General features: G+C 40.0%; 1 protein-coding gene, 2 long non-coding RNA genes and 1 pseudogene across 3 annotated transcripts; all 4 read left to right on the forward strand.

Moving 5' to 3' along the window:
• Positions 1-3,221: 3,221 nt before the first annotated feature.
• Positions 3,222-11,375, forward strand: LOC140503325 (uncharacterized). Its single transcript, XR_011966773.1, has 3 exons — positions 3,222-3,370; positions 4,329-4,375; positions 8,298-11,375. It is a non-coding gene; the product is annotated as an uncharacterized lncRNA (long non-coding RNA).
• A 926-nt stretch (positions 11,376-12,301) lies between these two features.
• LOC140503349 (uncharacterized) lies at positions 12,302-35,744 on the forward strand. The gene is made up of 3 exons (XR_011966777.1): positions 12,302-13,287; positions 15,137-18,280; positions 33,577-35,744. It is a non-coding gene; the product is annotated as an uncharacterized lncRNA (long non-coding RNA).
• Positions 35,745-36,866: 1,122 nt separating this feature from the next.
• LOC140504207 (poly(A)-specific ribonuclease PNLDC1 pseudogene) lies at positions 36,867-42,714 on the forward strand (annotated as a pseudogene).
• Positions 42,715-42,730: 16 nt separating this feature from the next.
• SCNN1G (sodium channel epithelial 1 subunit gamma) lies at positions 42,731-73,256 on the forward strand. The gene is made up of 13 exons (XM_072607227.1): positions 42,731-42,830; positions 48,611-48,941; positions 52,179-52,491; positions 53,692-53,888; positions 55,469-55,572; positions 60,980-61,143; positions 66,649-66,747; positions 67,267-67,384; positions 68,532-68,610; positions 68,698-68,755; positions 69,545-69,606; positions 70,085-70,160; positions 71,881-73,256. Exons 2-13 carry the CDS (start codon positions 48,625-48,627, stop codon positions 72,268-72,270), a joined length of 1,977 nt encoding a protein of 658 aa, XP_072463328.1. The 5' UTR covers positions 42,731-42,830; positions 48,611-48,624; the 3' UTR covers positions 72,271-73,256.
• Positions 73,257-144,179: the final 70,923 nt, after the last annotated feature.

Here is a 144,179-nt window from a genome sequence, read left to right on the forward strand (position 1 = left end):
GGCAGTTCACTTCTGCCCACTGAAGACAAGGGGCATAGAAGTAAAAATTAATTTGGGAAGTGACCAGCTAGCTGAAAAGATGAAATCTGAGAATGGCATTATGATTTTTTGGATTATGTCTTACAATATAGACTTGACAGATACCTGACCAGAGATGGAGTATACTTAACAGAAGCTGATAAGGATGTATTTGCCAGGTGTCTTGCAAATCTAGTCAAAAGGACTTTATGCTTTATACTTTTAAAACTTTATATTTTTAAATGGGGGAGAGGAAAAAGAACTGCCTATGTACAGTATGTCCCCCAAGTTAGATACTATAAAGAACAACCATGAAGAAAGAACAAAGAAAAGCATCTGGGAAACCCAGAAATTTCCAGGAGAGAAAGAAGAGGGCAATAGCAAAGCCTATGTGCTCAAATGTCTATACACAGATTCCCATGAGTTACGTAGTAACAAAAAAGAAGCTAGAGTTAATTACTTCAAGAAGGCAAACTGAGACTGGGTAGGATGATACTCATGATTGAGACTATAGCTCTGGATACCTTATACAGAAGAAATAGGATAGGGAGAGGAAATAGAATGGGGATAGTATTTTAATAAGAAGGTATAGTCATAAGAATATAAAGGAACCATAGTGGAGAAACATGATAGAGACTATTTGGGAGAATTTCAAAGAAAGGGGATCGTAAGTCTGGCATAGAATCATGATATAATTCTGATGGGGGACCTCACATACTGAGGCATCTACTGGCATCCTCTTCTCTCAAAAAAGAAGTAGATCTGGAAAAAAAAATGGGAGGCTCTAAAGGAGTACAAGCTCAATATGAGTCAACAGTGTGATGTAGAAGCTCATCACTTAAAAAAAAAAAAAAAAACTAAGGCAGGGCAGCCAAGTGGTTCAGTGCATAGAGCAGCAGGCCTGGAGTCAGGACACCTGAGTTCAAATCTGACCACAGGCATTGACAAGCTGTCGTGACCCCTGGCCAAATCATTTATCCCTGATTGCCTCAAAAAGAAAGGAAGTAAAAGTTAAGGTGATCTTGGGCTGCAGAAGAGGCTCTTAACTTCTGCAAATAGGGAGCTAAGCCTGCTGTACCCTACTGTCTTCAAACCTCATCTAGATTATTATGTTTAGTTTCTGGGTGACCCAGTTTAAGAATGTCATTGATAAGCTAAAGAGGGTTCAGAGGAAGGTAACCAATATAGTGAAGGCCCTTGAACACAGGGTATAGGACCATTTGAAGAAACTGAGCATGTTTAGCCTAGACAAGAAAAGACTCTGACGGAGCATAATGAACTATCTTCGATATTCAAAGGGCTACCATATGTTGTAGCAGAAGGACTAGATGTGTTTGATTTGGCCATAGCACCAGGAACAATGGATTCCTTCTCCTTGGCCACTGATGGAGAAGCAGATGCTGCATAAGCATTTGGCAAGTATACATAGTAGGTTTTCCTTTCTGGTATGAGTTGGATTTGATGGTGTTAAGGTACTTTCCAAATCTCACGTTCCGTGATTCTGGTCTCAAAAATTCTTGCTCCTAGAGAGGCTCCTAGGAAATGCTAGGCACAGCTTTACTTTCAGTGTTTTCTTGTCTTTCCTATGCCTTTCAGGCTCAGTAAGCTCAATACACATCTTCTGCAGTGGTTTTTCCCAGTTCCCAGCTTTTCCTCATCTTCACTTCCTACCTCCTCTGTTAGCGTCTTTCCTCAGAAATGACTTTCCATTTACATTATGTATATATATATCACATATATGTAATTATCTCCTCCATTAAAATGTGAGCTTCTTGTGGACAGGAACCATGTTTTTACTTATTCTTTTCACATGTTAGTGTTCAATCATGTCCACTTCTTTGCTATCCCATGAACCACAGCATGCCAAAACTATCTATGGGGTTTTCTTGGCCAAGATCCTAGAGTGGTTTGCCATTTCCTTCTCTGGTGGATTAAGGCAAACAAAAATTAAGTGACTTGCCTAGGGTCACACAGTTTAAGTGTCTGAGGTCAGATCTGAACTCAGGTCTTCCTGATGCCAGGCTTCTTTATCCACTGAGCCATCTAGCTTTCTCCCATTATTTAACAAAGTACTGGCATATAGCAAGTTCTTAATAAATGCTTGTTGACTGACTGACTGATGATGTAGATAATAAAGGACTAAATGAGGCTTAAAAATACATTTTCAAAAGGAATAGAAGAAAAAAACACAAGCTATAAATCCCTCTCCTCTTATTTAATCAGTACACACTCTTTACTTTTCATATCATACTCAGGAAGCCAGGACAGTTGAGTCAGGGGAAGAGGAAAGCAATAACTCAGCTGAAGGATTACCCAAGGAGGGCGTCAGCTACCAAACATTCCCTTCTATGTGTTGTTTCCTCTCCCTAGAGAAAAGTCCTTGAAGACAAAGACTATCTTGCTTCAATGTTTGTATTCCCAACACTCAGCACATTGTAACAGCTTAATAAATACTTTTAATTTAATATCATAATAAAATGCTTAAATTTTTATTTATTAGATTTCTCTCAGCCACCGAGATTCACTATCAAGAGTAAGAGTCCAGGTCTCTAGGCTAGTTTTCCTTAAAAGACCTTTACTTGGAGACATAACTAGAAATTCTGCTACTCTATTCACACATACATTGAGTCATTCGATAAGTATTTCAGTGCCTACTACGCACACATGTGGGCAGCTGGGAGTCACGGTCATCGGAGTGCTAGGTCTGAAGTCAGGAAGACTCATCTTGTCGAGTTCAAATCTGGCCTCAGACACTTTACTAGCTATGTGACCCTGGACATGTCATTTAATCCTGTTTGTCCTCAGTTTCCCCATCTGAAAAATAAGCTGGAAAGGAAAATGGCAAACCACTCTAGTATCTTTGCCAAGAAAACCCCAAATAGATCATAAAGAGTTAGATACAACAGAAACAACTGAACAACAATAAAATGTACACACATACCCTGCAAACACCACAAACCATGCCCAGTGCAATCAGCATGAAGCACCCCTCCATTGAGGTTTGAGCAAGATGCTGCAAATACGAAGTAAGGGCAAAGGACACAGAGTTCCTAGAAGAGGAGTTCAAGGCCACTACTGGGTAGATTACCATTGGTACTAGGATTGAGTAGGACCTCATCCCAATGTACTAGTTAATAATTTCCTGTTTCAACTAATTATTCTTATTATTAAGGTGCTAAGGTCTGTTGGTTCTGCACTAAGACTGAAGACGATGACAGTGCCTTCTAAATGCTGTGGCTTCTAGATTTGGTACTCTGGGGAAAAGTTCCAGCTATCTCAGCCAAGTAACCTACCTGCTTCTCTTGAACTAGAGGGTTCAGTATGTAAATAAGAGGAAGAGAAATTGATTCAGGTTAGAGGTTTTGGAAAAGTTATTCAGTCCTTAAGAATTTAGTTACTTTAGTGGATTTCCCTGTATTTCTAGGTTTGTGTTTTCCCAAACCGCGCATGTCCCTGGAGAAGTTTTATGCATAGGGCTGTGCATTGGTTGTCTATATCCAAGGTAATTCTGACTTGGGTGGACTCAAATTCAGTCACTTCCAGGTGAGGGACCAATCCTGGTTACTTTCAATAGCAAAGTGGATAATTAAGGGTTGTCCATTGGGAGTAAAATGAAAAATGACTAATTAGCAGTGTTACAGAACTGTTTTATGCCATGATGAGTCTTATTTATCAGTGTCCCAGCAGATTGAAGCAATAGTAGTTATATGTTAAAGTTTCTGAATTCTGGTATAGTCATTCTGTAACGTTTGCTATGATTCTTTTTTTATGGTTATCGTTGCTTTCTGTGTAGAGATAAATGACCTGACCTAAATCTAATTCATATTGCGCCCTGAATATTTATTATTACTCCACCTATTGCTGGGAAAACTGTAGATGAAACCTTTAGGCAAAGTTTTCCCCAGAATGTCTAGGCCAGCACTTTGGTAGCAAGTCAATGAGTATGCCAATAAGGATTCTGATCCCCCCTAACAAGAGCAATGAACCTGGACAAAAGGTAATGACTGGGTACAGGACAGGTAATGGGTACAGGTCACTAGACCCTGTGAATCCTAGCAGAACAATGAGTCTATACTGGATGTGTGTTGAATGAGATTGGGTAGAAGGGGAGTAGGAAAACAGAAAGTCAGCCTTATTGCTTTGATGACTGTAAAGTTTTCTTAGATACACAAAGAATTGATGTCAATATACTGACCTGTTCATTTAATAATTTTCCCAAGTTTTCTGGGCAGGGATTTGGCAGAAGAAATTTGGCATCCCCGCTCTGATGACTTCCCCCTAAAAGTTAATCTGCAATTTTTCTTTCGTAGGAGATTCTTACACAAGATTGATGCATATAAACATGTCTACTTTTTTGGTAAGGATCGGGTGGCAAATCATCTCTTCAACTTCTTTCTCCTCTACCTCCCTTGTTCCTTCTTTCCTTTCCTTTGCCTTCTATTTTTTCTCCTCCACACCACTAAAAATTATGAAACATCAAGTCTAAAAGATACCTTAGAGCTCTAGGGACCTAGTCCAGCTCCCTCATTTTAGGGATGATAATAACACCTACTTCACTCAAATTACTGTGAGGATCAAGTGAGATAATAGAGGAGATTGGCAGTTTTGTGGTTGCCAAGGAGATTAGGATGCTGAAGATGGGTGCCAGATGGTCTCAGACAGAAATCTCCTAGAATTCTCTCTTCCCATGAGGACTTGACTGACAAGCCAGCCCCTCCCAGGCTAAGGGATTTGAGGAAGGGAAAGCAGAAAGTACTTGGGAGTGAAAGCTAAAAGAAGCCACATGGGGGAAGCAATTGACATGAATCTTCAGCTCTGGACTCTTGGGGCCTAGATGGTGTAATGAAATCATGCATGAGAGAAATGGGCAGGCATTGTGTGGCTGACACCAGTCAGGACTCCTGAGACCAAAGGCCAAGATCCTTCCTTCCTACTCTCCCTTCTTTCTCCTCTCTCTTGGAAGAGGGTTTAATCTACAGCAAACCTAACTCAGACCTGAGCAATGGTTCAGATTTGAGATATGAACAAAATTAGACGCTAATAGACTATCTGAGAGTTAACTAAAAAGAAAGAAGGGAGCAAACAATTATTAAGCACCTATTGAGTGCCAAGAATTATGTTAAGCACTTTACAAATATTCTTTACTACATTCTTTGGGAGGCAGGTACTACTATTGTCCCCATTTTACAGTTGTGGAAGCTGAAGCAGGCAGAAGTTAAATGACTTGTCCAGGGCCACACAGCTATTAAATGTCTGAGGCCAAATTTAAACTCAGTTCTCTCTGACTCCAGGCTCAGTGCCCTACCATTCCATCACCTAGTTACCTCTAGGAAGTTTATTTAATGGTAACAAGGAAAGGATATTCAGCAAGGATATAGCATGGATTCAAGAATACCCAGCCCTCCTTGTTTCCATGAACAACATCCGTCAGAAGGGTCCGTTAAAAGATATTGCATTGCCATGTGAATCAAGTCTGAGAGACATCAACTTCTCAAAGGCTAGGTTTTTTATGCCCTAGTCCAGGAGTCAGCAAGCCTTTTCTGTAAAGGGCTAGATGGCAAACACATTAAACTTTGTGGACTAAGAGGTAAAACTGAGACTATCATGCATCATAAGAGGAGAGAAAATTTTCCACACGTTTTTTCTTGATGAAAGTAAAAAATGTGATAATATTAATAATCATAATTGTACTTGACTATGATTTTTTGGTAATATAGGTCTACTGATGAGAAAAATGAAATTTTTGAAGATGTAACATTTTGCCTAATTGAGGTTAAAAGTTAGTATTCCCTGTCATCAAAATCAGTTGCAAATATTCATCCATCAATGCCAATGTGTCAGGGACTCTAGCAGAGTGTTTACTAAGTGCAATAGGCTTATTTCTTTTCAAAATATTATTTATCTGTAATTAATTTATTTGTTTTTAGTTTTCAACCATCATTTCCATAACTTTTAAATTTTCTCCCCCTCCCTTTCTTCCCTCCCCAAGACAGCATGCAATTCTATATGGGCTCTACACATGCATTCTTATTAAACATATTTTCATATTAATCATATTGCATAGAAGAATTAAAATGAGTGGGAGAAACCATAAGAAAAAACAAAACAAAACATAACATAACAAAGGAGAAAACAGTCGTTTTCATTCTGCGTTCTGACTCTACGTAGATCTTCCTCTGGATGTGCATGGCATTTTGCATCATGAGTCCTCTGGAAATGTTTCAGGTCCTTGCAACAATAGGTTTATTTCTATTTCTAAAAAAGTTAATCTTTCTGACTACTTTGTTTCAGAAGCCACTTAACCACTGCATTGCAAAATATGTCCTATTGCTTAATGGTAACATGGGGAAGAAGAGAAGGGGAGATAGATATTTAAATAATTTAATTCTTTTTAAGCCAACAGTTAGATAACTAGTGGAAAGAGGAGCAGTAGAAGAAAACAACTGATTTGTTTTCACAGTTTCCCAGGGCAGAGAGATTGCTTAGACCGAAATCCAGCAGTTAATGTTTAACAACTGGCTGAGGTGGGTAGTAGGTAGGGGGTGAGAGAGAATACATGAATTACACACTTTAAAATTTTATCTGAATGATTAACATTTTTTCCATCACTTTCTTAAGTCTAAACAATCAACAAGATAATAAATTAAGTTCTAATTTGCAGCATTTGCCAGTTTCTAAAGTGTAAATGCTCATAGTGAAAAATTTCCCAATATCTTGGCAGCCAGTTCAAGATGGCTCCTGCACACCACTGGGACCAAAAGGGCAGGCACAGTTCAGTGACTTTTGGCATGTAACTTCAAATTGCTTCCCAGAAGAGTTGGATCACTTCACAGCTCCACCGAAAGGGCATTAGTGTACTTGTCCTACATCCTACCACAGTCCATTGTTCTCTTTTGTTAATTTTGCCATTCTAATAGATGTGAGGTGGTACCTGAGAATTGTTTTAATTTGGATTTCTCTTATTATTAATTGTTTAGATCATTTTTAATATGGTTGTTGATCATTTATATTTCTTCTTTTGAACACTACCTGTTTCTATCCTTTGACGTGCTACGTAAAATAGTCATTTAGCCCTTCTGAGCAACACACTGATCTAAGATAATTCCAAAAAACACATGAGGGAAAATGTTATCCACAACCACAGAAAGCACTATGGAGTCTGAATGCAGATCAAAGGATATTATATGTTTTCTTTCTTTTGTTGCTTTTTGTTTTTTCTTTCTCATGGTTTTTCCCTTTTGTTCTGATTCTTTTTTTTTACAGCATGACCAATGCTGTTTAATATGATCATACATGTATAACATGTATCAGATTGCATGCTATGTTGGTGAGTGGAGTGTGGAGGGAGGGGGAGGGAATTTAAAACTCAAAATCTTATAAAAGCAAATGTTGAAAACCAAATATAAATAAATTAATTTTTAAAAAATCTTTAGTCATTCTCCTCCATGCTGTTTTAAAATGCAGTTATGCTAGACTTTAACTAAGAGAGTATTGCCTTTACCTGCCACATCTCCTTGCTTGAAGAAATCAAATGCCTGATAGCTGAGATAGCTTCTAGGCATTTGGGTCATTATAATTATACTTCATTCAGTTTCTACTTTTTATTTTCCCATCTACATTCTTGTGTGAATTGTGTTTGTTATTTTCTGGTTTGCACTTCATTATACGTCTGTTCATATCAATCTTCCTATGCTTCTCTAAATTCTATATTGTTATAACTGTTAACTTTTTTGTCAGTTACAACACTCATTACATTTTCTGAAAGTACTTTGTTTGAGTCTCCTTTTGCCACAATTTCTTTCTACCTCACATAATGCTTAATTGTGTACATATAGCATATCTCTCTCTCTCTCTCTCTCTCTCTCTCTCTCTCTCTCTCTCTCTCTCTCTCATGCATGCACACACATATGCACGTGCATACACACACACACACACACACACAGTAAAATCTTTGAGGTCAAGGTCTTTTGTTTTTGTGCTTGTACTTTCAGAGTCTAGTACATGATCAGCACTTAATACACATATGTATTAATTTTAACTACATTCAATGAAATAGCTTCATTTTTGTGATATCTTTAGATATTTGGCAAAATCCACAACCTTTTAATTCTTTTCTTGAAGAAAATATTTATGTTGTACTGACACAAGGCTTCTGAGTTATCTGCAAACTTCTGTTTCTTGATCTTGAATCATTTTTCCTAATAATTTTTGCTATCTTCTTTTGCATTGAAGATAAAATACATGATTTAATTTAAAGGATCTCATCATTTCCTTCTTAGAAATTCTCTACCTGAAGTCTAGACAGTTTGAATCACAAAGAACTTTAAACAACATCCCTCAGCCAAGTAGCCCTGGAGCTTTAAAGCTAAGAGAACATTTATTGGTGGCAGAAACAAAGAACTCTGCAATGGCTTTGGAACAGAGACAGGACCCTGGTGATTGAAGGCATAGAGGTAGCTTTAGAATGAAATGAAGATTGTGAAGACAGAACTGTAGCATCTGATAGCAAGGGGGTGGAACTAGCTGTGACTGACAGCAATGGAGACTGTTTCCTTCATGACATCTGAGAAGACAACCAGTGGTGCAGAGAGCTCTTCCAGTAGCAACTCAAGACAACCCTCTCTCTAGTCTTCCCAGAGGCATGGGTTAAAAGGTAAAAGAGCTATCCAGAGATATTTTCCACCAATGGCACAAGGCAGCCCTCTCTTCACTATTGCCAGAGCATGAGTTTCTCCCAAGATGTTAATTCCCTTTTCTCCACAGACAGAGGAACCAATAGAAAGAATTCATTGGGTTTTTGCTGTTGGATTTTCTTTTTCTTTCTCTTTTTTTTTCTTTTTGGAGACATTTTGGGCTAAGTGACTTGCCCAGATCACACAGTTATTGCCTTATGGCAGATTTGAGCTCAGGTCCTCCTGACTCCAGGGCCAGTACTGTATCCACTACACAACCTAGCTGCCCCCAAGGAAATTTTTTTTCATTGATTTATGAAGTGTTAAGGAAGGCTTCATGGCATATATGTTCTGGTTAGTTTTGTGTTCTTTGGAAGATTCATGCTTTGTTATGATAACATGTAATATAATAATTTTTTATCTCTGGTGATTTACCTAGTCTACATTGGATGGTAGTTCAGGCTGAATAGGGTACATTTCCCACCTTGAAATAAAGCATTATATGAGGATGCCAAAGCAGAGTGCAAGACAACCAGGATAGAGAGAGGGAGATCTCTATTAATAGAAAAATACAATTTAAGTTGTTTTAATGTATATTGTTTTTCATCCACATTCTTCTTTAATACCTTCTATTTCCTTGTCCTCTTTAACACTATTGGTCAGCACTAAATCTCTGTTATCAAATGATAATGGCATTATTTTCTAGATAGCATTGGCACTTTGTAGAATAGATGGTAAAAATGGACTGTGGAGTGTTTTATATCATTTTAATCACAACCCAAGGAAACTGACCAAGGGAGTGAAGGGTCTGGGAATCGTCATACAAGAAAAAACCAGAGATGTTTAACCTGTAGAAGACCTAATCAGGGCATGATTGCCAGCTCCAAATAGATGAAGGATTGTTATGTGAAGAGGGTTAGACATGCTATTCTGCCTTAGAAGACAAAGTAGAACTAATGTGTGGAGGTTAAAAGGAGGTAGGGTTTTTTTCAGTGTAAGGAAGAACTTCCTAAAAGAGCTATCTAAAAATACAGTGTACTGTCTCATGAGACAGTGACTGCCTTGTCCATGGCCATATTCAAACCAAGTCTGGATGTGTAACCAGTTTTATAACTGAGGAACCTGGATTCTCCCTGGGTACCATTTGGGAGAAGCAGCAGGAATGAAAACCCTAAAAGCACTGAATTGTATTTACTTACAGTACAAAACAGAAGTTTCATAGCCATGATCCTGGCCTCACAATATTTATAGTGTTAAGGAGAATCAGCCTGCAAAGATTTTAGACTCAATTTCTGCATTTCTTTCTCCCTGCAAGATTCTATAGATAAAGGCATTCCCCAATTGATAAATGGTCAAAGGATATGAACAGTCAGTTTTCAGGTGGAGAAATTAAAGCTATCTATAGTTATATGAAAAATAATGCTCTAAATCACTACGGATTAGAGAAATGCAAATTTAAACAACTCTGAGATAGCACCTCATACCTATCAGATTGGCTAATATGACAAAAAAGGAAAATGATAAATGTTGGAGAAGATATGGGAAAATAGGAACACTAATGCATTGTTGGTAGAGTTGTGAACTGATCCAAACCATTCTGAAAAATTATTTGGAACCATCAAAAGGCTATAAAACTGTGCATACCCTTTGATTCAGCAACACCACTACTAAGACTGTATCCCAAATAGGTCATAAAAATGGGAAAAGAATCCATATATATAAAAATATTTCTAGAAGCTCTTTTTGTGATGGCAAAGAATTTGAAATTGAGAGGATGGCCATCAATTGGGGAATGGCTGAACAAGTTGTGGTATATGAATGTAATGGAATTCTATTGTGCTATAAAAAATGATGAGCAGACAGATTTCAGAAAAACCTGGAAAGACTTACATGAACTAATGCCAAGCGAAGTGAGCAGAACCAGGAGCACATTGTACATAGTAACAGCAACATTGTGTGAAGAACTTTGATAGACTTAGATCTTCTTGGCAATGCAATGATCTAAGACAATGCCAAAACACTCATGATGGAAAATGCTATCCACGTCCAGAGAAAGAACTATGGAGTCTGAATGCAGAGGGAAGCATATTATTTTCATTTTTGTTGTTGGAGGGTTTTTTTGTTTTTTCTTTCTCTTGGTTTTTCCCTTTTGTTCCGATTCTTCTTTCACAACGTGACTAATGTAGAAATATATTTAACATGATTGTACATGTATAACCTATATCAGATTGCTTGCTGTCTTGGGGAGGAGAAGGAAAAGGAGAAAGGGAGATAAATTTGGAACTCAAAATCTTACAAAAATGAATGTTGAAAACTATTTTTATGTATAATTAGAAAAAATAAAATACTATTAAGAAAAAAAATTTTTTAAACATTCTATGGATAGATCAAGACAAGTCCAAAACACTCATGATAGAAAATGCTATTTACACCGAGAGGAAGAAGTGATAGTCTGAATGCAGATCAAAGCATACTATTTTCATTTTCTTTATTTTTTTATTTGTTGGTTTTCTTCCTTTCATTCTATTTTTTTTCCAGCAGCATGACTAATATGGAAGCATGTTTTACATGAATGTACATATATACCAACTCAGGGAGGAGAGAGGGGACAGAAGGAGAGAGAAAATTTGGAACTCAAAATTTTATATAAAAAAATGTTAAAAATTGTCTTTGCATGTAATTGGAAAAAAATTGTTTTAAAAAAATTTTATGGATAGAAGTTATACTTTATCCTTTGTTTTTAAAGAGAACCATGACATCAGGGAGGTGATGCCATGATGTACAAGCGAATTGGATTTATTGTGCAAAGTCACCAGCCTCACTTTCTCCTCTAGAACCATCTGGGTCCAGTGGCCATATATAGATCAGGACAAGTGGAGATGCCCCAGAATACAGTGGAGGACATTGGCCTTTTCAAGCTATGGTCTTTAACAGGTCTCAGTCTGATTGGGTGTGGACAGAGCAAGAGACTTAGAGTCAGGAAATCTGAGTTCAAATTCAGTCTCTTACTTACTAGCTGTGTGACCCTGGGCAAGCCACTTAATTTGCCTCAGTTCTTTATCTGTAAAATGAGGACACACTGGAGAAGGAAATGGCAAACCACTCCAGTATCTTTACCCAGAAAACCCCATGGACAAAAAGTTCACGGGGTCACATAGAGTCAAACACAACTGAATCACTGAACAACAATGATACCTTCCAAGGTAAGTATAATAAACATTCTCCAAGCTCTTATAATAATCAACTAGGAATTCGTTCTATTATGTACTATATTAGATCTGGGGCAATTGCTTTGCTTACAACAGGAGAAACTGGTCTCACCCTTCACCTCCTGAGGCAGAGCTTGGCAAGTTTGCAAAACGCCCTTTGTGCACCCAGTTACCAGAAGGAGAAGAAAAAAGGGGAAACAGGTTTGGCAGTGGTTTTGTTCCATTTGTGCTATATATCAGCATGAAAGATGCTACCTTCTCCTATTTGTTTCCTCTTGCCTTGGGGTCATGCCTGTAACTAGTTCTTGGTTAAAATGACATCATAAGAACACTGTAGTTGTAGGGGAAAATATTCTCTCTTTTTAATTTTGTCCTTAATATCCCTGAGTGATATTAGTCTGTGTTGGAGAGCAAGTTTTTGGAGATTGTTATGTAAATATGTGATAGTTCAGTGGATATGGCAACATATACTCTAAAAAATACCCTGTCCTGCCTGAAATGCCCAGTGTCTGGAATATTACTGGCTAGAAACATCCATCTTTGTTGGCGGCTCTGTGATATCAGAAGTGGGAAGTTTGTAGGGTAGGGGCTATTATTACTCCCATTTTACAGATGTAGAAATTGAGTAGGTCACCAGCTAGGGCAAGATTCAATCTCAGGTCTTTTTCACTCTAAGTCCAGTGCTACATCTAGTTACCTAATGGAGATTCCACTCCTCCATGTTAAACTCTAGTGCCCTGTCCACTAAGCCATACCATCACTTTCTCCTCTTCCTACCAAGGCTTGAAGATCATCATGTCCTAGGCTCTGGAGGAGTCCCTGACTGTGTCCCTTCCCTTTCAATTAAATTCAACAAACATTTATTAAGTGCCTACTATGTGCCAAACACTGTGCTAAGCACTTCCCTAGCCTTATCCATCATTTGTCATTGGTTTTTCTTTGTACTTCAGCTTGAGGAATGGATACTGTCCTAGTGTTAGAGGTGCTGCCTACTGTCCTACTGTGGAGATGTCAGCTGCTACTTTAATATACTTCCCTTGTATCCTCCTCCGTGCTCCCACATGGTCTTCCCTTTTACCAGTTGCTTCCTCTTCATTAATTTCAGTATGATTCTCCCAGAGAGTCCCATTTCAGTTCAGTGGCTATAACAGTGGGCTAGAAGAGAACTTTGATAATTACAATGATGGTGATGACAGGGATGGGGATGGTGATGATGAGTGGAATGAAATTTACTAGAGACAAATGTAAGTTAATGTAGGAAAATTCACAGAAGACAGCAAGACACCAGAATGGTTCACCTCAAAACTGTATGAAGAATTGAATGACAAAATTGCAGCTTTACAAATCACTTACACTGTCTCGTCTGATCCTTACAACAACCCAGTAAGGTAGGTAGTGTGCTTAGCATTTCATTCATTTATTTATTCAGTTTTTCAGGGAAGGGGGAGAAGGAGTAGGAAAAAGCATAATAGACTTACAATTTATTTGTGTGTACAAGTTGCTCCTGGTGGTGAAACTTCCCTTTTTAAAGCAGATTTCTAACTGTTCTACCATTTCTAATCTTAAACTTGCCTGGGCACTTCAGGATTAGTAATTTGCCCAAGATTATGCAACGAGGATGTGCCAAAAACAGGATTTGAATTCTAGTTATCTGAATGAGGAAGCCAGCCCTCTTTCCAATGCCCCATGCTGACTCCCAATTAGCCTTATCCCTATTCAGGGCTTCTTAAACTTTTTCCACTCAAGACACCTTCAGTGCTTCTTAAACTGGGGGCTGTGATCCCACATGGTTTTAAGAAGCTCTGGTATATGAGGAAAACTGAAAGTCAGATTAAGTGTCTTGTCAAGAGATTTCATAGCTAATTAGTCTCCTAAGTCCAAATTCAGGAGCAGGTACCATGTCACAGGGCAATAATAACTGTTTCTTTCAAATACTGCCTGAGTCACTTACTGACACTATGCAGCACCACCTCCAAGCCTCATTTTCCTCATCTGATAAATGTAATAACAGTTGCAGTGGTGTTGTGAGGAAAGTGCTTGGCAAACCTTAAAGCATTCACTTTATAAATGGGCTGTTACCCTCATTATTATCATTCAGTACTCTTCAGCGCTGCTCACCAGACCAAGAAAGAATATGGACAAAAAAAATACAATCTTCAGATATAAAATGACCAAAGCAAGAATATGAGGGCGACTCATGAAGGTAAAATGATTGAAGAAAATGCTAATTCCTTTTTAGATACAGAAGAAAAACTAATAAAAGATGGCCCTGAGAACCATTTTCTAACTTCTATTTACAAATGTATCTTTTTTTGTACATGCATTCAAAAACATTTAAATTGTGATTAGCAAATCAGAATATTTTTTTAAGATGACATATATAGCAAGTTATCAGAGGATGGATCTGAATCCAAGTCGACTGACTGTGTGTTTGGCATTAGAGGGAAGAAGTAAGAGTGCCAGGCAAAAGTTGCAAAGAGGCACATTCAGGTTTAGGGTCAGGAAATGCTGTCTGATGACCAGGACTACAGAGAAGTGGAATGAGATGCCTTGGGAGGCAGTAGGATCCCCCTTCTAGAGGTCTTCATGCCAAGCCTGGATGAACACATTATTATGTTGTAAGGAACATTCTTATTCAAATATGGCTTGAACTAGATGTACCTCCTAACTGAGATTCTACAAATGCTCTGTGATAAGCTGAACCTTTCCAAATAAGGAGGACATGATGACAGCCCTCTCAAAGTACTTATGATTGTTGGCACAGGTTATTTCAGAAGCATTAACTGGTACTTTGGAGAATTCTTGGGAAGTGCTTTAAAGCATAGAAAAGAGCAAAAAATAACTCCTGTCTTAAAAAAAGAAAAATTACTACCTTTAAAATTATAGATCAGTAAAACTTAAACACTCAGAAAGCTAATAGAACAAATAATATGCATCAATTTACTATCCACTTGAAGATCAGAAGGCGATGAACAGCAACTGTCATGACCTTGTGTCAAGAAGAAATTATATCAGACCAATTTAATTTCCCATTACAATCTGCTGCCTCTATTTTCTCTCTAGCTTTTTATTGTTACTTAGTCATTTTCAGTTGTGTCCAACTGTTCTTGGTCCTATTTGGGTAGGGTTTTTAGTTTTTGTTTTCATGTATGTGGTTTTTTTGTGGTTCCTTTTTTGGGGGGAGAGGGCAATGATACTGGAATTGTTTGCCATTTCCTTCTCCATCTCATTTTACAGATGAAGAAACTGGGGCAGATAGTGACTCGGCCAGTGTCACACAGCTAGTAAGTATCTAAGGCCAGTTTTGAACTCAGAAAGATGAGTCTTCCTGATTTCAGGCCTGGCACTCTAACTACTGTGCCACCTAGCTGCCTTCCTCTCTAGCTACTTACCTCTTAATCTGTGGCAACTTGGCTTCCACCCATACTAATGTAATGCAATTAAATTTACAAAGATCTCCAGAAAAATGTGCCAAATCCAGTGGCAATTTTTTCAGTCTTCTTCCTGCTTGTCCATTTGGAAAAATTTAACATAACTGACTATCTCTTCCCCAAAGTTTGCAGAGGGAGTCACAATGGAATGTGGTCCCTGCTTGAGATTCAGGCATATAGAAACCAAAGCCACTGTTTTGATATTTCATAATGTTTTTGCTATTTTCATCTTCCAGTTAGAGGAATTCACCAACTATGTATTGAATTTAATGGAAATGAATCTCCTGCTTAGGGAGAGTATGAAAGGATTTGGGGAGTGCCACTCTACACTATGAAATATTAGATAAAGAAGTTTAAAAATTCCTGGACATAATGTATGGAGGAATCCAGGAAGAGATTTCACAAGAGCTGAAGGAAAACAAGAACCAGTGCTGAGAGGTGACCAGTGGAAGAATATGACAGAGAGAAGTCAAATAACTAGAAGAACTTCTGAACCATTGTGAGATACTGCAAGGTGTGACAGTGAGTCTTCCCAGGAATATAATAGAATGTTACTTTTTCATAACAATGAATATGATGATACAAAGAAGCGCAAGAAGACTTCTATGGACTAATACAAAATAAAATAGCAAAAGTAGGGTGAATCAAGTCATAGGGGAGAAAATTTAACTTTGTGAAGACATAGCAGCAATTCTACAGGGTAGGTTGAAGGAAATGTGCTACTGATCCAAGGAGGATGATCAGTGTCATAGAGATTCTCTTCCCTCTTGAGAGAAACAAAGGTGACCATGTGTACCCTTGACATGACTAATCAGGAGGTAGTTCATCTTCCCTGAGTATGAATCCAAAATGTGAAAGAAAACTTCAAACCTACCAGCTGTTCCTAAGGAGCAACACTCCCTAGACTCATCGGATATTTGGAGTTAAAATAAGTTCCTTTTTAGGAGTTTTGCAGTAAATGGTTAGAGATAATTAGAGCAATACCTTCGTGGGGCAATAGGGTATGCATAAAGTGTCCTGTTTATTTTGGTTTGGTTGTTTTAGGGTACCCCTGAGCATGTTTGTTGGCTAAAGGGAAAGAGTTCACAGAGAGGAAAAGATAGATTTTACCAGGATACCTGCTGTACTGGCTGAGTATAGCTGTTGATATGATTCACAAAATTTGAAATATCCCTAAAGATAAATTTTATCTGAGGGAGTGTTGCTATTTCTCCTCTGAAATACAAGTCCATTTTCTGCTTCTCTGATGAGCTGCCTGTATCATGATATGGTGGAAAGGATGCTGAATTTAAATTCAGAGAAATAAGGTTCAAATCTCACCTCTACTGCTTACTTTATCTATACAACCTTAGGCAAGTCACTTAATCTCTGTTGACCATAGTTACCACATCTGTAAAACAAGGATATTGGATTAAATTATTTCTAAAATCAAATGGCAGGATTCAAACTCACATCAGTGTTCCTTCTACTGCATGATGTCATCTTGTCCTTCTCCCGCTCACCTTCACTCAGTTATAAGAATCTTGTAAGCAAGACCCACATCACAACTTTCACTGTATTCTCAGCACCATTTAATGTCTAGTAATTAATAAGTGTTCAAAACATTGGACAACTAGTTCCAAAGCTGTCTCACTTGTCCATTTCCTTCTCCCCTGTTCTGTGCATTTTTTTAGTGCTTCATGGATGCTCTTATCATTTTTTATTTTTTCTGCCTCACTGTCATAATCCTCTTCCTCCAATTCTCATTTGTTGTCATTGTTTAGTTGTTTTTAGTCATGTCCAACTCTTCAAGACCCCATATCGGGTTTTCTTGTCAAAAATGCAAGGGTCATTTTCCATTTCTTTCTCCTGCTCATTTTACAGAAGAAGAAACTGAGTCAAACAGGGTTAAGTGACTTGGCCAGCTAGTAAATGTCTGAGGCCAGTTTTGAACTCAGAAAGAGGAGACTTCCTGACTCCAGATCTGGCACTCTATCTACTTGGCCACCTAGCTACCCCAAATTCTCATCTCCACCCTTAAAAAAAACTATCCCTTACATAATCAATAAGCATGGGCAAAAGGAAGTTTGTTGCAAAGATTTTGGTTTCCTTTCTGATTCAGTAGAGAAGAAGAAAAGTGGGAGGGACAAAAAAAATGCTTAAGAGTTGAAAAGCAAAACGTTAAAATTTAAAAAGCAAATAAAAAATGAGCACAGTCAAGCAAAACAAATGCACACATAGGCCGTGTCTGAAAAATTACATCTCAGTATTCACTTCTTCTCCAGCACCTCTCCGTTAAAGGATCAGAAACATAATAACAATAAAAATTAAAGCAGCTAACATTTATATAGTATGTACTATGTGCCAAGCACTGTGCTAAGTGTTTTACAATTATCTCATTTGAAGCATGTTTCATCTTCAGTCCTTTCCATCATTATTTTTCTTTACGTTGTTTTAGTAACCATATAACTTGACCTGAGTTTGAATCCTGTACTTCCTAGCTGTTGTGACCCTAGACAGGTCGCTTAATTCCTCAATTTCTAAATTGGCAAATTAAGGAGGTTGGACTCTATGGTGTCTAAGGTCCTGCCTAACTAAATCCATAATCCTATGTTCACTTTGCTCTGCATCTGTTCATACAAGTCCTTCGAAGTTTTTCTAAATCTATCCCTTTTGTCATTTCTTATGGAGCCATAATGTCGATAGCATTCACATACTATAGTTATTTAAAATTTCTAAGCTGGTCTATCTAGCTACAATCCTTTAACCTTAGTTTAGCTCACTCTGATTAACTCTCAGTGTGAAACTTCCAATCTATTCACGGCCTCCAGGTGAAAACATCTTCCTTTATTCCAAGACACTCCACTTCTCCCACCAACAATTTGAGGAGCCATCCGCTTGACCTCTGTGGAACAAGTTTGTTGGTCCAATGCGTACTGGTCTTCAGCTCAAGAAGTCTCTTCATTGTATGGTTAGTTCTTGACATTTCGTCCATGTGATGAAATAATCATTTATTCGACAAAATATCTTTCCTTTGTCTATCCAGAGAGTGGGGGAGAATAGAAAGAACTATTATATAGAATTAAATCATATCAAGGTAGTGTGGTAGAGTAGAACACTGACTTTGCAGACAAAAGCACTAGGTTCTAATCTTGGTTCTGCTACATCAACAGCATACATGTGGCCTTGGCCAAGTCACTTTGTCCCTCTTAGGAAATATCCTCATCTATAAAATGAGAGGATTATACTAAATGCTCCCTAAGACTTTGCCAGCCCTAAATCCTATAACCTCCACATCTCCAGTTCCTGCTCCCCTTTACGTGACTGTCTTCTCATTAAAATGTAAGCCTCTGTGAATCAGTAAAAACCATTTTGGAAAGCACTTAGAAATTATGCAAATAAGGTGACTAAAATGTCTATTCATACTCTTTGATCCAGAGATTCCATTACCAGGCTTATGCGCCAAGGAGGCCATTAATAAGAAGAAAGTTCCCAAACACACCAAAATATTTATAGGACCACTTTTTGCAATGATAACAAAGAATTGGAAACAAAGTAGTTACCCATTGATTGCGAAATGGCCATTAGCAAATTATGGTACATGAATGTAATAGAATATTATTGTGCTGTAAGAAATGACCAATGTAATGAATACTAGAGACATATGGAAAGATTTACATCAACTGACAAAGAATGAAGGAAACAGAGCCAAGAATGATTACACAATGACTGTAACAATGTAAATGTGAACAGAAAGAATAAACACCCCCAAAAATCTAAAGTGATTATTTCAAAATTACGAAATACAAAAATGGTTCAAAGGAAGGGATATGATACGATATTCCCACCCCACTGTTTGCAGAGGCAGAAGAGCCACAAGTGTTGCACATCACACCTGTTTTCAGACTTTGATATATTTATTCGTCACACTGACTTTTTCCTCTCTTTCTTTTTGTCTTTAAAAAATATTATGTGTTATATGGAATGTCTCTCCATAAAGGGCAGGAGAAAGTTACTGGGTAAATTATGATGATGTAAAAGAAAAAGACATTAATATAAACTTATCAAACTTATCAAAAAAATTTATCAAAAAAAAAAAAAAAAAACAACAGAGGAAAAAAAGGTTTAAGACCCTGAGGACAGGGACTGTCTTGTTTGCTTTTCTTTCTATCCCTGCCACTGAGGATGATACCAGACACATACTGAGTGGTTAATAAATGCTTTAGCTAACTTCTCTATCTGCTTCAAAACTAAAATCCACCATCTATCTGAAAGTACACAAAAAATAAAACTTCTATCATAGCCTCAAGTAGATAGAGAACTGCAGGGAAATTTATAAAGCTAAGCATCAAAGTCCAGCTGTTCAAAGTTTAGTGAGACTAAAAGAAGAAAGGAATAGAAGCTCCGTTTTTGTGGTAGCGTGTGATTGCTTCCTAGTCAGATCACAGCAACGTGGAGTGTCAGAGCAGGAAGGGAACTTGGACATCATCTAGTACAGGTCTGCATAACATATAGCTTGTGGAGGGAAGTGTGAAGACCTGATCTAGTGGAACCCCCTCATTTTACACATGAGGAAACTGAGGCACAGAGAAGAGAAATACTTTGCCCAAGTTTGCTCAGATAGCAATGGAGTCTGGACAATACTTCAGGCTTTCTGATTCTCCATCCAGTGATCTTTTCACTACGTCGTAGAAGAAATATGTAATGACAGTAAAGGAATTAAACTTTTCTGACCTCTGCTCGAGGTCTAATTACATCAGCTAAATTCTTGGCTTGCATTTTATCCCTTAGGTCTATGGAAAGTTCATCTATTGAAAAAGATCTTTCATTACATTGATGTGGGGAGGGGCGTCCTCAATTTCTCAAATACATTCTCTTAAGGAAAATGTTTACTAAGATGCAAAATGATTGTCACATATCCAATTAAGTCACAAAAGCATGAGAAGTAGCAAGGAGAATGATACTGGGTACTCTAGATTTAATTTTGATCAATGAGGAGCAGGATGACATTGAGGAACCAGCTTCCCTTACCTGTGTACAACTTCCACTGTCTTCGCTTTCTCCCTGAGTCCACCTCAAATTGAGTCTATGTGTGTCCCTCTTCCTGTCAATTCTGCCCCTCATAGAGGCACACAGTATCACATCAATTTTCTCTCCTGTTAGAAGTCTCTTTCTACATTCATAATAAACACCCCAAAAACAAATAACAAAACACCCCAGTCTTGCCTGGGTATAACCTGTATTCTAATTGGTGTGAACTTTTGAAGCCATTTTCCTTTGGTCATTCCTTCCTTTGAATAAGCTTCCTCAATATGAAAGATTTTTTTTGGATAAAGTCAATTTGTGGCCAAGGGACTCTGGTCATGGGTATGACCACTAAGGCTGCTGCTGGACTATACTATAGAACTATACTGCCCTGCCTCCCTTGCCACCATCTACACGCCTCAGGAGTTCTCTTAGGTGACTAGGAGTACAATATCTCTGCTTTTCTCCCCTTCTCTTTCTATGACTACTATAGAAGTGAAAACAGCCAGAATAGGTATAAGTGGGCAGAAAAATTCTCCATCTGGGGTCAGGGATCCAGACACAGGTTTCTGAGAATAGAAATAAGGTGTGTGGAGCCAGGGACGTAAAAGTAAGAAGAAAGTAAAATTCAGAAACTGAATCATAAAACTGTAAGATCACAGGACTTACAGCTGGAAGTGAATGGAGAAAATTGTCTCTGAAGTCAGACCACCTGGGTTCAAATCATCTTTGAGAGGCCACTCAATTCTTTGGGCCTCAATATTCCAATTTGTAAAATGAGAAGGTTAGATTAAATACATTTTAAGACCCCTACTAGTTTTAAATCTGTGATTTTGTGATCCTATGACTTTAAAGATTACCTAGTTCAGCCCCTGTACATTTTACAGAAAAAGGAAATTTGACCTATCAAAGTTGTGAGTGGAGAATAAGTCATAAAGCCACTAGGGGGAGCACAAGGACAAGATTCAATCTTTGGAATACTACTAGTGAGTAATCAGGAATAATTTAAAGATAATTGCCATATCCAGGCGTAAAGTTAAAGAGGGCCTCTCAAATCCCATAGATTCAATTCTGTGACTTCCTTAATATGGAGTCATAAAACTTCTGAATCAGGGTTCCTAGTATCTCCCTGTCTAGGACCAGAATTGGTCCCAGGTTTGTGGGACAGGACTGAATAAACGAAATAAATTCAATTAAATAAGTTAGAAGTCTGAGGCACATGAAGGATCACAGGAAACCTTGTATTAAATCTAATCTACAGCTGTCAAGCGTGACCAGCAGTTGTCCTGAGTGCAGCCCAAACCAGATTTAAAAAGAGTTAGGAAATATTTCTCAGAATAAATAAAAAATATAATAGCATATAGATAATAGTAATATGTGGTTTTTCTAAGTAATTATCTTGCACACAGGTATTTATATATATATATATATATATATATATATATATATTTATCGTTTAGTGCCCCACACATAGGGGGCACAGTGCATAGAGTTTCATGCCTAGTCAAGAAGATTCATTTTCCAGAGTTCAAATCTGATCTTAGAAAATCACTAACTGTGTGCCTCTGAGTAAGTCATTTACCCCTGTTTGCCTCAGTTCCTCACATTTAAAATGATATGGAGAAGGAAATGATAAACCACTCCAGGATCTTTGCCAAGAAAACCCCAAAATAGTGTTTTCCCGGCACCACTGAAAAACATCTGAACAGCTTTCGATTTTAGCTTGACACCACTGACCTAGTCCAAACTCCGTGACTTTTAGAGATGAGGAAACTGAGACACAGACATAGAAAAGAATTTGCTTTGAGTCATACCAACACCTTATAATACATTTGCCTGACCAGAAAATTCTACACAATGACCAGCTCTCCAAAATATATACACTCCTCCATGTCTTGACTTGTAGAGAACAGATGGAGGCAGGAGGCAAAGAAGTCACTAAAATTAACATTCTTTCACCACCCATTATATTATGCCATAACATCACTCACTGGGGGGAGTGGGTAAGAAGTTGCCTTTCAAGGCTGCCTCGTTTACCTGCCAACAGGAAATAGATGGAGGAGTAGAATGTTACCATCCCTGGCATTCAGGAAGGTTGAGGTGTAGTTGGTATCTCTTTTTTTTACTGATTTTTTTGGTAAGTGGTATTTAATTTTTTCCAGTTCCATGTAAAGATAATATTCATTTTTTATAAGATTTTGAGTTCCAAATTTTTCTCCCTCATCTCTTTCCTCCCAAAAATGGCAAGCAATCTGATATAGGCTAAACAAGCGGCACCTCTTTTAAGGAGCCTGGTAGGTATCAAGTGGAACAGTGTAAACAATACCGTAGGATGATAGAATCATAGATTTAGTGTTGGACAGGATCTTAGAGGCCATCTAACCCAAACTTTCATTTTGGGAATGAGGATGCTAAGGTGCATCTTCATCCTGAAGTGATTTACACAAGGCAACACAAGTAGTAAGAGTCAGAAGGATCCAAGTTCAAATCCTACTTGTATGACGATAGGCAAATTGACTTAACCTTTCTGGACCTTAGTTTCCTAATCTGCAAAAAGGATGGTGGAGGTTGGACTAGCATCAACTATATAGTCAGCTCTATGGTTGCTTCCAGCTCTAAAGAGGCAGTCCTCTCTTGTGGTTCAGTTGTTTCAGTCATATTTGACTCCTCATGATCATATTTGGGATCCTCTATTAGGGTCAAAAGCTCTCTGGGCCCTAGAGTCAGCAGGAAGCCAACTATCTAACCTGCAGGAAATGGAATAGAGAAACAGGTAGAAATACCATTTATTCAAACTCTAGTCGGTGTCTCTTTTAACTCTTATTTACTTGTCTCCTCTTCTGTCCTGTGTAATGTTCCCCTATTAAACTGCTTCCTGACACTAGGTCTGTGGAGTGTAAATAGTCTTTGCTTTAATTGCCTTGGGTTATGATGAGGACAAGATGTCCTTTGGGTTTGCTCTGGGCGTTGCCCCTTCCATATGTTCTCTGAACCAAATTTTTTTCCTTGATAGCAGTTCATAAATTCCCCGTTAGAGCAGGATATAAGATGAGTAAATTAGTCCCCAGCCCTTTCTTGTTTCTCTAAACCCTCTCCATAAGAAAGCCTGTTCACTCCCATGGCTTCAGCTCTCACCTGTATTTCTAATCCTAGCCCCTCTTCCAAGTTCTCAGTCCACACTTCCAGCTGCTTGCTAGATGTTCCCAGCTACATAATAACAATAAGAAGGGGCTAGGGACTAAATGTATGATTTCGTTGGAATAAGGAACTCCCAGATAAAGAATCTTCCACCCTCAGTGCATATTGGCTTTCTCTACAGCTGGTAGTCTTAGAAAATCATCTAGCACATAGAAAGTTTAAGTGGTTTGTCCAGGGTAATAACATAGCCAATACATATGTCAGAGACAGGATTTGAACCCCTATCTCCCAACTCTTATACCCATTAGACCACAGTGCCTCTCGGAGGAACTAGAAACACCTCAAAATTAACATACACCAAACCAACTTCAGCATTTTCCCCTGCTCTGTCATTACAATAGTCCATATTTATTCAGAAAGGTTTACAATTCATTTAATCTCTCAACGATTGTGGGAGGGGTAGTGATCTGCACAAAATCACCCCCCATTTTGTAGCTAAGGAAAACTCAGGTTCTGAGATGTTAACTGATCTAAACTACATCACACAGCTAATCAGTGTCTAATCCAAATCTAGTTCTATGTAACCCTTGTCTTGAAGGATGAATTATATAGGAATCTCTCTTCACTGGCATATTGATTACTAAATATATCATTTCTTCATAAGGGACCAGTGGAGTTGGAGAGGGGTGTGAAGAAGAGGGTAACTTCTCCTGGCTTCTAGCTTTGAGAGAGGAGATCCATGATTCCAACATCCCTTCAGGTTACTGAAAGAAAAAAAAACTGGGAAGAAGTCAACATGAGAGGAGCTGGTTGTCCCTGTCCCCAGCTTGCTACCCTAGATGCTTCAAGGAATTTCCACTTTGAATGAGATGAGATCAGGAACTCTCTCTCTCTCTCTCTCTCTCTCTCTCTCTCTCTCTCTCTCTCTCTCTCTCTCTCTCTCTCTCTCTCTTCCTCTCTTCTCTCATCTCTCTCTCTCTCACTGAGATAATTCACTCCCAATGGGAGAGCTTCTTCAACCTGCATTGTCTGGTGAATATTGTGATATGTAAACTTTCTCTGATTTCTATTTTGCTATCAGCTTGGATAAATGGGTTTCTTTGCTATTTGTTACGTATATTCATTGGGTCATTTTGGCATTAAAAGTTTACTTTATGTCTTAAACTGGCATTTTGTGGAAAGGAAGTCAGGTCTTGGATATATAGCTTGAGACACTCCTTTTCCCATTAAAAAATAGCAGTTAGGGGTGAGTTTGAACATGAGAAATACACCCCCTAGACTAGTAATGTTTAAGGGAGAAGATAGATACAATTCTACCCTGGTATCCCTTCTCTCTGAGGAGAGCAGATAGGCCAGCCTTGGGCCTTAACCTTCTGCTTCCCCTCCTGACAGAAATCAGTCTCCCTTAAGGAAGGGTGGGGAAAGAAGACTCTAGAAATTTCTATTCTTTTTTTTTTTTTGCTTTAAATAGTATTTTATTTTTTTCCCACAATTACATATCAAGACAATTTTTAGCATTCATTTTTACAAGAGTTTGAATTCCAAATTTTTTCCCTCCCTCCCCTCCCCTCTTCTGAAAATGGTAGGCAGTTTGATATAACTTATACATATATTATGTAAAACATATTTCCATATTCATCATTGTTGTACAAAAATGAGCAGATCAAAAGTTTAAAAATCACAGGAAAGAATACAGTAAGGGAAAAAATATGCTTCAGTCTGCATTCCGAGTCCATTAGTTCTTTATCTGTTTATGGATAGCATTTTCCTTCATGAGTCCTTTGTACTTAACTTGGATCATTGTGTTGCTGAGAAAAACTGAGTCATTCATATCTGATCATCACATGATGTTGCTGTTACTATATATGTGTTTTCCTGGTTCTGCTCATTTCACTTTGCATCAGTTTGTACAAGTCTTTCCAGGTTTTCCTGAAATGTGCCCGTTCATCCTTTCTTATTGCACAATAATATTCCATTCCATTCATATGCCACAGCTTGTTCAGTCATTCCTCAGTTGATAGGCATTTCCTCAGTTTCCAATATTTTGCCACCACGAATAGGGCTGCTATAAATATTTTTGTACCTGTAGATTCTTTTCCCTTTTTTATGATCTCTTTGTGGTACAGACCTAGTAGTGGCATTGCAAGGTCAAATAGTACTAACAGTTTTACAGCGCTTGAGACATAGTTCCAAATTTTTCTCCAGAATGTTTGGATTAGTTCACAACTCTAAGAACAATGCATAAGTGACCCTATTTTCCCATATCCTCTCCAACATTTGTCATTTTCCTTTTCTGTCATATTAGCCAATCTGATAGGTGTAAGGTGATACCAGTAAATTGTTTTAATTTACATTTCTCTAATTGATAATGATTTTTTATATGATTATAGATAGCTTTTATTTCTTCATCTGAAAACTGTCTGTTCATACCCTTTGATCATTTATCAATTGAGGAATGATTTATATTCTTATAAATTTGATTCAGTTCTCTATATATTTGAGAAATGAGGCCTTTAGCAGAGACATTTGCTAGGAAAATGTTTTCCCAGTTTTCTACTTCCCATCTAATCTTGGTTAACTTGGTTTTATTTGCGTAAAAACTTTTGGTGGTTAAACAGAGAAATGAGTCAAGAGAGAAAAGGGGAATATTTGGAATGCCAGTGGCAGGCTTTATACATTCCAGTTCCAGGACAAAGGGAAGAGCCCAAATACTTTTACTGCTGTGAAAACAGAGTATTATGGAGTCACAGTCAGAATTACACAAGATTTAACTGCTTTCACATTAAAAGATTGGAGGATTTGGAATACAATATTCTGGAAGGCAAAGGACTAGGATTACAACCAAGAATAACCTATCCAGCAAAACTGAATTATTTCTGGCTGCTTGCAATTTTCTCCTTGCCCTGAGAGCTATGAAATTTGGCTCTAATAATCCTGGGAGTTTTCATTCTGGCATCTCTTTAAGGAAGTAATCCATGGATTCTTTCAATTTCTGTTTTCCTCTCTGCTTCTAGGATATCAGGGCAGTTTTTCTTAATAATTTCTTTAAATATCATATTTAGGAATTTTTTTAATCATGAATTTCAGGTAATCATATAATTATTATATTATCTTTCCTCCATCTATTAGCCAGGTCAGTTGCTTTTCCAATAAAATATTTCACATTTTCTTCTATTTTTTTCTTTCTTTTGATTTTGTTTTATTGTTTCTTGGTGTCTCATGGAATGATTAGTTTCCACTTGCCCACTTCTAATTTTGAAAGAATTGATTTCTTCAGTGAGTTTTTGATCTTTTTTTTCTATTTTGTCAATTCTGCTTGTTTAAGAGTTTTCTTCAGTGGATTTTTTTACCTCCTTTACCAAGTTGTTGGCTGTCTTTTCATAATTTTCTTGCATCACTCTCATTTCTTTTCTCAATCTTTCCTCTTTCTGTCTTATTTGATTTTTAAAACCTCTTTTTTGAGATTTTTCCAGGAACTTTTGTTAGGTTTGTATATAATTCACATTTTTCTTAGAGGCTTTGATATTGTTGTCTTTTTCTCAGTTTGTGTCTCGATCTTCCCTGTTACTGTTGTACCTTATTATGGTCAGGTTCTTTTTTGTTGTTGTTGCTTGCTCATTTTTCCAGTCATTTCTTTACTTTTAACTTTACATTAAAGTTGGGCTCTGTTCCCAGGGTAGAGGGGTGCTGTCCTAAAGTTCAGATCTTCCTTTCTTTTTTTTTAATTCAACAAATGTTTATTATACAACTGCAGTATTCAAGACATTGTGCTATAAACTTTGGGTATATAAACATAAAAGTGAAATAGTCTTTGCTCTTAAGGAGCTTATATTCTCCTGGGAGGATACATACAGATGTCCCAAATGTGTAGCTTTAGACCATAACAGTTTAAAATTGCACTAAAATTTTTGGAACACCTTGTCAACAGAGAAGTGAATATAAAATCATTTTAGTGGAGAAAGCACTACCAACTGTGGGGAGAGGGGATCAGGAAAAGCTTCAAGTCTGAATGGAATCTTGGGGCAACGCGAGAAAAAGAGCTCATTTTTGCTACGCGGGAATACCTCAACAAAGGCACGGTGACAGGGAATGGCATGCATGTTAGTGCAAGTGACAATAAATAGGACAGTTTGTCTAGGCTCTATTTTCTGCTTTCATGCCTTCACACAGGCTGCTCCCCATCCCTGTAATGTACTTCCTCCTCACCAATGTAGATTCCTCCAAGCCTCAATTCATGAAACATCTATTGGCTCTTTTTTTTAAAAAAAAAACAAAGTACTTGTTTATTTTTAGTTTTAAACATTCATTTACACAAGATTTTGAGTTCCAGATTTTCTCCTCATCTCTCCCCTGCCCCCATTCCAAGGTGGCATGCATTCTGATTACCCTTTTCCCCAGACTGCCCTCCCTTTTATCTCCCCCTACCTTATCCCCTTCCCCCTTACTTTCTTGTAAAGTAAGATAGATTTCTATATCCCATTGCCTATATATCTTATTTCCCAGTTGCATGTAAAAATAATTTTTAACATTTGTTTTTAAAACTTTGAGTTTCAAATTCTCTTCATCCTTGCCCCCCTCCACCAACTCTCATTGAGAAAGCAAGCAGTTCAATATAGGTTATACATGTGTAGTTATGCAAAACATTTCCATAATAATCATGTTATGAAAGACTATATCTCCCTCCATCCTATCCCACCCCCCTTCCCCCACTAATTCTATTTTCAACTTTGACCCTGTCCCTTTTCAAAAGTGTATGCTTCTGACTACCCCCTTCTGCAATCTGCCCTCCCTTCTATCATCTCCCTACCTTTATCCCCTTGCCACTTACTTTCCTCTATGGTAAAATACTTAACTAAGTGTGTATGTTATTCCCTCCTTAAGCCAAATCTTAAGAAAGTAAGGTTCACTCATTCCCTCTCATCTTCCCCCTCTTCCCCTTTACTGTGAAACCTTTTTCTTACCTCTTTTACGTGAGATAATTTGTGCCATTCTCTGTCTCCCTTTCTCCTTCTCCCAATGTATTCATTCCTCTCTCTTCCCTTGATTTTATTTTTTAGATATCATCCATTCATATTCAACTCACCCTGTATCCTCTATCTATCTATCTGTCTATCTATCTGTCTATCTATCTATCTATCTATCTATCTATCTATCTATCATCTATCTATCTATCTATCTATCTATCTATGTACATATCTATCTATGTATCTGTCTATATTTCCTCCAAATATCCTAATACTAAACAAGGTCTCATGAGTTACAAATATCATCTTTCCATGTAGGAATGTAAGTAGTTAAACTTTAATAAGTTCCTTATGATTTACTTTTCCTGTTTACCTTTTCATGCTTCTCTTGATCCTTTTATCTGAAAGTCAAATTTTCTATTCAGCTCTGGTCTTTTTATCAAGAATGTTTGAAAGTCCTCTATTTCATTGAAATTACATTTTTTTCCCCTTGAAGTATGATACTCAGTTATGCTGGGTAGGTGATTCTTGATTTTAACTCTACCTCCTTTGATCTCTGGAATATCATATTCCAAGCCCTTCAATCCCTTACTGTAGAAGCTGCTAAATTCTGTGTTATCCTGATAGTATTTCCACAATACTTGAATTGTTTCTTTCTGGTTGCTTGTAATATTTTCTCCTAGACCTGGGAACCCTGGAATTTGGCTACAATATTCCTACGATTTTTCCTTTTTGGGTCTCTTTCAGGAACTATTCAGTAGTTTTACCTTCTACTTCTAGAATATCAGAGCAGTTTTCCTTGATAATTTCTTGGAAGATGATGTATAGGCTCTTTGGTTTAACATGGTCTTCAGGTAGTTCAATAATTTTTAAATTATCACTTCTGGATCCATTTTGGAGGTCAGTAGTTTTTCCAATGATGTATTTTACATTGTCTTCTCTTTTTTCATTTTTATGGTTTTATTCTATAATTTCTTGATTTCTCATAAAGTCATTAGCTTCCATTTGCTACATTCTAATTTTGAAGGAATTATTTTCTTCCATGAGCTTTTGGACCTCTTTTTCCATTTGACCAATCCTGCTTTTTAAAGTATTCTTCTCCTTGGCTTTTTAGACCTTTTTTTTTTTGCCATTTGGGTTAGTCTATTTTTTTAAAGTTTTATTTTCTTCAGTACTTTTTGGGTCTCTTTTAGCAAACTGTTGACTCATTTTTCGTGCTTTTCTTGCATCACTCTCATTTCTCTTCCCAATTTTTCCTCTACTTCTCTTATTTGATTTTCAAAATCTTTTTTGAGCCCTTCCATGGCCTGAGACCAATTCACATTTTTCTTGAAGGCTTTTGATATAGGAGCTTTGACTTTATTGTCTTCTGGTTGCATGTTTTGATCTTTGTCACCAAAGTGAGTTTCTATAGTCTGACTTTTTTCCCTCTGTTTGCTTTTTCAAGGTAGGACTCTGCTTCCAGTGGGGGTGGGGGTTTGTGTACTGTCCCAGACTTGAGGGGTTTCATATCAGTTGGTCAATCCCACACCTTCTGTGGGCCAAGAGCTCCTGGAAGCTGCTCCTGCTGCAGCCTACTGGTGCCACCTCCTCCTCCCCCACAACCTCCCTTCCTGCTGGGGTCAGACCCAGCCAGACCACATTCCTTCCCTACTCAGGTCCGACAGAGTTTCCCCACTGACCTTCTATGCTGTCTTTGGCATTTGTGGGTTGAGAAGTCTGGAAACTGTCACAGCTGCCAGCAATTTAGTCCCCTGAGGCCTGCTCTGTCCAGTGTGTGCTGGCGTTGGACCGCTCTTCGCTCTGCTCCCAGCCCAGTGAGACAGACACTTGGTGTCAACCTTCTAGGCTGTCCAGGGCTGGAGATTTGCCTCACTCCATCACTCTGTAGGTTCTGTAGCTGTAGAATTTGGTTAGTCATTTTTTACCAGTATTTGTAGGTGTTTGGAGGAAGAGCTCAAGCAAGTCCCTACTTTACTCCACTATCTTGGCTCCACTCCTGTTTTGAGCCTTTCTTGTGTTGTTTTCAAAGGGAGGGAGGGGAAAGGGAGAAGGAAGGAAGGAAGGAAGGAAGGAAGGAAGGAAGGAAGGAAGGAAGGAAGGAAGGAAGGAAGGAAGGAGAGGAGAAGTCAGAAGAGGAGAGGATAGAAGAGAAGAGAAGCCAGATAGGGAATGTTTTCTGTCTATCCACAAAAGGAGACAAACTCTTAATAAGGGGACCAATAAAGGACAGGCAAGGATTTTGTTGTTGTTGGAAGGTGGTCTAGGGCCAGAGTCACCTACACAAGATGAATTTTTTTCAACAACTTCCTGGTTACTCCCCAATGGCTTAACATGAAAAGTTTTTCAAAGCTCATGGCTTCAGAGCATTAGAAAGATATAGAATGCTTTTTTATAAACCTGGCAGATGAACCAAGGCATCTACCTAACATGGACTGACAGCCTACCAATCTTCAAAAATAAGGTGTTGGGATGATTTATCTCTATCTCCAAGGGGCATCTCTTGGAATTTGTTATGGCTATGTCCTGTGGCTTATCTTCATATAAGGAAGAATATGTCACAATAAGCAAGGTCTTCACTAATCAATCAGTGGATCAAAACTTTTTAAGCACTAACTATACGCCAGACACTGTTGCTAAGCCCTGAGGACATAAAGTAACATAAGAGTCCCTGCCCTCAAGGATCTCACAGTCTATTGGGAGAGACAACATAAAAACAGCTGTATACAACAAGTTATATACCAGATAAATTCAGAACGATCAAAAGAGGGAAAGCACTAGAATTCATTAAAGATGAGGAAGGCTTTCTGTAGAAAGTTGGATTTTAGCTGAGACTTGCAGGAAGCAAGGGAAGGCAGGAGGCAAAGGTGAGCAGGCAGAGTATTTTCAGTATGGGGGATGACCACTGGAAATGCCAGGACTCAGGAGACTGATTGTCTTGTTTGGAAAACAGCAAGGAGGGCAGCAACACTGGCTTGCACAATATTTAGGGAGGCACATGAATGAATAAGATAGGGGAAAGATCACTAGATTGGTAGTCCATTCTAGCTGAGGATCTTCTATTGATAACCATTTAACCTTGGGCAAATCAGTTAACCTTTCTGAAATTCAGTTCCCTCATCTATAAAATGAGGCTAATTGTATTTGTATTACCTACCTCTGGTGGTGAAAATCAAACAAGATAATGTATGTAAAACATTATCTAGATATGAACTTTTCTCAGACACAATTGCTTTGTTATTTTGCTTAACTGTTTTTATTTTATTACCATGGAAGGCTTACTTGGTAGGGGGATAGAGTTTGAAGGAGGAGGATATCCATAAATTATTGTGATGTAAAAACATAAGGCTTTAACAAGACTGTCTTTTAAAATAATGAATGCATAGATGAACGAATGGATGTATACAAACTGCTATTATTATTTCCAGGTGATCAGCACCTTTAGTGAGTAGGTTTGAATTTAAAATGACTTTTGGTGGTTTTATTATTGATGTCATTCACTATGCTAGTTGTTTTTGTAATGTTGAATTATTTTTGCATTACTGGTATAAAATGAGCATTTAAAAAGAATATTTTTAAAATGTTGCTATATTAAATTACTTCAAATTTCACCAATATCATTAATGATTTTAGCCGATAATTCTTTTTCTCTGACTTATCCTTCCCTGATTTGGATATCAGAAACATGTTAGTTCATATCTAGACCCCCTCACCATCCTGAAGGTCCTTCTCTGGATTCACTATGGTCTAATAATATTCCTCCTAACATGTGACTTCCAGAATTGATTATAATACCCCAGATTATAGCTAAGATGTATACAGCTTTAAGGTTTTCAAAGTATTTTTATGTATATTATGCTTTTGATTCTCACAATAATTCTGTGAGGCGGATGCTATTATTATCCTCACTTTACAAATGGGGAAACTGAAGTTTAGAGAGGCTAAGTAGCCTGCCCAGGGTTACAGAGGTAGTGTCTGAGCAGGATTTGAGCTTAGATCATATACTCCAATTCCATTGCTATATCCTTCTCACCGTATGTCTGATTAGGACTTTGTTGTCCAGTCTTTTCAGACTCTTCATGACTCCATTTGGGGGTCTCTTGGTACAGATACTGGAGTGGTTTGCCATTTCCTTCTCCAGCTTCTTTTATAGAAGAGGAAACTGAAGCAAACAGGAGTAGGTGACTTGCCCAGAGACACACAGCTAGTAAGTATCCAAGGCCAAATTTGAACTCAGGAAGATGAGTCTTCCCTGACATCAGGTCCAACACTCTATCCACTTAGCTGCGCTTGACTAGGACAGAATATAATAATTTCTGCCTCAGCTCATCTCTGTCCCTATGTCCATCCTCTCACCATTCCTTCAAGACTCCAAAGAAAATAATTTTTTTCTCATATCTTTAAAAGCATGTTTTCCTTGCACTTCCTCTCACAAGGCATTCCATCTCCCTATTCTGTGGATTTTTTACTGGCTGCCCACTGTGTCTAAAAAGCCCTACATCTTCCTATCTGCCTCCTGGCTTCCTTAGATTCCATCAAATCTCTATGAAAATCCCACCTTCTGCAAGATGCCTTTCCATATCCTGCTTAATGTTGCACTTTCCCTCTGAGATCCTCACCAATTTATCCTGTATCGATCTTATTTGTATGTAATGGTTTCCATGCTGTCCCCCCCATCAGATTGTGAGCTCATTCAGAGTAAGGACTATATTTATGTTCTCTAGAATCTGACACTTTGCTTAGCATAGTGACAGGCATATAAGGCTTACTTACTTGTGTGTTGACTTAACACTGCTACCTCAGTGATATCTTTAGAACATCCTGAGAAGAAGTCATCCATTCTATGCTTGCACAACTCCCTAGTCAGAGAAGAATTAGTTGAGTGATTTGGCTTTAAGCCCAAAAATTGTGTTGAGGAAGGAATGGGAGAAGAAATCAGAAAGGTAAGTTGGGGCTAGATTTAGGGGAGGGGTGAGGAGGCAGGGCAGGCCTTGAAAGTTAGGCTAAAGAGTTTGAGTTTTATGTCATAATTGGGGAAACAACTGAAGATTTTTGAGTACAGGAGTAATACAAGGGAAGTGATAAAAGAGGATGACTGTACAAAGGTGAAGGCCTTACAGAGAACATTTCTATCTTTTAGGGATGATTCAAGATGGTCCTGCCTGACTGAATCAAAATCGCAGTGTCACAAGTCTCCAGATGCCTGGGCATAGTCCTCTGTGCCTCCAGGAAGGGTGTGAAGGGAGGGGAGAGGAAGAAGTTTGGGTAAATATTTTATGGACTATCAAGCTTTGCATTATTGGTTTATTTGTATTGCAAAACTGGTTATGGTGGAAGGCTATGTCTCCTTGCCACCTTGAATTTTGATCTTTTTCTATGTCTAACTACCAGTCATTTTATTTCCTCACATTCATAAAAAGCCCCCATCTTTAGTCACTGGTCATGTCCCAAATGAAAATGTATGATAATATTTTGCTTTTACAACTATGTTATGGTAGAAAGTACTGAATGCAGAATCAAAGGTCCTGGATATGAATTCTGGTTCTCTTATTTACAGCCTATGTGACCTTAGACAAATCACTTCCCCTGTGAAAGCCCAAGTTTGTTCATCCTTAAAATTCGGAAATTGGACAAGATGACTTCTAAGGTCTCTAAAGCTTAAAGAATATATGTGTGTTTTTATGGTTATAAAGCACTTTACATTATCTAACTTGATAGTGCAGGCTCACATTTATTAAACCACTTTATTGGTGTTTTCCTTACAACCGCCTATAAGCCCATAGGACATAAAACCAGGGGCTGGGAACCTGCAGCCTCAAAGCCACATGTGGCCCTCTAGGTCCTCAAGTGCTGCCCTTTGACTGAATCCAAACTTCACAGAACAAATCCCCTTAACAAAAGAATTTGTTCTGTAAAACTTGGACTCAGTCAAAAAGCCTCACTCAAGGACCTGGACCACCACATGTGGCCTCGAAGTCATGGGTTCCCCACCCCCACCTTAATACCACAGCTCAGGAGCCTTTACCAATGTGTTTACTTTTAATAGTCAGGCAATTCATTCCAAACAAAGTTATTAAATGAACTGACATACTAGGAAAGTAGCAATATAACATATCCTCCCCCCTCCATCCCCCCCCCCAGTTAGGTGGCACAGCAGATAGAGTGCCCGACCTGGAGTCAGGAAGACCTAAATTCGAATCCAGCCAAAGCTACTAGTTGTGTGACCCTAAGCATGTCACACATCAGTTTCTTTAACTGTAAAGTGGGTATAGTAATAAAATCTGTCTCACAGAGTTGTGAGGATTAAATGAGAAAATATCTGTAAAATGTTCAGCATACTGCCTGGTATACCTGGTATAATAAATACATGTTTCCTTCTTCCCCATAAACCTGGGGTTCACTCTCCCACAGATAAGCATAAACAGCCCTAGGAAGAGTGGACAGAACAAGCCTGGAAGGCATCCGTATAAGGAATATGGGGCTAGGACTATGTGCAGAGACACACATAGGGAATGCATGTGCCCTGCATGCAGGGCCAGAAGGGTGGCACACGTGGAAAGCTCAGCTCCGCTGCTGGCATAAGACTTTTCCTGATCTCTCCCGTTGCTACTGCTTCCCTCCCTCTTACCTCAATTAACTTGTATTTGTTCGTATGGAGTTATACACATATGGACATGTCATTTCCACCAAAATAACGTAAGCTACTTGAAAGCAAGGACTGTTTCATTTCTGTCTTTAACCCGGCATACAGGAGGCACTTAATAAATGCTTATTAATTGATTGAAGGAATGAAGAAACAAGCATTAATTAAAGCCCCTACTCATAAAGCTAGGCACAGTACTATGCTCTTTACAAATATATCTTATTTAATTCTCCCAACCCTGAGAGATAAGCACCATTGTTCTCCTCATTTGAGTTTTAATCTTTTGCAGAAAAGAGTTTAAAACAAATAAACTAATAAAAACCTTGGACCAAGACCAGGAAAAAAAACATTCCTTTTCTTATTCCTTCAGAGGAATGAAGCCTTTTATCTCCCAGGAGCCCAATTTTCTAGAATAAAGACTGGAGACCTCCCAGCCAGCTAATGCCCTGAGGATTAGCTTTTTCTTTGGACTTTTCTTTCTAATCTGGGAGAATGGATCATTCCGTTTGAGACCTCATCTTGCTTAATGGTAAACATTCTATGTAGTTTCTAAACTGTTCTCTCTGAAGGTTATAAACCGGCAATAATTATTTGCTCTACAACCACAGAACAGCTCTGGCATTCAGGGCTCCCTCATTTTCAAACCTTAAATCCCTAATGTTCTTTCTATGAGCTAGTAAGGAAAAGGTGGGGAAATGAGTTAGACCCTGGAGGCAAGACTGTGGCCTCTAATGCCAGCCTAGCTAATCCCTAGCCTTTTCATATGCTTATGCTTTCAGAAAAGGCTTGCCTTTATGCTCATTTTATGGCTAAGGAAACAGTCTCAGAAAGGTAAAGTGAACTGGTTCACTTTCACCCAGTTAATAAGTAAGCAGCCAGCTCCTCTTGTCTTTCTTTCCATTCCCTTTCCTTCCCTCTTCTTTCTTCCCCCTCCTTCTTCTTTCCTTCCCCCTTTCCTCCATCTCTCCTTTCTTTGCCTCCTTCCTCCCCCTTCTCTTACTTCTCCCCTTTCTTCTTTCTCTTCTTTTCCTTTTTCCCCTTCTCCTCTTCCTTTTGTCTCTTCCCTCCTCTTCCATCTCTCCCTTCTTTACCTTCTCTTCCCTCCCTTCTGCAATATTTCTTTCCCCTTTTCCCTCCTCTTTCTCCTCCCACTCCCATGTGCCCCTAGTATAGTGCAGTGGAGAGGGAGGCCAGCCCTGGGCAGTGGGAAGAGGGTGGGAAACGCATGATCGACTGAGGATCTACCAAGCACACCCAGGACTTTCAACAGAAACTACTCATGCTGGAGGAGATCATATTGGGCTCCAACTTTCGGGGTCTGGACGTAGAATTTAAAGGCTTGAGGTCCATCTTTCCAAGAAGCCAGCAAACCAATCTCTGACTCACCAGCAGAGCGGTATCTAAAGACCAGGGGGAGCATTCAGCCATTTATAGTGTGTCTGATTAGATATACAGAGTATTATTTAAAATGTGACTGAATTTATGCTTTGAGGGGATAAGAATGGAAATTTGTTGTTAGGTTGTTTCTAACTGGGCTCTTTGTGGTCCCACTTGAGGTTTTCTTGGCAAAGATACTAAAGTGATTTGTCATTTCCTTTTATAGCCCATTTCACAGATGAGGAAACTGAGGGAAACAGGGTTAGGTAACTTGCCCAGAGTCACTCAGCTAATAAGTGTCTGAGGCCAGATTTGAAGTGAGGAAGATGAGTTTTTCCTTACTTCTGGCCCAGCACTCTATCCACTGCTCCACCTTGCTACCCACCAAGAAGGGAAATACAGTTCAATAAAACCTCAACCTTCCCCCTCAACTGTCTGTCATTCTTTTAGGATTGTCAGTGTTTTCAAATATGGGAAGAATGTCAAACAAATATAGAGCCAATTTATATAACTTTTTTCTCTTCCTTACCATGCTTGGGATTATGGGTTGAAGAGATTTTCCAGGCATTCTATTTTTGAATCAGCACAGTTTTGACTATAATAAGTTCCTCAAAAATGGGATTCCCATATATGAGCAAATAACAGGAAAAGAAAATGAAGCAAGAACTTCTAACAGGAAATTGAAGAGTTCATTTTACACTGGACAAAGAGTCAATGGAGGTGGTGATTGATGAGGTCACATGGTGGTTTGAGATGGCAAAAGAAGGATATTGGACATAATTAGGTTTCAGTTATAACTGATATAACTGGGTTCCAGGTTTTTTAAGGTACATTTAGTATTGAGGCAGGTTCCCCACAGTTTGGACTCTGATGAAAGACAAAAGGGTGCTAGTAAAGATAGCAAGTAGGCAACACCAGCGACATCTAGAGAACCTCCTGTTGTCATGATGACTGAAAGAGGTTAAAGAGTCCCCTCTCAGCCCCAGGTTTTACTGTCTTTTTCCAGATGCTGGTAAAAGCCAAGATGCCATTAGTGGGACATAGCATGAAGATGGATCTTTTGCACCTTCATGAAAAGTTCTACAGATTTCTCCCAGAATCCTATGAGGAGTTTAAGCTGAACATCCATAGCTTGTTTCCAGTCTTCATAGATATTGAGAATGTGACAAAAGAGATTTGGAAGGAAATAAATTTCCCAAGAGCTTTAAATCTTTTAGAGGTTTATGAAGTCCTAAACAGTGACCTGAGTCCCACCAAGAATTCTTGTCCAATGGTTATCCATCCATGCAATATCAAATATGTTGAGACCAAATACTGTCATGAAGGAACTTATGACATCTTCCTTTATAGATCATTTCTCTTGAAGGTGGCACAATTATTACCACTGGAGCCCACATTCTTTCAATTTCTTGACATGCTTGCTCCCTATGTGAACCAGACAAACCTTATCTGAGCATGTATTTCTAAAATTAATAAGGGCAGTCCTGGATGTAGGCCAGTGCAAGCCTACTCTGTGTAAGATGTGTCAGGTGAATGTTCCCCTAGAGTCAGAGAGCAGGAATGACCCTTTGAATTTCTGTGGTCCTATTCCCCCAGTAGCCTTTATCCACAAAGTCTAGAGGTAACCTGGGACAGATGAAAAATAGATCTATTATGAATTGAAGGACCCCTGCAAATTTGATGTTCAGCAATTCACCTGGAACCAGCTTCTGCTCATGACCAACAAGTTCAAAGATGTCAGGATGGTGTTGCAAGAATATAGATATCCCCTCTGACCTCCAAGTGACCCTGTACCAATACAGAGGCATTGACTTAATATCAACCACATATGACAAATTTCTGCTGTTGTTACTGCTTGGACTTTCTGGCTTTTATTCGTGGAGGATCTTCATCGCACATACAGTGAAGTCTCCAGGAACTGTTACCCCATCTCAGCTTTGCCCTAGGATTGCCATTCTGCATGGATTGGCTCTTAAGAGTATTTTGGCATGGGCTTGTGAAATCTTTCCTAGGTTTCCTCTCCTATTCCATATCTCTTGAGCATGTCCTTCTCCAGAAATCTGGTGGCACAAAATTGCGGATTGAGTAGCCTTGGTTCATCAGAGAAAATTCCTTCCCAGAAGAAATGGGAAAAAAATAGGAATTAGAACAAATGCCTAAATCATTTTGATGACTGCATTTGCCAGTAAATTTATTAATCAGATTGCAGAGTAGCTGGTAAAAATATCTTGTAAGAGGAGAAACAAGTTGCATAGATGAAGGGTTATGCTAACTTTTATTTTTAATATCTTTCAACATCATGAGGAGAGCAAATGACGGGTGGGTTTAGGGGAATTTGGGTTCCATTTAAGAATAATTTTCTAAGAATATTTAATAAAGAAAAAGTTTAATTAGGAAGTTAGAAATAAGTAAGCAGATAGTAAGCTAATCGAGCACTCAAATTCAAGTTTCCTCACTTCAAACCCAACTCCCCTACCACTAGACCAGACCTGTAAGAAGGAAACTAAATGCTGCCTCTGCTTTTCATTTTTTTAAAATGCCTTTTTCAAATACTGATGATTTGTAAATTTTCTAAATTGTTTCAAAATCCCCAACTCCCCATGTTCTGACCAGCTTCATCTTATGTTCAGATTGGGAGAGAAGACGTATTAGATATAACAAAGTAGGAGAGCTAGTAGAGAATTTCTAGTGTGGGACAACCTACATCCACCTGTTAAATAAAAATTGTTGCCTTAGATGTTCTGGTCCTGGAAGGTGGACTTCCCCTGACAATTTCTGATAATCTCTGGGTCCTTAGGTCTCTCCGTGACTCATATCATTCCAAGACTTCTATCAATCAAAGATGGAAAAGTCCTGAGAAAATTAGCATGGCATGGTGATAGTAGAATACTTGTCCTGGTAGAATCAGGTGGTTTCACCTAGCCTCTGACAATTAGTACCTGTATGACCCTGGACAAATCACTTAACCAGTGCTTAGCACAGTGCACATAGTAGATATCTTAAAAATGTTATTGATTTGATTGATTGACTTAACCTCTCTGAACCTCAGTTTCCTCATTTGTAAAATGGAGATAACAGTAACAGCCTTGTCTGCCCCTTGGGGTTATTGTGAGGTTCAAATGAAACAAAGTCCACAAAGCACAGTACCCAGTACAAAGAAGTTCTGTTGCTTGTTGACTCGACAACAAATGCTTGTTGACTTAACTTTATAATTGGAAGGCATTGTATAAATGTCAACTGTTATTATTCCAGGTCTTTGTTATAATTGAAACCATATTGATTGTAAAATAGACTAGACGTCTGCAAGGGGAATTCCAAATCCATAATCCCAAGTGTGGGAAGGAAGAGAAAGAAGTAATATGAACTGGCTATATATTTGCTCGACTTTCTTGAAAACTTTGACATACTTGAAAACACTGATAATCCTAAAAGAATGACAGAGAGTTGGAGGGGAAGGCAGAGATTATATTGAACTGTATTTCCTTTCTTGGCCAGGTAGCAAGTTGGAGCAGTGGATAGAGTGCTTGGCCTGAAGCAAGAATAGGATATCTTCCTGAGTTCAAATCTTACCTCAAACACTTACTAGTTATATGACCCTGAATGAGTCACTTAACCCTATTTGCTATTTCACCACCACCCCACTTTTCTATTTACTATTACCTTATTTTGCATTTCTCTAATGAACTGATTATGCATTGTGTATTATAATTATCTATGTATGAGTTTTGTCTTTCTGCTAGACAGTAAGTTCTACTGGGGGTGGGGCTTATCTCAACTGTATCTCCCCCAGTACCTGGTACTGGGCACTCAGTGGATACTTTATTAATATCTGTTGAATTAAATTGCAGGAGTCAGTCTTCAAATAGGCAAACCTCAATGGAACAGAATTACAGTGAGTGAATCGTCCCTCCCTTTCTCCCACATTTACTATCCCAGAGGCAAGAATGCAGAGAGATCTCCTACATCCCTTCTCTGCCTTTCTTGAATGTCTCCATAGGCTGGACCAGATTCATTTCTTTATAACTTAGAGACATTGACCCTGCCATACCATGACCTATGATCAGGTGTGCCAAACACGTGAGGAAGCAGGGGGAGGGGAATTGAAAAGGAAACTTTTTAAATGGGAAAAATTAGAGGATGAGAAGGAATCAAATTTAAAACTACAGTTATCCCTTCCTTAGGGGGGCAGCACACTCGTGAACTGGAAAATCTGCATAAAATTTTCTGGCCATCCCTTGTATTAGAGAAGAAGTCTGAATTATTATGTTTATTAAAAGATAAAATATGTTGATATTATACAATTTATATATTTTTATATTACATATATTTTACTTATATTTTATGTTATTTTTACATATATTTTATGCATTTCTGAGATTCTAAACTTTCTCTGTGTCATTAGCTGGCCTTCATGGGTCATCTGCAGCTTCTACAAACTCCCCCAAATTTCCCATTTAATTTCTTATGCTGACCTGTGATATATCAAAACCATGCTGGGGAAAGTCATGATGTGGAAGGGATAGCTGTAGAAGAAACCCTATAGATCATTTAGTCCAACCCCCTCAAATTACAGATGAGGAAACTGAGGATCAGAGATGTTAAGACACTTGCTGAGGGTCACGTTGCTTTTAATGGTTTTCCAAGAGACCAGAAAAATTAAAATTACCTAAAAAGCTTTTGAAAGTGGGGAAAAGGTACCACATACCCACAAAGGATGTACCACATTCATCAGACGATCACATTCCTACAAGCAAGGCATGCAATAAATTCATTTGATCAGTCATAAGAGCGGCTGTAAGGTGTGGTAGGAAAAGGACTGGCCTAGAATTCAGGAGTCCTCAGTTTGTATCTTAGCTCTGCTACCACCTCCTTGGGGGATTTTGGGCAAATTGACAAATGCCTCTGGCAATCCAATTTCATCATCTGTAAAACGAGAGCATTCACTACTGCTTTAGGGCCAAAATGAAGTAAGAATGGTTTTTAATTTTTTAATTTTAAACATTTAAATTTAAACAAATTTTAATTTTAAACATTTTAAAAATAAAACATAATTTTAAACACTCTAGTTAATGTTCTTTCCAATGTACCCGACAGCCCCAATTTTAGTTTTAAAAGGTAAAAACTACTCTTAGCTTGTGGCATACAAACCCAGGTGGGATTTGGCCCTCAGGCCTTAGTTTGTGGATCCCTTTATTAGATGATCCCAAGAGACCTTTCCCTTCAATAAATCTAAAGGCTAATTGCATTTATTGTACTACTAAGACCTTAACCAGAAGGAGGAATGTAAATTATAAACTCCTTGAAGACAGACACTGACTTTCATGTTTTATTGGCATCCCCAGAGTCAATGGTTATGCTATGTATATAGCAGATTTAAATGGTGGCTGGATTGGACTGTTCTAGAAAAGAGTGAGGAACCAGAAATGTCTTATAATAGGGATCTTAAAATCACTATCTAAAACCAGGTAAGATGATTGAGTACTTGTCGTTGTTTAGTCTTCATGACCCCATTTAGAGTTTTCTTGACAAAGATACTTTTGAGCGGTTTGCCATTTTCTTCTCTGACTCATGTTGCACATGGGGAAACTGAGGCAAGCAGAGTTGACTTGCCCAGGGTCACACAGCTAGCCTGAGGCCGAATTTGAACCCAGCGCTGGACCTGGAGCTGGGACGACAACCACCACAACCCCTTCTGGCTTCACCTGACTGCATAGGCGGGTAGAGGAAGGCGAAGAGCCATGTTAACGAGATGTCTTCGCTTCGTTTTCAAACGCCAGGAGTCTTGCAATGACACCGTCAGATCGCTAGAGGGTCGCGGTTCTCCTCCGCAAAATCGGCCAGGTGAAAGAGCGGGCCTTTCCATTCGACGGAACAGGGAGGATTCAGAAGGCCCCCTGCTCCAACCTAGAGCTCCGATGAGAAATGGTGGGTCTGGGGAAGGTTAGGCGCGAGGATACCTGGGGGGACCTCAATGGCCGGAGCTGCCCCTTGCCCGAGGAACCCCGAACCTGGGCCCAAGGAAGGTCCTCGGTAGGCGACGCCGCGACTGGTCCCACGCGCGACTGGCAGCAGCGGAGCGGGCTGTGACTGCGCGCAGTTCGTCTGTGGGGCTTCAGAGGGAGCTATGGAGCTTCGTCCGGTCCGACTGATCTGGACCTGAGGGCGGTGTCGAGGGCTGGGAGGCCAGCCCGGGGAGGAGGGACGGGAGGAGGAGACTGGACCTGGCGCCCAAGAGGCTTTGACTGCCGGGGCGGCTGGGGATGCTCAGGTGCGCCCGGAGCGCAGCGCAGCACAGTCCGTACGCACGCGCCTTCCCACTGCCGGCTCGCTCTGTCACTGTCCCGGAGCGGACCTCACTTCAGCAAAGTACCAAGGTGAGTGGAAGGCCTCCGAGGGAGGAGCCCCAGAGGTGTGCCAGAGGTGTCTCTGCGCCACCGATTTCTGGGAAACCTGGCTCGAATATTTGGGACTTCGAGTCGATCTCCAGCTGCCGGTAGGTCTGCTGGTCCGACAGCTCGCTTTCTCTGGCTCTCTGCTCTACAGCTTTCTCAGCCGGGAGAGTAAGCTGACCTCCATCCCAGCCAGGGTCTGAGCGTCGAGCCCTAGTCATCTACATTCCCCAAATAGAGCTGCTTCCAGCCTGGAGCAGGGGCAAAACCGGGACCAACCCAAGAATCTGGACCAAGCCTCCCCTGCCCCTTGCTCAGGGATGGCTTATAAGCACAGTATCCCTGTAGCCTTGACTTGGTGGGTGTTCAGAGGCAGGAAAATGCTGATCACTCCTGAAGTAGGAAAGACCCCTGAGTCTCCCGACTCAGCTTCCTATAGCTACATTCCAACAGTAAGAGGCCCCCGGGGCCACTGTGCTCTCAGGGATCTGAATTCTGAAGCAAAGAATCCTGAAAAAAGGACTCCATTGACCACGCAAACTGTGGTTGACCCCTGGCACTTTTGGAGAAGTCCAACTGTTTCAGGAATTTAGCTAGTTTCATCCTTGTTCAGGTACATTTTCTTTTCTGTCGAATAACTCCAACTCAGTCATTGGAGAGAAAGGAGGGAAAAAGTTAAGGCTTTAAGACTGTCCACATCAAAACAGGTTCAAAAGAATCCTTAAATTGTAGGTGACCACTGGTGCAAGGTCCTGGCAAAGTTGGGAGAGAATGAAATCAAAGATCCAGGTAGAGAGATTGAGTTTCGGCTACAAATACCTCTTCTGTCAACACAGGGAAGGAGAGTGGGTACTAAAGACATTTCCAGGAAGGTTATGGCGAGGTCTCTTGTCCAGTGGTTTAGATTATCTCCTCAAGTATGGGAAGTTATGAGACAGCGGGGGTGGAGGGAATGGAGGAAAAAAGAAACGTTTGAAATTGGTCTGATAGTAATCGATAAGGGCAGAATAGATGTATGCTTGAGCAGTGATCTTCCTTGAGTTGTGCATGGCAAATTGACAGGGAATGAAATCAAATCTATATCCTGATTTTCTTCAGTGGTGCTCAACAATTGGAAGCAGGGTGGAGAAATTAAGAAATCATATGGTAGAAGTTTCCTAGATAGGAAAATTTTCAGATAGGGTCTTGGGAGAGGGATGGCTAGGGATCCTAAGGTGAAATAGAGTGAAAGATAAAAGTAGCAGACTGGGATCCAGACTGGATAGGAAAGGGAAGCCAGAACAGGGAAAATGTGAAAAGATCATACCAGGGTTAGAATCCTAGCTTGCTATTTATTATCTGTGTAATGTTAGTCAAATTGCCCTTTCTGCGCCTCAGTTTCCACTTTTGTACAAGTGACAAGATTGAACTAGATGACCTCTGAGATCCCTTCCAGTTCTCTATATATGACTCTATGATCCATCTAGAGATCAGCCTCATTCTCTATTGAAAGTTAATGACTGTTGGCACTTGGAGGGAAAGGAGGGCTTATGGACTTAGCTATCAAAGAATTAACCTGACAAAAGAAAATCCCTTTCAATGAAAGAAATTGTGAGAATCAAACATCAGAAATGGTAGCAGCAGATGGATTATTGAAGTCTAACCTCCAAAATCATAGATTTGACAGATATATTTTCTTATGATTACAAAATTTATTACACACAGGGAAATGACACACTACCTCCCTTTAGTCTTTAGTCTCAATCTCTGTTGCAAAACTTAGGTCACTTCCACAGGGCTGTTCTCAGAGTGTCACACTGACATATTTTCTTAACAAATCAGAGGAAACCAGATTTATTTTCCATCAACCTTGCAAAGCACTCAGTAGTAAAAAAGGCCCTGTCTCTCCTTAGGCTAGAAGTGTTCTTGATGAAAATTTCCAACAAATAATCAAAATCAAGTATTTCTGACTATCTCTTATTAGTCTAAAAATAAAATATTTGAGACTTTAAAAAACATTTCATTTTTTATTCCAGTAATCCATTAGGATTTTCATAGGTTGGGCCTTTAAAAAAAGTTATTAGAGTAGATGTATAGAAATGCTTCCTCTGAGTTGGGGAGTGAGAATGTCAGAATAAGAACGCAGAGCCCAGAATAAGAATGCAGAGCCGAGGTACCTGTGGGGTGAGCTGGAGCTATTTGGCATCCAATATGTCACCAATTCTTTTTTTCCAAACACCACTTTGTTTCCCTTTCCCTGGTCAATCTCAGAGCTTTAGACTCCAAATCCATTGTTTCCGCTGTACCATACTGACTTATACCCTCACCATTGCTAATGAGATTCATGTGGGTGCTTAGGGGTCTAGGATAGAGGAAATTCTGTAGTGGAGAAAAGGAGAAACCTGAAATCCAGTTTCCTGGCTAAAGAGCTTGTTGTTCACTTGTTTTTCAGTCAGGTCTGACTCTTCTTGACCCTATCTGGGGTTTCCTTGGCAAAGATACTGGAGTGCTTTGCCATTTCCTTCTCCAGCTCATTTTATACATGAGGAACTTTGGCAAACAGGGTTAAGTCACGTGCCCAGGGTCACACAGCTAGTAAGTGTCTGAGGTCAGATTTGAATTCAGGAAGGTGAGTCTTCCTGACTCCAGGCTTGGCACTCTATCCATTGCACCACCTAGATACAAACAAATCAGAACAGTTATCCAGCGTACAGAGTATCCATCCTTGCCACATCCAAGTCCCTGGACTCTCCCTTCTCTTGCTCATGGAAGCCCATAGCATTAAAATCCATTGCATGAATGATCATAGATCAATATATAGCTATAAAGAAGGGGCCATAGAGATCACAAGATTGTTGACTTAGAGCTGGAATTGATCTCATATCTCCTCTAGTCTAACCCCTTTATTTTACAGATGAAAGAACTGAAGCCCAGAGAGGGTGTTACTGACCCAAGATTACATAGAAAGTACATTTACATCAAACTCTTTTGATCCAAATCCAATGTCTTTTTCTTTACTTTATGGCTAACCTACTTCATTGTGCATATCTATGCACATATATCTAGTATAGTTATCTAAGATCTAACTATTCAAATTATGGATCATTTAGATCTTTCTCTTTCACTTCCTCCTACTGCCCCTTGCTTGACTGTCAGTGCTAAAGAGTAGGGGTTGGAGAATGGGTAGCACCTAACAGTAATTTGGGAGTCAGAAGATCTGGGTTCGAATCTCAGCTTGAGTTCAATTCTACAAACCTTTATTAATTGCCGATTGTATGCCAGGCAGCATCTGAGGACTAAGTCTAGTGTACTTGCCCTGTCTTTGCCTTCTTGGAGCTTACCTTCTCCTGGGGGAAAACAATATGCATACAGAGAAGAAAATACAAAATCCATACAAAGTAAATACAAAATAATATCCAGTTAGGGCAGAGGAACACTAATCTCTGGGGAGGGGGGTTGGAAATCTATCAGTGCCTTGTATGAAAGGAAAGTGAACTGCACTCTTTGAGTAAGGAGGTAAGAGCATTCCAGGAATGTTGGCCAATCTGTGCAAAGAGAGAGAGGCAGGGGAAGGTAGGTCAGATCAACATGCATTTATTAAACACCTACTATGTGCCTGATACTGTGCCAGAAGTCCCCTGCTCTCAAAGAGGTCACAGTCTAATAGCACAGACAAGATACAGAGTGGATAAATTGGAGATTATCCCCAGAAGGAAGGCACTAGGATTAAGTGGGATTGTAAAAGGCTTCCTGTAAAAGGCAAAATTTTAGTTAGAACTTGAAAGAAGTCTGGGAAGTCAGGAGGTGAAAATTAGGAGAGAGATTTACAAGCATCAGGAGAACCAGTGAAAATGTTAGTCAGGAGGAAGACGAGGAAGGAGGTCAGTTTTATTGGATCACAGAGTACTTGAGAAGGAATAAGGTATAAGGAGACTGGAAAGTTATGAGGGGCTGAGGTTACAATGAGAAGCCATTCGCATTTAAATGACCAAGAGGGTAACAAAGTGGGGTCATCAGATCTGTGCTTTAGGAAGATTATTTTTTTTCTTAACACCAAGGCAATTGGTGTTAAGTAACTTGTCCAGGGTCACATAGCTAGTAAGTGTCTGAAGCCAGATTTGAACTCAGATTCTCCTGACTCCAGGGCCAGTGCTGTATCTGCTGCACCACCTAGCTGCCACTAAGAACATTAATTTGACAGAATAGAAGATGAACTGGAATGGGGAGAGACTTGAGGTGGGGAAACCAATCCACGTGCTATTGAAGTAGTCCAGTATTGATGGCAATGTCAGAGGAGAGAAGGGGGCACATAGATGTTTTGAAGGTGAAATTGACAGGACTTCACAAAAGATTGGATATGGGGATAGAGCAAAGGACGAATAGAAACTCCCAGTGGAGCTTGGATTACTGGGAGGATGGTGGTGCCCTCGACAGTAGTAGGGAACTTTTGAAGACAGGAGGATAATGAGTTCCATTTAGGAGGAAGAAGTAAGGTGGGGGTCAATTTAGAAAGATAGGGAAACTAAAAATTGCATATGACTTTCAATACCAAACAGAAGTGTTTGTATTTTATTCGTGGGGGAAAAGGGAGCCACTAAAGTATCTTGGGCAGGGAAATGGTGTTCTTAAATCTTTGCTGTCATTTTGGCAGCTGAAAAGAGGATGGATAGGGTAGGGGAGAAACCAGACACAAAGAGATCAGTTAAGAGGCAATAATCTAAACAGGAGGTAATGAGAGGTTGAACTAGGGTGGCCACTTTGTGGATGGAGAAAAAGGATGTTTGGGAGGAATATTAAGAAGCAGAGTTACAGGAATTTGATTTGGCATGTCAGCTAGCCCCACTGAGCCTAAGTTTCATCATCTTTAAAATGGGAGTGATAATATTTGCACTTCCCACCTTTCAGGGTTGTAAAAATCAAATGAAATGTGCAATATTATGGAAATGCTTGCTTTTGTCCATAAATAAAAATACATTTTTTTTAAAAAGAGATAGGATAGGTCTTTGTCACTGTAAAGTGCTCCACAAAAGTGAGTGGGTCTAGTAAAAGACATAATTAGGAAGACACTGAGAATTGTCTCTGGGGAGTTCATGTTTTAATAACTCCAATAAAGTAGCTGAATTATAAAATAAACCTACAAAAGTCACTAGCCATTCTGAATATTGCTAAGAAAACCAGAAGCAACAACAAAGGAAATTCCACTCAATAACTATAATAATGCATAAAATATTGGGAACTGACCTATCCTCACACTCAGGACTTATAAGACTATAACTACACAACAACAGAAATAACAGAAGATATAAATAATCAAAGAGAGATTTCATTGTTCACACCAATAGAATTTTTTAAATGACACTACTGAAATTAATTTACATATTGGTGGCCATACCAATCAAATTAATAAGGAATAACTGTAAAGAACTCTGCTGTCCCTACCAGAAAACTCCAAAGTACCAGGTCCTTTTCAGTGATTCATTAGTGAAGCCCCTAAGGAACCCTATAGGGTTAGATGGGTAGCTGTAAGGGGAAAAAACAAGACTTTTTGGCAGAGAGCACAGTCAAAAACAAATATCCTGGAGAAGGAGCCAAATTATAAGTGCAGATAAAGGGAACATAGATTTCCCTCAGGTCTGGCTGGCATTAGCCCCAGAATGAGGCTCCTTCTTAGAATGGACAAGACAGACAAGAAAGAGACCAAGAGAAAACTAGTTGGGAAAGGTCAGGGTTTAGCAGACCACACTTCTTTCACTAAGCACCCCACCTTTTCTTACTCCCTTTCCCAGGGCCAAGCTTCACCATGGCTGCTGGGGAGAAGATCAAAGACAAAATTAAAAAAAACCTGACCGTGACTGGTCCTCAGGCTCCCTCGATCAAGGAGCTGATGAGATGGTACTGCATGAACACCAACACCCATGGCTGCCGACGGATTGTGGTGTCCCGGGGCCGTCTCCGAAGGCTTATTTGGATCCTATTGACACTCTCAGCCGTGGGGCTGATTTTGTGGCAGTGTGCCTTGCTCGTTCTTTCCTTCTATACTGTCTCTGTCTCTGTCAAGGTCCATTTCCAGAAGCTCAATTTCCCGGCTGTCACCATCTGCAACATCAATCCTTACAAGTAAGAGGCTGGGATATGAGGAGCAGGGAAGGGGGGTCTGTGAAGTGGCCAAAGCCAACCATTCTACTCAACATCTTGGGATTCCCTTACAATAGAATCTGCTGTGGTTACTGTGATAATATAGTTTATACAGGTTCATAGAGTGAAGTTTCCTGATCTTTTTCTTTGGGGTGAGGAGAACACATAAATGGATATTGTTTTATATACCATTATTATATACTATTATATACTACTATATATCATATACTATTATATATAATATGTACTATTATATTCTGCTATATAATATTAATATATATTATGTATGCTACATATTATAATGTACTATGTAGAGAGAGAGTATAAAATCAGCATGTTTAAAAAAATTCTTATTCCAAGCATGGAAAATGAAGTGTTACTTAATTTTAATGAAGAACTCTAATTCACAGTTCTTAACCTGGGTTCCATGAACTCCTTGGGAGTGGATAACTTTTAGGGAGTCTTTGAACTTGGATGGGAGATAAAATTACATTTTCTTTTTATCAGCCTCTAACTATAATGTAGTATTTCCTTCAATTATGAATGTAGGTAATGAACATTATTCTAAGAATGGAGCTAATCAGCTTTACCATGACACAAAAATGTTGAACATAGTTTATTGTTTTCCTTTTTCTGGAGGTAATCGAGGTTAAATGACTTGCCCAGGGTCATAGAGCTAGGAAGTATCTGAGGCCAAACTTGAACTCAGGTCCTCCTGACTCCAGGGTCAGTGATCTATCCACTGCACCACCTAACTTCCCTATGTTTATTATTTTCCAAGACCATTCTTCTCACTCTTGTAAGAAGGAGGACCTATAGTAGTCAGTGAGACTCAGATCTGGGTGCCTGTGACTGCTTTCCCAAATTAGAGATGATTACAGGAATACCATACAATTGAAGTAAATGTACCGATATGGAAACATTGAAAAAACAGGAATGTCCAATAGGCTGATCTTACCAATGAACAAATATTTAGTAAGGGCCAAACAGCACAAGAAGGGTTATAAGACAGGCATACCATCCAGGAGCCAACAGTGTAAGTAAGGAGACAGGAAACACACATATAAAAAGAGAACTTCACTTCCCTGGGCCTCTGTTTCCTCTTCTGTAAAATCAAGGGGCTGGGTCATATGTCTTTGAGAACCTTTATAACTCTAGATCTGTGATCCTATGAACTGCAACAACAAAAAAAGATACTATAAATACCAGAAAGAGTTCCTGCCTTCAAGGAACTTATTGTCTAGTAAAATAAAATAATAAATAAATAAAAGAGAAACATAGGTAGGTAGAATACACAGTTATAAATTACTAACAGCAGAGTTTTTGCTTAAAACAGTGGTGTCCCACTCAGAGTAAGCCAGAGCTGCTTTTAAGCTATAGATTTTTAACCCAAGCTACCATTTTTCAGAGCTTCAGGTCATACCCTTTCTGAACTAATGTCTTAAGTCTGACATTGACTCAAAGAGGAAAGTATAACCCTTAAAAAATTGCCCAAATAACTTCCAGCAGTAACTGAGCAGCTGCAGACATCAGGTCTGGTGATCCCCTAACTGGGGATCCCTGAGCATGAGAAAGGGTAGCCCATGGAAAATAAGCCCTAGCAAGGTGACCACTGGGTCACTTTCTAGCTGTCTACTATAGAATCTTTAAAACTCCTTAGGAGGCAGATAAGAAGTATCTTGAATTTTGCCAGTGTATGAGCAGGGAGGTGGGGGGAACTTCCAAAAAATGACATCCAATTTCACACAGTGAGTCAACCTCAGACACAATTTCAGATCTTCTGATTCTTAACCTATCCTACGATACCAAGAAAGCCAAATTCCAGTGTAGTTAATGGTACACAGAGAATGTGGGGTAGTAGAAAGAACGCTGGAATTTGAAGCCGGTTTAAACTCTCTGACCTTGAGTTTGGCTACCTCACAAGGTTGGGAGGATCCCATGGTGTAATGAATGTAAAAGTGCTTTGTAACTACAAAAGAAGTTAGAAATGTAAGATATATGCTTACATTATTATGCCTAAGCTGTTACTTAACCCACCCAATACAGGGGATGAGTCATTAGCACCAATAGTCTAAGAAAGCACTTTTGTCCCGTTCCTTGCCAGCACTATAGCTCTTATGCCTGGGCTGCCCTCATCATTACCACATCCTAAGCATTGTCCTGGAGCCTACTATGTTGGACAAGGGGATGGGCCCCATGACCCTGATAAGAAGTGAGACAATGGACTCAAAGCTGATAACTCCTTGAAGTAATCTGCTTGTGATAAATAGGAGTTAACTGTCATTCATTTTACAGTTGTCATATCAGACTGAATCATTAATATGTAGAGAGGAGACAAGTGAGAAAGATCATACAGTATAAGAGTTTTTTATATGTTATAAAGTCCTCATGATCGTGCTATGTGAGATTCAATTAAAGGAACTGAGGATGGTTAGCCTAGAGAAGGGAAAATCTTGATGTCAGAGAATCCTAGACCTCAAGCAAGAAGAGACCTCAAAGGACGCTGAGTTAAAACCCTTCATTTTATAGAAGATGAAATGGAGACCCAAGGAGGTTATGACTTGCTGAGGCAGTAAGGACCAAAAGTGAGATTTGAACCCACCCTCTAAGACTCCAGAACCATTGTTCACATGACTGCTAGCTTCAAGTAGTCTCGTCTGTCTCATTTAAGAGGGATTAAACTTGTTTCACCTGGCCCCACAGGACCGAACTAGGAGCAAAGGGGGTAAGGCACAAAGAGGCATCCTGACCTGATGTTGAGAAAAACTTTCTCACAATTAAAGCTATCCAAAAGTGGGATGAGTTGCCTTAGAAGGTAATAGGTTCACCCTCCCTAAAGGCCTTCAGGTCAAGGCTGGAGGATCACTTGCTGGGTGCCTGGTAGGGCGATTCTTGTTCAGGTACGGGGTAGGGGAAATTCTCTGATCTTTGAGGTTTTGTGATTCTGTCCCTTCTCTCTCTCTCCCTGCACCCCTACCTCCTGTTGCCTGCAATGCAAGTAATCATTGATTGCAAGCAGAGAATAAACAATTTATCATCTGTGCTTTTCCTAGCAGGAAGAGGTAGGGGAGGGTGTTATGAAATCTGGTGCTGGCTAAGTTTGGTACTTCTTTCCTGACAGCTTGAGGAAATCACATTATGCTTTGCCTGGAGTTGGTCTTCTAGGGAGGGACTCTGTTCTGTCTCTGCATTTCATTACTCTTGCTTACCTCTTTACAGGTACAGTATTGTGAAAGAACTTCTGACTGGCCTGGATCAAGAGACCAAAAATGCCTTGAAGAATTTATATGGACTTTCCAACATCAAAGCTCGGAAACGGCGTGAGGCGGATCCCCCACAATCGGCTGAGGCAGACAGCCATTCAAAATTCTTGAACCTCCTTCCTCTTATGGTGTTTGAGTCAAATGACACGACCAAAGAAGCTACCGACCTCCTGACAGGAAAAAAACGGAGAGTCAGCGGCACCATTGTCCATAAGGCCTCTGATGTTATGCATGTGCAGGAGACCAAGAAAACTGTGGGCTTCCAAATGGTGAGGGTCATTCCATAGATTGTCCCTGGTGTGTGAATGTGTGTGCGTGTGCGCGCATGCGTGCGTGTGCGTGTGCTTCTACCATGTTAGTCCAAATGTAGGCCATAATTGAACATAAATAGGCTACAACCCTAAAATGAGATTTCTTTGAAAGAAAAATCACTCAGTTCCATTCTACCAGCATTTCATATGCTCCTACAATATTCCAGGTATGGTGCTAGAATTCTGGGTATACAAAGACAAAAAGAAAAATAGTGCCTGCTGCCCTGAAGGGCTTACATTGCTGTTCATGGAAAACAGCATGTGCACAAATACATGCAGATCTCTATAAAGTAAATTATTGTATTGGAGGACAAGGGAGAATTGTCACCAACTGGAGGATAAGAAAAGTAGTTATGTTAAGAGAACACGCAGGAGAGGAGCCTAGAATGGAAACAGAGGGGCCGGGAAACAGAATCTCATGGAAACCCCCTCTTACTTAAACACCACGTTCTATATGAAGTCTTTCCTGATTTCTTACCTGGTAGCACCTTTCTGCCTTTGACTACTTTATATTTATTTGTATTTATTCTACATGTGTTAATGGCCATTAATAAATGCTTACTGATTGATCACTATATCTAGGTATAGATACAGGTGCTTATCTACCTATGTAAGCATAGATGTATATACACTGGAAAATAATCCTCATTTTTAGCTTTTACTCAAGTTTTATGCAAGTCAGATTTGGGGAGGAAATGTAGCCTATATTCAGATCCGTGCAGTATAAATGTTATTTCAGCCATATAATGCTTCACTTTTGCCACCCAGATCTATTCTGCGTGCCTGGGTCTGTTCTTGAAATTTTCCACATTAGGAAGGCTGCCAGTAGCAGTAACCACCCTTGTCCAAGTCTTTTGCCAAAAAAAAAAAAAAGAATCTTGTTCATACATGTTCCCTGCTTTTCCTGTCACCTAAGTCTAGGATGACAATTCCTTAGCACAAAGTCAACCCCTTCCCACCCTATTTAATTCCAAGGCATCATTATTCACAAGGTTACTGACATAGTGACACCAGAGTTCTGGCTAAGGTGGTTGAGAAATGTGAGATAAAATTCTACACATGGCCTAGGAATTCCATCCATGTAGTGGACACCATCCCCTTCTCCCAACTGCTCTGGGCTAGCAGGGGCTGACAAATACCATCTCATCTCATTCACAGTGTGAAAAAAATGGCACCAGTGACGATTGTGCAACGTATACCTTCAACTCTGGGGTCAATGCCATTCGGGAATGGTACAAACTGCACTACATGAATATCATGGCACAAGTGCCCCTGGAGAAGAAAATCAACATGAGTTACTCTGCAGACGAGTTGCTAGTGACCTGCTCCTTTGATGGGATTTCTTGTGATGCCAGGTCAGTCACTGAGGGAGGTGCTGAGTTGTGGATTGGAGAAGCTGAGAGTGGAGTGTGTGTCCCAACCCTGACTCTCCTTTTTGGAATCCTGTTCCCTCCCTTTACTGTACAGTGGACACATGGGTGGGAAGTTTTAGCAGAGGAGGAGAAAGTGAATGGAGAGAAGCCAAGGCTGGTCTTTGATTTCTGACTAATAATACTACTATTACTACTACTTCTACCACCACCACTACTACTACCACTACTACTACTACTACTTCTACTACCACTACTACTGCTACTACTACCACTACTACTACTACTACTACTTCTACTACTTCTACTACTACTACTACCACTACTACTACTACTTCTACTACTACTACCACTACTACTACTTCTACTACCACTGCTACTACTTCTACTACTACTACTACTTCTACTACTACTACCACTACTGATAATAACAGCAATAATACTAGTTGCAGAGAAGGTCCCAACCTGCATTGGCACAGGGAATTTCCTCACTCAGGTGGTTCCTTATATCAGCAAAATAACAAGTCCAGTCTCTATTCCTATTAACAATAATTTAAATCTAGCCTATGATATCATTGGAATAAGGAACTCCCAGAGGGGAAACTCCCTCTACCAGTGCAGATCAGCAGTAATTTTAGAATATTACCCAGGGCACCTAATGATTAAGTGATTTTCTCAGAGTCACACAGCCAGGATATATTAGAAGCAGAGTCTGAATCCAGGGCTAGCTCTCTGCCCATTACACCATGCTCACCTTCTTGAATTAATAATAAATAATAATTATATTAATTAATAACATACAAATAATTGATTAATTATATTAATAATCAATAGCATACAATTAATGATATAATAATAAATAATTGTCCCAAAAATACTTTTCATGAACCTACAAGATTATATTCCACTACTTTTATTCAGTTATAAAAAAGCAGTTATTTTACCTGCCTATGCCAGTGGTTTTCAAGGTGTGGTCCAGAGACCTCCTTCCTGAGACCCTTTCAGCAGGTGCATGAGGTCAAAAATTATTTTCATAATTATACTAAGATATTTTCATTTCTAATATTGTAAATGTTGATAGATATAACCAATGTAAACAAAACTCTTTGGAGAAGATCCTCAGTCTTTTTTTAGAGTATAGAGGGTTACTGAGACCAAAAAGTTTGAGAACAACTGACCTATATAATAATCTGTAGGACATCAAATTTAAGAGAATTATAACAGGATCATGACTTGTCCCAGTGCTGTTTCTATCTGAGTTCCATCAAACAAGATGAGAAAAAGGTGGAGGACAATAGTAATCATTAAAAGGCAGAAAAACTTAGGGACAGAGATAGAGCAGGAGTCAAGGGAAAAGTAGCAAGGCAGGTAAGGCTGATGGAGGAGGCAGGAGAGGAAATAGATAATTAGTAGCAACTCCCAAGGGGAGGTGGGGGGTAGGAAATGAACTATGTTAGAACCCCCACAAGTCAGGGCTCTCCTCTCTGACTCAGCTTTGTTTAAGAGATAGAAAGAGCTCAGTGAAGAGTCCCACGGAACTGTCTGACCCAGATTTATCCCTGTAGGAACTTCACTCTTTTCCACCATCCAATGTACGGGAATTGTTACACCTTCAATGGCGCCACCAACAAGACCGTCCTCAGTACTTCCATGGGAGGCAGTGAATATGGTAAGAAAACGGGAGTTGTGGTTACTCAGGGGTGACTTAGTTATACTTCGACAGTGGGGATGTGAATATCCATAAAGAAATGTCTGTCTTCTTCCCTCTGGTCAAAGACCTGAGAAGTCACCGCCCCTTTCCTAGAATGCACTCAGCAGGAACCATTCCTTCTTTGCTGTCTGATGCCCCAGGAAGCAGAACTAGAAAGAAGTCACAAGGAGGGAAATTTAGGCTTGAAATAAGGGAGAAAAACTTCTTAAAGAACTGACCTAAGCTTTGCATACACTGTCCTATTTGAACCTCGCAACAACCCTGTGAGATAGGTGCTGTATTTTTTAGCCCCATTTAAGAATAAGACTAAGGATAAGGAAGGTGAGGATCAGATTCACTGATTTCTCCAGAGGCAGAGCTGAAAGGTGTCAGAAGCAGAATCTGAACCAGGGTCTTCCCAACTCCCAAGTCCAGCATGGTCTTCACCAAGCTGGGTTGCCTCAGACAGGTGAGTCCCAAAGTAGAGTGGGATGCCACTGGAGGTGGTAGAGGAGTCTTCCTCACTGGAAAATTTCAAGCAAAGACTAAATGCAGATTCTAGATCCGATTCAGGTTGGAGTAGCTGGCTTCTGAGCCCCCTTCCAAGCTTGAGATCTGGTAATACTGTAATGCATTATCTACCTTGACTCCTTTTGAAATAGCCCCAAAGCAGCTGCTACTTCCATGAGATAGTGTTATAATTCCTCTATCCAGTTTTGTGTTCCTCTTGCCTCCATACAATGGATAGAGCCCTGGATTTGGAGGCAAAGGACGTAATACCGACTGTGCCACTTAACTTCTTCTGTGACTTTAGGGAAACTTCCCTTCCCTGCATCTTGAGTTTCCTCTGCTGTAAAATGTTAGGGAGTTTGAAAGGAAGAGGGAAGGAAGGAAATAAGCATTTATATCACAACTACTATGTGTTAAGCACTTTACAAATATTCTGTCATCCGATCCTCACAAACCTTCAAGGTAGATACTGTTATTATCCCCATTTTGAGGATTATTGAGGTAAACAGGTTAAATGACTTGCCCAGGGTCCCATTGCTAGTAAGTGTCAGAGACTGAATTTGAACTCGGGACTTCCGACTCTAGGCCCAACACCCCAATTACTGTGTCACCTGGCTGCCCGCTTGGGACTAGATGAACTTTTAGATCACTTCCAGCTCTAAATTTATGAACCTACAAACCCCTTATCTAGAAAAACCACTCAGGTAAGCTTTTTACAGATGGCTTTGACAATGAAAATGACCTTACTGGCTTGTAATAGTAAAGGTGATCCTCTGAGAAGGTCCCACTCTGATGCCTAATCATGGCAAGGGGCTGAGTATAGATTCTGGAGGCCTAGGGTGTCAGAGCACGCGCTCTGGCAGGTCCTCCCAAACTGGAAAGGCTTTGGGTATTTGTTTGGTGATCAACCATTTGTGTAAGGAGGTCTATCACAGGTTGCTACAGTCTGACAAGTGATATAACACTGACTCCAAAGGCAGAAAATCTGGTTCAAATCTCACTTATGACAGACCACCTGTGAGAAAAACAAGACAAAAAGCTTTTATTAAACACTTACAGGGAAGGCTGGGCACTTTGTTAAGCAATGTGTTAAGCAAAAAGCAAAAGACAATCCTTGTCTTCAAGGAGTTCACAATCTCATCTGGGAAACATATATACACACAAGATATAGACAGGATAAATTGGGAGGCAATCAAAAGAGGGAAGGGATGAGACACATGGGGAGATTGGGAAGGGTTTCCTGTAGAAGACTGGAGTTTAGCTGGGATCTGAAGAAAGTCAGAAGACGGAAATGAGGAAGGAGAGTACTCCCGGCAGGTAGACAAGTAAGGATCTTGGCATAACTCAGCCTTTCTGGGTCTCAGGAAATGAATAGGGGTGCACCTGATAAACTCTAAAGTTCCTCTCTCTCATCTCTAAATCTATAGTCCTGTGAACTCTCAAAGACTGTTTAAATTCTGGCTCACAATTATGAGGCATTGTAAGGTTTGCAAAGCACTTTACACACATTATCTCACTAGATTCAAAAAAGAAACTGATAAGGTACGTATGTTTGTTATTCTTACCTTACAGATGAGGCTCAGAGATGTTTGGGAGGCATGGCTTAGTTATAGGAGTGGGGAACCTGCAGCCTCAAGGCCACATATGACCCTCTAGTCCTCAAGTGTGGCCTTTTTGAGTTGTACTTGAGGACCTAGAGAGCAGGATTTGTTCCATGAAGTTTAGATTCAGTCAAATGTCCACACTTAAGGACCAGTCACATGTGACCTCAAGGCCACAGGTTCCCCACCCCTAATTTAGTGAATAGGATACTGGACTTGGAATCAAGAAGAACTGGATTCAGATTCCACCCTGGATACTTAATAACTGTTCATGTGACCATGAATATTGTGTGCCTCAATTTCCTTATCTGTAAAATGAAGGAGTTGGACTCAGTGATATCTATGACCCTGTGAGATGCAATCCGTTCTGGCAGAAGGAAGATCAGTTTAGTATTTTAGGTGAATTATATTTAATCCTCACAGCAACCTGTGAGACAAGTGCTATTATTATCCCCAATTTACAGATGAGGAAACTGAGACTAAAAGAGGTTACACAATGTGCCCATCACACAGCTAGTTAAACCTGAGGCTGAATTCAAACACAGATCTTTCTAGTTCAAAACCCACTACACAATGATGCCTCCCAATCGGCTGTTGCCCACACAGCGTCTGTATGGTACATGATCCTTGAAGTACTTAAGAAGTAATAGTGTTCCTGGGTCCTATATCTAGCATTGCTCAGCTAACAATGAAAGTGTATTGGCCCTAATACTCAACCAACTGATAAGAAAGAGGCTACTGGGCGTTTATCTGAGAAGCGCCCTTACAGGGCTGACTCAGCCAGTAGGTCTATGACCAGCTTCCATGGCTGCCAACACCTGTTCAAAATAAAACACCAGATATGAAAACTGGAAACATGCCATGCTTTATCAAAGGCACAAATATAAACCTATGATAAGTATGCACAAAGTGAGATTTTCATGTGTTTAGTGAAGCCTCCATTGGTAGGTGAAGAGGCCCAATAATGGGCAAAATTGGACTCTAGGTCAGCCAGATGTCTTCCTCCACTGGAAGGAAGGGCTGTAAGCTTTCAACCATTGAGCATTTATTAAACACGAACCATGTGCCTAGGCACTAGGGATACAAAGATTAGTATGAACCAGTTCCTGTCCTCAAGAAATTTAAATTCTCTTAGAGGGAGAAAAACAATGTGTACACAGATAAGTAAATTCAAAATAATAGACAAAAAAATAATGGCGGGTATGCTAGCAATTGAGAAAGTCCAGAAGGGCTTTAAGAAGGAGGAGGCATTGAGCTAAGCCTTCAAAGTACTTAGGAGTTCCCAGAGATGGAGGTATGAAACAGCATTCCAGGCATGGGAGCAAAGATCAAGACAGAGATGGGAGACACAGAGTTGTGTATGGAGAATAACAAATCCAGTTATCCCTTTCAAGTCGAGATTTTCCCCATCTCAGTTCTAATGTATCCTGGGCTGGCATAAGAAATTAAATGGGAATTTGGGGGGAGTTTTGTGAAAGCCACAGGTGACACAGAAATAATTTAGATGTAAAATTGTATAATATCAACACATTTTATCTTTTAATACCATGATAATTGACTTCTTCTCTGGTACAAAGGGAAGACCAAAACATTTTACTGAGATTTTCCAGATCATGGAGGCAACCGTGCCCCAATCTCCCATGATGTGGAAGGGATAGCTATAGGTCAGATTGGTTGAAATATAGTGTTCAAAGTGGAGAGGGAGAGAAGGAAGAGATGTGTAGTCTAGCCTAGAAAGACAGGTTAGATCTGATTTTCTTTCTTTTTTCTTACTAATTATACTTTATTTTAACATTCCTTTTTTTTCAAATTTTGATTTCCCACCCCAGTCCATTGAGAAGACAAGCAATATGATAGCAATTATACATGAAAAGCCATGCAAAATATATGTCCATATTAGCCATGTTGCCAAAAAAAAATTAAGTGAAAAAAATATACTTCAATCTGTACTCATCATTTCTCTCTTTGGATATAAGTAGCAATTTTTTTTCTTTTAAATCCTTTGGAATTGACTTGGATCATTGTGTTGAGGAGTAGCTAAGTCTTGGACATTTGATCATGGTTACACCATTGTACATGGTGTTTAGATCTGATTTTTAAGAACTGAATAGAAGGGTTTGTATTTTGCCCTGAAGGCCATAAGAAGCCACTGAAGATTTTTGAACAAAGGAGTGACCTGGTCAGACCTGTCTGTAGCATCACAGCCTTAAAGCCAGAAGGAGACCTTACAGGCTATCTACTCCACCCTCTCATTTTACAGATGAGGAAACAGAGGCTCAGAAAGGCTAACTGAGTTGCCTAAGATAGCAAAGGCAGAATTTGAACCCAAATCCTCTAGCCTAAATCTTGTATTTTTTTTCACTGTACCACACTAATTCCCTATCAGTGGTACCTTTACGGAGAAGGGTTTAGAGAAGCGAGAAACAGGTTTGAAGGAGACCAATCTGGAGGCTACTGCAGTAGTCCAGGTAAAGGTGACAAGGATATGAATGCCACCAACACAAAACTATCACTCCCACCCCAAACTTCTTATCCCTGCCCTTGGTACCCTAAGTTTGCAGGCTTCCTACCATAATCCCCAGGTGGGACAGCCTAGGACTCTGAGGTTCTCAGAATATGTAGCCCATATTTCCTCCCTCCCCCACCCCCCCGTTTTTAACCTGAAGTTTTGTTTTGGTTTAGTTTTCAAGGCAGTTGATGTTAAGTGACTTGCCCAGGGCGACACAGCTAGTAAGTGTCTCAGGCTGGATTTGAACTCAGGTCTTCCTGACTTCAGGGCTGGTGCTCTATCCACTGTGCCACCTAGCTTCCCCTTTACCTGAGTTTTTGAGGGTCCCAAAGTAGCCTACCTCTTTACCAGATTTGCTTCTGTCTTCTACTTTACTTTTCTTTTTGTTGAGAACTTCATAAATTCCAAGTAAATGAGCATTTTCATATGTGTTTTAGAACAGAAAGAGAAGCTTAGTTTTACATGAAATTACTTCTTTTGCAATATAATACAAATTCAACATGTGACTTTCAAAACTGTCTTGCTTGTCTGTGATTCCTTAGGGATTTTCTTTTTTTCTCTTTTCACTATGGGAAGGTAACCCTAGCTTTCCTACTCCCCCGCCCATTAAAAAAAATGTCTTGTGACAAAAATGTATAATCAAGCTAAACAAATTCCCACATTAGTGGTTGGTCTCGTTTTATGAATATCCCTACCACAAGTGCTCCCTCTTTCCAAGTTTCCTTGAAATCTCAGGTCTCTGAACATGCCTTATTCTTCTCGCCAGGACTTCAGGTCGTCCTTTACATAGATGAAGAGGAATACAACCCCTTCTTGATATCATCGACTGGGGCTAAGGTCGTTATCCACAGGCAGGATGAATATCCCTTTATTGAAGACATAGGAACAGAGATCGAGACAGCCATGGCCACTGCCATAGGAATGCACCTGGTAAGTGATGACTGTTACGTGCTCCAAGGTATGTCCTAGAATAATAAAAATTACAGAGCCTAGCTAGGCTGTCAGTCCATTTAGGACAGGAGTTCTCAACTGGGGGTCCATAGACACGCCCCACACCCCCACAAGGGATCTGTGAGCTTAGCAAGGGAAAAAATTTGGTCCTGTTTTCTCCCTCATTTTACACGTAAGGAAGGAAGAGTGGCTAAGTGATTTTTCTTTTTTTTTTTTTTTTTTTTTTTGGAGGGGGAAGGAAAGGCAAGGCCCAAGCTCACACAGCTAGTATGTGTCAAGTGTCTGAAACTAGATGTGAACTCAGGTCCTCCTGATTCCAGGGCCAGTGTTCTATTCAATGAGCCACCTAGCTGGCCCCTAAGTGATTTTTTTCTAAAGTCGCACTGGCTATAAATACCAGAGCTGAAATTCAAACCCAAGCCATCAGACTACAAATCCAGTGCTCTCTCCACTGGATCACAAGTGGATATCTACACCTGTGATTTTTGTGGACAAGATGGCGAAAGATGGGAGGGTATTTGGCCCAGTTTCTGATGGGAGGGTATTTGGTCCAGTTTCCTGTTGTGGAACGGTGAGTGCAGAGTTAGGTTTGAAGATGTAGATTTGGGAATCATCAAGGTAATAGCTCAAAAACCCTTGGGATCTTGAATTGACAGAGCCAAAGGGAGAACCTGCATGCATCCTTCTTGACCTCTCTGTGACCTTTGACACTTTTGATTACCCTCTCCTCATTGATAACTCTTCACTTTAGGTTTTTGGTTTTGTTTGTGTGTGTGTGTGTGTGTATGTGTGTGTGTGTGTGTGTGTGTGTGTATGTGTGTGTGTGACATTGCTTTCTCTTGGTTCTCCTACCTGTCTCACCATTCCTTCTCTCTCCTTTGTTGGATCTTCATCCGGGTCATGCCTACTAACCATGGATTCCCCCAGCACTCTGTTGTGAGCCCTCTTTTCTTCTTCCTTTATACTATTTTACTCAGTGATCTCAGTTCCTATGGATTCAATTGTCAACGTCATGCAAAGGATTCCCAAATCTGTGCATCCAGTCCTAACCTCTCTCCTGACTTCCATTCTTAACACCCCTTAGAAGTCATCTATCCCAATCCCCTTATTGTGCAAATGAGAAAACATTGAGAGAAGTGACTTGCCAAAGGTCACACATGGAGTCTTGCATCTCCAACTGCCTACTGGACATCTCAGATTGGATCCCATAAACATGTTATATTCAGTGTGTCCAAAACTGGGTTCATTATCTTCTTCATACGCATACAACCTTCCCGTCTTCCTATCTTTCCTATTATTGGCTAGGCTCTAGACTCTAGGGTACCACTAACCTTTCAAGACACTCAAACTTGAAACCTGGGTATCACCTTTGATGCTTCACTCCATCTCACCCCCATATCCAATCTATTTTCAAGTCCTGTCAGTTCGACTTTCATGATATCTCTTGCATATACCTCTTTCTCTCCTCTGATACTGCACAGGGTACAGGCCCTCATCACCTAACACTTTGACTATTTCAGTAGCCCTCTGGTTGGTCTCTTTGCCTCTCCCAATGCCAGTCCATCCTTCAGTTGTCAAACTGATCTTTCTAAAGAAAAGTTTGACCATGTCACCATTACCCCCAATTAATATACTCCAGTGGCTCCCTGCTGACATTTCTAGGATCAAATATAAAATCCTCTTTTTTGGCTTTGAAATTCCTTCACAACCCTACCCTTTAGTATCTTTCCAGACTTCTTATACATTATACCCCTCTTCTCCATCCCAAATATTCTGTGATCCAGTGACACTGGTTTCTTTACTGACTGTCCTCCATACCTGGAGCTCTCTCCCTCTTTATCTCTCTACCTCCTAGTTTCCTTCAATTTTCAGCTCAAAGTCTGCCTTATACAAGAAGCCTTTCCCAATCCCCTTTACACTGGTGTTTTTCCTCTGTTGATTATCTCCAATTTATCCTGTATACAACTAGTTTGTACATAGCTGTTCTCATGTTGTTTGTTTCCCTTTTTTAGAACAGAGGCTGTCTTTTGGCTTTCTTCGTATCCCTCCAGTTTAGCACAGTGCCTTTCTAAGGTGCCTGATGACTGACTAGTCAGTTATCAAGGACTGGGAAAGGAATCAGAAAAGAGATGAAACAAGACTGACTCTTTAGCTAAGCAACTCTTGGAAAGTCAACTTTCCCTAGACCATTTTTGTGTCCTGGAGGCTTTTGTAAATCTGGTGAAGCCTTTGGACCACTTCTCAAAATAATGTTTTTAAATGCATAAAATAAAATACATAGAATTGCAAGGGAAACCAGTTATATTGAAATGTAGTTATCAAAATGTTTTTTTTTATTTTTTATTTTTTAATGTTTAACAATCACTGCCATACAATTGCGATTTTATCCCCCCCCACCTACCCCCCACTACCCCCCTCCCTCCCCACGACTGCATACAATTCTGTACAGATTCTACATATACTTTCCTATTGAGTATATTTTCACTATAGTCATGCTATGTAGTCCGACTAAGATAAATGAAAGAAATCGTATAACAAATCAGAACATGATACACAAACACATACACATGCACAAACATGATCTGCTACATTTTGTGAGTGACTTCCATATTTCTCTCTCTGAGTGTGGAAGGCATTTTGCCTTGAGAACCACCTTTGGGATTTTTTTTTTTTTATATATCAAAATGTTTTTAAGAAACAATCTTGTTTCTTGTGTACTGAGGTTAAGAATCCCATAGAAGGAGGTAGTATAATAATCATTAGGTTAAATGGTATTAGGTACTGAAATACAGAGCTGATTGGCAGATCGGTGGTCAGGCAGGCTGACTGGCCATGCTGTCTGGTTAAGGCAGAGGTTCCTGCTCTTCTATGGGAGCCTAGAGTGGGGGAAAAAAGGGATTCAGTAACCTGTGGCCTTGAGGCCACAGGAGGCCTTCTAGATCCTTGGGTGCAGCCTTTTGACTGAGTAGGTTTTACAGAATAAATCCTTCTATTAAGGGGATTTATTCTGTGCATTTTGAATTCAAAGGTCCACACTTGAGGAACTAGACTTCCATATGCAGCCTCGAAGACACAGGCTCCCCACCCCTGGCCCAGGCTCCCCACCCCTGGCCCAGGCTGACCCTCAAGAATAGATCTAATCATGAAATCCAGGATCAGGACCTGACTGGGATTCTGTAGCTGACTATCTCCCAGTGTAAGAGTCTTCCGGGAGCTGCTCTTGATTCCACCAGGGTGATGTCCGTATTTGTTCTCATATATTACCTAGTCACTCAGGCTATCTCAGGTGTTCTTTATCCCCTGGGCCTTCCTTCTTCAAATTGGTTGCCTATGGATACCAATGCTTGGTCCTGATGTCAGGGTAGAGTCCTGCCCCGTTGATTCCCCCACCAAAATCCAGTCTATGACTTACCAGAGAGAACCTCAAATAAACCGACTTCTAGAGTTTATTCTCTGTTTGACTTTGAGCAAGTCACTTAACTTCCTTGGATTTCAGTTTTCTCACCCATAAAATGAAGGAATTAAACTATTTCATGTCCCCGAGATTCTTTCCAGCTACAGGATTTACATAGGATCTATAATCCTAGAAGAGTTAGCTGAGTTCAGGGCTTTCTGGCTTCTTCTACACATGCAAATGAGGGAATTCTTTCTGCCACCTCAGGAAAACTAAGTCTCACAATAATAGATAAAGGGTACAGTGAACTGAAAGAAGTTACATCTGCCCTCCCCACTCAGGGTGATTGAATAGTGAAAAAACATGTGGGAATCTAATTTCAGAAATTCTCTTTAAGCCATCTGAGCCTCATAACTATGAGGGTGATTTCAGCTGCTTGACAAGGAGGGGCATCTGGGCTCAAAGAATCATTTTTTCCCTCTCCAACCATCACCACATACCTAGTGGGAGTCTCCTACCCAGTCAGGAAACATGACCCAAGCAACCTTAGAATCCTAAGGTCTGATAACTATCTCTTCAAAGTCCAGGGTTATTTTGTTGATCAGATAGCCAAAAAATGAAAAATAATTCAAAATAGATTGCCCAGAACGAGACAGCCTGGCTGCCAGGTTCTCAAAGTCAGAAAAATATCTGGACAGCCCCAATCAGCACACTCTGAATGAAGCGTGACTCAGGTTTATCAACCTGATAGGTTAGCACAGCTTTTCTGTGAAGCACACAGAGCCTCAGAGGTACTATTACTAACACAGATGTGCCTCTATTAGCTAAAAATATGGTGGTCTTGGAAAAACTTATTAGGACTTCCAAGCTGGGCTCATGCCCAAGTGCTTTATAGGCTGAGTTCAGCCACACAAAATGGTACCCAGAATCAGGAAAAGGGGTCCAAAGGACTTTTCCTTGCAGTATACACAGACACATACAGACAGACAGACAGACACACACACACACGCACACGCACACACACACACACACACACGTGCTTTTCTAGAGATGCTACTAATAAGAATACCTGAGAGGCAATAACATTGACCTCTGACCCAAAGGTAGGAAACTTAGTCTGCTTCTTTTACAGCAGAGATCCTACTGTCCTAAACCAAGGAAACCAAGCCTTCCACAGCACTTGATGAAATCATTCAAGTAACTTTCTAAGGTCCGTAACTCCTTCCAAAACACAATCTGTGGGAGCAAACCTCAAATGGCCTCTCCTAGCTAAATTTCTTCCTGAACCTCCAGATTCTTCCAGAGAGGAACCTGAAAGAAATGCCAGGGTTCCGTAGCTTACATAGGCTCACGTCTAAAAAGAGCTCTCAGTTTATCCACCTCATTTCTAGCCCAGCGTGACACTTATTGGTATCACCACAGGATTCACTTGGCAAGTCCATCAGGAGGCCAATGACTTCTTTCTGAGTGTTTGACAAGTAGGTCACCCTGCTGGCATATTGTCATCTTGTGGTTAGACAAGCTGGTTTTCCATAGGTGTGGTTGTGGAAGAGAGATTAATTCAATTCAATGTATTCAAACAAACATTTATTTAAGGACTTACTTCAAAGTTTATGCTAGCCACAAATATAAACAAAACATAGTCTCTGCTCCCGATAAAGTTTTCAGTTTAATAGAGGGATATGATAGAGATAGACCTTTGATAGGGCTTTTAAGGTCCAGAGGGTGATCAGGAAAAAAATTATTTCTCATTATTCTGTTTCATCTTCCTCGTTGATCATAGATATAGAGTTGAAAAGGGATAAAGAAGTCATCTGGTCTATAACCATCACCCCCTCCTGTTTCACAGATGATGAAACTCAGGTCCAGAGAAAATAGGATTTGCCCAAGATCATGTAAAAGACAGGAGCTGAGATTTGAACACAAATCCTCTGACTTCATAGCGACTTTCCATTCATTGTGCACCACAAAACCTCCCATCTCCATTTTGGTTAATCATTTAAGTCATTGCTTCCCTGTGACTAAGGCTTGAGCTGTATTTACAGGGTGGGAGGTGAGTTTCATCTCAGTTTGCTCTTTTGGGGTTTCAGACAGAGTCCTTCAAGCTGAGCGAGCCATATAGCCAATGCACAAAGGATGGCAGTGACGTGCCTGTCAAGAGTATCTACAATGCTACCTATTCTCTCCAGGTACTAAGCTGGGTGGGCAGGATGGAAATCGCCATCTCTCAAGAGGGGTGAGCACCCACCTGGGAGATGGCCTTACCCGGGAGTCAAGGTCACATCCTGGCTGGGGAAATTCCACTCTGTAGTCATTTGGGTGTGGGATTGGAAATGGGGGTCAGAGGGTCAAAAAAGGTGATAGTAATCCTTGATGTTATCTAATCACCAGCAAGACTGAGTACATTGCTGCTGGCTAATACCAGTTTTCCTCCATGTCATCTGTAACTGAATCTTAATTGTCAAAGATTTTCCTGGAACACTGTGTTAAGAAAGAAAGGCTTCTTTTCCTAGATATGAACCCTGTTGCCCAGATTCTGGCAGATAAGATCCAAGGTTCCTCACATATTCTGTGAAAATCTCTTCATAAGGGAAAGGAGGCTGGGAACCACTCTCAGCCATACTTACCTACTCCCCAAGATGGGGAGTCCCCTGGAGCTGGGGGCATGGAGGAACAGACGGGAAAGTCATCAGCATCTCTTCTTTCAGATATGTCTTCACTCCTGTTTCCAGAGGCATATGTCGGAAAAATGCCATTGTGCCCAGTATAGTCAACCCGCACCAAAAGATGTCTCCTACTGCAATTACCAGAAACACCCCAACTGGAGTGAGTTCTCATCAATAACCAGGAACCCTAGGCTAGCCTCCCAAGCTATTGATTCAGAAAATGGAGATGGTGTCCAAAAGCGGGAGACCAGAGACTTGAACCACTTAAATCAGTTTGCGACACAGGGTGGGGGGAAGTATAATGGCAATACATGTCATTTGAATTTGACTCTGAAGGGGAACTTCTTGATGTAAAGATCAGGCACAAATGATAAGCTTTCAGGAAGTATTAAAGCAGAGAGAGATCCAGCTAACAAGAGGTATTTGTTTTCTAGAAACTGGAAGGATGTGAAGTAAGAATCAAAGGGTCTTAGTGTTGGAAGGAACCTTAGATTTAGAACTGGAAGTGGCCTTACAAGTCATTTAACCCAACTCTTTCATTTTACGGATTAGGAAACTGAGACTGTCTAGTTCAGGAATCCCTTCCTCGACAAACCTGCAGAAAGTCATTTGTCCATTCTGCAGTATGTAAAAAGGATTAGATTGGGAGTCAGGAAGCCTGGGGTGTAGTCCTACATCTGCCATTCCCAAGCTGTGCCCATTTACTTTACTTCTCTGGACCTCAGTTTCCTGATCTGCAAAATCAGGGAACTGGACTAGAAGGCCTTTAAATGGAAGCTGAGTCTGCTTGCCCCTCTATGTTTCTAGATTACTCTCTGAAAAGATATGGCAGTGGTAGATAGGGGACTGGAGGCAGAGGTTGAGATGGAGTGGATGACTCATCAAACCCAATAGAGGAGAGAAAGGTGTCTTTTCTTGTGTACAAGGTGCACATCCTCTGTCTGATCCTCCAGATTTTGACACAGCAGACATCATAGAGAAGCAACAAAGTACAGTGGAAACAGTGCTGGATTCAGACTCAGAGAACTCGGTTGCAATTCCAACCCTGTCACTCACTACCTATGTGACTTTGAGCATGTCACTTCATCATTCTGGGGCTCTCTCTTTTTTCTTACCTGCGAAATGAAAGGGTTGGATTAGATGATCTCTGACCTTCCTTCCAACACTCTAAATCTATAACTCTTTATAAGATGTGGGAGGAAAGAGTACCAGAGAACATCGAGACAGGAAATGAGCAGACTCAGGGAGTGGCAGGGGCCTTCTGGGGCACGTCACGGCCCTCATTCTCAATATTCTTCCCTCCACAGTGTATTGCTACTATAAACTGCACCAGGCATTTGTCCGGGAAGAACTGGGCTGCCAGTCCATCTGCCGGGAACCTTGCAAGTAAGTATAGCCAGGGGTAGGTGAAGGTGGAGACCACACTGGGTCTGACTAAGCTATAAAACTCACCTTGCCTTATTTTCTCTGCAGTTTTAAAGAATGGTCTTTGACCACCAGTCTGGCTCAGTGGCCATCTGACATTTCAGAGGTAAGTTTGTCCCCTTCCCTGGGCCCCAATGTGGAAAAACCGTAGGTTCCCTCCTGCCCCTCCCACATAAGAGGACCAGCCTGGCTGATCTGGGGTCTCACAGTTATCTGTGATCCAAGGGAGAAAGCCATGCAGATAGGAGAAACAAAAAACCTTCCTCTCCCTACCTCCTTCTTTCCCTCCCCTCCATGAAAAATTCAGTCTTTCTTTAAAAAAAAAAAAAAAAGAAATTCTGAACTTAAAACCATAAAATTGAAAAACTAAAAAAATTAACATTTCCATATATAGATATTTGCATATATACATATATGACTGGAAGAGAAGGCAGGAGTTGTGTGTAAAACTGAATCTGTTGTGTAGTACTTGCTTTTCTTTTGAGGCACTTCATAAATTCAACTTATAACTTTCAAAGCTGTCCTTCCTGTCTGTAGGTCTTTCTGGCCTTCCTTTTATTCTTTTCTCATTTTCTTTTATGGAATCTATGCCTTCTCTTCCCCTCTGCCCTCCCCAAGTCAAAAGCAAAGAAGGAAAACCCTTGTAGCAAAATACGTAGTGAAGCGAAATCAATAGGCACATTGATCTGGTCCAAAATTGTAGATCTCATTCAAGAGGAAATCTTTCTGAGTCCTGGCCCTGCCCCAGGAAGGGAGAAGTCCATCCCCTTTCCTCTGCTCCTCCACCAGGAAGAGCCAGGCCCTTCCAGGTAGAAGACATACATCCTTGAGGACTCCTCCTCAGCAGATAAATCTCTCCATGCATGCCTATGCACATGTGTTCTTTCTCCCTCAGAAGTGGATACTGGACGTTCTCACATGGGATAAAGGCCAAAAAGAAAACAAAAGGCTAAACAAGTAAGTTTCTCTCCATTCTTAGCCTCTCTTTTTTTTCTCCTGCTCTACACAATCTAACTAACGGGGACTTCTTTCATTCCTAGAATAAGGCTCCCCTCCCACACCATTTACCCCTATCCTTAGTGCCATGGCTTCCACCTTCTTTTTGGAAAATCCTCTTTCTTCCGGGAGGGTCTTTAATGACAGATTGTAAGATGCTCATGCTCTGGCTCTAGGAGGATCTTTCCAAGATGGAAGGTTATTTAGAGGAGAAAGAAGCAGCACAGTGGATGAGGAAGCAGCTTCTGTTTTTCAAAGGGAGATCTTGGCCATGATTCTCAGTCTCACCGCTGAGGTCCACAGGAAGCCCGGGGCATCTCCCAGACAGAGAGGGACTCCAACTAGGAAGGAAAAGGGTCAGGGATCTGGCTGCCTCCTGTATCATGTCCTGTCCTTGGCTTGGCTCACTTCAGGTTATTTTATGTTTGCTTCCTTCCAGGACAGACTTAGCCAAACTCTTGATTTTCTACAAAGATCTGAACCAGAGATCCATCATAGAGAGTCCTGCCAACAGTGTAAGTGATGCTTTCCCAGAAATGGGCTCTGCTCCTCAGGGTCAGGGACCAGGAAGGTGGAGGTCACATAGTATGAAGTCATATACAGTAGCTGATTGAGTTGGGAGGCGAGTCTCTTGTGTCATGTTTGGAGTGGGGGTGGGGGTAGGACCAGTTAACAATGGGGATGACACAGTCCCATAGGGAAAGCATATGAGGTCTCAACCTCCCATGACCTGTTTTCCAAATTAAGATGCTTGACCATTCTGTTTCTTCCCTCCCAGTGCCAGTCTGCCAGTCAGGGTTAGGAGCTAGCATGGCATAAGGGAGAGAGCCCTGACGTTAGAATCAGGAAGACCTGAATTCAAATTCCACCTTTAAAAACTTCCTGGCTATGTGACCCTGGGATTAATCACTTAATCTCATTCTTTGATTTCCTCATAAGTAAAATGGGGATAGTAATAGCACCTACCTCCCAGGATTGTTGTAAGGACCAAATGATATAATATTTGTAAAGCACTTTACAAGCCTTAAAGTGCTATATGAATTCTAGCTATTATTTAATTATCATTATTCTTATTACTGTAAAATAAATTCCCATTACAAGGATTTCCTTTTTTTCTTTGTATTGGGGATATGTGGGAGGGACAGAAAATAAATGCTTATTAATTGAAAAAGTAAAGTCTAAAAGTAAGACAAGCTAGAGCAAAGGATCGGGAGAAGAAAGACATTTCTGACTCCTTCACACACACTGATAAGGTTCTACCTGGTTGTTTCTCTCATTTTCCAGTTGTATAATAGGAAAGTCAGGAGGTCACGCCACTAGGCATTATGGGCTTTTTGGAAAAGAATACTTGAGCCAGCAGGTGTATTCCCATGTTCTCAATCCCTCTGAGTGTTAGGGAGGCAACTCTAAGTAGTCAAGGGTTAAAAGAGGGTTATACTGTATAGCTTTCTGCCAGAACTATTTAGAAGTCTGGAAAACTATGTCTTGACCCCAGAAGGTTAGTCAGGAGCAGGAGCTTAGACATGACATGCTCCTACTTGTCTGAGGTCAGAGGGACCCCAGATATTCCAGGGCCAAACTGCAGTGCCAAGTTTAGCAATGAGAAAGCCTCTGAGATGTTTGCCTGTTACTGGGGCCTTGGGTTCTGTTTCAGGACTACGTAGTGCTGCTACCTGGGATGCTGTCTTCCCCATTCAAGATCCTTTTGTCCCACACCTCAGAGCCTTCCCCAGGCTGCCCTTCACACTTGGAACATTCTCCCTCCTCAGCTCAGAAGCCTAACTGCCTTCTTCTAGGGACCTTACACAATTCCTCCAATTGTTAGACCTCTCCCCATATCCCACTGACTTGTATTTGTCTTACATGTCACATACAACATGTATGTTGTATGTCCTCCATTTGGTCTTTGTGTCCCCCTTGCCTAGAATATAAGGTTGGGATAGGGATTTTATGACTTGAGGTTTCATTAGTAGAGAGTTTGGGGATGAGGAAACTCCTACCAATGCAGGCCAATACCCTCTTGGCAACTCAGAGTCTTAATAGAGTTGCCTGGCCCACTAAGGAGTTAAGTGACTTGCCCAGGGTCACACAACTAGTTTATATCAGAGATGGGACTTGGACTCATATTTCTGACTCTGAGGCCAACTCTCATCCCCACTATTCTTCTTCTTGGCACATAGTAGGCACTTGATAAGTGTTTGTTGAGTGACAATGCTGTTCAATATTTTTTTGCAGATTGAAATCCTGTTGTCCAACTTTGGGGGGCAGCTGGGCCTATGGATGAGCTGCTCTGTGGTCTGTGTCCTTGAGATCATTGAGGTCTTCTTCGTTGATTCCTTCTCCATCATTGCCCGGCGTTGCTGGCAGAAAACCAAGAGGCGGTGGGCCCAAAGGAACACCCAACAGGGCCAGTCATCCTCTGAGAACCCTTCGGACCTCGCTGGCTGTGACAATCCAACCTGTGTTCTTGATGATGACCTACCTACCTTCAATACAGCTCTGCAGCTGCCTCAGGCTCCAGGGGGCCACATGCCTGGGACCCCACCACCCAAGTACAATACTCTGCACATTGAAAGGGCCTTTTCTAACCAACTTCAAGACACCCAAGATCCAGAAAAGCCCTGAAGTTGGAAGGGCCCTATCCTTCTGCTAGTACGAAGAAGAAAGGAGCCAGAGTTACTGTGTGTGGGCAGCTGGGTCAGCATCTGCCCTTGACACTGCCCCTTCAATTAGGGCCAGACCCTCCCTCCTGCTAGTCTATGGCTCTAAATCTGCCCCTGGAACCTGTCTAGCAGGCAAAGCCAGGAACAAAACCCCTGCACTTAAGAAAATTCTATTGCCCATTTTTCTGAAATGTTGATTAAGACTCATTCTGAAATGATACCAATGGCCCTTGGACACAGGCAAGGCCTCCCATATAAAAGCTGACAGCTATCCAGGCAGAGTTGTCCTTCATCAACCCATTGCTACTGACAGATGCCTCATTCCTCTCATAGCTGAGGGAGTAAGGGAGGAATCCAGGACCAGACTTCCACATCTTTGGGGATTTTTGCTAAGAGGCAAATTTAGCCTTGATTATAGGGGGAAACTTCCACAGTTAGAGCTACCCCCAAGTGAAGCAGGCTGCCTTGGGAAGTTACAGGTTCTCCCTCAAGCCAATGCTGGATGACCATTTGGGTACTTTGAAGAAGGAGTTCTTTTTTTAGATATGGTTTGGACTAGGTGGTCACTGAGGTCCATTCTAGTCATGAAATTCTATAAGGCAGGAACCAAGGAAGTATTCTCTAAGAACCTGGCCAACAGAGGCAAAGTAACAAGGTCTAAAAATCATTGCATTGACATGACTGCAGAGACTGAGCCAAGCAGGCTCGCCCAGAGGAAGGGCTGAGCCCCACTCATCAATCAAGTAGGGGAAAAAAAGAGTTTTTTCTCTCATGGCCAGACTGGCTGTGTAGGATATTGCACCCTGGGAACCTCTATAACATAGAAAGGTGTTCCTCGTCTATGACTGATGCTGCTTTTAAAGTAAATTATTTAAACCTGTGTGGCATAGAAAGTCTGTCCAAATGAGAGATATATTTTTGAATAAACTTGGTTTGTTTGTTTTTTAATTGATGGACTTGTGAGAGTTTCTTCCGTGATTCAACATTAATATATTTGATAGTTATCCTTGATTAGGTGCCAGAAGATCAGGGCACTAGTCTCAGCAGAATTACTGTAATTCTCTGAACCTCACTTTCCTCATCTGTAAAATGCAGATAATAATCCCTGTTCTCCTTCCCTTATAAACATCTGGTCTCAGTATCTGTAAGCACCAAACGAAATAGTGGATGGGAGGAATCCAAAAGTGAGGATGGCAGCTCACATGGAAAAGGTGTTAAGGACTTTGCACTATGTAGCTCCCATTGGTGGTACAGTGGAAAGAGCACTGGATTGGGGAAAGAGAACCTGGGTTCGATTCAGGCCCTGCCACTCACTAACTTTGGCCATGAGCAAGTCATTCACTTCTGTGTGACTATTTTCTTTTCAGTAAAATATAGGATTCTGATTATAGGATCCCTTCCAGCTCTAGATCTATGACCTTTTCATGTTAAGGCAAATTCAGGCATCTGCTTTCACCTGATGCCCACTAGTAAAGGTAGTGCTGCCCTCCTGACCTTGCTCTGTCACTGCACAACAGGAATGAAAATGTTATAAGCTAGCAAATGGCTTACATGTGTGAGATACCACACTGGTGCTAAGAGGTAGGGAGCTAGGCTCAGAAAGCTGCCCTTGGGAAGTACATACAGAATGAATAAATGACAAGGAATGAGGACACTTAGGCTAAGGTAACTTGGCCTTTTTGACCACAAATATTGCTGAAGAACATGGGCTTTCAGTGTGCCGAATACTAGGGGTTTAGGGTGGAAGGATGAGGGTCAAACATCTGTCAGCAAACAGGAACCATATTCTTTTTTTTTATTATTTAATTTATTTTTAGTTTTCCCCTAACCATATTCTTGGTCATTTCCTTGATGACACCTGCCTACTGCTTTATCCAGTGCCTGAGATGGTGTGTTCCCAAGATAGGGGAGTAATGGCCTACAGAGGAGCTGTCATCTTATTACCCAGATGCAGCTCAAGATGACAGTGGCCCCTCCCTGGCAAACAGGCACCAAACCAATAGCCATCCTGCCACCAGCAGTTGCTTCTTTCCCAAACTAACAATCATTCCCATTACCAGCCAACAGCCCCCTCCCATCACTCACAGAAGGGATAATCAGTCCACTGGGTCTGTAGCTTTCCTGGTTTGTGAGCTACACAAGGGGTTCTATGTCTACTTCAGGGATCCTAGACCAATAACTATTTGCTCATGAGCAGGAAAGGGGGAGTTGGGGAGGAGGGAGGAACAGCAATTATTTCTGTCTCAGTGGTACTTTTCCATCCAGATGTGTTCGTGATATGTCCCAACCAGTCCAGGGGGGAAGCATAGGGACCAAGTCTAAAACCTGAGGATTTCAGAAACTGGGACTCTAGGTTCCTCGAGTCATGGTAGGATAAGGCAGGAGGGATAGAGGATGGAATATTCAGAAACACTGCTGGATTTGTAGTTGGAGACTTTGTGTTTGAATGCTAAACTTGCCACTTACTACCTCTGTGACCTTGGACAAATTTGTGAAGGCTTTTAGGCTGCAGATTATGAATAATAATAACAAGTATGAATATAATATCAAGGCTTGCCAAGTACAAATGTTATTTCATTTGAGCCTTACAACAACCCGTGAGGTAGGTGCTGTCATTATCCCCATTTTACAGATGACTAAACTGAGATTAAGTCACTTGTTCAGGGTCACATAGCTAGTGAGTGATTGAGGTAAGATTTAAACTCAGGTTTTCATGACTCTTTACCTAGGCTGTTTAGTTATTTCATCTATAAAATGAAGAAATTGAACAATATTATGTCTAAGGCCCCCTCCCAGCTCTAAATCTGTAATTCTGTAAGGCTCACTTCCTGGAATCTGGAAGAAACATGGCCCTTTCTGGTGGGTACCAGGCACACAATCTCCATATTCAAGTCAAAAGTACTCTGCTTCATAAACTGGGTACTTGGTGGGTTTTGTTCAGTAGCATCTGACTCATTGTGACCCCATTTGGGGTTTTCTTGGCAGAGAAACTTGAGTGGTTTGCCATTTCCTTCTCCAGCTCATTTTACAGATGAGGAAACTGAGGCAAACAGGGAGAAGTGACTTGCCCAGAGTTACACAGATAGTAAGTGTCAGAGGCCAGATTTGAACTCAGATCTGCCTTACTCCAGGCATGGCACTCTATCCACTGCACCATCTAGCTGAAAGGATATACTGTGTACACAAATAAGCAAAGAAAAAAGTAATCTCATTTCAAAAGAAACAGAGTTGTAGTAACTAGGGCATCAGGAAAGGCACTGACCTATGCTTTAAAGGAAGCAATTCTACAAGGCAGAGGTGAAGAGGGAGGGCATTTATGAAATGGGGAAACGCTTATGCCAAAGGGCCCTAAGACTCATATCACAGCCCAGCACCCCCCAGTTACTCTCTGTATCCACTTCCCCACCTAGCTCCAAGATCTCTCCCTGAGACTTCCAGCCTACAAGCAAGACTAACACGTATTATTCCCAGCTGTTGCCCTTCATTAACCCAAATCTCCTCTAGCATTTACCACTCCACTTTCTCAAATGGATTTTATGAATCTGTTGTGTCGGTTTGTGCTTTCTTTCCCAAATCATACTGAACCTCCAGTTTTACCCTGTTTCTAGTCAGTTTCTGTGATTTAACCTATGTTTTCTCAACTGTAAATTTAGGGAGCTAGACTTGAGAACCTCTGAAATTCCTTCTGGATCCAGAATCACCAGTAGCAGGATTTCCAGACTGCACTCACCCAAAGGAAGGTTAGGCCTCAAAGGAACAAAGTTAAACTCTAGGTTTACAAGTCAGAACTTTGATCCAGGGCCATTCTGTCTCCTTCACCCCTGAAGGGATGTTACTGACAGTTTGTTAGGACAGTCAGTTGGGAGGTGTTCTTACTGAGTGGAGGAGCTGCTCAGGGTTTTCTACACATCCCACGTACCCCTCAAGCTGTGGTACCTATTATTCCCCAGCAGAGCTTTTCTCTGTACAGAGTGGCACAGTAGAAAATGTTGGCTCTGAAATAAGGGGATATGGGTTCAAACACTGCCTTTGCTACCTGTGTGAGCTGGGGCACATTGCTTATCCACCCTGGTCTTCCCTTCCTTCATCTATAAGATGAAGGAGTTGAAGTAACTGGAGACTGACACTCCTTCAAGTTCTATAATCTATGATCCCATGAGTACCACCAACCCTGCAACCTAGAGCTGAAAAGCTATAAAAAAGGAAATCAGACATCTGTCTTCTATGGCACCATCACCACCACCCCCCAATGGGAAAGAGACTCTCGGGACCACAGAGGAGTTCAGCTTGTCCTCACAGGATGGTTGTAGACTCTGTTGATTGATTGCTGGGGAGACCAAAGTGTACATTAGATATAAAGTGATTAAGAGCATCATATTACAGGGGAAATGAGTTATTCCTCTCAGGTCAGAATCAGGTGATAGCAGCTGGCACAGACAGGTAGCTTCAAGTGGATTCCTGTCTGAGACCTGGAGAACAAGTTGTCTCCCAGAGGCACACATGCTTCCTCCTCCACGTGCCTTGGGCCATAGAGGTTCTGATTAGAGCAAATAGTGGACACTAGGATGATGCCACAAGACTTGGACCGGTCCCACAGAGGCCTGTGGGAACTGAATGAGAGATTTGCCGGGAGGGTGGTGACTGTGACAAGTAGGAGTAGAACACAACACCCCTTACCTGGTCACCGAATTAGACCTGCCTTTCCCTCTAGGAGTGAGAGGTGTGCTCACCTCCTCACTTTCAAGAGTGAAGGAAGGCACTGAGATTGATTACTCCCCTCTAGGACCTTGGCTACCAATTATTGAAGAAAGAATAGAAGGAATAAAGCGTGCTACATCCTAAAGCACCTTCAACCCAGAAGGAGAGAGAAAATAAAATATGTAAGTGCTATGAGAAATCTCGATATATGAAGGGCTTTGTCACATCCCTGATAAACATTATTATGGTTGACGTCTGTGTAGCACTCTATGTGTACTATCTCAATACAACATCTCTGTGAGGTAGGTTTGGGGGTTAGTTGAGTTTTGTTTTGTTTTGTTTTTTTGTGGGGGGAGAGCATCCGTCCAGACCTATGATGATTAACACAAGGAGCCATAATGTGGACACTCTCTACCAGTGATGATCAGCACCTGCTTGGCAACTTAAGAATCTTAGAAAGATTGCCAAGGACACTGAGAAGTTAAATGACTTACACACGGTCACTCAGGATCTGAGATGCCAGCCTCAAACCCAGTTCTCCCTGGTGCCAAGGCCTATCCCTAATGCTATACTTCCTGTCACAGAGTAGGTACTAATAAGATACTTACTGACTTGTTGAAAGTCAGTCTTCCAATACCCTCCCACCCCCAACTCCCAATTTTTCCTCCTTGGGAAACAAGATTACTTCAATCATGTGTCTCAACAAAGTTCCATTCAACTTGCTCCCAGAAGATTCACCTCTGAGAACAGGGGCACCATATACCGTCATACAATGGAAAGAGCATTGAATCTGGAGTCAAGAGTTCTGGGTTCCAATCTTGCCTCTAATGTTTATTACCCGTAAGCAAGGCAAATCACTTCTAAGCCCCAGAGTCCTCTTTTGTAAAATGAAGAGGGTTGGCCAAAGTGACTTCTGAGGCCCATTCCAACTCTAGAACTATGATCCTAAGAGCCTAGGTCATCTCAGATGAAAAAAGTCATCTCTTCTGCCCCTTTGCTGGGTAACTGTGTGGCAAGCCTCCAATCTTTAGTCATGGAGCCAAGGTTCAAACCCAGGGCCATCAATATTAGAAAAGCAAAGGGTAGCCATAGTCTATCATCAGGTTTTCAAAGGAAGGGATGTTCAGTTACCCAATAACCATTTATTAAGCACCTTCTGTATGTCAGGCACTATGCTAAATGTTGGGGATACAAATACAGGGGGAAGAAAAAATAAAGACATTCCTTATCCTTTTGGAGACATTCCAAAACACACGGAGAGCTCTGAGAACCTCCCTTCCTGCCCCAGGAGGACGAAGGCCCAGGAATGTGCACTTCCCAGTCTGGGGACCTCATAACAACAGCTCCTTTTCAAGTTGGGAACTTTCCAGGATTACATACTGCAAACCCACCCCTTCTTCCCTCTTCCATGTCATCCTGAGCGGGTGGAAACCAATTTCCTCTATCCCATTTGACATCCCAATAGGCAACTTCCAGAACCCCAACTCAGGTCCCAGGAATGTGATGGGGATGAGGAGGCTAAGGATAATAACATCAATAATACTAGCATTTATATAGCACTTTAGAGTTTGCAAAATATTTTATATATGTCTCATTGGAGTCTCATAACAACACTATAAGGTAGGTTCTATTATTATCCTCATATTACCAATGAGGAAACTGAGGCTGAGATGCGAGGTCACACTAATATTTCTATGAGCCAGGATTTGAACTCAAGTTTTCCTACCTCCAAATATAATGCTCAGTCCACGGAGCCACTTAGCTGTCTTTCCGATCAGTGAGGGCAGCAAGTAAGAGTGAGAGAGAGAGAGAAAGGGATAAAGAAGCATCCTCATGGCCACCGCCCAAAGTATACATTGAAGATCTGGGTTTCTTTTTCTTTTACAATGGAAAGCTTTTTAAAATTTTAGTTATTTATTTATTTTTAATTTTCAACATTCATTTCCACAAGATTTTGAGTTCCAAATGTTCTTGCCATCTCTCCCCTCCCCCCCCACCCCAGATGGCATGCATTCTAATTACCCCTTCCCCCAGTTTGTCCTCCCTTTTGTCACCCCCCTCTCTTATTCCCTTCCCCCTTACTTTCTTGTAGGGCAAGATAGATTTCTGTACTCTAGGTTTCTTTTTTCACACAAGCTGGAACAGATCACTGCTCCTCCTCCTATGCCCCCAGCTCTGCCAACTGTCACCCATCTCAGGGTCATTGCTGTAGGAGGATAGGAACTGCAAGAATTACAGAGAAAAGAGGAAAGGGGAGGAGAGATGAGAGCAGGGAATATAAGCTTAGAAAAGGTTAATAAGTTTTTACATCTCTTAGACTGGACTATATCACTCTCAATAGTCTTTATTGCCAGAAGTTGCTGCAGGACGGTAGACTCAGATCTTTCACCTAAAGGAGCACTGTCTACAATCAGCAGTGAGGTGGAGTTCAATGCTTAAGGCTCTGTCTGATGTCCCTCTCCCTCCAGGGTCTGGGAAGTGATTAAAGTACACCAGGGCAGGACTGAGGAGGGAGAGGAGACAGTCTTGAATTTCCCTTCTCCCAGTGTTGCTCCATGAATCCCTCAGACAGTAAGATGGTAGATCGAAGGCTGGAAGGAAACTCAGAGGTCCTTTAGTCCCTTACTTTTTCAGAAGGAGAAACTGAGGGACATGCAAAGATTGGCCCCTGGTCTCACAGGCAGAACTGACTCCAGAGCTAGAGTTTTGGTTTGTTTCCTGTACCATGGAAGGCAGGAATGGGACCAGAAGAGGTAAGAAGGTTCCCTCGCAGGCCTCAGTCCTGAGGCTAATGCTTTCAAGCCTTAGTTCTTCCTGGTATTCTGGAGCCAGCAGGCAGGGAGTCCCTTCAGCATTACTGCTGAGGGCACCGGTCCTTTCTGGCTAGCTGGACAAGCCCTGTAATTGAGCTCCAGGGCTCACGTGGAAATGCCAGCTCCCTCCCTGCTCACCAGGGCCTGAACCTGACAGGATTCCTGTAAAACATGCTCCTGCAGCAGTGCTTGCCAGCCTCATAATTACCCAGTAAATAAAACTGAAGGAGCGTCTTTGTGTTCCCCTGGAAGTCAAGTGGACAACGAGGAGGCCAAACAGACATGATTGTTAAAAGGCTACTTCATTCCTCTTCAGAAATTCCACCCAGGCAAACTTCCCAGCCCATTTTATTCAAATTTCATCTTGACTCAGGCCACACCTGCACATACAGGTGCTCAATAAATGCTTCACTGGCTGACTCAACAGTCTGTGGTACCTCATAGGTCTTGTTCTCAACAAGTTCCCATTTCACAGATGGAAAAACTAAGGGCCAAGAAGTAACTGACAAGAAGACAAGAACCATTAGAAAAGTGTAGATTTAAAGCCAGAAAGTAGGTTAACATCAAATCAACACAGATAACAAGAGCACAGCAGAAGCTACCACTAACTTCCCTTTGTCTGTCCAGGGAGATACCACCCTTCCAGTCACCCATGTCCGTAACTGATGTCTTCAGTTTTCCCCCTTCTTCTCCTCTGCTCTCCATATCCAATGGGTTGCCAAATTTCCTCAGTCTATCTGCTATGTCTCATTTTTTCCCCTTTCTTTTTATTCCCATGGCCACCACCCTAATTCTTCATAACACCAGTTATGCCCTTTATCAGGGTTCACAGTCCCAACACTGTGAGTTCACCCAGTTGTGGAGTTGAGGGGGTTACAGCATTCACGCTGAACCCCTAAAAGGAGAAGACCACGTCTTTGAACACAACAGAGCCCCTAAACTTTCCCACACATTTCTACCTAGATATTCAATATGCCTTTTAACTGTCCTTTCACTGGGGCTCTCCAACACAACCCAGACCACTTAGTCCCCTTCACTGTCTGCACCTGACCCATCCCAGGCTACTTGCCACTCCTTAACCCCAGCCAGATCTTCTCACAGTCTTTTCTTGTATATAAATACTAATCTTATCTTCATTAAATTGTGCAAATTCACTAGGAATCTTGCTCACTTAACTGGTGTTATAATAAAACCTCATTTCTCTGACTGAAGGAAGGCTTGAGTGGTAGAATTCTCTCAAGGCAGACCCACCCTGTAGCGTTCCATTGCATGACTCCCAGCACTCCAAACTGCAATAGAGGGAAATGAGGTAGGAGGGTGATACCTGGGGAGGTGAGGATGTCTCAGTAGTCATTCTAAAGCTTAGCCTAGGTTTGACTGCACTATGTTGCCTTTGGCCACAAGTACTCATCTCTATTTCCTTACAGACAGACAACCCAGCCGTGGGGGAATGGGAAGCAAGGGACCCACCCACCCCAGAGGGTACCAACCAGGAAGTACCTGTTGTAGCAGACTACCTTAAATCATTGGCTTAAACTCAGTTACAAGATTAAGTTCACTGTTGTTCAGTCATGTCTGACTCTTCCATGGCCATTTCCTTCTCCAGCTCATTTTACAAATAAGGAAACTGAGGCAAACTGAATGTGAAGTGACTTACACAGCTAGCAAGTATTTGAGGACAGATTTGAGCTCATGGAGTTGAGTCTTCCTGATGCCAGGTGCAGCACTCTATTGACTACAGCACTTAGCTGCCCCTAGTAACTCCTAAACTAAACTGATAGCAGTCAGCTATTTACACTGAGCTACTATCAATTCCCCAAACCACCAGACTCTAAGCATTTATTCAGTGCTCACTATTGTGGTTTGTCCTTTGTCCTCCAAGAGGAACATGACATCAGGGAGATGATGATATGAAATGAGTGAGGGAGGGCTGTGTAAAGTCACCAGCCTTACTTTCTACTCCAGAGCCATATATATAGATTCAGTTGCCAGATATAGATCAGGATGACTGGAGATGGCCCAGGATGCAGTGGGAGAGGAGAAGAGAGGAGAGGAGAGGAAGAGCTGAGGTGCCCAACTGGAACTGGCCATCTGGGTCTCCAACAGATATTGGGATGCAAAGACAAAAAAACAAAAAATAAAAAACCATCCCTGCCTTCAAAGGGATTCCATTCCAATGAGGGAAACAAGTACAATATAGGAAATAAAATCAACAAAAATACAAAGTAGTGAGAGGAGGGGATTGCTATTGGATAGAAGGGGTAGGATCAGAAAAGGTCTAAAGAACAAGGTAACTCTCCAGCTAAGCTTTGAAGTGACCCAGGCATTCTAAGAAGCAGAGGTGAGGACTCCACCCTTAGGGGGAAAAAAACCACTCTCACTAGACCTGTTCATCTCTTTTAGCTATTGTCCCATATCTCTCCTTCCTTCCATGAATAAACTGCTGGAGAAAGTCATCTAAAATAGGGACATCTGATATAGTTCTACTTCCTTTCTTCTAAAATTAGGCTCTCCAAAGTTACTAAGAATCTCGTTATTGCCAAATCTAATGGCCTTTTCTCAATCCTCACACTTCTTGACTTTTCTGTAGCCCTTGACGCTATCCATCTCTTTCCTAGACGCCTCTCTAGAGGTTTCTGTGACACTGCTTCTCCTGGTTCTCCTACCTACCTTACCTCTCCTCAGTTTTTTTTTTGTTGTTGTTGAATCCTCATCCTGGTCATGCCCACTAACCATGTGGGCTCTGTCCTGGGCCCTCTTCTCCCTCTATAGTACATCTGGTGAGTCATCAGCTTTCATGGATTCACTTATCTCTACGCTAATTATTCTCAGATCTTCCCATCCAGCCTTAATCTCTCTCTGACCTCCTGTCTTGCACTTCCAACTGTTTACTAGACATTTCTGAATCTGAAATCTGAACTCATCTTTTCCCCAAAACCACCCCTTTACCAAAGTTTCCTATTACTTCGGAGGGTACTGCTATCAGTGCTACCCAGAAGCCCATGCTTGAAAGCTAAGTGTCAATCCTGACTCCTCACACTCTCTCATCTCCCCCATCCAATCACTTGCCTGAGTCCTGGCAAGTTTACCTGCCTGATACCTCTCTTCTCTCCTCTAACACAAATGCCACCCTAATATAGGCCTTCATTCACTCATGCCTGGACAATAGCAGTAGCCAGCTGTTTGGTCTCCCTGCTTCCAGTCTCTTCCAATCAATCCATTCAGTTGTCAAATTGATCTTCCTAAAGCACAGGTCTGACCATGTCAACCACCATTCCGCCCCCTCCCCTCATCCAGTTAATTCCACTGGTTCCCTGTCACTTTGGGGATCAAATGTAAAATCCTGTTTTGCTTTCGAAACCCTTCATAACCTGCCCCACTCCCAGTTTTCTAATCTTCCACCTTCTTTCCATTTACTTTGAAATCCAGTGATACCAATTTCCTTTCTGTTCCTCACAGAATACATTCTATCTCCTGATTCCAGACATTTTCAGGGGTTGTTCCCCAGGCCTGGAACACTCTCTCTCCTCATCTGTCTTTTGGTTTCTCTGATTCCCTCCGTCAGCTAAAATCCTACCATCTACAAGAAGCCTTTTCTGATCCCCCTAATGCTAGTACCTTCCATTTTGCTCATTACCTCCAATTTTATACACACACACACACACACACACACACACACACACACACACACACACCCCACTTATGCACATAGATATAATTTGTACATGTGCATATACATACATATATATGTGTGTATATGTATACATATATACACACAAAAATATATACACAAAATTACATACATATACATATATATGTGTGTGTATATACATATAAAATTTGTACGTATTTGAATGCAACATTGTCTACTAAACTGTGCCTTCCTTTAGAGCAGGGGCTGTTTTCTGCCTTCCTTTGTGTGCCTATTGTTTAGCATGGTGCAGGGACAAAGTAGGCACTTAATAAATCCTTCTTGTTGACTGACAGACTGCATTCCAGGCAGAGGATAGCCTATGAGAAGGTTTTGAAAGGAGAGGTGGAATATTGTCTGGGAAAAAGAGCCAGTACATCAGTGTAGCCATCAGTGTGGCCACAAATATAACCTGATGGTACCACTTAAACGATCCAAATTTTTGTTTCTTTACACAAAATCATGTTAATATTATTACATTACAATATTTCTCTAATCATAAAGACAATAGGATACAAGTCCTTTGTTGAGTTGGGACTGGAAGCAGCCAGATCAAATTCGGCAGGACCTTGTTTTTATTTAATTATTTTTTTTCAATTATCTAGGCATTTTTTTTTCTCCCTCCCACTTCCCCCACAAAGAAAAATAAAACCCTTGCAACAAATATGCATAATCAAGCAAAACAAATCCCCAGGCTGACTACATTCAAAAATGTGCATGTTATCCTTCTCTCTCAGCAGGTGAGTAGGATTTTTCATCCCCAGTCTTCTGGACTCTTGGTTGATTGCTGCTTTGATCAAAGTTCTTAAGTCTTTCAGAACTGCTTGTCTTTATAATATTGCTGTCATAAAATAAATTGTTATTCTAAACCAGGCAGGACCTTGAGAACAGAACCTGTGTCCAGTACCCAGTCTAGCTGTCTAGATCAGGGAAGATACAATAGTCACACTTAGAACCAAAGAAATGATATTTAACCTGAAGGAGAAAGGACTTAGAGATCTTCAGGTATCTGAGAGGCTTCCATGTAGAAGAGAAGGAGAATAAGCTTTGATAAAGCACCTACAAATGTGTGAGGCACTGTGTTAAGCACTTTACAAACATTTTCTCATTTGATCCTCACAACAATCCTGCAAGGTAGGTGCTGTTATTATTCCCATTTTACTGTTGAGGAAACTGAGGCAAATAGACATTAAGTGAATTTCCAAGTGTCACAGACTAAATTTGAACTTGGGGCCTTTCTAAATTCAGGCCCACCACAAAACCCACTGCACCACCTAGCTTCCTTAGGAAAAGGTTGATCCTGGAGGGCAGATATAAAAACAATTGGTGGGCAGAAGCCATAGAAAGGAGATTTCAGTTTAATATAAGGAATCTTCCTAACAATTAGAGGTGCCCAACTATCCAGTGGGTTCCCTGACCAGGTAGTGAGTTTCTCAGTTTTATATGTTTAAACAGAAACTGAATAACTATCTGTCAAGAAGGAGGTAAAGAGACTTCCTGCAAAGAATGGGCTTGTGGACTGGATGACCTCTAAGGTCCCTTTCCACCAAGATTCTATCTCTCTGGAATTAGTCCTGGAATTTTCCACGTGGGAAGATCACATCAATAGCAGAGCTCTCCCCTTCCCCCCAACCTACAATCATACTTAAAGGCATCCATGGGAAGCCCAACTTTGTGTTTTGAGACAAAGACAATGGCACCTAGCCCAACAGGTACCTAGGATACTATGGAGAGGCCAGAGGTGTGCCATATATGGCCTTACATCAGCCTGTCCCTAGCCACTCCCTAATGAGAGAAGTCCAAATGCTGAACAGACCTTGACTCAGTTAACAAAATTCAATTCAATCCAGACTCATTAAGCATCTACCATGTTGTGTGTTCATCTTTTGTTTTTGAAGAAGACCATGCCATCAGAGAAATGATGACATGACTTGCACTTGACTTTGTTTTGAGTGAGGGAGGGCTGTGCAGGTCACCAGCCTCACTTTTCCTCCAGAGCCATCTGAATCCAGTGACCAGATATTCATCAGGATGACTGGAGATGACCCAGGATGCAATGGGAGACTCTGGCCTTTTAGGCTGAGGCTTTTTCAGGTACTTACTTAAAGTGAGGTAATGCCCATTCAGTGAATAGCCCTCTTTAAAAGGGAGTCAGGGAGATGGCCCCTTTAACAGAAAAGAGAAAATAAATAGATAAATCACTCTGGGAGGAGCAGCAGCCCTACCATGTATGTGTGCCTGGGACACCACTGGCCTACTGAGAATAATGACATGGTATCAAAGGTTGCCACCTTCCCCAAGTCATGGACCCCAGGCACATTTCATCAAAACAGGACTACAACCCAGGTCTATAGCTCCCTGAGATTTGAGGTAATTGAGCAGATATAAATGGCAATAATGATATTATTATATTATAGGTTAATTATAAATAATCCTATATACTTATCCCTTCCATATCATGATTTTCCCCATTGTGCTTTTGATAGATCATGGGTAGACATAAGAAACTAAATGGGAATTTTTTAGGTGTGCTGTAGATGACACACAGAGACCAGCACACAACACAGAGCCTATGACCAAATACTTATCCCAAATTTTACAATAAGGTACTGTAAACAACCAATAAAAGAAAAAGAAAAAATGAAGACTTCTTCCCTGGTATGAAGGCAGGACCAAACAATTTTATGTAGGTTTCCCACATCATGGGAGTATCCCACCCTTCACCCCATTATTATGCTCACTCAACACTCCAGGATGCCCAACCCCACTCTGGTACACCATGCCAGCTCTATATGTGAACTGAACTAAACTGAACCCAATTGAACCAAGGGGAAATTTTTGTATTTCCACCATACCAAGGGCTCCCAACCCTGCATTCACATGTGTATGTATATGTGTGCGGACACATGCACATGCATTAGAAAGTGGTACAGAGAAACCATAGAGATATATAAAATCATGAAATTGAAAGAATCTCGGAGGTCACCATACATACCCAAAGCATGACCCTCCTCTTCAACATCTCAACAAAGAGTCTATCCAGCATCTCTAGTGTCAAAGAATCCCTTACTTTATACCCCAAATGGGGTAGATAAGTGGTCTTTACCATTTTGGAGAGAGCTCACTTATTAAGTTGGCATCAAGAACATTTCAACTGAGAGCTCTCATACCCACAAAGCTGACTCATTCATGAATGTTCCTCCCATCCAACTTTTGTCCATGTCCTCCCATAAGTTCAGCAAAGAAGGTCCACCCAGCATGCTAGAAGCATTGCTTTTTATCTCTTGACTTCCCATTCCCACTGCAGATTGTACACATTGAGTACTTTTAAATTTTTTTCTCCCTTTTGAGAATACTCCCTAGATGTGAATCATACACAAATAAAATCATTTCTCAGTTCACCAGGGTGGTAAACTGAGTTAACCAAAATGAAAGAAGTATTCCCCTCCCCAAAAGTCAAGCCTCCCAGCATTTGACCAATTCCAAACTACCTCCTGGGTTCAGAAAAAGGAGGTGGTAGGGTGCTCAGACCCCAATGTTAAGACCTCAGCCGCTAGGACCATATGTCTCCTCAGCCTAAAGACTCTCTCTGGCAATAACTCATGAGTGGGCCCCAGTGAGGCAAAATATCTCTCCCTGTTACAAAAGCAAGCTGACCTCTGTAGAACTTCCCTTGTATAAACAGGACTATCTTGTACCAGCAGAATTATCATGCACTGATTCCCACAAGTTACCCTATACAATCCAGAGGTCAAGCTATAGACGTCAAAACCCAAGGCTATCTTGTTACAGACGTGGACGTACAGACGTACAGACCCCTTAGAAGCCCTCCCCCCACCCCAGGCCACAACAGTAGTGAATGATGCCTGCGTCCACGGTACAGAAACTGTATGCTTACCACCTAATTAGCATAGTCTGCGCACAACTCATTGAACTTTTTCTATATAAACTTCAGCATTACTCCTGTTACGTTGCAAGTTCCATAAGGAGCTCTGCCTGCCTTTATTAGAATTATAATAAACTCTTTGCCACTTGACTGGAAGACTGCTTGAGTTCATGAATTCTTTCCAGACAACCCTGCCCTGAACCTTGGTATTTGGGAGTCCCTACACCCCTAACACTGCATCAGAGGGGTCCAATGCTCTTGTGGGCTCAGTCAAGTGGTTCCACAGTATTTGATCAAGGATACCATTGGAGCCCTATGACTGTATCTCCCCTCTTCCTTGCCATATGACCAGCCTCTCTGTTCTTCCTATCATATATTTCCCCTGTTAACATGTTTTATTCCTATTCTTTAGAGTTCCTCATTAGTTACATGTTACAGCCTGTTCACATCCTACATGAACCTCTCCTCTCTCTTCTTCAGAGACTATATTCAGTGTCTTGAAGTCCATACAACTGATAAGATACTTTTAAAAATACCCCACTATATGGAGGTAATGGAGAAAAAAGTCATCAGTGAGCGCTTAGGGAAGTCAGGCCTGTTCTAACTAACTCCCTTGGACAGAAGGTGGTTGGAGGTCCCCAGTAATAACCTGGGTATAGGATGTTGTAAGATAGATCACCTTTTCATAGGTGAGGTAAGATTCAACTGAGGACTCAAAGGAAGAATAGAACTTGGATAAGCAGAGAATGAGAGAAAAGGAAGTCTCTTATGCTTATTACCTATGTAACCTTAAATAAGGCACCACATCCATAGGCCAACTATATCCCGGGCCATCACCAGTTGTCTTGAGCTGGGTCTTTCCACTGGACTCTGATGACTTTGGAGGAAAGAGTGAGGCTAATGACTTAGCACAGCTGTGTAGGCTACCATTACCAGTAGGTGACATCAAAGAATGATCTATAAGATTTGGAAAGAGGCCGATTCCTCATCCAAAACAGAAAACAAAGCAAAAGATATGATTGGCTTGTAGGGTTGGCTCTTTGGGGATGATAAATCAGAAAGGCAAGTATGAGGAAATATAACTGTCAGGACAGTTTCAGGAGAAAAAAAAGCACAAGAAGGAAGACACATTTCATTACCTCAGCAGTTTTTATTTTTCATCTGCATCTCCAGTTACAGTGACAGCCCTTCAGCTCAGACTGCCAGGTATACACAGTTTGCAAACAAGAACAGAAGGTCTGGTTAAATCTATAATGACTTGTTCCAGGTTGTACCTGGTCCAAGGACTACTGTGATTTCCAATTGTCCAGGTAGATGCCTCATAGCTTTTTAGTAAACAAAAGCTCAAACCTTGAGCTCTGAAACTCAAAGAATTCAAAGTCCATTTTTTCTGTTCTGTTCTTTTTGGTGGGGGTTTAAAGGTTGTGCCTTACACCAACAAATTTTCACCCAAATGAGGCCAGCCATGCTGCTGAAGTTCTTCCGCTTAGGCCTAGTATACCTTCTTCTTGGAAAAGGAGGTCTGAACAGAAGGGAAAGTTCAGACAGATACAAGGAGTATTGGAACTACCATGTTAAATTTTAAACATACCCCCAAAAAGCAGCAAGTATTGGGGGGGAGGGGAGGAGACAAAGTATACAGAACAGAATTTCCTGTTTCATTTAAAATATCTTTTTTTGTTTTTCTAAGCACATAGAAAAGTTTGGTTTCTCTATGTTTATTAATTTCGTAATAAAAATATTTTTAAAAATTTTTTAAAGAAAAATAAACAAGTTCTTGTACAGAGATCCCTTCCTGTCAAAGGGACTATTAGTGGTCCTACTAATTTTTGAAAGAGAATGACAAGCTTCGAAAGCAGACTCAGGACGTATGTCACCTCCAGCATGCAGGATAGATAATGTACAGAAGAACACATTTAAGTATAAGATCGATCGACAACTCCAGGGATTCTGACCAGTACGAGTTACAAGGGTGCTGAAATGAAGATAGAAATTTAGCAATCTATTTCTTTTTATTTTTAAAGATATTATTTTATCTTTATTGTTATTAACATATAAATATTTTGTTATTAATTATGTATATACAATAATATTTAATTATTAATATATGATATGATATATAATGAAACTATAATAATATCATTAATAATATTAATAGTATTAACATCTTTAGTCATTACCTACATTTCCCACTGTAGGGCTAGCTAGGTGGTGCAGTGGATAGAGTCCATCCTGAAGTCAGGAAGATTCATCTTCCTAAGTTCAAATCTGACCTCAGATACTTAACTAACTGGGTGACCCTGGTAAAGTCACTTTCCCCTTTTTGCCTTAGTTTCCTTGACTGTAAAATGAGCTGGAGAAGGAAATGGCAAGCCACTCAAGTATCTTTGCCAAGAAAACCCCAAATGGGGTCATGAAAAGGGAGATACAACTGAACAATAAACAGTTGCTGAAGTATCCCTTCCCTCTCCCTTCCAAGACAGCAATCCCCTAAAACAAAGAATAAGAAAGGGGCAGAGGAGAGATTTGAAAAACTAATCAACATATTAAAAATATCTCCAAAGTTCCAGATTGACAATCCCATACTTCTGTTAAAAAGCCTAGGAATACCATTCATTATAATTCTTCTATGCAACATGGCTAATGTGAAAGTATGTTTAATAGGAATGTATGTGTAGAGCCTATATCAGATTGTATGCCATCCTAGGGGAAGAAGGGGAAAGGGAGGGGGAGCAAATTGAAAACTTATGTAAGTAAATGTTGAAAATTAAAAATAAATAAATTAACTAATTTTAAAAAAAGAATCCTGGGGAGGTACATGATAGAATCAAGATGCAGAATGATCCCTACACCTCTGGGCACTGACTATGTGGCCATCTGCTTTGCTCAGCTGTGCACTTATTAGCTTTGTGACCCTGGACAAGCTCAGTTTCCTCAACTGTAAAATGAGCTGGAGAAGGAAATGGCGAATCACTCCAGTATCTCTACCAAAAAAACCCAAATGGGGTTATGAAGAGTAAGATATAACTGAAATGACTAAACAAGAACAACAGTTTTACAGATGAGGGAACTCTGATTGAAAGAAATTAAATGACTTGCCCAGGGTCACACAGATAGGAAATTTCTGAAGCAGAATTTGAACTCAGATCTTCCTGATCGCAGGTCCAGTGCTCTGCTCATTTGTGCCACCCTAGCTGCCTTCAGATCAATTAGGGTAATAAGTAGAGTGTCCAAGGGGGAGTGAGGGTCACAGAACTTCTGCCTAAAAAGTGCTCTGGCTTCCTCACTGCAAAATACGGAGACTGGATTAGATGAGCTCTAAAGTCTCTTTCAAAATCTATGATTCTACTCCATTTGCTTCTCCTAAATCTACACTCCTCATCCACCTTCCTTCAGGAGCGATTACATAACTTGTTTAAGGTCACACAGTTCTCTCTGGCTTTCAAACTCAAGATTTCTGACACCAAACCTACCACTCTTTCCATCACATTACATCAAGTGTCTTCCTAATACTAATGTTGAAACCCCAAGGCTAACGATGGGGAATAGAGAAATATGATAACTTGATAACTGAGAAAATATTAAGTACTCTGAGCCTTTGAATCCCTTTCCTTCAGTCAGCTGTGCCAAATTTTTACCCTCCTCATATTCAAAGCTCATTTCCACTCTTGAGAAAGATGTTTATAAGGAGTCTCCAGTCATGAAAAAAGTTGGTTCATTATTAAAAGTTAGGCATGCTTGCTAGTTTCTTTGTACCAGTTAGTCTCTCTCTGTGCCTGGATACCGATCACCTACTGCCTACTTACTTCCAAATCTGGATTTCCAAGTTATTGCCCTAGTGCAGGGTTGAGATCTTGCTCCCCAGCCATGCCATGTCTGAGTTCCAATCTTGAGTGCCCAGGTTTTAAAGGTAATTCTGATACCATCTCTTGGACCTGACTCTTGTGATCTAGTCCTTCAGTGACTGAGGTTTCCAACATATAGTATTTGATCTCTCCGTACCTCTCGTGCTACACCCAAGCCAACTAGCAAGAGGTGATGACTGGGAGTTTTTGAGAGTCTTCTGGACAGAATAGAATTGGTCTAAGAAGGCAAGGACCAAGTCATCTAAGTTTCTGCAGAATCTGAAAGCACACACTTAACAGACCTCTCCCTAAAGTATGAGTTATGGCCCAGAGCCATAACATTCATTCCGGATGAGCTCATTAGCTCCCAAAAGTCCTATCATCATCTCTATACAGATGACTCCCAACTCCCTTTTCTTTCTCCAGAGCTTCAGTCCTGAATCTCCGACTGCTAGATACCTCCTCCACCTTAATGTCCCGGAGGCAATGTAGACTTAACAAATACAAATATCACTTGGATCCTAGGCTACCTCCTCCTGGAAGCCTGAGGTTACATGTTATCTTCTCTGTATTTATCTGATATGGATGGATTTGTGTGTGTTGTGTTGCCCATTACAATGCACCCAATTTGAGAGCAGGAACTGCTTTCTCTTTTCTTTGTATGCTTAGCACTTAACACAGTACCTTACATCGTGTAGGTGCTTAATAAATGCTTATTGATTGATCGACTTACCCCCTAAAACTAATCTTCTTCCTAATTTCCCTGTCTCTGTCAAAGGCATCATCTTCCAGTCACTCAGATTCAAAATCACGGAGTCAGTCTTCATTTTCCCCTCTCTTTCATTCCCCAGTTGCCAAATCAGGTCAATTCTATTTCCGCACCAATTTTCCATCAATCTCTTTCTCTCCATTCTTCATTCATAAGGCCATCACCTTAGTTTAAGCCCTCAAAGGTAAATGGGAATAGTAATAGAATCTACTTCACAGAATTGTTGTGAGGACACTATGAAAGAATATTCCTAAACACTTACCACACAGTCTGGCACATAGTAGGTGCTTAATTAATACTTGCTTTGCTTGCTACCTTTTCATCTCATTTGGAAATGAGATGAAAATTATGGGGAGAAATCAGAAAAAATACCCAGAAGAGAATCTTCTTCAAAGAACAGTAAGGAGGTCAATGTCACTGGATCCCAGAAAACATGGAGGCATGTGGTATAAGATGTAAGAAAACTGGAAAATTAGAGAAAAATAGGGAAACCATACAGTGTCAACCATATTTATCAATGTTGTTTTGGACCATTTAAAGCAACTAGACAGTAGAAGGTGGAACTATTGCTGTGGTATAGGAGATGATGGACTTGGAAATGGTAGACTTGGAAAAATATGGAAAGACTTGAACTTTAAAAAAGGAGAGGTTATCCACTCTCAGAGAAACAGAAAATAAATAAGTATAGTACAGTCTTACATAGATGCATATGAATGTATATGTCTATATAGGATTATGATTTTATGTAAGTATATGTATGTACAGGTGTATGTGTGTTTATGTATATCTTTGTGTGCACATGTCTATATATGTATGTACATATATGCATGTGTATGTGCATATGTGTGTGTATCTGCACTTAATTGTAACCTTCTTGGGGAAGAAAGTGAGAAAAAAGAACAGAGTAAAAAGTGTACAGCAGAGAACAAAAGAAAACTTGCACGGAAGCAAAGAAAAGATGAATAGGTTCTCAAGGCAACACATAGGATTTATTACATAGGCTTTCTTGAAAAGGAAATTTATTGCTGTATATTTTAAATCCTCTCTCACATTCTGCTGTGCACATGGCACTTTTCTTGTTTTGTATTTAAGTTTAAAATAAAAATAACTGCAAATTTAAAGAAAAAGAAAACTAGAAAGGTGAGGGGGAGGGACCTAGATTATGAAGTGTTTTGAACACCAAGCAGTGGATGTTGTATTTGATCCCAAAGATGACAGGGAACCATTGGAATTTGTGGGGTAGGGAGAGGGGGGGAAGGGCAGTTGACACAGTCGACAAAAATTCAGCTGCCACTTGAAAGAAATACAAGAAATGACACCATAGAATCCCACTTCCTGCATATGTCACTGTCTCCCCAACTCCAAAAGGGCTTGCTTTTTTCTACTCTTACTACTTAACAGATTCCCTAGTACATCTTGCCATCATCTCTCTCTGCTTCAGTATTCCTGGGTACAAACTGAGTGAGTATCTCTGATAGTTGGAGGTGTGAGCCTGGGAGAGCACAAAGTACATTGCTAGAACCCTCTTTCTGCTAATACAAACAGGTATCATTTAAAAGCATTTCCAGTGATCAAATACTTCCTTTGCCCAATTCAAATCTATGGAACTTATTCCTCCAGACTAGATAACTCAGATATTCACATTTGCTAAAGACCAGAACAGTTAATGCCTTGAGTTTCAGATATGTTGGAAACCCTGTATCCTACCAAGAAAATTGTTTATCAGATCTCTTCTTACACTACATATCATTAAGATTCCTACCATTTTATCAAATATCTCAACTCCCTCCCCCAGTTTAAACTGTCTTAAACTAAAAATGAGAAAAAAGTCTGGTGTTTTGTAAGCTTTTCCCTCTGTTTACTAGGAATAGCTGAATAGAAAATTTGACTTTAAAAGAATCAAGAGAAGCATGAAAAGGTAAACAGGAAAGAGATATCATAAGGGACTTACTAAAGTTGATCTGTTTACATTCCTACACGGAAAGATAATATGTGTCACTCTTGAAACTTTTCTCAGTATTTGGGTAGTTGGAGGGATTATACACAGAGGGCACAGGGTGAGTTGAATAGGAAGGGATGATATCTAAAAAAAAATAAAATTAAGGAGTGAGAGAGGAATATATTGGGAGGAGAAAGGGAGAAATGGAATAGGGCAAATTATCTCTCATAAAAGAGGCAAGGAAAAGCTTTTTCAATGGAGGGGAAAAGGGGGAAAGTGAGAGGGGAAAAGTGAAGCTTACTCTCATCACATTTAGCTTAAGGAGGGAATAATATGCACACGCAATTTGGTGTGAAAATCTATCTTACACTACAGGAAAGTAGGGGATAAGTGGGGTGGGGGAGATGATAGAAGGGAGGGCAAATGGGAGGAGGGAGTAATTAGAAGTAAACACTTTTGGGGAGGGACAAAGTCAAAAGAGAGAATAGAATAAATGAGGGGCAGGATAGGATAGAGGGAAATATAGTTAGTCTTACACAACATGACTATTATGGAAGTCATTTGCATCACTACACATGTATGGCCTATATTGAATTGCTTACCTTCTCATTGGGAATGGGTGGAGAGGGAGGAAGGGAGAGAAGTTGGAACTCAAAGTTTTAGGAACAAATGTTGAGAATTGTTTTTGAATGCAACTGGGAAATAAGAAATACAGGTAATGGGTTATAGAAATCTATCTTGCACTACAAGAAAATAGAGAAGATGGGGATAAGGTAAGGGAGGGGTGTGATAGAAGGGAGGGCAGATTGGGGAAAGGGGTAATCAGAATACATGGTGTTATTGGGTGGGGGAAGGGAAAGATGGAGAGAAAATTTGGAACTCAAAATTTTGTTAAAAGGAATGTTGAAAACTAAAAATAAACAAATAAACAAACATAAAAAATTAAAAATATGAAGAGGTAAAAAAAAAGATATATTACACTAAAAACAAAAAAAGAAATCACCAATGTGGATACAAAGAACCATGGGAAGATTTACATGAACTGATGCAGAGTAAAGTAAACATGGCTGAGAAAACATCATGTACAATGACCGCAACACTATAAATGAGGGGAGGGAACCGCTAAACAATCAAAAACAAAAGTTGCAAAACTACAAAGAATTAGTTCAGTCACCAAAAAATAATAGGGGAAGACACACTCCTCTCCCATTCCTTTACAAAGGTATGTGGGGTATCCAACAGTGTGGAATATTGTATACATTGTCAGATTTTTTTTTCAGCATATTTATCAGTTTTGTTGATATTTTTATTTTTCCTCTTTTTCTTCTAAAATATTCTTCATTATGTGGAATGGCTCTCTATAAAAGAGAATAAAAGGGGAAGGGGAGAATATAGAAGGAAACTTAGATGATGTAAAAACAAAAGACACCAATAAAATCTTTTTTAAATTTTATGCCAAAAATTATCTTTTCACACCCACCATTCCAAGTATCTGATATAGCATTTCTCTTCCGACAAAAGCATAAACATGGTACTATAGTAAAACCCTTCAATTTCTCTCACAGAACTACAATTTCAAATCACAGAGGTGACCTCTCATCTCCTGGTTTATAAGAGAAACAGGTTAATTTCTTTCTAGTGAGATGTAATCTGAAGGAATTCCAAGAGGAAGACATCTGAGAAATGGGTCAAAAGGACACAAAAAAGAGGTGGGGATGGTAGTGTGCCTAGAGAGGTATAGGCAACTAGATCCTCCCTCTTGCCCAAGGGGATGAACTGATTCAAGAATGAGCCTTAGTTTTGCATTCCAAACATTCATTTCCAGCTTCAGCTTTCAATATACCTTCTCTGTCCCCTCTACCCTCAATCCAGTACTTTAGGAATACCCTTTGAGGTATTGGCTTAAAGTCACAGGAGCAAGCCTCTCCTTTATCTACTCTTAGTGTCAAGCCTCCTAAGGTGGTCCATTCTATTTTCAGATCATTCTAATTGTAAGAAAACTCTCCTGACATCCAGCAGAAATTTACTTCTTTGCACCTTCTCCCATGGCTCTTAGTTTGTCCCTCTGAATCCAAACAGAATAAGTCTCAAATATCTCAGAGCCCTTCAAAGACTTGAAGACAGCCCCTTTGATGTGGTTTAGGGGTGCTAGAAACCCCAAAATGCAGGAGTACAGGGCAGGTTTGCCTCAAAAGAATTTGACCACTCAAGCCTTCTCTCAGTCCAAGGAGCTCAATATAATTCAGTTTTTCTAAGAAACCTTTACATAGCACAGATTCAAGATTCTTCACCATCCACATTGCCCTTCTTTCAATGCTCTCCAAGCTTCCTTGAAAGAAGGTCAATATAAGGCACCATCAACCAGGAGATTTAGAGGTGACCTTGGTACTAAGGATAGGTTCTGTCCTAGCCAGAATTTCCTTATGTACTTACTGTTGCAGGAATTATCCCTTGGCTATGAACCAATAAAGTAATGTACTTAACTGGAAAGTAAAGAGAGTTAACTGGTGATGGTGGTGGTTGAAGGGAGAGACTGAGAAGAAAGTGGGCTCAGAAGATGCGTAGATGGATAGATAGATAAATAGACAGATACTAGAATTTCTTCAGATTACAACACCAGCTCAATTATGCAACTTCCTATGATGAAGAAAATACTTTTTTCTCTGATTATTTCTTTTTTAAGAAATAATGTTTTTATCGATATCTTTTGTTTTTTTATATCAATATAATTTTCCCCACTATCTTTCCCCTACCCCTCCCAGAGAGCCATCCCATATAACAAAGAGTGCTTTTCATAGAAAAAAATAAAAAGAGGGGAAAATAGCACAATTGATCTATAAATTGAAAAAGTCCAAAAACAAGTGTAATGGGTGACACTCATGTATCTTCCACTTCCATGAAAAAGGTGGGTTGAGAGTGTCCTCTCATTTCTAAGAGAATACTTTCACCAGGGTTTTCCCAGAAAAGTGAATCAGCAGCAGTGATCTCTAGACTGCCACCCACTAAGTAATAGCTGCCTGTTTTTTTTTTATTTATTTTGTTTGTTTTCAGTTTTCCACAATCACTTCCATATATCTTAGATTTTCCCCCTTCCCTCCACCTTCCCTCCCCAAGAAGGTGTGTAATCTTATATAGGTTCTACACATACATTCTTATTAAATACATTTTCACCTTAGTCATGTTGCATAGAAGAATTAAAATGAATGGAAGAAACCATGAAAAACAAAACATAACACAAGAGAAAATGGTCTGCTTCATTCTATGACCCAGTTCCATGGTTCTTTTTCTGGATATGGAAGGCATTTTGCCTCAAGAGTCCACTGGAAATTTTTTAGGTCCTTGCTTTGCTGTGAAGGACTAAGTCTACCGGAAAAATTCCTCATACACTGTGGTTGTTGCTGTGTACAAAGTTCTCCTGGTTCTGCTCCTTTCACTCAGTATCAGTTCATCAAGTCCTTCCAGGCCTCTCTGAAGTCTTCCTGTTCATCATTCTTATAGTACCATTACATTCATATACCACAATTTGTTTCTATTACCCAATTGATGGGCATCCTCTTGATTTCCAGTTTTTGGCCACCACAAAGAGAGCTGCTATAAATATTTTTTTACATGTGGGACCCTTTCCCATTTTTATGATTTCTTTGGGATATAGTTCCAGAAGCAATATTGCTGGGTCAAAGGATATGCGCATTTTTGTAGCCCTTTGGGCATAGTTCCAAATTGCTCTCCAAAATGGTTGGATCAGCCCACAGCTCCACCAACAGTGAATTCATGTTCCAACTCTTCCACATCTTCTCCAACATTTACCTTCTTCCTGTTTTGTCATGTTAGCTAATCTGATAGGTGTAATGTGAAACCTCAGAGTTGCTTTGATTTGCATCTCTCTAATCAATAGTGATTTACAGCATTTTTTCATATGACCATACATAGCTTTAATTTCTTCCTCTGAAAACTGACTGTTCATATCCTTTGACCATTTATCAATTGGGGAATGATTTGTATTCTTATAAATTAGAAGTGAGTCTAATTTTAGACATATTTTAGAAATGAGACCTTCATCAGAGACACTAGTTGCAAAAATTCTTCCCCACTTTTCTGCTTCCCTCTTAATCTTGATTGCATTGGGTTTTTTTGTGCAAAAACTTTTCCATTTAATATAATCAAAATGATCCATTTTGCACTTCATAATGTTATCTATCTCTTGTTTGGTCAAAAATTTCTCTATTCTCCATAAATCTGACAAATATACTATCCCTTGCTGTTCTAATTTGTTTATAATATCAGTCTTTATACCCAGATCATGTATCCATTTAGACTTTATTCTTGTGTACAGTGTCAGGCATTGGTCTATGCCCAGCTTCTGCCACACTGTTATCCAGTTTTCCCAGCAATTTTTGTCAATTCTTGTCCCAGAAGCTACTTTCAAATAATAGATTGCTATATTCATTGACAATTGTGTCTTGAGAACCTAACTTATTCCACTGGTCTACCCCTCTATCTCTTAGGCCAAAACCAAGTGGTTTTGATGATTGCTGCTTTATAATATATAATTTGAGATTTGGTAGGATTAGGCCACCTTCCCTAGCATTTCTTTTCATTAGTTCCCTTGATATTCTGGATCTTTTGTTCTTCCAGATGAATTTTGATATTATTTTTTTCTAGCTCAAGAAAATAATTATCTGGTAATTTGATTGGTATGGCACTGAATAAGTAAATTAATTTAGGTAGAATTGTCATTTTTATTATATTAACTCAGTCTACCCACAAGCATGTCATGTTTTTCCATTTACTTAGATCTGACTTTATTTGTGCAAAAAGTGTTTTGTAATTGTGTTCATATAATCCCTGGGTTTGTTTTGGCAGGTAGACTCCCAGGTATTTTATGGTGTCTACTGTAGCTTTAAATGGAATTTCTCTTTCTATCTCTTGCTGTTGGGCTTTGTTAGTAATATAGAGAAGTGCAGATGATTTATCTGGGTTTATTATGTAACCTGCAACTTTTCCGAAGTTGTTTATTATTTCAAGTAGTTTTTTACTTGATTCTCTGGGATTCTCTAAGTATATCATCATATCATCTTCAAAGAGTGATAACTTAGTTTCTTCTTTGCCTATTCTAATTCCTTCAATTTCTTTTCCTTCTCTTATTGCTAAAACTAACATTATAGTACCATATTGAATAACAGTGGTGATAATGGACATCCTTGTTTCACCCCTGATCTTATTGGAAATGCATCTAGCTTATCCCCATTGCATATAATGCTTGCTAATGGTTTTAGGTAGATACTGCTTATTATTTTATGGAAATTCCATTTATTCCTATGCTCTCCAGTGTTTTCAGTAGGAATGAGTGTTGTATTTTGTCAAAAACTTTTTCTGTGTCTATTGAGATAATCACATGGTTTTTGTCAGTTTTGTTATTGATCTGATCAATAATGCTGGTAGTTTTCCTAATATTGAGCCAGCCCTGCATTTCTGGTATAAATCTGACCTGATCATAATGTATTATTCTCATGATAAGTTGTTGTATTCTTTTTGATAATAACTTATTTAAAATTTTTGTATCTATATTAATGAGAGAAATTGGTCTATAATTTTCTTTTTCTGTTTTGGCTCTTCCTGGTTTAGGTATCAGAACCACACTTTTTTCCATAAAAAAAATTTGGTAGGACTCCTTCACCAATTTTCCCAAATAGTCTGGAGATTTTTTTCCTTGGGAGTTCATTAATGGTTTATTCAATTTTTTTTCACTGTTGCCTGTTTTGAAAGGAAAATTATTCTTCCACAGGGGAGGGAGGTAAAGAAATGTTTAGAAATAAAGTCAAGCCCCAAAAGGAGGAGTAGTCCATCACTCCCCCCCCCCATATGAGTTGTATAACTGAGCCAAGAACTCTTCAGATCTAACCCTCTTGCTAAAAATCTCATTCTTACAAAAATAAACACTTTTAAATCTCCAGTCCTAGGCTACCCTATGCAACTCTTTATTCAACATAATTTAGCAATTTGTGGAGGATCTCTGTCCTATCATTTGCATGTTAAGTAAATAAAGTAAAATTGTACAAAAAAAGGATAGCCAAATCTTTAAAACACACAAATAATATTTCCCATACCCTGGGGAAATATCAGTTTCAGAAATGGGTATTTACCATCTTGAGAAAGAGAAAGAGGGAATGAAATGGGAGAAGCAAATGAAAGATCACCAGTCTAGGTCTTCAGAGCCCAAAAAATCTCAGCAGCCAAGATGCCCTCAACATCCTTGCTCCAACATTATTCCTGCATAATGTGGTCATAATCATCTCAACAACCTTATGTCAGTTCTTCTGAACAGGAAGCCTTTCTAATTGCCTCCACCTACTCCCATTCCCATAGCTTTATTTCTTCTTTTCAAAAGTCCGAAGAATGGAAAAGGTAGACTTGTGAGAGCCAGTCCCAAGGTCAAGAACAAAACTGTCGGGAAAGTAGGGGAGGAATATGTTGAGAATTTCTTCCCAGATCAGCAGGTGTCCATTTCTATCATCCTCATCTCCTTGGAGACCCCTAGGGTAAGCATAGGCAAAACAGAACCACTAAGCATGAATCATCAGAGATAGTGAGAAATCAGGTTGATTGCCATATCCTGTCTCTTCTTTTCTTTCTTCTATCCCCAAAACTCAACTGTTCTTGGGTCAATATCTGTTCATACCAGTTTTTCTTGATTTAGGAGAAGTATAATAGTATGCAGACCGTGCTAGGCACAAATGTTTATTGAATGAATGAACAAATATCAACAGTCTAAGACTCCCTGTCTCAAGCCTCTCCCCTCTCTAATCTATCCCCCACTATCAAAAGCATAATCCTAAAGCACATCTGATTGTATCATTCTAGAAATTCCAATGGTTCATCATTGCCTCTAGGTTCAAATACTAACTTCTCTATTGGCATATAAAGGTCTTCACAAACTGGCTCAAAGGTATCTTTACACACTTGTTTATATTACTCCCCTTCACATACTTTGCTATCTAGTCAAACTAGTCTTGCTTTGCCTCACCAAAAATATTCCATCTTCTTTTTCCATTCCTTGGGCTGCACCCTGCACCAGCTACACACTGGATCCTCAATCCCTCCTTCAAGAATCCCCAGCATTCTTCAGAGCTCAGTTCAAATGCTGCCATTGACACAAGGCCTTTCCAGAATCCCCTGTTACTAATGCCTCCCCTCTCACCTCATCACCCTGTATTGATTTTGTAAATATTTTTAATATACTTCCATGTATACATGTTATCACCTTCAGTAGAATGTGATTTTTTTTTCAACAGAATTATTTTTGCTTTTTCCTTCATATCCCCAGAACCTAGCATAGTGTCTGGTACCTTCTCTGAAACCTAGAATCTTAGATAATTGACTAGAGCACTGAGAAGTCATGTGACTTATTCAGACTCATACAGTCAGTGCATGGCAGAGATAGGTCTTGAAGATAAGGCTTCCTGTTTCTAAGGTCAGTTCTGTACCCACTAGACTAAATTTCCTCTCTAAAAAAGCAATAGGGGCAGTTAGGTGGCACAGTGGGTAGAGCAATGTCCCTGTGGTCAGGAGGACCTGAATTCAAATCCAGCCTCAGACACTTATTAGCTATGTGACCCTGGTCAAGTCACTTAACCTTGATTGCCTCAAAATGAAAGAAGGCAATAGCAGTTCACATTTCTATAGCACCTAAAAATTGAAAAAAGCATTTTTCTTACAATGATCCTGTGAATTAGATAGTATAAGAATTTATTATTCCCATTGGTCAGATAAGGACACTGAGATTCCCCCAAAGTCATGCAACTAGTAGAAACAAAAGCCAGAACTAATCCAGTTCTTATGACTACTAGACTAATATTTATTTCCATCTTACCAGTTCTATTCCTTGTTGGTAGAGGATCCTTGTGGGAATGGGAAATTGGATTAGAAATGATCAAAGAGCTGTCATTCTATGACAGAATCTAGAACAGGGGTGGGGAACCTGAGGTCTTAAGGTCACATGTGGTCCTCTAGGTCCTCAAGTGTAGTCCTTTAACTGAATTCAAACATCACAGAACAAATCCCCTTAATAAAATGATTGAAAAGACCACACCCAAGAAGACCTCATATGACCTCAAGGCCACAGGTTCCCCACCCCTGGTCTAGAGGACTAAGAAGTCCTAGAAAAGAGCCCAGGCAGAAAATCCAATTAGCAAGTAAACCCTACCAAGACTCAGCTTCCAAACAAGCTACTTAGTGATGTGACTGGCATACACTACTGCGCTCAAAAAAATGAAGAGCAGGTAGATTTTAGAAGAATATAGACTTACATGAAATAATGAAGAGTGAAATTAGCAGAGAATCAGGAGTACATCGTATACAGTAACAGCGATGCTGTTCAACGACTGAGTTATTCGGAATATTATAAATACTCAAATCAGCTACAAAGAAACTATAAAGGAAGATGCTATCTACCTCCGGAGAAAGAACTCATAGAAGTATGCACAGTATGGTTTGTGTGTGTGTGTGTGTGTGTGTGTGTGTGTGTGTGTGTGTGTGGTGTGTGTGTCTGTCTGTGTGTGTGGTGTGTGTGTCTGTGTGTCTGTGTGGTGTGTGTGTGAGTGTGGTGTGTGTGTTTGTGTGTGTGGTGTGTGTATGTGGTATGTGTGTGTGTGGCACGTGGTGTGGGGGGGGTGTGGTGTGGGGAGGTATGGGGGGGTGTGGTGTGTGTTTTGTGGTATATGTACTGTGTGTGTGGTGTGTATTTGTGTGTGGCATGTGGTGTGTGTGTGTATGTGTGTCCGTGTGTGTGTGTGGTGTGTCTGTGTGTGAGAAATGGTGACCTTCTCTAGTGTGGGGTGGAGAGGGAGGAAGAGAGATAGTTTGGAACTTGAAATATAACTAAAAAAATTTAAAATAAATAAAAAATTTTTAAAAGAAAAGATAGTGTTGTGCAGTTAAATAGGACTGAATCCGGAATCAGAGGAACTGGATTCAAATCCCACCTCCCATCTTTATTACCAGTGTGATGTTGAGCAAGTTGCTTAATCTCTCTGGGCCTCAGTTTGTTCATGTCCAGACTGGGTGGCTTCTAAGGTCCCTGCCAACTCTAAAACACTATAATTCTAAAATACCTGATTCTTAAAGGACTCAGAAATCTGACTCAGAGAAGCGGTTTACCCGGTGAGATGACTCAAACGAGAAAAGGGAAATTGGAGCTGGGTCTCTCATGGAGAACAAGGTTGGACATACTCCTTAGGAGAACAAAAGCTAATCACAGACAGGTCACACAACTTGATGATCAAGCAATTGATTTCTTCAAATTCATGGCAAATACCTTAAATCTGGTGACAATAAGCAGCTGTGACTGAACATGCTATTCACCTTTTTCAAAGGTTCCTCCCTCCTCTCCCTACCTCAGTCTTAGCCTGACTTCTCTCTCACTTCTCTACAAACCACTCTGAGAGGACCCTTCTTTCAGAATGCTTTCTAGGGTCTTAAATCACATTGAGGATCATAGTTCTAGAGCTGGAAGGGACCTCAAAAGCCAACTAGTACAATCCTTACATTTTACAAATAAGGAAACTGAGGTCAAGTAAGGCTACATAACTTGCCGAAGGTTACACAGGAAGTAAGCATCAGAGATGGGATTTGAAATCAGGTCTCCTGAGGCAGGATCCAGCACTCCTTCCACTGTATCTAGGAGATCTCATCCCCCTCCCAAGACCTTCACACAGCTCCATTCCCTTCAAGGCTCACAGCAATTCTCTAGACCTTGGAGTATAGAGAAGGCAATCAGCAGTTAGTTGAGAAAAATGTTCCATCTCTCTACTTGGCTTAGGGGATAGATCTGGCTCTTCAGCCAGAGAGGTTCTCCTATCAGGTTATCTTCATATAAGAGATCCCTGGAGTTGCCTGCAGGCTTTGGAGAGGAGCTCAGCTCCCAAAATGTCCAAATAGTAAATAGCAGTTGTTTCTCTTTTGGTCAGCAACCCTGAGGGCTTTCCCCTCCCAGTTTGATTATTTCTTAAATTTGTTATTAAAGGGGCCATCCCTTGACCAACCTCTTAAAGAGGCCTGTTCACTTAATGGGTGTTACCTCACTCAAAATGAGAACCTGAGAAGACCTTAGCCTGAAAGGGTCAGGATCTCCCATTGCATCCTGGGCCATCTCCACTCATTCCTGATGAATATCAGCCCACTGGATCCAGATGGCTCTGGAGGAGAAAGTAAATCTGATGACTTTGCCCAGCCCTTCCTCACTCAAATCCAAGTCAACTATAAGCCATGTCATCATTCTCTGATGTCATAGCCCTCTTCGATAATGAAGGACAAACACACAATATCAATTTATACATCTTCTCATGGTTGTTAGAATTCAGTACAATAATACCTCACTCTATCCACATGCCACAGTTTTTTGACCATTCTGCAATCGATGGGCACCCTTATTGTTTCTGATTTAAGAATGAAGGACAAACACAAGGGCCAAGCCCAGTGTGGAGGTCAGTGGAGTAGCTCTTGGTCAAGTCTTTGTCGGTCTAATGTGGGCATAACCATCTGACTCCCTGTGATAAGGCAACAAGTTGGCATTCTGGACCCAAAGGGAAAAGAAAGGAATTCCTTCATCTTTCCAACATTAGAAACAACAATCAACATTTACTAACTCCTAGATGCAGGCCAAGGAGTGAGACTATTGGCTCCAAAGACTAAGGGTTCCTGCCTCCAGGAAGTTTACAATATAATTGAGGAGCTAGGGTTTATATGCAAAAAGAAAGCTCCATAAGATAGTCAAAACCCTGGGGCCAGCCCTAGAATTAAGAAACAAGGTCAGGAAATGTCCTCTTTCTGAAACAGAAGATAAGAAGAGTCCACCTAGAAGGGACAATCATAAAAGCTCACATTTGCATGTCCCTTTATATTTGTTCATTATATTGCTTCAACATTTATTAAATGCCTACTATGTGCAAGACATTGCACTAAGTACTGGGAACATAAGGGGGAAAATGGAACAGTCTGTGTCATCAAAGATCTTTATATTCTTTTCTTCACCACAATCCTATGAGGTAAGTAGAATCAGTATTATTATTTCCATTTTATGGATCAGGAAACTGAGACTTCAGAGAAGTTAATGATCATGCAGCTATTAAATGAGAGAGCTGGGACTCCCACGTTGATCTCTTGACTAACATGCTTTGCGCTACATTACTTCTCAGACACATTAGAAGTTAATTACTCCTCAATCACTAGTTGTCTTTGGATAAGTTGATGCCTCCAGACTCCAGCCAGAAAGCATGAATTTGTCCATCAGAAACTAACGCAGGATTTCTAGGCATCTCAGAGAGTTAAGTGCAAAGAGAGGGGAGGCATTTCCCATGGAGTCTACTAGAAAATCTGAATAGTGAGAATGTATAAATATGTCTCCAAAACTGACCAGCAATGAGGCATACCATATTTGGCAGAGAGCAACATTCAGGACACCAGAAAAATGCAATCTGTAGTGAAACTGAGATAATTCTACAGTCTCTACTCCAGTCTAAATAAAATATCCCATGATGTTATCTAACTTCCTCTGCTCTAACTCCAGATTTATCATGGGAATAATTGGGTCATAGGAATTAAAACTAGAAGGCACTGTAGAGATCATGTAGTCTAACCCTTTTATTTTACAAATGAGGAAACTGAGGCACAGGTGGATAAAATAAGTTCTTACAGGTAATACTTAGCACAAGCAAGATTCGAACTTAAATCTTCTCATACCAAATCCAGTGCCACCCCATCAGACAGTCTTCTGATTGCTTTATGGTTTCCTAAACATTCTATAAAGGAGAGGCCCTTTATAGAAGATGTGAGTATTCCAGTCATGGAAAGATAACATGGTATAATAAAAAGAAGAGAGTACTTGGAGTCTGGAGACATCTGGGTTAAAACCCTGCTCCTGACAGGAGTCAATTGTATGGCCCTAGCCAAAGTCCTTAAGTTCTCTGACCCCAGTTTCCTCAATTGCAAGATGGGGAGAATTATATTTGTAATAACAATCTAATGGGCTTATATGAAGATCAAATGAAATAATATATGCAGGCTGCTTTGAAAACTTTAAAGTCTCATTTTTAAAATGAGTTATTATTACTATTGTCAAAGCATATCTTTCATAGCTGTTGTTGTTCATTAAAGAGGACCAATGACATCATAGGATGTTTTCTTGACCTACACAGGAAATGGATTTTAAATGAGGCACAAAGTCATCAGACTCACTTTCTCTTCCAGAGTCATCAAAGTCCAGTGGCAAGACAGGATGATTGGTGATGACCTGGGACGCAGTGAATAACCTTGACATCTTCGATGTTTGACCAAGCTTTAAGCCCTCCACAGCTCCTGCTTCATCTGCCTTCATACCCATTGAACAAATCGTTTTCATTCATCCATTCTATTGAGAGAAAATCTTCATATGCTTTAAGTAGACATCCTTCTAACTCACTGATGGGTTTGAGGCCTGTCAGTTCCCCTCAACCTGCTTTAGCCTTTCTGCCAAGACAATTTACCCAGGTGTGGCTACTGCACAGGCACAAGTGAGAGTTGGGTAAAAGGCGACACCAAAGGTGAAGGTTGAAGCATATTTTCATGTTAATGTATTGTACTTAGTTGGTTCCTTGCATTTTTCCTTATTGTGCTTTAAGTCTCAGTGCCCAATTACACCTGAGTGACTCAATGTATCCAAGATGACAGAACTATAAAACTGAGGCCCAGATCTTATACCTGTGGTCATCCTTAACAAAGTATAATCAGTCAACCACTGAGCTCCAGCTAGAAAAAGCCAACTAGACTTTCCCTAACTACCTGAATGACCATCAGATACCGTAGCTTATTCTAAGGGCCTACAAGGCTTGGACCACAAGAATTACTGACGTACAACAGTATCAGCAACATTGTGTGATGATCAACTATGAATAACTGAGCTCCTCTTAGCAACACAATGACCCAAGACAAGTACAAAGGACTCACTATCCACATCCAGATAAAGAACTGACGGAATCTAAACGCAGATAAAAACATATGTTTTTCATTTACTTCATTCTTTCTCTTGGTTTTTTTTTCCTTTTGATCTGTTTCTTCTTTCTCAATTGTGACTAATATAGAATTATTTTTTACATGACAGCACATGTGTAAACTGTGTAAAACTGCCTGCCATTTTCAGAAGAGGGGAGGTGAAAAATTTGGAACTCAAAATCTTGTAAAAATGAATGCCCCACTATTTTCACTTTTTATGTTGTTTTTTCTTTCTCATGGTTTTTTTCTTTTGTTCTGATTCTTCTTTCACAACATGACTAATGTGGAAATATTTTTAATATAATCGTACATGTATAGCTTACATCAGATTTCTTGCTATCTTGGGGAAGGGGGAAGAAGAAAGAGGAAAAAAATTTGAAACTCAAAATCTTATAAAAATGAATGTTGAAAACTAACTAAATATTTTTTTTAATGAATGCTAAAAATTTTCTTAACATGTAACTGGGGGAAAATAAAATACTATTAAATTTTTTAAAAAAGAATTACAAGAGTACAGAGGAAAGAAAAATCATTTAGGACTGAGCAGTCAGCAAGGGCTTCATAGAGGCAGTGGACCTTGAACTGAAGCTTAAAGTTAAAGGAGTTAGAACTTTGTCCAGAAAGGTAATGGGGAACAGGTTTTTAAATAGGAGGGTAATATGAATAAAGTGATATTTTGGCAAAAAACATAAAGGGTGTGTGTGTGTGTGTGTGTGTGTGTGTGTGTGTGTGATAAAAATATATGGCAGCAATATATAGAATGAATTGAAGGGAAAATAAACTGAGATTGCCAGTTTGGAGACACTATTGTGATAATCCAGGCATTAAGTGAGGAGGCTGGACAGACTGAAAAAATAGTATAGGAAGAATTGAAGGAAGGGACATTAGGCGGAGAATCAATGGCACTAGGTGATTGAATAGATGGGTTTTGGGAGAGGGTAAGGTTGGAAAAATGAATTTTGGGTTTGCGGTCTAAATGGAAAAAATAGGGATATTCAGAACTGCTTTGAGAGGAAAGATGTCACTTGTTGTTCAGTCATGTCTGACTTTTCTTGACTCCATTTGGAGTTTTCTTGGCAGAGATACTAGAGTGATTTGCTGTTGTCTTCTCCAGCTCATTTTACAGATGAGGAAATTGAGGCAAACAAGGTTAAGTTACTTCCCCAAGGTCACACAACTAGTAAGTGTCGGAGGCTAGATTTGAACTCAAGAAAATGAGTCTTCCTGATTCTTTCCAGCCTTGGCACTGTATTCACTGCTCCACCTACCTGCCTCTTTAGAGACCTTAATAACCATCTAGTTTAAATCTTAAATGAAAGGAATCCTCACTCTGAGGATTCCTTGAGTAGAGTTGAGCTAATAGTGAGGACATGTAGGTGAGGCTATCAAGCAGATAATTGGAAAGACAGGATTAAAACTAGGTATGGAATTCAGAGCTAAAGATGTAGATCCTGGAGTCACTTGATTAGAATGGATCATTGAAATCACAAGAGGAAATGAACACAAAAAAGAAATGAGTGTAGAGTGAGAAGGACAGAAAACCAAGGATTGGATCTTGGGATTTAGAAGAAAAAAGAGGTTCTGGATCTAGATACAGAGAAGGTGGATTTTAAGTTCAGCTCTACTGCTTACTGCCTGTGAGATCTTAAGATCACACTTAAGATTACCTTCTCCCTCTTGGCTTCAGTTTCCTCAGTAATAGACTTCTTAGTGGGCCATCACCAGCCATCCTAACCTATGTCTTGCCACTAGACTCTGATGACTCTGGAAGAGAAAGTGGGGTTGATGACTTTGTACAGCTCTGCCTCACTTAAATCCAATTCTCTTGGAAATCCAGACATCACTCTCCTGATGTCATTGGTTAAAGGACAAACAGCAAGAGACTTGTTAGACTGGGGCTCTTTCTTCAAAAAAAGAAAGAGAGAAATATACAGGAAGAATGACTGATAAATATTGATGAATGCAGTCCCTAATTTCAAATGAAGGAGGAGGATGAGCAGGAGGAAGAGGAAGGAGAAAGGAGGAGAAGGAGGAGGATGAAGAGGATGAGGAGAGGTTTTATGAAGCACTTTAAGGGTTGCAAAGCACTTCATAAATTTTATCACATTTTATCCTACAACAATCCTGGGGAGAAGGTGCTATCATTATCCTCATTCTACAGATGAGTTAACCAAGGCAGTTTTAGTGACTTGGCCATGGTTGCACAGCTAGTGTCTGTGTTCAAATCTGTCTCAGATTTGAATTCAGGTCTTTCTGACTTCAAGTGCAACATCCCATTCATTTTGCCACCTATCTGCCTATTACAGTCTGAACTACCCATCATTCAAAAGTACTGAGGTCTGCATACTATCAGTCAATCAATCAACAAGTATTTATTCAATGCCTACTCTAGGTCAGGCACTGCACTGAGTGCTGGAGATACAAAAAAAGGCAAAAACCCAATCCCTGCTCTTATCTCAGAGTCTAAGAAGGGAGATAATATGCAAATAACTACAGTTTTCCTTTCCACATTGGGGTTAAAGGCACAGTGCGCCCCACCCCCCCCATAAAATTTTTTGGCCCTCCCATTGTACCAGAGAAGTCTGAATTTTTTCTTTTTCTTTTATGGGATGTTTGCAGTACATTATTGTACAATTTCAGTTCAGTATTTGTTCATAAGCTCTGTGATATCTGCTGGCCTTCGAGTGTCAGCTGTGGTTTCCTCAAAGCTCCCCCAAAATTCCCATTTAATTTCTTATGCTGACGTATTATATATCAAAACCGCAATGAGGAAAGTTGTGATGTGGAAGGGATGACTGTACAAACAAAATATACATAGGCTAAATTGGGAATAATCTCAAAGAGAAGACATTGTGTTTAGGGAGTACTGTGAGAAACTTTTTGCAGAAGGCAGGGCTTTAGCTGAGAAGCCTAGAGGCAGAGGTGAGGGCAGAGGTAGCTCTAGTTATGGGGGATAACCAGTGAAATTGACTGGAGACAGGAGAAGGTGGAAAGTAACACTAATAAGAATCATCTCTCAGAGAGGATGAAAGAACCCTGGATTTGGAACCAGAAGAGCTTGGTTCAAATTCTGGATATGCTGCTTATTAGTTGTAGGAACCTGGGAAAATCTTTTCAAAGAATAGATAGAAAATGATGATCTCTAGGCTGTGATGTCAGACTCAAATAGAATTGGAACCAGAATTGGAACATCTTGACTGAGAAAAACATATATTGGCATAATCTATGATTTGTTGTATTTTTATTTATTTTATCAATTTCCCAATCACATTATAATCTGATTCTGGTAGCATTCTACAGTGTTGTGGACCATCTGTGGCCAGACATCTGTGTTTGCCATCTCTGCTTTGAGGTGTCTTCCAGCTGTAAATCTATGCTCTTATAATCCTACGAATCCTATAAGACCTTATTCATTCCCTCATCTCTTTTCTACATCCTTTGAAAGCTTGTCATCTTTTCCTTCTTCTTTCTAAACCTTCCTATTCACTCACACACTACCACCACCCCATTTAAGGCTTTTATTATTTCCTATTTAAACAGTTTTCATGTCTCCTAATGAGGATTCTTGCCTCCATCTATCAATATACTGGCAAGCACCAAGTGCCTACTTCATGTCAAGCATTGGGCTAAGCCCTGGAGAAGCAAAGACAGACACTCCATCTTTCATCCAGCTGCCAAAGTAATCTTATTAATGCAAAAGTCTGGTCATGTCAGTCATTTCTTTGCTCAAAAACCTCCTTATCCTTTCCTTTTCCTGATCCCTCCTGCCTCTCTGTGACCTCTCCTATCCACTTATCTTATTATAACTCTCAATACAATTGGTTGCAGTATACATCTTTCCTCCTAATTAAACTGTGAAACTCCTTCAGCATTGGGGCTACTATTTTTCATCTTTGTATTCTGCAGTGGCTAATATAGTGCCCTGCATAAAACTGGTGTTTAATGTATGTTTAGTGACTTGAACAGGATTTAGCCCAATCAAATTGAACTAAACCCAGTTGAATCAGAGGCATAGCAAGTAGAGGATCACTGATTGGAATCCAACCAAACTGGCCTTCTTTCTCTCTTGTGCTCACACCTGTTTCACTGACTCTGCACTGGCCATTCCCTATGTTTAAAATGTACTTTCTCTTCCCTTCATCTTCATAAAATCCCTCTCTTCCTTCAAATCCTGCCTTCACAACTGAAGCAGCACATTCTGTATAAAGCCCTTCCTCATCCCACTCAACTGCTAGAGCCCTCCTTCCCTAACTACCTTATATATACCTATATTTACTTTCTTTTTATTTAGTTTTTGTGTGCACATATATGTACGTGTATATACACATGTATATGCTTCTCTGTGTGTGTGTGTATGTGTGTGTGTGTGTGTGTGTGTGTGTGTGTGTGTATCAGAGAGATAGTGTGGTTTAGTGGCTAGGGAGCTGGCCTGAATAACCAGGAAGACTTCAGCTCCAGTCAGCCTCTGACACACACTGGCTTTGTGGTCCTGGGCAAGTCACTTAACTTGTTCTGTACTATAGGCAAACATTTTAGGATTGTAAGTTGCAGAGAAGGTGTCAATCCATATTGGTAGAGAGCGTTCCCTATAGCAATAAAAACACAGGTATATAGATATACATATCTATCTAGATAGAGAGCCATCCATCTATGGTAATAGATATAGATGACAGATAGATAGATAGATAGATAGATAGATAGATAGATAGATAGATAGATAGATAGATAGACAGATGGATAGGAAAGGAAGAAGGGAGGGAGAAACCGTACCTACGATTTATTGCTATATGGAACTCCCTCTTTATAGATTCCATAGGAAGGAGAGAACAGAATCTATGGATTCTATAGATATAGATGTATACTTGTCATCTCCTTGTTAGAATGTAACCTCCTTGAGAGTTAAACATGTTTTCTTCTTCACAGTTGTATCCCCCAACCACTAGCACAGTGCCTGGCACACCATAGGCACCTAATAAAGGTTCGCTGATTCATTAGTGGATCTAAATCCACAAGTGGAGGCAAAAGATGGAGAGGATCACCAGGTTCAGAAAGAGAGGGGTGATTCTCAGGGTTGTCACGGGGCATTTTAGGGCAAGACCCACTTGATGTTTCCATGAACATAAGCAAAGTCACTGAGACTGGTTTGGGCTGAAAATATTGGATCCTGTTAGCATGTCTCAGGCCTGAATACCCCTCAGAAACTGGATAGGTCTCTTAGATTGGCTTGAGTCCAAAGGGAGTTTATGGTCTCCTTCCTCAAGCTGAGCATGTGCCAAGTTGTAAAGCCAAACCCCTCATTAATAGTTGAAATTGATGAAAATGCCTTTTGTATTTTCTTACAACCACCATCAGAGACATGCCGCACATCTGGAAAATGGGGTTAGTGAAAGTAAGCATTGGTACTACCCAGGAGATCAAAACCAGGCATTCTGCTTTCCTTTAAATCTTTTAAATTTATATTTCTTGTTTTTATATCCCCTTCATTTCCAAACACATCCCTCTCCCTCCTTCCCAGAGAGCCATCCCTTATAACAAAAACCAAAAAAGTAGAGGGGAAAGAAACAGGTCGGCAAGTCTAACACATTCAACTGATATCATATGTGGCATTCAACATCAATCGTCCCCCACTTCTACAAAGAAGGTAGCAAGGGGTGTTTTTTGCTCTTTTCTTTGGGGCTACGCTTGATTATTGTATTTACATTATCTTTTATTCTTGGTGTTCTTTCCAGTTACATTGTGGTCATCACATTTATTGCTTTCTTAGATCCACTTACTTCACTTTGACCACTTCATGCAGGTCTAGCTTCTCCATATTCTTAATACATATCATCTCTTACACATGGCACCATAGTATTCAACCAGGCATTTTCTAAAGGTTGGTTGAGCATACCAGATAAGGGATCGGGAGCTCTCAGGAGAAAAGAACACTAGATGAACACTCTGTTTTTCTCTGACACAGAACAAGTCATGAGCAGTCAAGAAAACAGGAGCTATTGTTACCTGTGAGTCCCCTATTTTTTGTCAAAGAACTTTATTGCCTACTGACCATAATGCAAAAAGACAGTAAGAGCCTGTTAGGCTGAGTTAGAAGCAGGACAGAGGCTAAGCCTGCCTGACACCTAAGTTATAATACAACACAATATAATACAATAACAATAAGAGAATTCAGAACTAGAAGGGACTTTGAAGTCATTTATTCCAATACTCCCATTTTATAGACATATATAACAGACATATATATGTCTGTCTATAGACATAGACATATAGACATATTTTACAGAAATCATGGCCCAAAGAAGTGAAACTATTTACCTAATGACACAAGGTAGTAGAACTGGGTTTGAACCCAGGTCCTGTGACTACATGGCAGCTAGGTGGCTCAATGGATAGAATGGTAGACCTGGAGTCAGGAAGACCTGAGTTCAAATAGGGCCTCAGATACTCATTAGCTGTGTGACCGTGGGCAAATCACTTAACCTCTGTTTGCCTTAATTCAATGAAGAAGGAAATGGCAAAGCACTCTAGTACTTTTGCCAAGAAAACCCCATACAGGGTCATGAAGAATCAGACATGACTGAACAGCCTGTAACTATAAATACAGCTATGATGGATCTTCTTTGTATAGAGCTGAAAGTTACCTTTTTTTTTTGCAAAAAATCCTGTGACATAGGTGGTGCAAGGGTCATTTTCCCCATTTTATATATGAAGAAACTGAGACAAAGGTATTAAGGGATTTGCCTAATGTCAAATAGAGCTGGGATTCAAACCTGGAATTTCTGACTCCAGAATTCTATAACCCTTACCACTAAATAAGTCCTGCAACTTAATCCTAGCCCTCTACTTGGCTACCTCAGATAATTTTTTCACAGTAGACTAATATAGAGATAAACGATAAAGATGAGTTTTCACTGTAAATGTTTTCTCCCAAGCATTTAATTAAGTACTTCTGCTTCCTAATGCTTCACCAGCGTGACCTCCCCTGAGAAGGGGAGACAGATACACCCACTGGACAGATCTGAAACCTGAGATTCAGACTAGCAATGACAGACAGAAAGCACGGACCTCTAAAAATATAAAAGTCACAATGGTGCCTTGACCACATTTGCTGCTATCCTCTGGATAAGTACTCACACAGGCAACAATTTTAACCTCAACAAAGCAATGAGGAACCCTACCAATGTTGTAGAGAAAGGGCCACCAACCAGCCTGTCTGTGCCACTGGCCATCACTAGCCCCAATCCCCTTGATGCTTTAAGAGTCCTTCCCACACATGTGTCCCAAAGTGTAATCATCCATGAGGGCTGACTCGAGGATTTCAGACTCTGGTGGCCCTTGTATAGCCAGGGGACAAGAGAGGAACTAAGACATACTGTGCAGTCATAGACTTGTACCTGGCAGGACCTCAGGGGTCATCTAGCATGCATATACTCTCTCTGTCTCTTTCTCTCTGTCTCTCTCTCTCTCTGTCTCTTTGTCTCTCTCTGTCTCTCTGTCTCTCTGTCTCTCTCTGTCTCTCTCTCTCTGTCTCTCTCTTTGTCTCTCTCTGTCTCTCTGTCTCTGTCTCTCTCTCTGTATCTCTCTGTCTGTCTCTCTCTGTTTCTCTGTCTCTCTCTCTCTGTCTCTCTCTCTCTCTCTCTGTCTCTCTCTCTCTCTGTCTCTCTCTCTCTCTCTTTGTCTCCCTGTCTCTCTCTGTCTCTCCCCCTCTCATTTTTCAGATGAGAAAACTACAACCTACAGAAGTTAAGTGACTTGTCCAAGGTTACATATAGCTGGTAAGCATCAAAAGGGCGATTTGAACTCCAGTCCTCTGACTCTAGAGACAATGCACTTTTTTTTTGACAGGATTCTTTCCAATGTACCATACCATGGGTTTCCCATGGGGATTGCAGGGAATGTCATTCTGTGACTGTGCCCAACCAGACAGTATTCATCTGAGAACCACTAAAAATGAGGTCTCCAAAGAGAAAACCATAAAGGGAAGTGGAGGGGGATGAAAATGATACAAGAATGAAAGACATCAGCAAAATATTTCAAGATTTAAAAATTGAGACATTTCTCTACCCTTTCCTCATTGCCCAGCAGAACACTACCAACAGTTTGTTAACTGTATGCTCACTATCACATCCAAGGTTTTCACATACACATTCACACCTTCACACACAATAAAGAATTAATCCCCATTTAATGGCATCTTCAGGTTTACAAAGAACTGTTTCTCAAAACCACTCTATTAGGTAGGCAGCAAATTCCTTATCTCCATTCTAAAGATGAAGAAGCTGGGGATTAAGTAACTTACCTCTAATTGTAGAGTCATAGGATTTAAGGCAGGTGGGGATGTCAGAGATGATCAGTAGTCCATCTCCCCAAGGGTCGCAAGGGTGAAGTGACTTGACCCACATCAAACAGATAGTAAGTAGCAGACCAAGGACTGACATCTGGCTCTTCTTTTTCCAAATCTAGGGCTCTTTCTACTATTCTACACTGTCTCTTATCATCTACACATAAAGAAATGGAAAGAAATGAATGGTTTTTAGGGGTCACCCAAGAAAACCAACCTACTGATACTTCATAGCTGTATCATGAACAAATGAAGGAAAGTGCTTTGCATAATGCAGGTGTTATATAAATGCTGATTCTCTTGTTCCCTCCCTCTCGTGTACACATATATCTTTATGTGTACTTTATGTGTACTTTATACTCGTTTTCATAAACAAACACCTGTAAATATAATCACACATTATGTAACATACAGATACACACACACACACACACACACACACACACACATACATTGACATTTTCCCATTGAGGAAGAAACTCCCAATCAGATACTTTCTCATGGACCAGTTATAAAATTTCAAAGCTTTAATATTTAATTTGGCTAGGGAATATAGCTGAAATGGAAACGATTTCTTAAGATGATTATGAAGTCACAGCAAAAGTCCATTTGAATCCCAGACTCTAATCCTAATAGACTCTAGATCCAAAAAAAAAAAAAAAAAAAGCTCAACAGGCTAAAAGTTGGACCAATTCTAATAAGATGAAATTTAATGGGAGAAATGTAAGATGAGGCATAAAGATTTCTCATAGGGATAGAGGCAATGTGATTGAATGGCTAGAGAGCAGGGTTCAGAGTAAGGCAGACAAAATTCTAAATCCTTCCTCTGATATGTACTAGCTATATCAGCTTGAGCAGGTCACTTGACATTTAGCGCAAAAAGTAGCAGAGAATTGTGATTGGAGAGCTTCATCATGATAGAAGTTTCTTTAATGGAAGTTTCCTATAACAATGAACTCCCACATCTGATTCCCTCCTCCCAAATAAAAAAAGTAAAGAATTACACTTGGGTTCAAAAAGTCAACTTCATAAGCACAAGAAAGGGAAAACAAAGTTAGACAGAAAGTTTATCTGAAAAAAAGTTATTGGGCTTTAGTGTTCTGCAGATTCAATACGAATCATTAATGAGATGGTCACCTAAGACAATGCCTTGCATACAGTAGGCATTTAATAAATGTTTGTTGAATGAATGAAAAAAATGTTAATGCAATCAAATTGCATTAGGAGAGGTAAGGCATCCAGAACTAATAATAACTGACACATACAAGGCTTTAAAGTTTGCAAAGTGTTCTCTCTCTTTATTTATACAGTCTCATTTAAGATTCACAACAATACTGTACAATAAGTTCTGTGGGTTTCATTATCCCAAATTTGCAGATGAGGAAAGTAAGGCTCAAATACTAATAAACTTGCTTGTGATTTTGCCATAATAGCTAATATTTACATGACACTTTAAGATTTGCAAAAGCATGCTGATGGACAATCAACAGGGCTGTTATATGTCATGCTCTGATCATTAAGTATTTTTTCATCCACTTGGTTTTTCCACTGTGGATAGTTAGACTGAATTATTTTCACTGATTACATTTCTAATTTAGGAGACTGCAGTCTTCATGAAATTAGAAGAATGTCAAGGACACCAAAAGGACCTCAACTTCTATGGACAATCCTTCTTCCACTTGAATCTTGCAGTAGACATCCTCCGTTACAGATGCTTACCTTGGGGAAGCATATGTCTCCCCGATTTATACCTTCTTTAGATTGATAATCAGAAAGTTGTCAAAGTTACATCTGTTGTACATTTCAAGCCATCTTATATAATTTTAACACATGCACAGGAAATAATTCACTATGGAGAGTATCTTGAAAAATTAAGCAATGAGGAAAATTGGAATAACTACATTTGTGAGTTAGCTGATATGGACTGTGGCTAGAATTAGGAAATTGGGTAGTTTTTGTTTGGGGTTAGTATGTAGCTGAGAAATATAGCTTGCTCCTGAACCTAAATGGCCCATATGAGGATCAAACCTGTGACCTTGGTCTCATTATCTTAATACCCTTAACCATTTGGCTAGAGAGTCACAGAAGAAGTGAAAAAATATAAATTATGTGGGTCACTTTTATATGATTTTTGCATCTTTTCCATTTAACATCAAAGGCTTGTCAGGAGCCCTGCTATACTTAGTCCCAGTACAACATGGCAGAGCAACAAGATCTGGATTTGAAATAGAAGGACCTGGGTTCAAATCACAGGTCTGCCATTTATTATCTGTGTAGACTTAGCAAAGTCACTTAACCTCTCAGGGTCTCAAGTTTCTTCATCCATAGAATGAAAAGTGTAAACTAGATGACTTCTAGGGTTATGACAGTATCATCTTGTGACGTAGGCCAGTTCAATTTAACTCAACAAACATTAAGGAGCATGGGCAAAACACTAAGCTATGTGATGAAGATACAGTTACAGAAATAAAATGATCTGAGTCTTCAAAGACCTTACATTCTGTTGGATTGGATACAACATGTATACAAGTAGATACAAAGTACAAAGTAATCTCTGCATGTGTTTGTGTGTGTCAGAGAGACAGACAGAAACAGAGAGAGAGAGATGGAAAAAGTAATTTCATCAACTAGAGAATTGGGGGAAAGTCTCTTGTAGGAGGCTGCACTTAGATTTAATCTTAAAGGGAATTGGAGGTTCTAAAAGGAAAGCAAGGGGGAAAGCAGTTAAGACATAGAGAGAGAGCCTGAGCAAAGAAATGGAGGCAGGAAACAAAATGTATGAGAAATTTCAAGCAAGCCAGTTTGGTTGGAACGTACAGTGTGGGGGGAGGAATATTGTGTAATCAGCCTAGAAAAGTGACTAAAGTCACATCTATCTTCTACTACTTCTTAGTTGTGGGACATTGGGCAAGTAGTTTCACCTATATGAGTCTCATTTTCCTCTTCTATAAAGGGAAGATGTTGGATTAGAGATCCCACTCAGCTCTCAGTCCTATGATCTCATTGCTTCAACTATCCCATCATAACCTCCATATCCACACTCTTGGGAGCACACACATGCACACACACACACACACACACACACACACACACACACACAAGTCTATACCTGGTCAATCTTCTCTCCCCAGGGAAACCAACAATTAGCTATTCAAGAAGCATGGAATTACACTCCACTCCCAATCAAAGCCATATCTTGAACACCAAAGGCTGTAGGACCCTCCTTCACCAAGTTTTCCAACATTCTTTCTCTATCAGCTCTTGCCCTGCCTGGGTCGTGAGTTTCCTGAAGCCTCGCCCAAAAGCCTTTTATGTTCAAACTTAGACCGAATAGTTTGAAGAATGGAATAGAGAACCCTAACCACCCCTTGACTCCCTAGGAAGTCAACCCTTATTGGGGGTTCATTCCAATTCCTGAAATGCCTTCCAGTAAATTCAGGGGAAAGGCTAATGTCCCAACCCCATGGAGGAGATCTTGCTTCTGAAATCTAGTAAATCAGGAAGATCATGGAAAAGATAAACAGAGAAAGCAGAAAAAGGATTCAGCTTGTGCTGGAAAATACAGTAATTAGTGTGGAGAAGAGTCAGCCTGGGACATTTACTGGAATGGGCAAAAAATAGAAAAGTTCCACATATTTTAAAATATTTGTCTATCTTGCATTAAACTCATAGTCTGATGGGGCAGACTTAAGAGACCCCAACTTGGTAGTAATTTTGCCCTTTGGAAGTGTAATTATGAAATATATAAATAGTTTGTGATTATACCCTCATTTAGAAAGCCAAAGCTCTCTAACAATGGGCTAGGAGACTGGAATTCCCCAGGGCTGGAACCCCAAATCAAGGAAATAAATGCAAAGAACATCACTAATACAAGGTGTTTATGAGAAATGAAATTAGGTCAGGTAATATTTAACAGAATAAAACAAGGTTTCTTAACCTAATGTCAACATTTTTATTTTCACTAAGTTTTGATTTCCTTTGTAATCCCATGTATTTTATTTAATGTATTTTTAAATATTATTCTGAGAAGGGATCCATAGGCTTTACCAGACTACCAAAGGGATCTATGACATCAAAAAAGGTTAAGAACCCCTGAAATAAAAGGACAATGTTTAGAAACAGTTGTTATCACACCTAACTGGAGCGAGGCAGGGGAGTGGAGGTAAAAATTGCCAATTTCTTCATGCCTGGTAGGTTTTTTTCCTCAGCACTTCAGCTGCCCGAGAGAATTCTCTCATCTAATATATTGCTATTTGTACCTTCAGCTTTCACCTGGATTTAAAGAGAAAAACTGCCAATGTCCATTTTGCTGATGTTACTACAGATGTCATCTCACATCTGTTCCATGGGAGTAGGGGGGAAGCCCTACCATCTCCCTCCTCTCCGTGTGTTCTCTTCTTACTTGTGAAATTCCATTTATAAAGACAAAACCCTGCCCTCCAGTCCTGACCTGTTAGCAACTTTCTCTTCATAAAAGGAAAAGAAATACAGTTCTCTTTGTATTTTATGACAAGTTCCCTTGCAAGACAGCCAATCCAAGCCTTGCCAGAAATATTGTCACATTCACAGAAGCATGTTTTGTACTAGTAAAAAAAAAACTGAAAGCAAAATAGAAAACCATCAATTGGTGACTGACTAAACAAATCATGGAATTTGACCTCAAGATTTATGTCTCCAAATTCAACAGATTTTTCACTATACCAGGGATAGCTCCTTAAATAGGGAGGGGGTGTAACATATTGAGAAGTGAAGGTGGTATAAAAGCAATAGATATTAATATAATTTTATTTTAAAAACAAAAACTCCCTGGATACCCCCACTATGTGAAGTGCTCTGCCAGAGATGTTAGAAGAGACTTGGGTGTTTCCCTTTCTAGGAATTTCTTCTTGTAATGCCATTGATCTGTCTCTGTGTTCATTTCATGTGTATGTGTAAATCTCTAGGGGCAACTAGGTGGTACAGCGGATAGAGCACCAGTGCAGGAATCAGGAGAACCTGAGTTCAAATCTCACCTCAGACACTTGACATTCACTAGCTATGTGACCTTGGGCAAGTCACTTAACCCCAATTGCCTCATCTTGGGTCATCTCCAGTCATCCTGATGAATATCTGGTCACTGGATTCAGATGGCTCTGGAGGAGAAATGAGGCTGGTGACCTGCACAGCCCTCCCTCACTCAAAACAAAATCAAGTGCAAGTCACGTCATTATTTTTCTGATGGCATGGTCTTCAGCAACTAAGGACAAACACACTCCCACTCCCAGCATATGTGTAAATCTCTCAGTATTTACTGAGTTAGCACTGGACTTGAAAGTCAGATGTCCAGTGACAGTCCTTCCTGCCTCCCTCCTAGGTAAGTACTGTTGTTGTGTTCAGTTATTTCATTTTGACTCTTCATGAACCTATTTGGGGTTTTCTCAGCAAAGATACTAGAGCAGTTTGCCATTTCCTTCTCCAGCTCATTTACAGATGAGGCAACTGAGGCAAACTGGGAGTTAAGTGTTTTGCCCAGGGACACACAGCTAGTAAGTGTTTGAAGCCAGATTTGAACTCAGGAAAATGAATCTTCCTTAACTCAAGGCCTACCATTCTCTCCACTGTGTCAGCTAGCTGCCTAAGCAACTATTAGGATCCTAGATTTAGAGCCAGGAGGGCCCACTGAGGCCATCTCTTTCTCCTAGGATCAAATACAAACTACTCAGTTTGTCTAATAGTAACAACAGCAATGATACAAACACTTATATAGCACTTTAAGGTTTGTAAATATTATCTCATTTTATTTTCACAACAACCCTGGGATGTGAGTGCTATTATTATCTCTGTTTTGCAAATGAAATAACTGAAGGAGACAAGAGTTAAGTGATTTGCCTGGGTGAAGTCAGATTTGAACTCTGGTCTTCCTGTCTCTAGGATTTCTCTTATCTACCACACCATCTAAAGCCATTCATATCCCAACTCTGATCTACATTTCCAGTACCATGACATCTTACTCCCCTTCATATATTCTAAAGTCCAGCCAGATTGGCTTTATTACCATTCCTTAGTTACACATTCCATCTCCTACCTCTTTGCCTTTGTACTGAATGTCCCCCTTTTGTGAAATGTACTCTCTCCTCACCTCCACCTCTCAGAATTCCCAATTCCCTTGAAGACTCAGCCCAAGCACAATCTTCTACAGAAGTCTTTCCTTATTCAATTGGTTGACTCATGCATGATGCACAGGCTTAAAAGAGCAAAAATGATCTGTCAGCAGGGTGGTCATAAGGTGGTCATAAAATGGATACTTGCTTGTGTTGGATGAGAAAGAATGGTCTAGAGGCACAAAAATAATTTGGGGAGACTTTCCATGTTGTTGAGTCACCTTTGCCACACTAGGCTTGGTCACCACCTCCAAAGGTGGAGGGCTTCTAGTTAGCTTCCTATGATTACCCAAAGGATCTTACAATCTGCAGCTCATGGCTCTGGGACCAAATACCAGAACTTATAATCACTACTCCTATCATATCAAATTGATGAATACAATTGGAATAGAGTACAGGTCCTCAATAAATCAACTTTCTCAACACACATTGTTTGTACAAAAATTTACCTTACCCTGTGGGAAAGTAGAAGGGGAAGAAAATAAGAGAGGTGACAGGGGAAGGGGTGAGGGGAGAAGGATCATGGAAAGGAGAGCAGATGAAGGGAGGAGGTAGTCAGAAGCAAAATACTTTTGAGAATGGACAGGGTGAAAAGACAGAAAGAGTAGAATAAACAGAGTGGGGATAGGATGGAGGAAAATACATAGTACTGATAAGCATGAAAAAAATTACTGCAAGTTTCTCTGATAAAAGTCTCTTTTCTCAAATATCTAGAGAACTGAGTCAAATTTATTTTTTTAAAAATAACAACATAAAAGTCATTCCCCAATTGATAAATGATCAAATGATAGGAATAGGCAGTTTTCAGATGAAGTAATCAAAGCTATCTATAGTCATATTTTTAAAATGCTCTAAATCACCATTGATTTTTTAAAAAAGCAAATTAAAACAGCTCTGAGATACTACCCCACACCTATCAGATTGGCTAATATGACAGAAAAGGAAAATGACAAATGTTGGAAGGGATGTGAAAAATTGAAACACTAATATATTGTTGGTGGAGTTGTGAATTGATCCATCCATTTTGGAGGGTAATTTTGATTATGTCTAAAGGACTATAAAACTATGCAGACCCTGTGACCTAACAGTACCACTGCTAAGTCTGTATCCCAAAGAGATTTTTTAAAAAGGACCTATATGTACAAAAATATTTATAGCAGCTCTTTTTGTGGTGTCCAAGAATTGGATACTGAGGGAATGTCCATCAACTGGAGAATGACTGAACAAGTTGTGGTATATGAATGTAATGGAATACTATTGTACTATAAGAAATGAAGAGCTGGATGCTCTCAGAAAAATCTGGAAAGACTTATATGAGCAAAACCAGGAGAACAGTGTATACAGTAACAGCAATATTGTACAATGATCAGCTGGGAGTGACTTGATGATTCTCAGCAATACAATAATCCAAGACAATTCTGAAGGACTTATGATGAAAAATGATATCCACCTCCAGAGAAAGAACTGATAGAGTCTGAATACAGATCAAAGCACACTTCTTTAACTTTGTTTTTCTTGGGTATTTTTTTTTTAGCCTGTGTTTTCTTTCACAACATGATTAACACAAAAACATGTTTTGTATGACCACATATGTATAACTTTTATCAAATGGCTTGCCCTCTTAATGAGGGAGAGAGAGAATTTGGAACTCAAAATTTTAGAAAACAAATGCCAAAATTGTTTTTATATGTAATTGGGGAAAATTAAAATATTAAATATATATATATATTTTTAAAGAGTCTAAAATGTTCTTACACATGAAATGAGGGCAGGCACTAGAGGGGGAAAATTGGAAAAGAAATGAGAGCTACAGAACAAAGAATTGAAAAGAAAATAAACAGGTTGAGACAAGAAGTACAAAACATTACTCAAGAAACAAACTCATTGAAAACTAGAGTGGACCAAGTAGGAGCCAACGATACCGTAAGATAAGTCATACAAAGGCAAAGTCAAAAGACTTTGGGGAAAAAATATGAAAGGCATCTCAGATCAGGAAGAAAAAAATTTAAGAATCATTGGACTATCTGAAAGCTATAATTTTTTTAAAAAGAGCCTAGAAATCATATTCCAAGAAACATTAAAAGAAAACTGCCCAGATCCCTTAGAATCAAAGGGGAAATTAGTCATTGAAAAAAATATCCACTGGTCACACCCTAAAAGAAATCCCCAAATGAAAATGTGCAGGAATACTGTAGCCAAATCCAGAACCCCCAAGTCAAATGAAACATACAGACAGAAAGAATTCAAGTACTGAGGAGCCACAGTCACAGCCATCGTTTTAAAAGGAGCAGAAAGTCTGGGAATATTACAAAACGCAAAGGATGTAGTCTTACAACTGAGAAAAACTTATCCGGCAAAACTAAGTGTAATCCTAGAAGTAGAGAAAAGGATCATAGAAGAAATAGAAGTATTCCTGATGCAAAGATCAGAGCTCTGTAGAAACTGAAGTTTAAATACAGGAGTTAAGAGAAATATAAGAAGGCCAACATTAATAAACAATCATAAAGGACTAAACAGGGATAAGCTGCTTACATTCTAATGAAGGGAGATGATACTTGTGTTCTCTCTGAACCTCATTGTCACAGAGGGAATCCAATTAGATAGAAGGCCTGGGAGTGGTTCTGTTATGTCTTGATGATCTTTAAAAAAGAATGGGGTATATACAATGGGGTGGGGGAAGAGGACGATTAGGGATAATCTTATATAATCAGGGTTATACAAATACAGGGGAAAAGGGGGAGAAACTGATCCTTTAACCTCACTCATCTGAACTGATCAAAGGAGGGAAGAATACAGACAAAGAGAGAGAGAGAGAGAGAGAGAGAGAGAGAGAGAGAGAGAGAGAGTTGAGTACGTGTATTCATTCTTTTGGACATGGCCAATGCAGAAACGTCTTACTTGACTATACATGTTCGTAAGATTTTTGTGTCTCTTTCATTCTCACTTGGGGTGGTAGGGAGTGTGGTGGGAGAGAATGAAGATAGATTGAAAAAAATAAAATTTAATTTAAAACAAAGATGCTAATAAAGTCAGAAACCCATTACTCAGTCTCTGATCCAGAGGTGCACAAAGAAAACCTCTCTGACAGGAGTTCTAAAGGCATTCCAACACCGTAGTACTTTCAAGTTTGACCTGAAACAGACAAATCACAAAATCTCAAAATTCTAGAAAACAGAAGGTCTTTGGAGAGCATTTAGCCTAAATTGTTTATTTTATAATGAGGGAATTTGAGGCTCAGGGAGGATAGGAAGAAAGGAAGGAAGGATAGGAAGGAAGGAAGGAAGGAAGGAAGGAAGGAAGGAAGGAAGGAAGGAAGGAAGGAAGCAATCGATTTGTCTTCTTTCAGTGCAAATGTCAAACTGTTTGAAAACTATGATTACTGAGCAGCAAATGTATTACAAGCCATATTGAAAGCATCATGGACAATCACAAACACACTATAGAAACAAGCTTTAGGTTTACTCTCACTGCAATATTAAGACTATTTTCTGATTTAATTTGTCCTCATCTTATACTACTGTCTTTCTCTCTGGTGAATTTTCACATGAACTGGTTGGCAACATTGGTCAATAATTTAATAAAGTTTCTATGAGAGTGCAAACTTTGTGCCTCCAGGAGGAAAGTATCTGATGACCTCATATCATACAAGAATACCAATCATGATAGAGATCTTAGAATTAGAACATCAAGTCCAAATGCTTCATTTTAAAGACTGAAAACCTGAAGCTCAGAAAAAAAATTACTTGGCCAAAGTCACACAGTGAGTTAATGGTCAAAATCCTGGTGTCTTCACTTCCAAGCTAGTGGTCTTAGATTAAAGAACTCTGCCTTTTCATTTACACAGTTTGGAACTTACTGTTTTTTATACCTAGAAGGTGGGGAGGAGGAGGATACACAGTTGGTTGTTTTTTTAAAGAGAATGGAAAGAGTGGTGCATTTTCCCCAAAGTAATGAATCTCTAATAGTAGATTATCAAATTGGGGGTGGGGTGAAATAGAGGATTGGGGAGGAAACTTTCTGAAGGTATCCTTCACATTACACAGGCTACTCCACCTTCTCGTAAAATTGTTCCTGGAGTCCTCACCAGCCCTCCTGATTTCCCAGATGCTTACTACCCATGGGTAAGTCATTTAATCTCCCTAAATTTCAGTTCCATCATCTATAAAATGAGGTGGTTGGATTAGATGGCTTTTGAGGTATTTTTCTGCTTCAGATCTGTGACCATACCTGGGATCCCACTATGTCTATTCGCCCTAGGAGAAAGTCAATAAGGATGCTAGTTTGTGGTCTTTCCTTGTATGCCAGACAGCTGGAAGTTGAGTTCACACCCACTTGTTATCCACCCTCTATACTGGCACCACTCCCCATGCCCAGGTCCAGGCCCAGCCCTTGGGTATTAGGTAATCCAGCCCAGCATGCTTAGGGCACCTGTGACCTATTTTGTTTGGACATTTCTGAAATTACTAACCTGGAACCAAAATTACATGATCAAGGCACTGAGCATAAGCCATAAGTATCCTGGAAAGAGGTGCCAGTGCTTTTACTTCATGAAAAAGGGATGAGATGTAGGAAAAAAGAATGGGTGTTTTACCTAGTCTGCTTCTTCCCTTTCTATACCTTCCTCACAAGAAGTAAGGAAGGCAGAGCCATAGTTCCTAGGTTCTTAAGCTATTAAAACCGGTCTCTATTCCCTTGGCAATTATTCACAGAATCTCAGAATGTTAGAGTTGTAAGGGATTGGGGGAGGGGAGATTCTAATCCATCTCCTTCATTTTACAAAGAAAAAAATGGAGCCCCAGGCTGGAATGGAGTTTAGAGGTCAGGTAGTCCAGTCCCTTGCACAGACCCAAATTCAGATCAGGAACTTGCAGAGCTCAGACCAGGGGGACAATAATCAGACTTTGCCCTGGATCAGACCACTTTGGGTGAAAAGGAAAGCTTGCAGGTCCCCAACCTGTCACTGAGATCCCAAAATAACATAACATTCAATACTCCCACCACCACCCAAGCAAACAGCAATAAGAACAACCCAGACCTGCCCTCCATAAGTACTACAGAGACCAGCCCTAATATGAAGTCCAAAGTCAGAAAGTGGGCTGGAAGAATGGGTAAGCAAACAAAAAAAGAATCCCACATAATAAGCTATTACAGTGGCAGAGGACACTCAAGACACAAATGTAAAAGTAGAATGACTTTCCAAGCTCTCTACAAGCAATGTCTCAGAGAAAAACAGCTCATACACAAACTGAAATAGAACTCCTGGAATACATAAAGGAAGAGTTTTGTTTCCTTTTTTTTCAAAGGGTTTAAATTTTTTTTTACAAATGCAATGAGAGTATTTGAGGGGAAAAATTGGAAAAGAAATGAGAGCCTTGGGAGGAATTGGAAAGGGAATGAAGAATTTGGCAAAAGAGGTACAAAATCTTATCCAGTGAACAAACTCCTTGAAAATTAGAATGGACCAAGCAGAAACCAATGATTCCACAAGGCAACAAGAAATATTAAAACAAAATTTAAAAAAGTTAAAAAAATAAAATAAAGTTAATGTATTTCATATCAAAAACAAGTAGCCTGAAAAAAACAGATTAAGGAGAATAAATTTAAAAATATTTGGACTACCTAACATCATAACCAAAAAAAAGAGAGACCACATAGCATATTCCAAAGTCACACAGTTATTAAGTGGCAGAACCCAGAGTCAAACCAGATTATCATATTCCAGTTCCAATATGTTCTTTCTAGCTTACAGGATGGTAGATTTTAGAAGAACCTTGATGTTGTAGAGTCATTTAACTCATGTTTGACTCTTCATGATCCCGTTTTGGGGTTTTCTTGGCAAAGATGCTGGAGTGATTTTCTATTTCCTTCTCCAGCTCATTTTACAGATGAGGAAACTGAGGCAAACAGGGTTGTCACACGCTCAACATCACACAGCTAGTCTGAGGCCAAATTTAAATTCATGCAGATGAGTCTTTCTGATCCCAAGTCCAGGGCACTATCCACTGAGCCATCTAGCTGCTGGAAGGGAACTCAGAGGCCCTCAGTTCCAATGCTCTCATTTTACAGATGGAGAAACTGAGGCATACATTTAAGTGACTTGTCCAAGGTTAAACATCTAGTAAATGTCTAAGGCTGAAATGAAATACTTATTTTCCTGTCTATGGATCTAGTTGCCTTTCACTATGCTGCCTCTTCCGCATAACTTGTCAGAGTTATTGTCAAAGTCAAAATGAAAGGTTACCTTTCTTTTCTAAAGCGCACAGGATTTTCCTACTCTTTCAGATCCTTTAAGCAAGAGCATTCATTTGAGAACACAAGAAAACAGAGTCAGATTTTGGCTCCATATAAGAAAGATCTCCTGAATAATTATAGTTTTCCAAATACGGAGTGAGTTCCCTGTAGGAGGAGTGAGTTGCCCATCAATAGAGGCATTTAAACAGAGGCCTGATGATAATTTAGGCATGTTACCTAGGGGATTCATGCTTTTTGGATGGACTAATGATCTTTGAGATCCCTTTCTATTCCAGGAGACTACATACCATGAGTCTATATACCATAAGATTTGCTCAGCACTAGATTTTATCCCAATATCATCCATTTGGGGTTCCAAGAAACAAAAAAGAAAATCTAGGGAAACAAATGGTGTTTACTTTCTTGTCAGTGGAGTATTCCACCTTACATTAAAAAAAAACAAAAACAGGAAAGTGTGGTGGAAAAAACACTAGATCTACAGTCAAAGAACCCAGGTCTGCTCTGTTCTACCAGCAAAATCTTAAACAAGTCCCTTAACCTCAATGGGCCTGAGTTTCCCCAACTATAAGGTACTGGATTAAGCTCAAAATCTAGTATCCTAGATCAGCCCATCTGCTGAGTTTTCTCTCCATCAAGGAGACTTAAGAGCAGAGGACAGGCTGGATGGGGCCTGTCTAATTCTGAAAGGAACAGAGAGGTTAAGTTATTCCTCTAAGGCAGGGGTGAGGAACCTGCAGCCTCAAGGCCACATGTGGCCTCCTAGGTCCTTGGGTGTGACCTTTTGACTGAGACCAAGTTTTACAGAACAAATCCTTTTATTAAGTTTGGATTCAGTCAAAGGGCCACACTCAAAGACCTAGAGGCCCATATGTGGCCTCAAGACCACAGGTTTCCCACTCCTGAATTCTAAGGTGACTGGATAGAAGAATCAAAAAAGGAAGGTGTGTTCCTGACTTTCCTCCTCCAAGCTCAGTGCTTAGCTGTGAGGACACTCTACCTTGTGCTTCCTCTGGTGCACAAACCAGCTTGTTTTTCATTAACAACATCCTATAGGAGCAGAGCCACACCTTTGGAGAAGCCTTTTTTCAGTGAGTCAGCAAACACATACCTAACAGCTGGTTTGTGCAGAGAGAGCTGTGTACCCATTGAACACCAGGCAGTCAGGAGGGGACAGAAGTAAAGCTCAATCCTTGTGTAGCAGAGGTGTGTAGCAGAAGGCCTGCGTCCTCACACAGCTCGGTGATGTGGTGAAGAAGAAAGACAAGGGAGGCAGGAGAAGATAGGCCAACTCCGTTTATTGATCTGAGGGTCATGGGATATATAGACAGAAACTGCAAGTCTACATTCTGCTGGTCTCCTGTCCTAGAGATTTGATCAGTCTTATTGTATTAAAGAGTGTTAGCCTAGAGGGCATCTATTTTACATATCCCTTGTTTTCTGTAATTCTCTTGTTTGTCTCAGAAACAGCAACATCCAGGGGGCATGGAGAGTCATTCCAGACAGTAATGAGCACAGTCTCAAAGAACAGTTTCCCCAAAGGTCTATCCTGACCTTGTCAACCGCACTCCACTCTGGCCCTCTACAGAGGCATACCAACAAGCAGAAACTAATTCACACACCACCATCCAGAAAGGGAGGAAGGGAAGAGGGCAAAGGAAGGTGGGGGGAGGGAGTGTTAGGGAGAAGGAAACCAGTAAGAGGTGGAAAGGCAGTTAGGAAGGTTTTCATTTTAGTGTTTCAGAAAAAGCACTGGACTTGGAGTCATAGAAGCATAGATATGGAGCTAACAAGAGACCCCAGAATACATATAAACCCACTCATCCATTTACAGATGAGAAAATGGAGGCTCAGGGAGGTTGTGACTTCCCCAAGGTCACACATGTAATAAGTTTCTGAGGTGGGATTTGAACTAAGGTCTTTTGACTCGTGCCTGAGGGCTCTTTGCACTGCAGCAGATGTCTTGATTCCCACTCTGCCACTTTCTTCTTATATGACATTCATTTCACCTCTGTGGGCCTCAATTTCCTTCCCTAGAAGAAGGGTCTCAGACTAAACGGTATCTGAGGTCCTTCTGGTTCTGTGGACTATGGTCTTATATTTCCTCCTTGAACCTGCACCTCTTTTAGGATCTGTCACCCCCAATATTCTTCAGAATCAGAAATGAATGGATTGACCCACAAGGACGGAAGAGGTCATCTCTGCAGTCCTTTGAAGACCCTATAGTCTATTATCTCATGACTCCCCACTCCCTCATGATCACAGACTGAGCTCATTATGGCTGCCAAGAGTCTAGCAAAAGGAGAGGATTCATGGGCTCTTCCACTTAAAGAAGACATCATGATCCTATCTCAAATCAACAAGCATTTATTAAGGACTTACTGTGGGCCTGGGACTATACAAAGAATTGGAACATACCAAGTAAAGGCAAATTTCTGCCCACAAGGAGCTCATAGTCTAATGGATCTCACAGTTATAAAAAAGCTTTACATACTTCTTATTTGAATCTCATGACAATGTAGCAGACACTATTATTCTCATTTTAAAGATGAGGAAAATGAGGCAGAGAGAGGTTACACACAGCATAGCTGCAAACCCAGGGGCTCTGACTTTAAGTCCAGGGCACTTTCTACCATACAGAACAAAGGAGTCGTACATATGTAAAAAACAACAATATTAAGGGGACTGGTACAAGTTATAAAAAGGTAGATTCTGGTTCAAATTTTTAAAATAGAGTTTCATTGACATCTTTTATTTTCACCTTGCCTAGATTTTCCTCTATATCCCTCTGTCCTCTCCTTAGTCCCCTCCCAGAGAGCCATCCCTTCTAACAATGAAATTTTTTAAAAGAAAGGAAAAGAGGAAAAGAAAAAAGAGTCAATAATACTGATTAATATACACACAAAAAATCAAGATCATATGTAACTTTCCACACCCGTGAGCCCCAGTCTGGTAAAGGAGCAGGGTTGAAGTGTTGTCTCAACTTCTTCTTTAGGGGCAAATTTGTTCTTTATAATTTTGTAGCATCGTTTTGATAGTTTTGTGCTTGTCATTCCTTCCATTTAAATCACCTTAGTCACACTATATAGTATATGTGTGTATATATATGTATATACATATAGACACATATACATACATACATACATATATATATACACACATACATACATACTTTTATATATATATATAATTTGATTGTTATCCTTTGTTCTCGAAGGGGACCAAAATGACATCACTGCAATAAAGTGAAGTTTCAGTGTGTTTGACTGTGGCTGATCAGACCAATACGAGCTCAGAATGCTCTACCACAGGTTGGGCACAGATAGTCCTTGGGAATATTTGGGATGGATGCTCCAAATTTGTGCATCCTATGTTTACTTTGTGCTGTCTCAATTCTGCTTTGCTCAAAGAGCACAGTACCTTTTCTTATGTGGGCATACCATGCTGAGAGTCCTTTGCCAGTGTCTCCCATCAAATCCAAAGTTCTTGAGAGAGACCTTGAGAGTATCTTTGTATAGCTTCTTCTGACTACCATGTGATCACCTGCTCCATGCGAGTTCTCCATAAAATAGACTTTTTGGTAAGCATATATTTTGCATTCAAACAACATGGCCAACCCATCAGAGTCGCACTCTCTGAAGCATACTTTGAATGCTTGGCAGTTCAGCTCGAGCAAGGACTTCAGTGTCTGCTACCTTATCCTGCCAGGTGATCCTCAGAATCTTCCTAAGACAGTTCAAATGGAACTGATTCAGTTTCCAGGCATGGCGCTGGTAGACTGTCCACGTTTCACAGGCATACAACAATGAGGTCAGCACAACGGCTCTGTAGACTTTCAGTTTGGTAGTCAGTCTAATACCTCTTCTCTCCTATACTTTTCTTTGGAGCCTCCCAAACACTGAGCTAGCTCTCGCAATGCGTGCATCAACCTCATTGTCAATGTGTACATCCCCAGAAAGTACACTACCAAGGTAAGTGAACTTATTCACAGCATTCAAAACCTCTCTATTTGTTGTAACCAATGATATATACACACACACACACACGCATAGTGTGTGTGTGTGTGTGTGTGTGTAACAGAAAAGGAGCTGTGTACACCTTGATTTTAAATATAAAAATAAATTCACCATATTCCTTTCAGAACTGCCCCGCTTATCTATGATTCTTTCTGCTCTCTTTGGTGCATTTAGAAAAATGTTCCCATGACCCTCTTTTTTCTTTCTTTTTTTGGGGGGGGGGGGCAACTCTATCCTGTCCCTCCCAGATCCTTTTACCCCACAGAAAAAAAAAATGCTTATTTCCCTTTCATATCAAATTTTCCCCCATGCTTCTTTGTATTCACCAAACTTACGATTTTTTTTCTATCAACATTTTTATTGGATTTTGAGTTTCAATTTCTGTCCTTCCCTACCTCCCTACCTTCTCCCCTCTCTGAGATGATAAGCAATCAAATATAGGTGCAATCATGTGAAACATTTCCATATCAGTCATTTTGTATAAGACTCAAATCAAAGAAAAAAATGAAAGAAAAAGTGAAAATAGCAGCCTCAGTCTATTCAATCAGTATCAGTTCTTTCTCTGGAAATAGGATAGTATGCTTCCTAATTAGTCCTTTCAGATTGTCTTAGATCATTGCATTGTTGAGAATAGCTAAGTCATTCACAATTCTTCATCAAACAATATTGCTGTTACTGTGTATAACATTGTCCTGGTTCTATGTACTCCACCATGCATCAGTTCATGTAAGACTTCTGAGATTTTTCTGAAATTATCCTGTTTGTCATTTCCTATAGCACAATAATATTGCATTACAATTATATACCACAGTTTGTTTAGTCATTCCCTAATTGTGAGCATCCCTTCAATTTCCAATTCTTAGCCACCACAAAAAAAAGCTGCTATAAATATTTTTGTACAAATAAGTCCTTTTCCTCTTTGAGGGATGTCTCTGAGATATAGATCCAGCAGCGGTATTCCTGGATTAAAGAGTATGCACAGTTTGGTTCCCCTTTGGGCATAGTTCCAAATTGCTCTTCAGAATGGTTGGATCAATTCACAACTCCACCAATAATGTATTAGTGTCTCAGTTTTCTCACATTCCCTCCAACATCTAACATTTTTCATTTTTTTGTCAGATTAGTCAATCTGATATATCAGAGTTGTTTTAAATTTTCACTTCTCTAATCAATAATGATTTAGAATATTTTTATATGACTATAGATAGCTTTGATTTCTTTGTCTGAAAACTGTTCATATCCTTTGGTTATCAGTTGGGGAATGACTTGTATTTTTATAAATTTGGCTCATTTCTCTATATATTTGAGAAATGAGGCATTTATCAGAGATACTTGTTGCAAGATTTTTCCCCCCAGTTTTCTGCTATCCTTATAACTTTGGTTGCATTGGGTTTTGTTTGTGAAAATTTTTTAAATTTTATATAATAAACATTATTTAACATTTTGTAATGCTCTTTCTATCTCCTTTGGTCCAAAATTTTACCCCATCCATAAATTTGAGAGAGAAACTATTCCATGCTCTCTTAATTTGTTTATGGCATCATACTTTAAGTGTAAATCTTGTACACATTTTGACTTTATCTTGGTATATGGTGTGAGATGTTGGTCTATACCTAGTTTATGTCACACTGTTTTCCAGTTTTTCTAGTAGTTTTTGTCAAATAATGAGTTTTTGTTCTGAAATCTTGGGTCATTGGGTTTATCATATATCTGACTACTGTGGTCATTTACTATAATGTAATTTGTACCAATCTATTCCACTGATCCACCACTCTATTTCTTAACCAGTACCAGATTGTTTTGATAATTACCACTTTATAATATGGTTTGAGATCTGGTACAGTTAGACCACCTTCTTTCATATTTTTTTCATAGATTCCCTTGATATCCTTGTGCTTTCATTCTTCCAGAGGAATTTATTATTGTTTTTTCTAGTTCTATGAGATAATTTTTGATAGTTTTATTGGTATGGCACTAATAAATAGATTAATTTAGGTAAAATTATCATTTTTTATTATCTTGGCTTGGCCTACCCATGAGCAATTAACATTTTTCCAATTGTTTAGATCTAACTTTATTTGTGTGAAGTGTTTTATAGTTAAGTTCATATAGTTCCTGGATTTGTCTTGGTACGTAGACTCTCAAATATTTAATATTGTCTATAGTTATTTTAAATGGAATTCCTCTTTCTATCTCTTGCTGCTGGACTTTGTGGGTTAAGTATAGAAATGCTGATTATTTATGTGGGTTTATTTTGCATCCTGCAACTTTGTTAAAATTGTTAATCATTTCAAGAAGTTTTTTAGATTCTCTAGAATATTCTAAGCATAACATCATAATATCTGTAAAGAGTGGTAGTTTTGTTTCTTCATTTGCTATTCTAATTCCTTTAACTTCTTTTTTTCTCTTCTTGCTATAGCTAACATTTCTAGTCCACTATTAAATAATAGAGGTCATAATGGGCATCCTTGCTTCACTCCTGATTGTATTGGGAAAGCTTCTAGCTTATCCCCATTATAGATAATGCTTGTTGATGGTTTTAGATAAATAGTACTTATCATTTTAAGGTAAGTTCCATTTATTCCTATGCTCTCTAGTGTTTTTAATAGAAATGGGTGTTGTATTCTGTTAAAGACGTGTTCTGCATCTATTGAAACAATCATATGATTTCTGTTGGTTTTGTTATTGATATGTTCAATTATACTGGTAGTTTTCCTAATATTGAGCCACCCCTGTACTCCTAGTATAAATTCCACCTTGTCATAGTGTATGATCCTTGTGATAAATTTCTGTAATCTCTTCGCTAACATTTTATTTTAAATTTTACATCAATAATCATTAGGGAAATTGGACTATAATTTTCTCTCTCTGTTTTGGCTCTTCCTGTTTTAGGTATCAGCACCATGTTTGTGTCATAAAAGGAATTTGGTAGGACTCCAACTATTTTTCCAAATAGCTTATGTAGTATCAGGATTAATTGTTCTTCAAATGTCTGGTAGAATTCACTTGTGAATCCATCTGGTCCTGGGGATTTTTTCTTAGAAATTTCATCGATGGCTTGTTCAATTTCTTTTTCTATAATTGTTTTATTTAAGCATTTTATCTCTTCTGTTGATCTGAGTAATTTATATTTTTGTAGATATTCTTTCCTTTCATTTAAATTGGCAAACAACTGGGCAAAATAGCTTCTAACAATTGTCTTAATTTCCTCTTCATTGATGGTGAATTTGTCCCTTTCAATTTTTTTTTTTTTTTTGTCAAGGCCACCAGGGTTAAGTGACTCGATCAGGGTCACACAGCTAGTCAGTAAGTAAGTCAGCTAGTAAGTAAGAGGCTGAATTTGAACTCTGGTCCTCCTGACTCCAGGACTGGTGCTCTGTCCACTGAGCCCTAGCTGCCCCTACATGCTTACCATTTTTGATTCTAGCAATTTGATTATTTTTTCTTTCCTTCTTTTTAATCAAACTAACCAATGGTTTATCTATTTTATTTCTTTCTTAATAAAACCAGATTTTAGTTTTATTATGATTTCTTATACCATGATAATATTCCATTATGTTCATGTACCCATAATTTGTTTAGTTGTTTCCCAATTGATTGATATCTACTTTGTTTCCAGTTCTCATTAGATTGTAAGCGCCTGGAGGGCAAGGACTGTCTTTTGTCTCTTTTTGTATCTACAGCACTTAGCACAGTGCCTGGTACATAGTAATAAATGTTGATTGATCAATTTATTGCAAACCTTAAAATATTATATAAGTGCTAGTGTTATAAGTAAATCTACTTTGTGCCCCAAAGGACAAAATAAGGGGTAAATCATAGAGCTTGATGGTATCTTATAAATTATCTAATACACACACACACACACACACACACACACACACACACACACACACACACACACACACACACACACACACACCCTTACTTTATGGCCAAGGAAACTAAATTAGAACAAAGACATAAAATAATATGCCAAAGGTCACACAAGTCATCATTAGAGTCAGGATTGAGATCCATATCTCCTGACTCCCTTCCCTCCCATTCTACTGTCCATTCCCAGAAAGCCTTTCCACAATACTACAGAAGCCTCCAACTGCCCAAACAACTCTGCTGTATAGGGGAGAGAACATTCTTTGGGAAAGGTCTAGATGCCAAATTAACTCATTACTAGATGCTTGGGAGGAAGTAACAAATTCAATTCAACAGACATTATTAAGCATTTATGTATGGCCCAGTGCTGATCACTGGGGATAGAGATAAAACCAAAACAAGCCCTGCCCTTACTGGAAGGATATGTTATTTTTCAGTTGCATCTGACTCTTCATGACCCTCTTTGATGTTTTCTTGGGAAAGATACTGGAGCGGATTGTCATTTTCTTCTCCACCTAATTTTGCAGATGAAGAAAACTGAGACAGAGTTAAGTGACTTGCCCAGGGTCACACAGCTAGTAAGTGTCTGAGACTGGATTTGAACTGAAGTCTTCCTAACTCCGGTCCCAGCAGTTTATCCATGATGCCACTTGAATCATGTACACAAATAAGCAAATGAAAAGGTAACATGGTGTCATTTCAAAAGGAAGAGTTCTAGTAATTAGGGCATCAGAAAGGCCTCTTGTAGAATGCTGCAATGACCTGTGTTTTAAAGAATGCAATTCTACAAGGCAGAGGTAAAGAAGGAAGGTATTTATGAAATGGGAAAATGCTTGTGCCAAAAGATCCTAAGACCTATATCATAGCCCAGCACCCACACACACATCCACACTCACACACACACACACACACACACACACACACACTCACACTTACAATGCTCCCTTAGTCACAATAAATTCAAGCTCCAGTTTCTTTGAACACTCCACTTTCTCCTTCTGAGTCTTCTCTAGGTGACTAACTCCTCTAACTCCACATCTGCTCTCAAACCCCAACGTCTCCTAAACTCCTGATACCACATTTGTATTTAACATGACAAACCGGTTTTTCATCTTACTGACCTCCTAAAAAGTTCTATCAACTAGCAGTTATTTTGTCAAAACTACATTTTTCTCCCTCTAAGCACCAACTTTGCAGCAGCTAGGTGGTAGAGTGGATAAAATACCAGGCCTTGAGTCAGAAAAACCTGAGTTCAAATCCAGCCTTAAATACTTACTAGCTATGACCTTGGACAAGTCACTTAATCCTGTTTGCCTCAGTTTCTTTATCTGTAAAATGAGCTGCAGAAAGAAATGACAACCTACTCCAGTATCTTTGCCAAGAAAATCCCAAATGGGGTCAAGTAGAGTTGAACATGACTAAAACAACTCAACCACAAAAAAAGTACCAACTTAACCCCCTTTCGAAGAGACTATTTCTACCACTGAGCCTTTTAAAGCCAGTGTTATGGACACATCTTGATGCTTCTTAAATAGCCCAAGGAATCACTATATATTAGAGATAACTGCATAGCCCTGCAGCCTCAGTTACACAGATGAACACTCCATCACCATTCCCAAATCCTAATAATAATAACTGACAATTATGTAGCACTTTAACATTTGCAAAGTACTTTACAAATATTATTTCATTTTAGCATGGGGAGTAAATACTATTATCGTTTCCATTTTACAGTTGAGGAAACCGAGGCACAGAGGAGCTAAGTGCTCAGAGTCACACAACTCTTCAGTATCTAAGGCTAGATTTGTACTAAGTTCTTCCTGACTCCAGGCTTAGTGCTCTACCCACTGTACCACCTAGCTACTAACAAGATTTCACTGCCATCTTCATCATTTCTGCCACCACCATCATCATCACTATCTTTCACTCTAACCACTATGCTCAATCCATGATTTGAATGGCAGCTTTGTGAAGTGGCATTGGCCAAGAACAATGGCCTTCTAGGTTCATAGATTTAGAGCTAAAGGCAACCATAGAAGTCATCTAGTTCAGTCATTCAGTCAAGGAACTAGCATTTTTTAAGCACCTACTCACTCTGTGCCAGGCATTGTGCTAAGTACTGAGCATACAGAGAAAGACAAAAAACAGTCCTGGCTCTCAAGGAGCTCATAACCTAATGAGGGAAACAACATGCAAACAACTATGCACAAACAAAATATTTACAGGATAAATAAGATAATCAACGGAGGGAAAGAATCAGGAGAGGCTTCTTGTAGGAGGTGGGATTTTAGCTGGAACTTGAAAGAAGCCAGGAGGCAGATTTGAGGAGGAAGAGTGTTCCAGGCATGGGGGACAGTCAGTTAAAATGCTCAGGGTTGGAAGATGAAGTATCTTGTGCAAGGAAGAGAAAAGAGGCTGGTGTCACTGAATCAAGTAATGAATCAAGCAGAAGAAAGACTGGAAAGGTAGGCAGGGACCAGTTTATGAACGGCGTTGAATGCCAAATAGAGCAGTTTGTATTTGATTCTGGGGGAAGTAGGGAGCCACTGGAGTTCATTGAATTGGGAAGGGGGTAATGAAATGGCCAGACTTATGTTTTAGGAAGAACAATTTGACCTGAGTGAAGGATAGACTGGGAGGATAGTGGGGAGAAGCTTGAGACAGTGAGGCTGACCAGCAGGTTATTGTATTAGTCTACGAATGAAAAGATGAGGACCTGTACCAGAGTGGTGGCAGTGCCAAAGGAGAGAAGAGGCTTATACAAGACACATTACAAGGGTTTAGACAGGACTTGATCACTGATTGGACATGAGGGTAAGAGAGAGGGGAGAGATGAGGGTGACACCTAGATTTCAAACCTAGGTGACTGGGAGTTTGGTGGTACCCTCCAGAGTAAGAAAGAATTTTAAGGAAGAGGGGAGGTCATTCCTCTCATTCTATAGTTGAGGAAAGTGATACCCAAAAAGGTGACTTGACTTACCCAAAGATACACAGGTAGTAAGTGGCAGAAGTAGAGTTTGTAGGTCCCAGTTCCTCTGATTCCAGCCAGTTTTCTACTGGTTAATAGGAGACAGGTAATGCAGGGTATCTTCCCTTTGGGGATGTCCCTATCATTTTTAGCAGATCTATACAGGAAAAAAATGGATAGATTTTGTCATATATTTATGTTTGATTAAAAAACAGGACTCATGAGAAAAGATCAGAGGAACTAAAATTATTTAGACTGGAAAAGAAAAGAAAAAGCTGAGGAGAGATTTATTTGTTTTCTCTAAGTGTAAGAAGGGGTAAATATTAGTGCCTTCCTATAAAAGGAGACCGGTCCTGTTATTAAAAGTCCTTAGGCTGTTAACTAAAAAAGCAATAATGACCTATGTGTCCAGGCATGAGCTTGCTAGGGCATCTGTACCTATGCTGAGAAGGCTATCACTGCCTTTGGACCCATGGGCCCATGTGGCAAAGCGAACAGAACGTTGGACTTAGAATCAGGAAGATCTGAATTCAAATTCTGCCTCCTTCACTTACAAAGTCATTTAACCTCTTTCAGCCTCAGTTCTGAGTTTTAGCCTCATCTGCAAAATGGGGATAAAAACAACGCCTACCTCACAGGGATGTTGTGAACATAAAGTGAGATTAACACGTGTAACACCCTTTGTAAACTTTAAAGCACTACCTAAGTGCTAGCTGTTGTTATCTTTATACTGTGTAACCAGGGCCTGAATCTGTACCTGCTGTCGTTACTCCCAAATGGACATCTCAACACAAGCCTGGCCAGGGCGTGACTGTGGCAGGTCCGTGACTCCTGTCCATTCTGCAGAGGCGCCTATTTTGTTTGCATAGCACAGTGTGGGGATAATGCACCAGTTTTATTGGCCTCTGGGCTTAAGCCTCACCAAGAGATGATAGAGGGACAAGGACAGAAGTGAGTCCCTGAAGACACCCAGCTGGGAATGTTGGAGATTGTTATGACCCCAAGTAAAGAGTAGGGAATAACTGCCCAAGTAGTTTACCATGTTTGCCCTACACCGCAGCAATGACTTCCGACAGGACTGCTTTTTATTTGGAAACACAGAGAAGAATTAGCCAAGCAGAGGAATTCTGCTTGGGGAGTGAATTCTCCCTGTTGCTACGAGCTTAACTGGAATGACCAAAGAAACATTAGGAGACAATTCATTTTATATATATATATTTTTATGGATATATTTTTATATCATCAAAATTTTCCCTAGCTTCCTTCCCTTTCCCCTCCTATCAAAGACTCATCCTATATAACAAATTATATTGGCTTAAAAAGAAGAGAAAAATTATCAGCAAAACTGATCAATACATCGAAAAAGTCTGAAAATATATGCAGTATACCATTCCCAGGGACCCCCACCTCTGCAAAGGGGTAGAATGGGAATGTCTCCTCACAATTCCTTTGAACCCCTGCTTGCTCTTTGTAACTTTGTAACATTCACTTTGGATTGTTTTGTGACTGTTCTCTTTATATTGCTGTAGTCACTGTGTATATCGTTTTCTTAGCCCTACCTACTTTCCATCAGTTTGTGTCAATCTTTCCTTGCACCTCTATATTCATCATACTGGTAATTCATACAACCGAGTAATACTCTTTCACATTCATGTATCACATTTTTTTTAGCCATTTCCCAATTGATGGGCCTCTAGCACGGGGATTTAACTGTATTCCTTAAATACCTACTATGTGCAAAACATTTATCTAGATGCTGAGGAAAATATGCAATTAGATAAGACAGGAGCCCTGTCCTTAAGGAACTAAGATATAAACGTAAACATGATGACCTCCTACTTCCAAGCCTCTATAGTCTTCATCAGTAGTTTCAGGGCTCACAGCAGAGGGTGGGGAGCCTTTGGGACTCTCTGTCCACTTACTTTATAAGTCAGGAAGAAGGTATTTGGTTGAATCAGCCAAGGATCAGTTTAGGGTCCTACCCCAATGAAAGGAGATATGCCCTGGGGACTCAGAGCTTTATAGCAGTCACAGGCCTTAGACAAGCTGCGGTCAAAGCTGTCATTCAGAGAACTCAACTACAGCTGTTAAGCAGTCCTGGAGGAATGTTTCCTCAATGACTAGACGAAGTGGGAGAGCTCAGGTCAGTTGGAAGAATTTTTAGGCATCAATGCTTTCCTATCACCTTTATCCAGTCATTTTTGTGACTTTTTTCTCTCCCACTGTTACTACCACAACCATCGTTATTGGCATCATCATTCATTCATTCAACAGATATTTTTATTAAATTTATTTTTATCTAAATTTTAAAACAACAAATGTAGTGAACATTTCATATACATAGTAGAACAGAAAATGGGTTGTATAAGAAATAGTGAATATTAAATAGTTTGTTTTTCTTTTAAAATATATGATAAATTCAAGATGTAACTTTCAAAGTTGTCCTGGTTGTCTGGTTTTTTTTTACCTTCTTTCTGTTCTTTAATGTGCTTTTAAAAATTGTTTCAATGACCCTCCTTTCTTTTAAAAAAAAAAAGATTTGGGCTACCCTAGCCCTCTCCCTTCCACCCACCTTCTCAAATTGCTAAGAGGAAGGAAGGAAGGAAGGAAGGAAGGAAGGAAGGAAGGAAGGAAGGAAGGAAGGAAGGAAGGAAGGAAGGAAGGAAGGAAGGAAGGAAGGAAGGGAGGGAGGGAGGGAGGGAGGGAGGGAGGGAGGAAGGAAGGAAGGGAGGGAGGGAGGAAGGGAGGGAGGGAGGGGAGGGAGGAAAAGCAAAACTTTCTATCAGATATTCAGTCAAGCAATAGAAATCCCCACACTGGATGCATTCAAAAATATATCTCATTCTATATCTTGAGTCTTTCACCTTTCTTTCAGGAGGTGGCTAACATGCTTCATAATCATCTAGAAACAGTCGGTTATTGCCTTGATCAGAGTTCTTAAGCCATTCAAAGTTGTTTTTCTTTACAATGTTGCTATTATTGTATAAATTGTTCTCCTGATTCTGCCCACTTTCCTTGGCATGATTTCCCAAGTGCCAATAAGTATTTATTAAGAGCTTACTATGTGGTCAGCACTGCTCTAACTGAAGGGAAAACAAAGGAACTTTAAGACATGATTCCTGCCTTTAAGCGCCCACAATGTAGTCAGGGGAATCAAGATGAACTATATGGTAATAATGAAAAAACCTTTATTTTAAAATCATGTCATGTTCTTTTTAAAATGTGTTTTAAATTGTTCTGGAAAAAAGAGAGAGGTCTCTGTAAGAATTTTAAAACAAGTTATGTCACATCTTTGTCAGAGGCCAGGTCATCATTGCTCTAAGAATGCAGAGCCAAGTGAAGAAAATAGTTGTATTCAAGTTGACTCTTGAAAGGGAGAGTACAGGGAGAGTACTGCTTGTACTGCTTTCTAACTGAAGAGGATGGGAAAAGGCCATCTTTACAGACTTCTCTGTCATATCTGCTTTACTCATTGGCTGGCTACAGTCACTGGCAAGCTGCATGAGAAAACTCGTGCCACTCAAAAGAGGTGGTTTTTTTTTAACAAGTTCTAAAGCGTTCAACAAACTGGGAGTTGGCTAGGGATCTCAGAGTCACAGACAGATTGCCAGGAAGCCAAGAAATTAGGAGAGTGAATGAGTAGTTTTTCCCTTGAAACAAGAGGGAGGACTAAGTTTATATTTGGCAAGGATTAACAGATTAGTGAGAAAGGTATCAAAGTATACCTACACGTTTATATTTTTAAAAATTTTCCTCTAAACTATATCTTCCTTTCAAATCAGCAGTTCTAATAGTAGTGATTAGTGTTAATTCATATTAGAGTTTCATTGTTTTAATAAAGAGGACTGTTTGTGTAGAGAAAGCCTAATTGTATGCTCTAATCTGAGACTTGGTTAACCATACCTATGGGAATCCTCTGTGTTCAGTTCTTAGGGCCACAGATCATCTTAACTGGGGATCCACGATAAATTTCAGGGAATGTGTAAAGTAGGAGAAGAAAATAATCACATCTTTATTTTCACTCCTCTCTAAATGTAATTTAGCATTTCTTTTACTTGTTTAAAAAAATATTCTGAAAAGAAACCCGTAGGCTTTACCAGATTGCCAATGGGGTCCATGACAGAAGAATACTAAGGAACTCTACCACTGGCCAAGCATTGCTTTTTCTGTAGTGATGTCTTATCAGAAATGCAAACGTTTATCTAAGAGGAAATAAATAGCCTTATAAAAGTAAATCTCACTCACACACACACACAAAATGCTTAAGAATTAATCTCATTTATAAGGACTGTCATCTTTCCCCTAGGGCAGGTGATTGGCACAAACTGAAAAGGACTGATCCCTTCTGGGGCAAGATTTTCTTGCTCTTCCAGATGTGGCAGATAGTTGACATTGGGTAACTTACCTTTGGAAGTAGTGGTATTTTGTGTGGTTGCTTATTTTTACCATTTTTCTGTGCTAATAGTTCATAGAAATAAATCAAGTTGTAGTGACTTTGACCCCAGAGGACCCACCTCCTCCCTGGAAATCTCTTTGCATTCATCACTCCCTGTATTTATTATTGTTGCACAGACAGTCCATTCTGTAATCCCACATATTTTTATGATACAGAACAGAATTAAAAGAACTGTCTCTGACCATTTTCCAAAATGGAAACCTCATTCCATTGCCTTCCTTGCTTTCCCTAGGTAGTGAAAGAATTAACAAAAGGAGTTACATGTGGTAGGGATTGTCTTTCTTTTCTTTAATATGTATTCCTAGTGTTTAGCATTGTGCCTGGTAGATAGCGGTTGCTTCGTAAATGTTTGTTGAATGATTGACTATGCCAGTTAACTCAATGAATGTAGACGATGCTAATTAAATCAAAGCTCTAGGTTCATTCCTCAAATGAGACAATTAGTTTAGCTCTGCTCCATAGGCAGACATCCCATTACCTACTAAGTCCCACAACACAAATACAAGACTATATAAGAGAATGAGGATGGCTTGGTGTTATCCATCCCCACCACTGGGAAAACAATTCAGAGTCCACGAAAGTGCTGCTTATAGTTGGTGCATCATATAATAGAATCTTAGAGATCACCTGAGTCCATACCCTTCATATTACACATTCAGGAACTGATGCCTAGAGGTGCTAAGTGATCTTCAAGGTCATCCAGTAAATTAATGTCAGTTTTGGAACTAGAACTCACATCTCCTGATTCTAATACAATTCTCTTTCCCCTATATCATTTCCAAAGGACAGCCCATCATCATTACGTGAGGTACTGAACAGAACACAGATAAAACCCAGGCTCCATTTTCTTTCCCAACACTGGCAATCTCCCATATATCAATTAGAGCCTAACTTGGCCAATAAAACAAAGCGTCCTTTTCCATCTGAACCACTGATAAAGTTGTTCCAAATCCACACCATGTCTATTAGGAAGAGGGAAAGACCTGATAACTAAGCGGAGGCCAATGAAAAATCAATCATAAAAAGAAGCCTGGTGGAGAAAGTACTGAACTAGGTGTCAGAACACTGGTGTTCTAGGCCCCAGTTCTGGTAATGACTAGGGGACATTGGACTCATCACTTACCCTCACTAGCTCTACTTCATCTATGAAATGTAGATGGAAGGAAT

The sequence above is a fragment of the Notamacropus eugenii genome, chromosome 1, assembly GCF_028372415.1.
Source record: "Notamacropus eugenii isolate mMacEug1 chromosome 1, mMacEug1.pri_v2, whole genome shotgun sequence".
Taxonomy (NCBI): Eukaryota; Metazoa; Chordata; class Mammalia; order Diprotodontia; family Macropodidae; genus Notamacropus; species Notamacropus eugenii.

Coding starts and splice junctions, on each gene's coding strand:
- SCNN1G (XM_072607227.1), top strand. CDS start 48,625: ATGGCTGCTGGGGAGAAGATCAAAGACAAAATTAAAAAAAACCTGACC. Junction 48,942..52,178: donor TGCAACATCAATCCTTACAA/GTAAGAGGCTGG, acceptor ACCTCTTTACAG/GTACAGTATTGTGAAAGAAC. Junction 68,611..68,697: donor ATCTGCCGGGAACCTTGCAA/GTAAGTATAGCC, acceptor TTTTCTCTGCAG/TTTTAAAGAATGGTCTTTGA.